The 144,179-nt window shown below is 42.2% G+C and overlaps 1 protein-coding gene and 2 long non-coding RNA genes across 5 annotated transcripts; 2 read left to right on the plus strand and 1 right to left on the minus strand.

Moving 5' to 3' along the window:
- Positions 1-366: 366 nt before the first annotated feature.
- On the minus strand, positions 367-82,919 carry PIK3R1 (phosphoinositide-3-kinase regulatory subunit 1). Of its 3 annotated transcripts, XM_082722996.1 has the most exons (16): positions 82,708-82,919; positions 72,007-72,729; positions 25,778-25,870; positions 25,264-25,338; positions 19,656-19,787; positions 18,556-18,757; positions 18,273-18,352; positions 6,777-6,879; positions 5,979-6,077; positions 5,700-5,880; positions 5,389-5,514; positions 4,544-4,686; positions 4,151-4,327; positions 3,988-4,056; positions 3,207-3,377; positions 367-2,195 (listed from the first exon to the last, which is right to left on the minus strand). In XM_082722996.1, exons 2-16 carry the CDS (start codon positions 72,341-72,343, stop codon positions 2,006-2,008), a joined length of 2,178 nt encoding a protein of 725 aa, XP_082579122.1. In that variant the 5' UTR covers positions 72,344-72,729; positions 82,708-82,919; the 3' UTR covers positions 367-2,005. The 3 variants fall into 3 exon arrangements, with proteins under 3 accessions (XP_082579122.1, XP_082579123.1, XP_082579124.1); XM_082722997.1 differs by lacking the exons at positions 18,273-18,352; positions 18,556-18,757; positions 19,656-19,787; ... (2 more) ...; positions 72,007-72,729; positions 82,708-82,919 and adding an exon at positions 10,202-11,021; XM_082722998.1 differs by lacking the exons at positions 18,273-18,352; positions 18,556-18,757; positions 19,656-19,787; ... (2 more) ...; positions 72,007-72,729; positions 82,708-82,919 and adding an exon at positions 8,262-8,448.
- On the plus strand, positions 5,481-17,701 carry LOC309860687. The gene is made up of 2 exons (XR_014309532.1): positions 5,481-5,549; positions 17,532-17,701. It is a non-coding gene; the product is annotated as an uncharacterized lncRNA (long non-coding RNA).
- A 6,296-nt stretch (positions 82,920-89,215) lies between the features above and the next one.
- LOC309860817 lies at positions 89,216-91,787 on the plus strand. Its single transcript, XR_014309653.1, has 3 exons — positions 89,216-89,294; positions 91,001-91,139; positions 91,731-91,787. It is a non-coding gene; the product is annotated as an uncharacterized lncRNA (long non-coding RNA).
- Positions 91,788-144,179: the final 52,392 nt, after the last annotated feature.

Below are 144,179 nucleotides of genomic sequence, written 5' to 3' on the forward strand. Positions count from 1 at the left end.
CACTGGAACCTGCCAGGGGCGGGACCCTCACACTGATCCTTTATCATTCCCGACACAAGGACGGTGGCCACCACGCAGAAGGGGATGGGCCTGAGTAAATCCGGGAGAGACCCTCCCTCTCGCCCCAAGTTGGATAGGCTGCTCTAGGACCCCTGCCTTTCTCCCACGTTGAAGTAGAACACACACAATGACTTAAGATGAGCCAGAAGGACTGTTGGGATCCCTGCGGTGGCCAGGACTTTCACAAGCTCTCCCCAGCCCAGCACAGGAGCAGCTCGGATCACGGGTCTTGGCCGTGTGGTCCCAACTGAATGGAAAGGTGGGAAAATAACAAATGCAGATAAAAATCCTTTTTCCAGGTCCGGCTTTTTCTGAAATGAATGTTTATTGGTTGTAACGGGTAATCTCATGTTAACAAGACAGGTAATCTAAATGCAGCAATTATACCTTGCGATCAGCGTTCCAAACAAAGGTGAACACTGCCCCAGGAGGCCGACTTTCTTCCTACGAATTCCGTTCTCTGACCGGCCGCCACACTGCCTTAGAGTTCCAGTAGGTCTGTCCTTGTCACTCATGTCTAGTAACAAGCAGATCAGAGTGGGAAAAGACTGAAGTAGAAGTTACTCACGTCTCCGTCATCGTGAGAAAGTGCACACCATCTCGCCCCCACCCGCCCCACCTGTACAGCCCTTGGCTACATTCCCCCCACTCCCTAGATTCAAGAAGTTCACAATTCTTTATGAAACCTTACCAGGTACCGTATTTTAAGAGTCTGGAAACAACATTGTTGAACTCAGCGATACTTTTGTCATATTTATATATCTTTCTCTTTTTTTATTGAATAAAGCAGCTTTGAAGCTTATCAGGCACTGCCCAACAAAACATTTAGTCCAAAAAATCTGTTAGGAACTTTTTAACCTTGGGCTAATAGCCAAGTACTCTGTACAAGAAAAACCGTAAAATATTTCATAGTTTTAATTCTGAAGCCATTTTTTTTTTAAACTGGCATCCTGTACATTTCTTTTTTAAAAAAAGGAAAAGAATCACAAATGAATATTAACAATAACAACAAAAAATCAGGGACAGTATTTTCAGGCAACAGAAACTAGGGTGGGGAAGCTTATTCTGAAGGTACATTTAAAACGGAGATAACAATGACAATTAAAAATTGCATAGCACTGTGAATTTAGCCTTCAGCAAAACAAAACAGAAGCTATTTGGTATTGATACAAATCCATCTAGTTGATAGTTAGTCATCCACTGTTATGTACATATTTTATATAATGAATGTCATTTAAAGTCCTGTTCTCCAAGCTCCGTTTCTCCGTCGTTGGTGGGGTCATTTTTTTGTTTTTTAAAGTCTAAACAAAACACTTCTGGCACTCTGCTACGACAGAATTTCCTCTGACTGTACGTGAGCGGACGTTCTCCTAAAATGTCTCTTGGGAGCCGAAGTGCCTTTCTGCTACATATCGTTCATTTCTTAGGAAATAATCCACAGTGCGACGTGTCTGGGTCCACCGTGCACAGCAAGGCCCAGGCCCAGCCATCCTGGTGCGAGCGTTTGCAGGCCGGGGCTCTAGAGCCTGGCCACCCTCTGGTCTCCAAGGTCCCCCACTTTGAGCTGGTAAAGCTTCAGAAAGCATGAACAAGCACCATGGTTAAAGGCCTCTTTGTCCCTGCACGCAGAGATTTTTGCATTTCTTTTTCTCTTTGTGTTGTTGTGGCTTAAATTAAACCAAAAGAAAAAAAAAAAAAAAGAAAAAAAAAAACCTCCAAAAACGTAAGGAAGGACAAGCGCTCCAGATTAGAAACGTAGGGTCACTACTCGGTGCTAGGCTGCGTGTCTTCCCCTGCACTCTTCTGTCGGAAGCTCGAGTCCCATCTGAAGGCAGATGGCTTCGTTTCCGCAGCTCAATGACAGGTCAGGCTGGAGAGGAGCCCTGTGCTTTCCAGAGGCCTCAGGGTGGTTGAACGTCAGGAGCAGGATCCGAGGACAAGTGCTTCATCGCCTCTGCTGTGCGTATACCGGGTAGGCTAGTGTGACGTTGAGCGAGTCATTGTGCTGCACGAGGGACGTGTGTTGGTAATGTAGCACCAGTTCTTTCAGGGAGCTGTACAAGTTATAGGGTTCGGCGAAGCCATAGCCGGTGGCCGTTTTGTTGATGACACAATGCTTGACCTCGCCGTCCACCCTGCGGAGGAGAGAGAGAAAGCACATGCCTTTTGAGCTGCTCCTAGACAATTCTCGACCCCACGAGGTGCTGCTCATAAAATCATCATCATGGAAAAGTACACTCTGCAGGCCATCCTCCAGAACGGGAAGCCTCCCAGGCTAGCTGTCGACTCGTGGCTCTGTCACTTACGGGGTGAGTGACATGGGCTGGTAATCCTGCCTCCCTGAGCCACTGTATTTGCATCTTTAAAATGGGATAGAGGTGACATGGAGGCTTTGTGTAACAGGGCTCTACTATTACCGGCATTTGTAGGATTCTCTCAGGCTAGCCTTTCACTTTGCATTTCCCCTATATGCTCCTATACTCTTGGCCTTCAACTCCAAGTAAGAGCAACTTTGAGATGCTCTTACTTCCTCCTCCCTGTACGACTATTTCTCTGCTGAAGTGGAGGGAGACCACGAATATGCTGCATTTTTGGAACCTTCCTTTCCTAGAGGACACTGTCCTGAAATGACAGGAAGCGGGGAATAGTATGAAAAGGAAAATAGGCCCCGTGACAGAAATGTCATCTCTTGGGTGCCCTGATCTCAAGGGCAGTGACCTTTCTCTCGTTGTTCTGACCTGTTCCTGCTGTGGCCCTGACCTGGGGGTGGAGCTCTCACAGGAATTACATCATATTCTTCTGCTATTAGCCTTGAGAAGTTATATATATTAAAAAAAAAAAAAAAAAAAAAAAGTGGGGTGGGGGCGGGTGGCAAGTAGTGCTAGTTTCATTGCAAAGATGAAAAGATCTGAACTACTCCTGATTAACCAGTTCATGAATTAGGCCCCGAAGCCCAGTCTGAATTCCACAGCAGGGTTCTATACTTCTGCGTGGACTTGAAAAACAGCATGTTTTCTTCCCTGTCCTACACTACTGCACCGCGAGGTTCTTCCACATCCTTGCCCCGGCTCGGGCGGCCGAACAGAGAGAAGAGAGCACCCCGTCCAGAGCGGCGTGCCCGGCGCCCAGCAGCGGGAGCTACGTACACGACAGAGCAGGCGTAGCAGCCCTGTTTGCTGCTCTCCCGGACCAGGAAGGTGCCGTCTCGTTTCCCTCGGAGGAGGTTCTCAGCTTTGTTCCTGTTGCTGCTGCCGACGTTCCAGGTCTTCTCGTCGTGGTGCGGCAAATCCTCATCATCTTCCACCAGCGAATATTGGCTAGAGAGCCAGGAGAGAGAGGGTCTCTGTGAAGCACCCACCAGGGACAGCCTGCCCTGCCTCCCAAGCCCCGTAGACCAGCAGCTGCGGCTCTGACTCCAGCAGCATCTCCAGCCTGCCTTTCCTCATCCAGCTTCAGCCTTCAATGTGCCCCCCTAACCACCCCCCTCCACCCCCCGGAAGAGAGCACCGGTAAGTTAAACTCTGCAGTCAGGAGTTCCACTGAGGAACCTGGGCAGAGAGGAAGGTGTCAACCAGTCCTGTTCGTCCAGTTCTGATCAGGAAACGTATTGACTAGGAGGACTGCCAGTTTTCAAATAATTCAAACAAAACACATACTTAAGCTTTGGGAGATCCACTGAATGGAACTGTGTTGTGTTTTTTTTCCCCGCCTTCCAACTGTTTGAGAAACCCATAGGGATTTTTTATCTAGGTTGGCATCCCCCTTCCCTGAACTCTCCTTTTATAACATTCAGGATAAAGCGACGCCGTTTATAGAGGATGTTCCAAATTCGGTAAAATCGCTCGCTGTTCCGCAAACAAAGCAAGTCGTGCATTTCCCTAAATGAAAGACCTCCTTTGCTGCCTCCCACCTGCAGGAAGTACTTACTCTTCCGTATTTTCATTGCCCAGCCACTCATTCAGCTTCTTCTGCCGAACACCTTTCTGAGTCAACCACCTGGAAAACAGAAAAAGAAAACGCATTAATAACGTAGCCTTAATTTTTGCAACTATGAGTTGGTGGCTTCCAGGGTTCGGATTCTGGGACTTACATCAAGTATTGGTCTCTTGTCTTTCTCAGCTGAATGAGGTCTGGTTTAATGCTGTTCATGCGCTTGTCAATCTCCCGGTACTCAGCTGCCTGCTTCTTCAGGTCTTCCTCCAGTCTCCTTCTGCTGTCCACAATTTCACTGATTCGGGACTTTAACTTCTCATAATTATGCATAATCCTACAGGCAAGTGAAAGGCATGGGTCATTACCTGCTCTATCATGATGCTTTCCCAAAGATTTCCTCAAGTTAAGAATGCTTTCTCAGGCTGTCTTTTTTTGTTGTTTTTTTTTTAAATTTCAATTATTCAAAGCACAGAAAGCAAGACCATCTTTCAACAGTTCTGGAGGATTCTGCTTATCTTTAGTACAAAGACAACCCTCCTGATTCACCAACCTTTGTATTTCTTTCTCATTGCCTTCGCGTTTAAATTTTTCTATGTATTCTTTGCTGTACCGTTCCTGGCTTTGGCACTGTTCTTCAAATATTTTTATGGTTTCATTAAATGCTTCAATAGCTGTTCTTTTCATTTGGATTTCCTGCAATACAATGTTACATAAGACAATATCATACCTTTCACAGAACCAATAACATGTTACTGTGAGACACTGTCAGGACATTTGATGCTATTACTATCTAACATCTGAGTACTCTGTTACCAAGCAAGGTCCCTAATTCATAAAACCCATTAAAATAGTATCAGAAGCACACATTACTTTGGGAATTTTTCTAGTCTATGCCCAACAATTTCCTATAGTTTTCACCGTTTTAAAAGTCATTCCCCTTTATCAGCAATTTAAGGAATCCATGCTGCCTTCTACTCCCTCTGGTGGTCCTAGATACATCATAGCCTAGAGCAGATTAAGCCTCTAGGAAAATACTGCAGGGAACAGAGCCACGTTTTTTGACAGGGTATATAATAGTTAAATCTCCATTTTGGAGGTCAGACAAGTTTGTGTTGGGGGGGCAGGGAGAGTTCAATCAGGAATTATGTCAAATCCACTTAAAATTCACAGCAACCTCTTCAATTAGCATGAGTACTTATTGTGAAATCTTTAAGAGCTTCATGGGAAAGCTTATGGAGATATACTATGGTCTAGAGAGCCTATGAATAATAAACAGTGATTCACAAATATACGATCTTTTCCCCTCATCCGATTAGCAGAAACTGAAAGGACATGTCTTAGACTCTAGTAACTATAAGTTCTAAGCCTACACTGTGACTTTTGCAGAAAACTCACCTGGGAAGTACGGGTATAATCTTCATATAATCTATCATATTCCCGGCTTTTTTCTTGAAATTGAGTGTTATATTCATGTAATTTTTTCCCTACAGCTTCAATATTATCTTCTTTGACAACTTGATCCTGGAAAAATGAAAGAGAGAACTTCAGCTGATGAGGTATTTAGTCAATGTTTTGGCCGATATCAAACTGTAGTAAAAAGTTGTTAAAATCTCATTACATGCAATTCAGCTGCTTCACAATGTTTTTGAAACACTGCAAAGTATCTTGTCTAAATACTGTAACATAAGTATTCCAGTTTGGATTACCTGTTGGTATTTGGACACTGGATAAAGTAATTTCACGTCCAGTTTGGGATTATACTGAGCTAGAGACTCATTCCGGTAGTGGTTTATTAGTTCAACCACAGAGTTGAAGGTCAGTGGGTCAGAGAAGCCATATTTCCCATCTCGGTGAAATATTTTGATTAATTTGTTATTTCCTCCTTTCCTGTAGATACAACACAATAAATGGCATTGCAGTCTTCTTTAAAAAAAGTTTTGACGTCTGCTTCCACAGTTCCATCTTTGTTACGTTCCCGGACTCACCTTAGTGTAAGAGTATAATCCCCATGCATTTTAGTAGATGCGTCTCGTACCAAAAAGGTCCCATCAGCTGTATCTCGAAGTTTTTCATTCACTTCTTCCCTGAAAGGAAAATGACACAAGACAAAGCTCACTTTGAGGATTCAGTAACTGCTTTTGTTTTTGGAGTTTTAACTTCACAGCAAAACTAAGCACACAGTAGGTAGAGCTCCCTTCAGCCCCTGCTGCCGCGCGCGTATGTACTGTTTATATAGAAATGTTACAAAGTTCATCTCCTCGCAAACTGGGAGCGACAAAACACAAAGCAACATACCCACTTTCAGTACTGGTGTAGCTGTGGTACAAAGTTTTATTTTGTAACCACATACACTGAGCACAAAAACACATGATCCCCAAAGGGAATCCATAGTCCCCCTTCAAAAAAAAAAAAAAAAAAAAAGCGACAAATAAAGATGCCTTTGTAAAGTATGTGTCAGATAATTATATAAACTCTGACAGTTTTCCCTAATGGAAAGTGACTTTGGACCCTGCCTTTAGGCAGTGCCACTCCACCCGGGTGCTTTCCTGACATTTCTGTCCAGAATGAGACTTGTCAAGTATTTAATTTCCCATGGCATCCGACACCCACGGTCCCCCCAGCACTCAGGGACTTCTCTGGTCTTCTCTGGAAGACAACCAACTATGCTTCGTGCTTATGTTGGAGGACATCCTAAAAATGGAACTTAGCATGCTGGTGCGTTTCTCTCTCTAAAACAAGCTCGCTCTCTCTAGTGAAAACTCAGAGCACTTATATAGCCTTACCTTGAGATATCTCCCCAGTACCACTCAGCATCTTGTAAGGACATATTGTTATTCATACCGTTGTTGGCTACACTAGTGGGTTTTGGTGGTTTAGGAGGCAATGCTGCAGATGAAAGAGAAAGAAAAGTTGTTTGCAATCTCAACTACAGTGGAACACTTAGGTCTAATTTATGTTTCTTTAGAATACTGTGAAATACAGCAGTAATTCACAATTCTATGAAACAGGATCATTATGTTAAAAAAAAAAAAGACATCTTTCAGAATATAGGTCAAAAAGAAAAAGTGGAAAAAGAGAGAGCAGCTTAACAAATAAACCCGCCTGGCGATGTGAATGAATCCAGAGTCCCGGCCTTTTCTACTTCTAGGCTCGAGTTATATTAAAGTTTCAGGCCTGATCAAATCCAGCTAAAATAGGAAACCGTGAACATATGAGCAGGAGGAATCACATGGGTTGGCTTTAATTTCCTCCTCTTATTTAATTATAAAAGACAAATTTGGTTTCTGTCCTCCACAAATGCTGTTGCTGTAATAAAACTCATCTACAGCAATATGTTTTAAGAGGAGGAACTGGTTTTCTCTCATCTTAGTATTTCAGGCACTATTCTGCCAAAAGCCACTTTAAGAAACTCATCTGTGACCTAAATCTCTTTAGTATTCATGTTAATATTCTTTTGGACAAATTGTGCTCTATATGCCAAGACTGAGGAAAAACCATATCCCTCTTCCTCAATGTCAAATCAGTATTCATACACCAACTGGTGACAAATAAAAGACTGCAGTGTTTCTGAATTTCTTAATTGGGAGCAGGGCTAACATTGGAATACAGTTTAGGAAGCAAAATAAGGCTAACATTTTAACTGAATCCTAAGTCACAAGTTTTAAAGGACAAGTAGTACTTCATGCAAAAATTTCAGGAGTCTATCAAGAATATTTTGTAAAGCCTAGGACTAAATAAATAATGGGAAGCCAACTCCTTTTCTCATTACAGTATCTTAATATAAAAGCAGATAAAGTCTCAGCGTTTGATTTAGAATAGTTTCAAATCGCCTAGGACTGAGTTGCAATCACTGCTAGGTTTTACATGCTCTCTAAAAGTACCAAGTGTTATCACTGCAAAGTACCACACTGTCCTCATCCACTGTCAAAAGAGAAAAGCAGCATAAAGGACGCATCCTTTTAATTAAAGGAACAGTATGAACGATACATAACACTATAACCCAAACAGCAAAGGACCCCGGTTAACAAAAGACACCAGTGAAAAAGTGGAATTCAATTCCTATCTGTTCAAGTAAGAAAAAGCATTCACCACATACAGGCTTGCTTCCACAGGCAAACAATTTCATGTCCAAGCTATGATCAAGCTAATTTTTATTAAATTACTACAAGTTAATAAATAGAAATCTACAGAGGATCAGTTACAGTAGTTGTCAAAAAAAAAAAACCCACAAAATAAACTAGCTTTCTAAAAGCATACTGCAGTATTACCTGGTGGATCCATTTCTATATAAAACATCAAGTCTGTGCCACAATTTCTATCTGTCTTAGCATATTCTAAATCCAGGTCTTCCATATTCCAAACAGTGTTGTACATTTGTGCGAGAGTTTCCTTGGCTGAGCTCAGTTATAAGAAAAGAGTCCGGCTTTCTTTGTAATGGTGTCTTGGAATTCATTTTAAAACCTATAAGGGGCTGCACTGTAACCTATTACATCACACACCCGAGCCAATCAAGTCAGAAAAATGTCACCAGACCACTCCTGCTTCATCATTTCTCTTCAACATCCAGCCCTAACACAATCCCAACCTTGCCGAGAACCTACGTTTACTAGACCAACAATGTATGTACATGCTCATCGTTTCAAAAAGATGTTTAATTTGACTCTTCTCCACCACCAGTGAGTTTTCTAATTCCTTTTTTATTACTCTTTGCAGCATGGTACGCTCCGCTGTTGGCAGGTTGACAAAAGCTGATATGCTGCAGCACGTAGCTCCCCCTCCTCCCCCCGCCCCACCAGTGCATCTGGGTTAATAGAGAGCCTGATCATGCCTTGGTTTAAAAATCTTACAAATGCATCAAAATGATATATATAAGGTATATTTTACAATCCTTAAATACCTCCTATATATATTAAAAGCAGAAGGGATCAAGAACTCTGGATATTTCATTCCTACTGAATTCACTGACAACTCAGAACTTAAACACTGTTACAAATGTACACCACATGAGAAAGCACAATTAAAAGAAAAATCTCCTACCAAACATAGTAAAGTTAAAACTAGACCTTAGGGAATAACAATGAAAAATCTTAATAGGAATGAAGACATGTATATTCTTAGCAGACATTAAAATGTCACTAACAAGACTAGTCAAGGTAAGTTATATCTTCCAAAAAGAAGCCATATATCAGAATGCAGAGGTAGCACGATGTTTGCAAACTATTTCTCACCAGCAGCACCAGAAGTCTGAAGATGGGCTTAATAGTGCTTGAGGGGGGAGAGTCATGTAATCACTTTTGAGATTTTTTTTTCCCCTCCATCTCAAATTTCTCCCTCTGGGGACCCTTAATCCTGGTTAGCAATATGTAATGTAAAGAAGTCAATTCCCCTATAAATCTATTAATTTTAGTTCTCTAGAGCCATCCTACATATAATCCTACTACCCTTACTAGAGCCTAATGCACATTCCCATTGTAAACCATCTCTTCACGTTTATAAGTTAAATCAGAGAAAACGGGAGCAAAGGCAAGGCATTCTCTGAGCACTGTTCACTGTTCACTTGGCCCCATCTAGGTGAATTCACTTGCCCATTAATGAGGAAGGCATACTCAACCCATACCCTGCAGCCCGCTCCCGGGAACACTTTTCTATTCCTAAACTCAAAATCACACACACAAATGGTCAAAGTGTGGGTTTGGGATATGTCCTTCAGATAAGGTTCAGAAGAACATTTTTTTTTTTTTTTAATACAAATGCATTTCCTCCCCCAAAAGGAGTCCTGCCAGCAGCTGCAGACAGGCTAACAGCCCCAAGGGCCACCCCATGCCCATGCCTTCCTAGTGGGGAGCACTTGGTGTGAACCAGTCCTGCTGCTGGATCCCCTGTGGCAAACCAACCCAGGGAGGAGGGGAGGGAGACAGGTGATTTTCCACGTCTCTCCCAGGCCTGGCCCGGTCCCAACTTCCAGCCAAGCACGTTGTAATTACCTCCTTCCCCACTTCTAACCCAAACCCCATCTTTTCCTCCCACCGTGGCCCTCCAGGAAAGGGGGGAGTGTCTCCGCTCATGTCTTATCTGCCCTCCCCAGACAGCACTTAATCAGCCTCACTCACACACCCGCAAAGACAAACTACAGAAGTGAACGTTTCACAGAAGCACACAAAGCAAAGCAGGGCAGCGGCGAGCGGGGCACGAGGGAGAGGCAACTTACTTTGCAGGTTATGCATGTCTGCAGCCTCCCGCGGCCAGGCCGGTATCCGACAGTGAGAACAATGCCCCCGGCTAGCCCCGCCGCGCCTGCTCCCAGGCACTGCTCGCGCCGACAGGGCGCAGCGGCGGCGGCGGCAGCGGCGGCGGCGGCGGCGCGGGACCCTCGGGCTCGCGCGGCGCGACACGGACGCCGGGACCGGACCGCCGCGGCAGCGCCGCTCCCTGCCCGCGCCCCGCCGAGAGAGCCACTGGATGCTGGGGCTGCGGCCGGGAGGGAAAAAGCCCCGGCGCTCGCACGTCTCGCAGATAAAGATCACGGCTTCATGATTAACTTGGGCAGGTTCAAATATTTGCTGAGCTAGGGATTTCGGGTGGGGGAGGGGAGCCCGAGGCAAAGTCAAAGTTGTCATCGGCTAACAAGTGGCCACCGCCAGCCCCGCGCGCTCATGTTCGCCGAGGAAATGAGAAGGCCATTGTGGAGGGACCTAAAATAGTCTCTCTGACGGGCTGCGGCAGCGCGCGGGGCTCAAGTGGCCACAGTGAAGCGAGGCACTATGCGCGGCCAAACACAGGAAGTGGCTGAGCTAGTTCAGCAAAAATAGAATCAAAGCCTTGCTTGTAAAGGCCTGAACCGCTCCGCGCCGCCCAGAACACGGTGCCTCGCTCGGGGGCGCCTCCTCCCACACAGCAGCACGGCCGGCCCGCAGGTGCACCGCGAGACCCCGCGGGGGAGCTCGCCCCGGCACAGGTTTGGAAAAGGCCTGCTGGTGGGAGGAGAGGGTCGTCCGCTGGGCACTGACTCCACCACCACGTGAGCACTGGCCGAAAAACCCCGCTGCGCAGCGGCTCCTAGGGAGCCGACTTCGAGCCCCGCTTAACCGGCCACAGGGGTGTCTGACAATGAAAAGGTGTGTCTGCCTGAAGTTCACGTGACCGCTAAGCGGCGCAAAGGATAGGGCCAGGAGGACGGTACGCCTTCCCAGAGGATCTCCGTCCTCTGAGAAAAGTGGCAATGAACCACACTAAAACTTGACCTAAGAAAATTTTCACTGGCCTCAGGGTAAGATGGAGGGGTTTCCTGATAACTCCAGAACCCGTAACAGTGTAAAGTCACAGAATCACTAACTCTAAAACCAGACAGTTAATTCTAAAGAGCACGTCAAGCAAGTCCCCCAAGCTACACTCTGGTAACCCTGGTCCGGAGGGCAGAGGGGGGAAGTGGTTTGCCCGGGATCAAGGCCGGAGCACCACAACCTAGCCGGCTGACTTCTGGTCCTAAACTCCTTTTTCTCCACCCACTGGCCCTGGTCTTCACTTCCTTCTTCCAGAGAAAGTTAAAAGTAACACATGAAACTGAGGTTAAATTCTTTTAGGCCACATGTGAAAAATTTCACACCTACAACAAAATTGACTTTTTCTGTTTTCTATTTTTAGCTTGGTTACGTTTTTTAAAAACTAACTTCTAATTCTCCGTGGAGAAACACGGGTCTAGCCATAGTATTTACCCTCAGACCCATGACCCTGTGGTCCCATAGGGAGCTAAAGGAAGATCTAGGCGCTGACATCACATGCACGCAGGCAGGCCCCAGCTGCACGATCACCCGCGGTATCTGGGAAGGGCGCTAACCTCATGATGCAAGTGACTTTATGAACTTTCGTCTGGTGCAACTGATAGAGCATGAAAAACCTACTTTCCAATGGAAAGAAAAAAGTCTTTAAGTGGATCTTCCAGCTCCTGCCTGCTGATCACTGAAACATATGGTTAGTTCTGAGAACACCCTTGCACCCTGAGCTGCAGAATCTTGCCCTACTTTTAAAAATAGTCTTTCTAAACCTAGAAAGCTTGGAAACATCAGTCTCTTCAGCATACCTGATTCTACATGATGTTTCATGTCAAAACCTTCCAAGATGATAGTGTCTTCTAGTCCAAAAGTGTATTTTCGATCTCAGAAAACTGTCCCCTGGAAAGCAGTACACTCTCAACTTAGAGAAAGCAAGTCTTAGTTTTGAGAACTTTGCGTCGTTTCTCACAATATGTACAATCCCCTACCATAGAGCTTCTGTTATATTACTGAGTGTAAGCTGAGTCTTTTCCCATTTAGTTTCAGTCTTTGAAAAGTGATGGGCAAGACACTCTCTGGTCTTCATTAGCTTAAAAAGGGAGCCCTCTGCTGGTAGAACAGAATCAGTAACCTCTCTGGGAGAAAACGCTCAACTTTCTGTGTATTTCCCACTATGTCCAAAATTTCACACAAATTAAATGGAAGATTCATTTGCAAATAACCTATAAATCAAACGCACAGACATCATATCAACTTAGGAAGTGTTTTTCATCATGTGGCTGCTTAAGTTCTTTAAAAAAAAAAAAAAGCAAAAAACCAAAACTCGTATTTTAATTTTGGCATGTATCTGAGACCCAAAAAGACTCAGAGAACTCACACATATATTTGAAAACTGACTTTACCTTCTGGATTCCTCGAAACAGTTAGTATGCTTTGCTACTTTTCCTTTCCTCAAAGTTTTTAAAAACTCATCTTAGAGGCAAAAAACAGACCACACTTCGTTTCTTAGCAGGTGTTATCTAGTCAGGAAAATACTGTTAATCGTGAAAACATGCTTGAAAGGTACAGACTGCCTGAACACTGTCTCACACGTGCAAATCCCCATCAGAGAGTGACTGTTCCCTACCCAGCTCCTATCGTGCACAGTTTCTTTGCAAAAAGAAATGCTGTGAGAAGAAAAAAAAATAAAGGAACCAAAATCTTCAAGGGTTAAATGAATGCCTCCCTTCATTTTAACTTAAGAGAAATTAGGACAGAAGGGCCTTTCAGTATGATGCAAATTCTTTACTCCATATCCAGTGCTCTTATGCCACACTAAGGAAAATGGCCATTTGAATTTATAAAGAAACCCAGATTGACACAGGACACATTCTACAAAATGCATGAAAAGGTGTGACAATTGCTTAGCAGAAGGCGGCACTGCTTCCCTCTCAAACGCTGTCCCTGGAGAGAAGGAGTCTGCACAGTGACTACCCCACCAATATATGCACCCTGAAATATGCTGCTTTTTCAGAACACAAATAAAACTTCCTATTTTTCGTTATAACCTAGTATGGCTTGCTTCTGTTTATTCCGACCCATCTAAATATATGCATTTTTTTCAAGGTTTCATTTCTCACCTTTGAAACAACCCTCTAATGTCAGACCACATTTTAAACCCAATAAAAAATAAATCAGAGAAAAGTAAAACTCTTTGAAAGTCATTTCCCTCTACCTTAGTGCTTGCTTTCGTCTTGGTTGAAAACCAAGCCCAGAGCATTTAAAACAAGATTTATGAATCAGGCTCTTCAAGAGGAATGTTTTGCAATGCGCCAGTGGTTAAACATTAACTCTGACAGGTGTAGAAGGGCAGGAGGGAGAAAGAGTCATTTATTTTCCACTCTGGGCTTGAGGGTGCAATATTAGACTTCAATTATGCTGCATTAATATTTCTGGATATACCCATGAAATCTGAAATATGTAAATACACTTATAATGGGTTTCATTCAGAGCTACCCTGTGTTAAATGGTCCTGTTTGTCCCTTAGTGGCCCTACAGAAATCTGCTTTAGCTACCCAAGTATCAATAGGGTAAACATAGCACATAATGAGTCATGAAAACCTGCTGTTCAGCTCTAGGTATTTTTAAGACTTTTGGAAACAAAGGGGACAGTAGACTATCCAAACGCTGAGAGAACTCAGTGACTCCATGTTTAACCTTTCAAACCTTAGTTTCCCTCCAAATGCGGGAGATGCCTGCTTCACAGGTTTGCTGCATCCAGTAAATGAGTGGGTATGCCAAAGTTCTTTGAAAGTTGCTTAGTCTGTCAAGGAACTTTTGAAAACTCATGTGGATGATTATTATCCTTTCCTTAGCTCTATGCTAGGAGGAGCTCAACAGGAGAAGCAGCCTTTGTCCTTGAGGAATGGAGCTGAGCAAAGGGAAAGAACAGGCAGAACTACAGGGCATAAGCCTGTGGAATGGGTTGATCACTGCACATCCAGCATTTCCTATGACGTGAAGTAGATGGCACTGTTTGGGGCTGCTCTGTACAGTTGTGTGTTTTGTGCACTGCAGAGAGGCACATGGCAGAAGGTGCTACTGAAAACCAGGCCCTCCACTCACCAAGCCGCACACACGGGAAGGGGCATGAGACTAAGTGAGGAACGTTCCTCCCTCCAAGCAATGCACCGCCAGCAACTACCCAGTGAGTGTGTGTTTTGCAGATTAGCCGTGAAGCCCATGCAGGCACCTCGAGGCCTGGCATCGTAGGCTGGCAGTGTGGGCTCAGTGGAGGGAAGAGCCCAACAGGACTGAGGAGCTGGAGCTGCAGAAGGGGGCCCCCTCTGGAAGGTCCTTAAAAAACCAGAGTTGAGGGCGCCTGGGTGGCTCAGTGGGTTAAGCCGCTGCCTTCGGCTCAGGTCATGATCTCAGGGTCCTGGGATCGAGTCCCGCATCGGGCTCTCTGCTCAGCGGGGAGCCTGCTTCCTCCTCTCTCTCTCTCTCTGCCTGCCTCTCTGCCTACTTGTGATCTCCCTCTGTCAAATAAATAAATAAAATCTTAAAAAAAAAAAAAAAAACCAGAGTTGAGCAATGGGTCATGAGTTTCAGTACTTATCACCTCACTGAAATCTCAACCTCCCCAGGAGAGAAGCATTGTTCCCATTTCACAGACTAGGAAACAGTTTAGAAAGGTTGAGTTATTTGATATGACCTTGGCAAATAAGCAGCCGAGAGCTGATTCAATCCAGATCCATTAGAGACTCTCTCTTCCTACCAGCACATGATGGGTGGAGTGACTCTGAGTTTTATCCACCACAGCTATGGAACTCGCACTGGGGCTCTTTACTGTAAACTTCAGAGGACTTCAGACTGGACACTAAAAGCAGCCCCATTCCTCATGAAACTTCCCCAAACCCAGGAAGCAGGCGCAGTGCTGAGACCCTAGCAGGAGTCTGGAACTGGGTCCCTTCCACAGGGGGCCTCCCTGGGGTGACCTGGTTCTGGCACACACTGGTTAGCACCATGTAACTGTGCAACCTCTGGGGGCGCTTCTGTCTCCTTATGAGCAAAGTTAAAGCTGGGCAATGCTTTCAACTCTAAAATGATGCTTTTTACAATTGTCATTTAAAACATTTACTACTTTTTTGAATCAAGCCACTCTTTTTTTTGTATTTTGCAATTTATTTTGAATAAACCTTTGAAACTCCTTGAATTGAAATACTGTTTCCTCTTCCCCTTTTCAAACTACCAATTCTTCAAAGCCCATTCAAGTACCATTTTTTTTCTCTAAGCCTTTTCTGTCTACTTAATTGCCCTACAAAGTCACCCATCACATCTAAAATTCTTTTCATATTTAGAGTAATCACCCTCTCCCAGTACTTAATTAGATACTGTGTGCTAATGGTCTTCTATGAATTGACACATTTTCTCCAACATCATTTTTGCCTAGCAGTTCAAGTTCTACCAGGTAAAAACTATAAAAGAGGTCTATCTATCCCATAATAGCCTTGCTTCCCTGTCTCCCCCGCAACCCGCCCCCCCAATCATTCAAGTACTCCTTCTATTCACAAGAATGAAGTCATTGCAAATGAACGATTTATGACTGTTCACTGGAGATGCCCTGGTGCTGTGCTTCCAGAGCCCTGTGGTAACAGCACGGGCTGAGGCAATTATGGAGGAGTCTAGGAAAATGTCAGATTCTTACCAGGCCTAAGAAATCATCTCTCTAACCAAGAGTGCCCCGCCAGTCATCGGCATGAAGCCATTCCTGAATGTGAAGGGGTTTGGCATGAGGACGTTCTTCCTGAGGTGGTCAGTACGTTTCCACAAGGCAGACACAATGAAGCATTTATTTTATTCCCAAGGGCCTGAACATTCTTCAGAATAGCTAAGAGATACCAAACAAAGGGAGGAATGGCTCAAACTAGCATTTAGAGATGACTCAGATACAATTTTCTTGAAGAGGCTGCATGAATCTCGGGCAGGTCTAGGGAATGTTCAATGCATCGCTCACCATTCAGCATGGCTGGCAGGACTATCCCGCCTCTGACACCAGTTTCTTAGTAGAGGAAAGCAGTGGGATCCATGCCTAGCAGGCAGTCTCAGGTGCGCTCAGTGAAAATGGATGAACGTGAATTTTATTTTTGTTTTTGGATGGAATTAGGCTCAAACTTGTAAGGACATTTAACCGGTTTATACCAGTCAGACTAATTAAATTCCAACTGATTCTCCTTGGTGTATAGCAGAAATTCTCAAAGATTTCATGATAAACTTGTTGGCGGGTTATCTATCGAACCCTGTCTGGCTTTTAAGCTTCCATGTCAACGTGTCTCCGGAGGGGTGGGTGCTGAGAATATCCGGACCACCCTCAGCTCTTTACTGCATGCGGGGCTCAGCTGTCACTAGTCTGAGACACACCTCCACACCGGCCACCAGAAAGTGAGAGGCAGGGCTCTACTAGGCCCAGGGGCCTGTTTTGTTGTTACTACTCTTCTTTTGTACTCAAAAGAAGTAGTGCAGTAGTACCACTAGTACTAGTACAATTATACTAGTACGATTATACTAGTACTAGTATAAACGATTATATTAGTACTACTACTACAAAAAAGTAGTACTACTACTACTCTTTTGTTGTTACTACACTTCTTTCTCCACTCTTGTATTTAGTCTGGGGTGGGGTGTGGGGGGAGCAGTCAATAAAGGACTAAAGTGTCATGTTTCACACCTGCCCCCTGTCCCCTTATCATAGGGTACTCTTAATCTACCATTAAATCTTTTCTGTTGAGCCTGTGAACACCAACACAGAGTTCCCAAATCCATTAACAAATGCGCCAAGCAGTCACAGGACATGAAACCTTTGGGCCGCCCCCTGGACTAAAGTCCTCGGCCACTGTTGACAGACTTCTCTGATGCCATTCACCTACAATTCGGAGTATCCCTGCTGAACATCCTGCTTGCTGTGATCTACAACATTGGGAACATAACCCTCGTGCCTTATGTACTGCTTCTGCTGCCCCTCCTACCTGTGGATGCCGTAACCCGGTCCTGTCCACAGGAGCCCTTCCAAATATGCGCACTGTGAGTGGTTACCTGTTCGGTCGCGCAATCCACACCCCACCGAGCCTCGCTGGGTAACGCCTACGCAAACCAACCTAATTCCCCACTGTTCAACGCAGGGGGACCCCATGCCTCTTTGTACAGAGATAAACTGGGCAGTCTGCATGAGTTACTGATAATAAAGAATTCTTATCTTAACATCTTATTCATGATGTTTTATTTTAATTCTAGGCATAAATTAAGACTATAAGCAACATCTCCGCCGGTCCTGAAACTTCACTTCACTGACTGGACCCTACTATTCCCAATGACCAGCTTCTGTTAGCTAACTTTTAACAAGCATACAGGCAAAGTGTTTAGACTTTCCACAGTACAAAAAAAATACATCAGTTTAAATTAAATCCACTGCTAACGTGGTCTACATTTCCTGCTTTGTTAAATGGCTAACTGAATGCCAGCCTGCTTTCAAAGAAGTGTCTGGCCTGCTCTAACTTGCTCCGGTGAACACTCTGGTTTCACACTGCTTGCATTCTTGAAAATGTTTATTTGGACAGACATTTCTCAGCGGACCTCCTTCCAAAACACACATTCCAAAATATTTCAAATTATATAGTAATTATAAATCCCCTACTTTATAAGTATTAGAAAGAAAAACAAGAATGTCAACAACTAAAATGAGCTCTGTAATTTATGCAACAACTGGAAGCATCAAAGTTGAGGGGACGGGAGAGAGCTCCCCACAACCCACGTCTAAAAACCAAGACCATCCACAGATACTGAAAAATCCAGATACTGAAGTCCAGATAAAATTTCCGCATACACCACCACTCAGCCATTCTTTCTGTAAATCGCAAGGTGACATGTTACGGATCGCAATTCTACCAGAAACGTATGTTCCTTCAGAGAAGGTCTAAAGCCACCATTCTAAAGAACAAACCAGGACAGAATTTTTAAAAGTTCAAAAAGCCTTACCTGGTGCAGGCTGTCGCTCATTCCACTCCGTTGAGATTAAAATTTCTATAACTTTAATGAGGTGTTCAGTATTCTCAGAGCTACAAAAAAAGAGAGTTTTATTAGAAACTTATTTTCAAAACAGCAAACTCCTGTTCATTTATACACATTCAAGTCACTGCGTCTGGTAGGAAGGTGCGCGCGCATCTGCGAAGCGAGCACCCTCGGAACAAGCTGAATGATCCATCAGCTCAGGACCTCCCCCACCACCCAAAAATACATGCTTCTCCTCCTTTCACCTTACCTGGCTGCTGGGAATCTGAAAAGCAGAGGGCTGAAAAGTTCAGAGAGCACTCTCGCACTCAGGAGATTCTTGCTGGAGGTCTGACAGAGCTTGAAGAAATGTTTTAGCAAATACTGAAGCGTCAGCCAATACTGATGAGGTATGTTAGGTGCCCTAATGAGCTTCTTCAACAGCTGGATGTAGTCCTCAGAGCTTTGTACTTCTACAGAGTTTTAAAAAAAACAAAACAAAACAAATCAGATTGTTTCTAGAGATCAGTGACTAAACACCTAGAACGCTTCTGTTCTAGCTACAGAAGAACGAGTCCCTTTAAACGAAATCATCAGAAACACAGGACACTTTTCTTCTCGTCAGAAAAGGCATTGTGAGAAACTAGAGCTCTCAAGTCAGATGGAAATGCAAACTCTTGGTGTAAAAAGCCACCAGAGGATCAGGCTGTGCCGACAGAGCCACCCTCTACTGAGCAGCTTCCAGTGCGATTGGCTGATTTAGAGGAGCATCAGATAAATATCACACGTTTTGACTTTGAAGGTTACGAACCACAATTTCCTGCCCCCAAAGCACTTTAACTGAGCATTAGCTCCTCAGCATGAGAGTCCTTGTCCCTCAGCACATTCTGTAATGGCCACTTGAGGAAAATGTAAGAACATCCCCAGTCAGTGGGTCCCAGTCCCAGGTTCCCCGAATCCAAAGATGGCACTTGGAGCGCCGTGGCCTTCCCTGACGTAGTGAACTTTGTTAATGCTGATAAAAGGTTAACAATTAGCCATTTCAACATGTGGAGAATCTTCCTAAGTAAACGAGAATCTGGGTCTTCTATTGGATGCCCTGGTAAGGGAGGGAATTGGGCTAACGGGGGGGCGGGGGGGGGTCGGGGGTCGGGGAGAGGGCAGATTCCTACTAATATTTTCTAAAACATGGCTCTTTTTATCTGTGATAGAAACATTTTAAAAAGGATTTCAGACACTGTGTATATTGGTTGGGCACATTTTTCTGAATATGTGACTTATTTATTATTTATATGCTGCCTTTAATAGAGTTTACATACATCTGCACATCTCAATACATGCTCATTGAGGTTTTCAGAACAGAAAACAAACCTTGGGCTAAGTAAATCATTTCATTGTAAACGGCTACTGGAATGACAGGATTCGGTAAGTCCATAAGATAGCGTTTGAAAGCGTCTCCCAAAACTTGCACATCGATCATTTCCAAGTCCATGGAGGCGGCATCTGTGACAGAAACATTTTAAAAAGGATTTCAGACACTGTATATATTGGTTGGGCCCATTTTTCTGAATGTTTGACATAAACATGACACAAGAAAGGAAGCAACAGGAGGACAGTTATAAAATTCTCGAGTATTTATGAGCAGTGTTTCTCACAGAGGTTGTTCCTGGCATTGCAAATAGACCACTTTTTCTTTGTGGAAGTCTGTCCCCTAAGTGGTAAGCATTTCGCATGATGTCTTCTGCCCGTGCCATGGACATGTTCCCAGATCCTGGGGCAACAACGATAAGAAAATCACGTCCCCATTTTGAGATGAATCAGGTCCCCCACTACTCACAGGTTGAAGCGCTAACTCCCACGGTCTCCGAAGGTGAATATACTTGGAGACAGGGCCTTTAAGAAGGTGGTTTAGCTAAAATGAGGCCATTGGGGCCAGGCCCTGATCCAACTCGGCTGGTGTCCTTTTAAGAAGAGGAGATGTGGACACACAAAGAGACACCAGGCGCAGAAGCCCAGAGGGAATGCCTCGTGAGGACACAGTGAGAAGATGGCCATCAGTAAGCCAAGGAGAGAGGCCTCACAGGAAACCAAACCTGCCTGGACCTGGGGCTTCTACTCTCAAGAACAGGGGGAAAATAGGTTTGCGTGTGAAGCCAACCAGTCTGTGGAGTTTTGTTTATGTCAGACCTAGCACACTAAAGGAGCCCCCTGAATATTTCCAAATATCTTCTGGAGGGTGTTTCTGCTCTGAGAAGGGCTCTGTCTAGGGATGGCTAATCATTTAGTAAATGCTTCCTAAAACCTCAACAGGAAAACATGAAATGCAAATCCAGAGAATGCCTAAATTTTGAGTTGCTAAATACTGCATCTCAGAAGGCATACAAATTTAGCTCAAGAGAGTGACTGAACAAACAGTAAGATACACAGAATTTTAACAATCTCAAAAATAGCCATAAAAATATTTTTAACATTTTCTCCCTAATTCTGAGAGGGTACTCGAATTAGGATATAACTAATCTAACCTGTGGGCACTGAACTAGCTCCTAAGAAAGAAGAACACATCTGTCCAGTAAATCCTTCACCCAGAAAAGCGGTCAGGCAATTCAATAATGGGGTGATGCTAACGAACGAACTAACTCGGGGTACAAAAAGGCACAGTGTCTGGCAGAGAGAGGGGATGCCTGGGCAGGAAGGGCCATGGGCATCTCTGCGTGAGGAGAAGCATCCGGCTGCCGCTGAAGGATGCACTCCTGAAGGCCAACCTGAAGATTATCTGCAGACTTGTGCACTCAGCGGAGAAGTGAGCTGATGAACGAAATGCTCCATTTTTCAGCAGCTTTATTCTTTTTAGTGTTAAAAATCAGTTGGAACAGAAAGTTGCAGGAAATGAAGGGAACACTTCTGGTAATCTGAATTATAATGTGGGAGATGTGGGAGACATTGTCAAGAACTGACACAACCTGGCGACCGACTGGATCCTGTGGAGGCCTGGAGTCCTCCAAGGTGTAGGAGCCGGAGGAGGAAAAGGCAGCATCCTGGACGGCTACAACGTGAGTGTGATACTAGATATTACTCTGGGTTCAATGTGAAGCCACAGAAGTTCATGGGGACACATCGTTATCATACACCAAACCTGGCCCGCACTCAAGGCAGACCGTACAAAACAATCCCACAGACCAATAAAGCTCAGGGAAGTGCATCTGGTAGAGAATGCGCAGAGGTGAGCTGAACGAGAATTCTTAAAACTCAGAGTGGAGGGGCACAGAGTTGTACCGCACAGATCGAACGGCACACATCACATCCCCAACAAGGCTGAGGAAGGCAGTACTGGGTCTGGGCACAAAGGGCCCACGTAAGAAGTAATGCAACCACCAGTGAGCCTGTAAGCCCAAACTGTGTGCACTGCTCGAGCACTCCACAGCCACTGACCGCCTGACAAGCTGCTGGGCCCGGGCCCTTCATGCCCTGTATGCTTCATTTATGAGATCTCTTTGCCAGGGAAGGATTACTATTACCTAACTTGTGTACCGTCAAGAATGGGACAAACTGTTCAGTGATGGTAAAAAACAACCACAACAAACACCCATTAAGATGCTCACTTCTTCACCGGCCCCTCCCTCAGGCAGGGTTTCTACTGCCTTCTCAGCTGTGCTGACGATCCCCATCTCTATCATGACACTTCCCAGTGTGGTAATCCGGTGTCTCTCTACCTCCCTGAGAGTACCTCAAGGGCACGAGCTGTGGCTTCTCCCTGCTCTTCCTGCTCCTCTCCGCGCCCAGCACGTAGGATGCGCTTGCTAAACGTTTGCGGACTGAGCCACAGCAGGTCCTGAGGGTAATGTTAATTCACCCAAGCCCTTCTCTAACACAAGAGCCTTAAGCCTTTGAATAAAATCATCTCATTTCGAGTCTCGGGATTAGCCTTTGGATAAGCTCACTTTGTCAAATCCACTAGTGCTGATGACATAGTGTATTATTTTTTTTAACGTAGCTTCTAAAGCTCCTTAGAGTTCCTGAATTTTGCTCTGTAAGTCTCCTTTTCTTCATACAAAGGATCCTAATGAGCTCTTCTTAGAGCTGTGGAAATCTGTCATGTGATAACTTCTGAGGTTAGCTAGGCAGTACGAAACAAACTTTAGGTCTAGAATGGAGGCGTTTATACCCTCTAAACCCCAACTCTGCATGAAGTCTGCTCAAGGCAGGTCAACTAGTAAGCTCGCCAGCATTTCACCCCTCCTCCCAAAGGGATGGAGTCTCCTCCCCTGTTCACCTCTACCTAAGCCAGCAGTTCTCAGTTAGGGGTTTCCATTTTATTGCCCCACCCCGACCCCAACCCCAACTCCCAGGAGACATGTGGCAATGTCTGGACGATTTTTGATTGTTAAAATTCAGGGACCATGCTATTGGCATCTAGTGAGTAAAGGGCAGGTGTGCTGAGACTGCTAAAAGCCCCATTTCTTTAAAGTGAGGTATAACTCACATATAACTCTTATCATTATAGCAACAGGATTTGATATTTATATATGTTACAGATGATCACCACAGTCAGTCCAGTTAACATCTATCACCATAGTTACAGAATTTCTCTTTCCTGTAATGAGAACTTTGAAAGAAAAGGCCTGCTTCGGGTCAGGAGAAACCAAAAAAAATCAGGAGAAAAATCAAATGAGAACAACAAAGATATAATTCACTCTAGGTCAATACAGCAGAAAAAAAACAGAGTAAGGGCTTTTGGAGTGAGACTAATTTGGGTGCAAAACCCAGCATTGCCATCAGTGGGGAGGAATACTGCTGTCACACGGGCAATATGGAGATGAACAAAATAACGTAGGAGGGTGCTAATAAATGTGGGATGCTGTCCTCCACATCCACCCTGTTCAGTCGCTGGTAATTCACAAGCTTGGTTAAAAGCCATGAATTCTCTTTTCTCTCTCTTTTCTTAAAGTGTAAGTGGCTTATCCCTGAGCTTCCTCCAAGGTATTACAGTATTTTTATGGACTGAAAAATCCTTAAGCTATTAGAGTCCTGGAGGACCCACTCCTAAATCTATGTAATGTTTACTCTTATTCTGCTCACAAATTCACTTTTATGACACAGAATCCACAAGAAACCGTTTTTTTACCTATGGGTTTTGACCTCAAGTGGTGAGGAAAAGCTGTCTATCAAAATACATTGCTGACGTGATTTTTGGTTACTTATTCCATCTCAAAGGTGATGTGAAGGTTTTTTTCTAAAGCTAAAGTGCATCATTTGTATTTAGTCACATTTAAAAGCTTAACCGCTATTTCTCAAATAACTCCCATCTCATCAGTCTCTGATGTCTAAACATTTCCTGTGACTGTTGTTCAGTCTGACCAATTTTCTGACCAAAACATGTATCTCAAGTTCAACTGGCTAAGGACAAAATTCAGTCTCCTTACCACTCTGGTCAGGCTGTGAGAAAGAAAGGACATGTGTTTCACCTTGAGTTTTCTGCCAGTCAGCTCCTCCTGACCGGCTCTAGGGGGAAGGCAGGAGACCAGCCACCAGGGCCCATGCCCTGCACATGTGAGAGGCTGGCTTCCATGCACAAAATAAAAATGAAAGTTTGAAGAAAAAAAAAAAATTTTTTTTCAAACTTCAAACATTTGGGTGGTGCATTTCAGGTGAAACTATTTACTGATAGAGATAGAATCTTTTTTTCCCAGAAACATCTTTTCTAGAAATTGTCATGACTGCCTCGACTTCACATTTTCACTTACTGCATTCTTTGAACAAGTACCTTGTTTAAAAGAGCTTCTTCCCAAACGAGGTTTCATTCTTTTGGTTTCAGAAGTCCAAATTCAATTACAAGAATGTGAGGCAGAGAAATATTTTTCCAAAAGAAAAGTTCTGAGAGGCAATGAAGAATCTGAGAGATTCTACAAGTTGCTACAGAAGATGACTGGCCAGAATGATGGCCAGTAAATTTATTCATGTTTGTAGTTTTATTCACGTTTGTAGTTTTATTCTATTTGGCAAAGAAAAGAAGAACCAATAATGAAGGCACCACTAAGTTGAATTAACTGATGTCATTTAACCAATGGTGCACTGTAGCTGGCCTGCTCTAAGGGCCACCTGTGATCAATTCTTTCCACGTTGGGAGTTTGGTGATAACACACTGGCAGCCTGAAACTGACCATGGTGGGCGTAGTTACACCGTGGAAATGGGCAAATGCTATGAACCAGGCTTCCCCTACCTCCCTGAGAGTTCAGCACAGCACTGAATAGAACAGCATCATGGCATTACTTAATATAAACATGGCATGAGAAAGCAAAGAAGCATGAAAAAAAGGAAGACTGAGAAAGTAAAAAAAGGAGAGGGGGCGCCTGGGTGGCTCAGTAGGTTAAGCCTCTGCCTTCGGCTCGGTCATGGTTCCAGGGTCCTGGGATCGAGCCCCACATTGGGCTCTCTGCTCGGCAGGAAGCCTGCTTCCCCCTCTTTCTCTCTGCCTGCCTCTCTCCCTGCTTGTGATCTCTGTCAAATAAATATATAAAATCTTAAAAAAAATAAAAAAGGAGAGGAAAATGGAAAGGGTCAGAAGAGACCTCGGTTAAATGACAGACTTATAAATATTTTTTAAGCTCATCCAGATAAATCAGCTGCAGCCAACGGCACAGTCAGAGAAAGACGGTCAACAAGCAGAGCCAGAGAAATCCCAAGAGGGTATTCCTCTCCTCAGCAACTCCTGCAGGACCCAGAGGCTCTTTGCCGTGAGGTCAGACCACACGCCTGCAGGCAGGCAGGCACGCACACACGCCCAACTCAGCAGACAAACATCAAAGGTCCGGGATGGTTTGCACTGTTACCTTAATAGGGCAGAAGGAACTGGGTGTGATTTCTGAGCTTCCTTCAAACTTAGAACACTGCTCGGTTACGTTCCAGTTTTTGGTGCTTTACCTGAGACCAAAAGGTAAGAGCCATGCTTCCCATCTGTCTTTCCAGTTCCATGACACTCACCGCAATCAAGAAGCTGTCGCAATTCGGCCGGGCTGCTGGAGCTCTGTGTTCTGTATAGAGTTGAACATTCCAGACCTAAGACACAAAACAGACTGAGCATGCAAAACACAGCTCTCTGGAGAACCTGTGAGCCTGCTGCCAGAAAGACATTCCAGCTTCCATCCCATATCTATTCTAGATGTGTACCAAATATTCTTGGAAGTGAACTCCTACTTATTAATCTTAGCTGGCATGTCAATAACTTTGGCAAAGTCATCTGGCCCCTAAAGAGCAAGTTAATTATATTTATTAAATTATGGAGAATTTAATAGTTTCCATACAGTAAGTACATGGTAACATGAGGTTAGGAATCAGACCAAGATTATTTCCCCACTGCATGGCAACAAAGAGCTCATGTGTCTAGCACAAGGAGCGGGAAATGTATTTAATGAATGCCCAACAGATAAATGTAAATCACAACACCCATGAAATAAGACTATAACAAGGTAAGAGGGCCCCTCTACCAGCTGATTACCTTTCTTTTCAATGGCTTCCAGGAGCTTCACGAGAAGAGGCGGAGCAATGTCGGGAGGGGCAAACTGCTCAGCGAGATCTGGAAGAGCCAAAGCTGCAAATAAACAAAATCCTACCATTATCCTTAATTGGGGTAATCAAATGCGTGAGATGGCAAGGAAGAGAATTTAAATACAAAATAATGTAGTTCTGACACTGGCAAACTCAGGCCTGAGCAAGACCGAGCCGGTGCTGGGCCCTGCACTTAAGAAGGCTTCTCTCTGGAGCCCTCTTCCAGCTGGGCCTCTTTCTGTACCTTAAGGTTTGAGGGCCCAGCAGACAGGCCTGCTTCTTCCCTAGGACACACTCAGAGTACCTAGCTAGAACCCAGGAATTCCCTGCCCAACTGGCCTCTCAGGGCCTCTAACTCAGGTGCATCCTCCCCAGGGCAGAAACTCCCGTGGGACTTGCCCCTAGGCCTGAGGCACCTGGCTTGGGCTGGGGGTGGGGGTGGTGGTCCATTCCCCCGGGCCCCCGCCCAACACCACCACACCACACTCTGGGGCAGAACCTGGAACCCAAGAAACCTAAATTCAATTCATTATTGAATAATGATAACTGTGCAGGTCGGAGAATGGGACAGATTTGACTCAATAGGTCATGAATATGATTTATAACTTTAAAATATTTAGACACAGGACACTTGCAAATGATCTCCGGCCCCTGTGGTAGCTGCCACCCAAGCTTTTGTTTGCTGACACGTAATTGGTCAATTAATATCTTAAGAAATGTGACGCTTTCACAATGGTTTTTCCATGCTTTCTCTCCGTGTTTTACCAATTGCAATGATACAAGAAGAAACTAATTGGATGACACATATAATGGCCTTCGGCTTCACATTTATAACTGTAGTCTCACTCTAAAAATCCATAAAGCCATTTTATGTAAAAATATTCATCTCGTAATACACCAGAAGAGGGAGCTAAATATATTCACCTCACTTTTCTCACAAGCTGCAAAATACACCTAAAGGAGTGTCTCTATAAAAATATCTGCAGGTGCGAACTTTTCTCATTAGCCACCAATACAGAACGTTTTCGACACTTCAGGTTCATTCCTGTGCAAGCCTATCTAGGAATTAGCAGTTTATATAACTTAAGAAAGATGAAATATTTTAAATTTTGTTTCAGTGAGATCTAAAATTTTTTTTTGAATCGTAATTCAAGGCATTTATTATGTCATTAAGCAGACTTCAAATGAAGTCCGTCTTCCTAATACTAAGAGTCATCACAGAAGAAGAGTCATGATACAAAAGTCAACCTCAGAGAATGAAGCACGATTTATGTCACTTTACAAACCCTAAACCCTGTGGTTTAAGAGCCTTCTGCACAGCAGTATGCCCTGGGAGAAACAGACACATGTGATCTTGCCACCTATGTTTGTTTGTTTGTTTTTGCTTTCCATCCTGGTTTTAATTGGGGCAGAAGGAATGGGAAGGGGAGAGGAAGAAGAGGCCTCCTGCAACCTGGACTTTTAAAGGAAGGAATAGCAGCTTTGAGGAAGAAGCCACCAGACTCTGCAAGCCCCTGTCCCCGCCCAGACCTTCCTCCTCCCTGCTAGGTGAGCCGCCCAGCCTCCTGGGCAGCCAAGGGGGTTCTTTTCTGCTGGGACACAGGGGACAAGGCAAGCGGCTGTGGAACAAAGAGGTTCGTTCCTATCTGAATTCTCCCCACTGGGCCCACTTCTGTCCATCAGAACCCGAGTTGGGGCCCTTCACGCCCAGGGAACCCTCCAGTAGTTGGTAAGCATAAAAGGAGGTAAGGATAAAAGGAGAAGAGCTAGAGGAGGGAAGAAAACCCCACAGCAGTACTGTGCACTAGAGCTCTCTGTGAGGACGGAAATGCCCTATTCGCTGTGCTCTCCCAAAAAAGCAGTGACTAGTCAACTAGCCACATGTGGCTACAGAGCACAAGAAATGTAGCCACCACAGCTTAGCAAAGGAATTCTCTTAACTGCTTTAAACCGAAAAAGCTGTGTGCGCCAGTGGCCACAGCATCAGAGCGCACAGTCCTGCAGCCTGAGCGAGGCTAGACTCTGTCAAGAGCAAACAAGAGAGTCCTGAGCTGGCTCTGGGCTACTAAGACCCCACCATAAAGCCATCCAAAGGGACAGGGCTTTTGGGTGTCGGGCTCATTGACACCTGAGCTCAGGGCACGAAAAGTATGTCACAGCTTCCCGGTGACTTTGTTCAACTGCAACGTCACCAGAACATGTTATGGACTTCTTAAGGGAGGGACAGAAATGCCAGACTTTCCAGACAGCCATGATGGCGACAGCTGAGTGGGAACTCCATCTCCCCTGGGCTCCCCGTACCTGCCCAAGACTATGGAGCACCTGGACCGCTTGCTAGGAACACAGAGCCCCAGGTATGACCACCAACCCCTGGAATCAGAAAATCCAGGAATGGAGCTAGTCATCGATTTTGGGTTGGCACTACATTTTAGGACACGCTATTGTGATAAGCAAATTCAGGTGGGTAACCTCCCAAAAACGTCATCCCCCAAATCTCTAAATGTCATAATGTGAAGTGTATCTGAAAAGCACTGAAAACAAAAACATCTTCCGAGTTTCATGTAGTCTTTTTCATTAGAAGCATTGTAATATAAGGATCAACTGCAAAATGAAAGAGCATATTATTTCATTTCCCCTGATAAACTGATAAACCTTTTGCCTTAGAAGATTATCGGCTCACAAAAATTGTCCTCCCCCATAAATGCCTTCTACACTGAACAAACTGGCATGTCTTGTCCCACCAGCAGATGTAACAGAGAAAAACAAGGGTCGAGAAATGGTGTGGAGAAATATTAGTCAGAATTCACTGTAGTGTCTCTCCTCAGCCTTCTCAAACTTACGGGTCTTCACTTAGCACACGCCAAGACACAAAAAGCTAAAGATTAACCAATAAATATACACACCCACAGGGCCACTCAACGCTCGTCCAACTAATAGGCCCCATTCCTCTGTTCCCGCCCTCAGAAACTACGCAGGCCTTTTTTCTTTTAGTTTAAAAAAAAAAAAATCTTTAAAGTTGGCAACTGAAAATGGAATTACTTAATAAAGGTTTATCTCCTTCCAGAATCTTATCAACACCATCATTTCTGCAGGCGAATTTGAAAGTTAAATTAACTGATAATTAAAGATTTCACCTAATTGCGATTGAAATATGCACCCAGCAGTTGTTTTATGACTGGGCTGGCAAATACTACATAGAAAAGGGGTTTCCACCTCTCTGTTTGTTCCCTTTGGCTTGAAGAAGAAAAAAGGAAACCTTCTTTCCCAGTCCTCTCAAATGTTTCTGTGGCAAAAAAATGGTAGTTTACCTTCAGTATTCTAAGCTACAGAATATCATGTATTTCACTCAAGGGGCACCTGGGTGGCTCAGTTGGTTAAGTGTCCAACTCATGATCTCAGGGTTATGAGATCGAGCCCCACACCTCAGGCTTTGCACTGGGTGTGGAGTGTACTTGAGATTCATTCTCTCCCCCCAGCCCTGGGCAGCCCCCCCACCCCACTCTTTTTCGAAAAAAAAAAAAAAAATTTAAAAAATAAAATAAACTTACGTGGAGTGTTGAAAAAGCATGCTAGCCTCAGGTACCTACAACAACACTGGGACTTTTCCCAGAGCACGCCAGAATACGGAGAAGCAAGCTACAGGTACACAGAGAGGGTACAGGAACACTTCTTGTGATAGGTCTATGAATTTCCCACTGAGCTTTTTAATACTGATAAAAGCTGTATTACTCAAATGTCCGAATCATTATAGCTGATTAAGGTTTTGCAACGGGAGTTTTTTAAAGGAGAAATTTTAAAAGGAAAGACCTTGTTTTTTAAATAACAATTCAGGGATTTCCTATTCTCCAGTACAAAATCTGTGATTCAATCCATTTCCCCTTTCAAATATTTAAACATAGGGACCAAGAAGTCCTACCCAAGAAGTCTTTAAAGTTCACATTTTCTAATTTAGGCAACAGGATCCATTGAAACCAAAATCTAAAAACTATTCTAAAGCAAAATATTAATTATTTCAACAATCCTAAAATCAACTATTCCTCTAATTTTATTAAGTACAGAAGGCTAATATATCCTTTTCCATTACATTCCATTTTAAGAAATTCCAACAGGAAATTACAATTGATAGGCACTAGCAAATTTGGCAAGTTGTTCTTTGAAAGGTTCATGATGAAGCACCCACATCATACATGTCAATAAACTAAGACAGTAGAATAAAAAAAAAATACAGAATATACAGATCATATATAGTGGCTATTGTACAAAACACAAAATGACATACCATGTTCCTCATGAAGTTTATATATACATTCTTACTGGGTTTCGTCTTCCAGACAAATTTTTGTACCTGAACGAGAAAAACTTTTTGGCTTTGAAGCCTGCTGTAGCCAGTGTGTACATCTGGAGAGCCAAGTCTGCTCTTAAGAATCTGGATGAATACACAGATTCGCCTACTATAGTCCAACACCAGTTTCCGTCATTTTTTATTTTTTTATTTTTTTAAAGATTTTATTTATTTATTTGACAGAGAGAAATCACAAGTAGATGGAGAGGCAGGCAGAGAGAGAGAGAGAGGGAAGCAGGCTCTCTGCTGAGCAGAGAGCCCGATGCGGGACTCGATCCCAGGACTCCGAGATCATGACCTGAGCCGAAGGCAGCGGCTTAACCCACTGAGCCACCCAGGCGCCCCAGTTTCTGTCATTTTTTAAAAAAAGATTTATTTTAGAGAGAGAGGAGAAGGAGGAGAGGGAGGAGAGAAGCAGACTCCCCACTGAGTGTGGGGTCCAACACGGGGCTCCACCCAAGGCCTGGTCCGACCATCCTGAGATCATGACCTGAGCTGAAATCAAGAGTTGGACGCTTACCCAAATGAGCCACCCAGGCGCCCCTGTCCAAGACCAGTGTTTTTCTGAGTGGGATCAGGTTTCATCAATAGAAATTAGTATTACTGAAGGAGAAAGAAGACAAGAAAGAACTGCAGAAGGGTCTAGAAGTGGGGAAGCCAAGACACGTATTGTTTCAAAAGAGGAACCAGTCTTCAACACTGATAGGAATACCAATGAATTAGGTGTCCCTAGTTGCAGAAAAAATTTCTGATGACACATCAGATGCTGTGTTTTCCATTAGTTCTATTTCTCAACCCTAACCCTGGTGACGACCAACCACATGGAAGAGGAGAGAGCCTTCTCTCCAAACTCAGACCCTTCCCAAACCACGAACACGGACAGGCCCGAACAGTCCTCGGGCCCCAGTGGTGTGTGGGAGACGGTGGCATTCCTCACATGTAACACTGCCAACACCGCTACAAAGTGCAAGACGAAACCAGCACACAGCTGCACCTTTTGGAGGCAGTCTCCATAAAACAAGATATTTCAGAGTCAGTGCCTGGCAGGGACGAATGGAAAGTTTAAGCTGAAATTCTGGGACTCCACAGACGGCCCAAGCCAAGTATTTCATTACCGATGGAAGTAGCTTGGAAGTACATGAAAAACTGCCACTTACCTTTTAAAATGTCCTACAAATACAGAGAAAAGAAAGTGTATATGCAAGGCGTGGGTCAATATTAAATCAAGATGTTTGTCGATTAGCTGTTGCTGAATCAGAACTTTATTTCTGTCTGAAACAACCACTCTCATTATTTCAAATGGAAAAGAAAAAAAAAAAAAAAGGTAGAATCTGGTGGGCAAAACCCTAACAAATCCCAGTCCTTGTCTGAGATAACTTGTGTAAGCACATTCATACCTATGTCCATAATTGTTAATATCCTGACGTTTAAACGTCTTAAGTTCTCCTGGCAAAACCCCAACAAATGCTGGCTAAGCTGATATAGCTAAAAAAACTAAAACAAAGCCAAAAACCAGGCTGGGTTCCTTCACTCTGGAACACACCTGCTCAATCAACAGTAGTGCAATTATTAAAAGCACACGTTTAAAGCCAAAGAGACCTCGGAATTAACCTTGGCTTTGCTACTTACTGAGTGTGTATTCCTGGACACGTTAATTAGCTTAAACTTCAGTTTCTCCATCTGTAAAATGGGAATAATTATGACTGCAAAAAGCACTAAATGAATAATACAGATAAACATGGTAGGCATAGTATGCAGAATGCACCAACTAATGGGCAGCTGTTATGAATTTACAATTATTTATGTAATCTTTTTCACTATTACAGAATTTTAATTGTAATAGGAAATAGTAAGACCAGAAAGTATTATCATGGAGACAGAAAGAATTTTCAGTACATTTTTATTTTATTTATTTATTTTTTAAGATTTTATTTATTTATTTGACAGATAAAGATCACAAGTAGGCAGAGAGACAAGCAGAGAGAGTGGAGGAAGCGGGGTCCCTGCAGAGCAGAGAGCCCGATGTGGGGCTCGATCCCAGGACCCTGGGATCATGACCTGAGCCGAAGGCAGAGGCTTAACCCACTGAGCCACCCAGGTGCCCCCAGTACGTTTTTTTAAAGACATTATTTGTTTGTTTATTTGAGAGAAAACACAAGCTGGTGGGGAGGGGGGCAGGGAGAATAGAGAGGGAGAGGGAGAAGCAGACTCTGCCACTGAGCAGGGAACCCAGTGCAGGGCTGTATTCTGGATCATGACCTGAGCAGAAGGCAGATGTTTAAGGGCCTGAGCCTCCCAGGCGCCCCTCAATATAATTATTTTGAGAGGGTACACATTTCCATCTGGCCTTTCACTGCAACATATAAACACAATTATCTTTTCAGAAGTCATGCCTAAAATATCACATTATTTTCAGTATATTGCACTTTTCCCTATAAAGACTAATCTCTTTGAGTTATGATACTTTAGTTTTCTGAACATGAAAGAAAAATGAGGCTGGAATGATACTGAACTTGGTGGAAACAAGGACTTTTGCGGGGGGAAGGAGGAGAAAAAAGTATGGGTAAGAAAGAAAATTGTGGAGTCCACGTGGAAATAACTCTTCAGCCGTAACTACATATTTTCAGAGATAACTACAGACATAACTAGTCAGTGGGAATTAAAAGATCTGTCATCAGATTTAAATAGGAAGTTTGCAAATCTTTTCAGACACCCTAAACTAATTAGTCTTTAATACCTTCATCTTCTCCCACTTACCCCTTTTGCTCCACAGCTCAAAAACAAAGAAAAGGGACCCAAGATCTCTACCCATTTAGTTTTATTTCTAGACCACAGCCTAGTACAGGAAACAAACAGCAGGCAAAGATCTTACTAAACATAAGCAGCCGTTACAGCTTTGCTTTGGATGGCCTTAGCCGGAACCTTGGAGTTGGAAGATCACCCATGTGCGAGATTGTACTTAATCTTTGACAGGCTAGCCTAATTAATTGTGGTTGTTACCGCCCAAACTGGAGTCTGATTTGAAGATTACAATATACAGCATAGCACAAAATTAAAATGCTGGGTAGGAGGTAAGTGAGGAAGAAAGAGACTCCCCCTTCTGCACCCCAGGAAATAATGTAGAGGTTGAGTCCCTGGGACTTTGGGGGCTAATGATTTGTAAGGGAAGCGGTCTTTCGGTTTGTTGGCTTAGAGAGATTTGCTACGAAGTATGACAGAAAAGCCCCAAAAGGGAAGGAAAGAAGAGAAAAATCACGGGACACACCACAGTGTGGTGTGGAATGAATACTGCTGAACATCCCTTAGGAGCCACACCCCACTGGAAGACATGTTTCCCATTTTTTTATTCCTAGCAGCCCAAGACTTATCGTCCTTATCAACCAGACTCCAGAACCGAGGAAGTTTAGCCTTACAGAAATTAAGTCATTTGGTCACGGTCATAATCCTGAAGTTGGGCTTGTACCTGTTCCCCCCCCCCCCCAGGAGCTGGCAAGAAGTCCCAGTAAGGAAAGAAACCTGTGAGAAGTTTGCCAGAATTTGCTGCCAAGGCTCCCTAATTTAAATGGGACCAATGACAATGGTGTTGCATAGAAGGAGATATCTGATGCTTGATCCCACCAGTGAGCAGCCATAGTACTTCTGGCGTGTGCCAAGTAAAGCGACCCTGATAACACTCATTTCTGCCCTTGCCCCAAATACGCAAGGCAGCACCTAGTCCCTCACTATCAAACCTTCCCCATGCAGACCATTAACACCATAAAGAGAAAGCAAGGAGAGCCCCTGCCATAACCAGAGGGAGGCAGGGACTCTAGCAGAACCTGCGGGCACTGGCTTCTCTCCCACTGCCCTCTGGTAATAGATTACAGTCAAACATATGAAAATATCACGTTAAAAATGTTTCAAAGTAAAATAAAGTAGGGTCTTCCCTTGTAACCTGAGAAGCCCTGTCTCTCAAGAATTAAAGATCTACTGATCAGGAGGGCACAAAAGCCAGAGAGAACTGGGAAGACACTCCTGGTGCAACGAGAGACCTGAAAGAACATCGTGATCTCGGCTAGACCCTCACTACCTGCGCAACAGCAGGACGCTGGGAGTCCCAGGAGCAAGTGCCAGAAGAGGGAGGAACTGCCGAAGAGGCAGATTCGCCCATGGGGGAGGGGGACAGCTTCTTCACAAAGCCTGGATGGAAATCAGAGAAAAGAACCACCAGATTCCATTCTAATAACTACAGCGAGAGCTGGGCAGTTTGGCTGACATTTTAAAACATACCCACACGCTGAAGGAATCGTACAGTGAATGCCCATACATTCTCCTCCTCGATTCCACAAGCAATGTTTATCTGTTTCATTACCTATCGACCCATCGATCCATCTTTCTTTCGGTGACGTGCTTCAAAGGAGGCTGCAGAAATCGGTTGCTGCAGATGGAAATGCTTTGCACACCCTCTCCCCCCATCCCTACAAAGAAGCCTTAACTACTGTTATGTCGGTATTAGGAGACAGACTTTTGAGAGGTAATTAGGCTGAACTGAGGTCATGAGGGTGGGGCCATCACAACGGGAAGTGTCCTTCTCAGACTCTAGAAACCTCCCCCTTTCTCTCTCAGCCATAGGAGCACAGAAAGAGAGGCAAATGCGTGTAAGCCAGGAGAAGGCTGGGACCCAACCATGCCAGTCCCGGACCTTGGGCGTCCAGCCACCGGAACTAGGGTGAACAAATAAAGTCTGCTGTTTCAGCCACTCAGCCTATGGTATTTTGTCACAGTTGCCCAAGGTGACCAAAACATCAATGCATTGCACCCGAAGAAAGCAAAGGAACTGCAAGTCTAGGGAAAAAATCAACGTCAAATATAACTCTACGAGGATTTAGTAAACACCTTCTGTGGGTCAGAATATTCACCATGGGCAATGCTTTGTAAACTTTACCTGATTCAATCAATAACCTGATTGGGATCCAGGTGGGGCTAGAGGATTCTGCAGATCCAACATGCCCCCAGGTGAGGCTGGCACTGCTGGTCTCTGGAACACACCTGGAGTAGCAAGGGCTGAGGGTGAGCCCACCAATCCCAGAGAGAAAATGCGGATCCCTCAGGGAGAGAGAATCCCGGTGATTAACTGGCGTACTTCACACTTGTTGCTGAAATGCCCAGGGCTTCGAGGGCTGGTCTTACACCAGATCCCAGGAGCCTAGCATCTAATCATGTGTTGTGCAGGTGACAGGACTGACTCGGAGGGTCTGGCTATCAAATCTCATCAACTCTGGTATCACACCTGATTAGAAATCAAAGGAGCGAGATCTGTTCACCTGTGTACTGCTGTGTGTGGGGAGAGGGGTCCCCTGGGTCACAACTTATAAAGGTCCCAAAGTTAAGTTCAGGCTGACCACTAGCACCCAGTTCCCCTGACATCCACAGCAAAGCTTCTCCCAAAGGGCCACACTCAAGAGGACACAGCCGGTTACACTGTGCTAGGAGGAGAGGAACAGAAAATATGACTACCCCAACTGCAAGGACCACTACTACTACCACCGAGGTAGTAGTAGCGAGGCTACTGCTTCTACTACTGCTAGTTCTTGCGTATTTAATACTTAGTACTGGAAACCGTGCTCAGTGCTTCGTGTGCCTGATCTCATTTTATCTGGGCAACCTTGTAAAATACTCTAATTGTCCCCATTTTACAGGTAAGGAAACTGAGGCTAAGAAGAGTTAAGCACATTAGCCAAAGTCATGCTAGCAGTAAGTGGGAAAGGAATGATTTCATAGAACAGACAGACTTCAAAGCCAGCAGTAACACTCCATGAATCTTGGGTGCCTCCTCAGGGGGAGGTATCACAGGACTCCACTCCGTGCGGGGGCTGGGGAGTGAACAAGCCATGACAAGAGAATAAAGATCAAAAAGCATACGGCAAGAAGAGGATCCCCAACCCACCTCCCCCATCCCCAGCCAGTGACAACCCTTAGTGACAAGAGGTGCATTTGTTCAACGCAAGCTCCGGCCGGCGGGCCAGCTTCTCACCATCACCTTATCAGGACTGAACCCCTTGCCAGTCAACTCGGCCAGGCTAAATATTTTAAGGACAGCATTTATTAAATATTTTCTCATAAGGCTAAACTAAGCACATTCTTCCCCAAAGATGTAATGGGTTTTATTCAGCTAAATATAGTTAGCTAGCTTATCACTTCTAGCAAGGTACAGATGGACTGACTATTCTAGTTAATTATCCAGAGGAGAAAGACCCCAGCAAATGACTGACAAATGCATAGGTGTTTTTTTTTTTTTAAAGATTTTATTTATTTATTTGACAGAGAGAGATCACAAGTAGGCAGAGAGGCAGGCAGAGAGAGAGAGGAGGAAGCAGGCTCCCTGCTGAGCAGAGAGCCCGAGGTGGGACTCGATCCCAGGACCCTGAGATCATGACCTGAGCCGAAGACAGTGGCTTAACCCACTGAGCCACCCAGGCGCCCTGCATAGGTGTTTTAATTTGTATTACAAAGGATTCCAAAATGAAATCCTCAGAGGATACACTGAAGAGACACAGGAAAGGAGCCGCAGTGCTCATGATCATAGAGGGAGAGAAAAGGAAAGGATGACCTGTCTGTGGGGCTGGGAAGAAAACGAAAATAAGGACAAAAAAAGACAAGGGGCCAGAAAATAATGAACAGAGAATTCCCCATCAGCTACTGCACAAAAATTACATAAGAAAAAGTGTATTCAGATTTTTTTCAACAGAAAACATTAAAAAAAAATCACTGATATATGAAACTAAGGTATCCATTTATAATAAAGCAATTATTAGCAACTGCTAGCAATTTTAAGATAAAAGTACACACAACCCTTAATAATTATGTGAGCAACCAGGATAAAAAATAAAAATGAAACGATACGCTTTTACTAGCTCAGACAAATGGGATTCATTCTGGGGGGCCATAAAGTCTCCCTACCTCAGAATGTATACTATGATCATTGCGGAAGTGAGCCAGAGATCATTCACCTCTCAGCTACAGAAATCCAGGAACTTACACCGGCTGCAATTTTCCATCTGAGGATACCCGTTTTAGAAGGGGCAATTTGGGCAGCAGTTGGACTCTATCATTACACTCTCAAAAAAGCCATGGGAATACATAGTACTTTGTCACACACACACACGTGTTTTTGTCATATCCATCTACCTTGTTTTAAATATACAGGAGGCCCGACAGACAGAACAAAAGCAAAATATAAAATACATATCAATTACAGAAAGAAGTCTGACCATGTTCCCACGAGGATTCTCAGAAATAAGCTTAAAAAACCCCAACCCATACAGATGTGTGATATCTGAGGAGTGGGTGCATTTGATAACTGCTTCCAAGTCAGGGGAAAAGTGGCTACGTCACATAAGCCAGAGCGAATTGATCAAAGACGAGGAGTAAAGTAGAAAATTAAGGGGGACCCAGAAACAGAACTGTTCGGTCAGTGATTGTAACCAACAGTTGGGACTCTTCGCAGACAATACTCTGTACCAGTTTGCAGATTTCACACTAAAACTGCCCCGGCCTGAGTGGGGATGGTCAGGACAGTGTGGGTCACCTATTATGGATAGGACTGTGATGCTGTTCATGAAAAAGTGTCCTGGGGGACACCACAGATTGGGAAGCCGCTGCTGACTACTGCGCCTGTGCCTCTCCACGTTCTGTCTCAGAGCCACCACGGTCCTAGCAACAGTGACAGGCTGCGCCCTGCCTCTCCCTCCTGCACCACTTCTGCCTTCGCTTCAAAGGGAAGTGATAGGGCCTGAACCACAGGAGGGAGTTTTGTACATTTTGTTCTATCAGATTAGGCCTCAGTAACTTTATGAATTATGAGCTGTCAACTTCTTTTTCATCTGCTATAGAATATGCTTCTTAGAAATTGGGGCTATAAATAAAACAACAGATGTTTTTTGCTGGCTTCAACAGGAGCCTGGGTCATTTTTTTTAAAAAGGGGCTATAAATTAAGTGAGTTAATCCAAAAGGATGTACTAGGTTTCCCCCTGTTGGTGACTTTCTGCATTATTCCAAAAGATTCAGGGATCCACTTTACTCCGTAAAATACTTTTTAGGGCCATTGTATATAATCTACTGAAGAAACTAGAAAGGGCTTTATAACACACTGCATCCTTTCTGTGACTTCTATTTAAAAGGAAAAAAAACCTACTACTAGATGCCTTACCTATGCTTATTACTGGATGACACCATAAACAACCGAAAAGCCACTGTTCAGAGGCAGACAAGAGGTAGGACATGAGTTCTAGATGCTTCTGTCAGTAACAGGTTGGGAACTTTGAGGAAAACATTTCATACCTCTGGGCCTTCACCTAACAGTGATGTGATAAGGTTTAGCTAAATAATCTTAAAATATAACTTCTAGTTCTTAAATCTGTAATTGGAAGATAAAAGTTGAGGAAATCACAGGGCCAACATAAAACCACTGAATTACATTTCAACATGAATTACTTTAAAAATAATCTTATTCTCTTCAGCCATTATGTTGTTGCATCACGTAGCTAACAAAAATCACAGGAGGGCACCAAGGAGAGAGAGGGCTGGAGTTGGCAGCAGGCAAAAAAAAGTTACCTCAAATAAGGATGGGGTGGGTCAGGGGAAAAAAAAGTCAACTAAATGCATTAAAAGAAAGCAAAAATGGCAAAATTGAATTATATTTCATTGGGCTACCTTAACCTGTAATTTCTGACAAGGGGTGGGGAAACTTTTCTGAGGTTGGCTTTTCAACTGAGATACAAACTTTCACTTTGTCAGCATGAACACTTTCAAAAGAAGTAAAACATTTCTCCAACTTGTATACAGATCTAACAGAAGACAACTTACTATGTGTTCTTAAATGTATTCCAAAGTCATGACTGCTACAAATCAAAGAATGCAATTTCTACTCTGTTTCTATAGATCACGATTTGGAGGAATGGGTGTGGAGACCAGGAAATTGAGAGCAACATATGAGTCAGGCCAAGGCAAGGGAAGGAGGGACGGCAGTCAGTGGCCTAGATAGTCACTTGGTTTCCTTCCCTGAGTCACGCTGACAGCCTTGGCAAGGACATCAGTCTTATTTTGCATGTGGGAAGGACTGAGAGGTTAGGTGACTACAACAAGATCACTTGCTCAGTGCCTGGCAGAGCAGACACCAACAACGCACGTCCGTCTGAATCTAAGGGCCCTGGCTCTTTCCACTTCCCCTTTGATCTCTCCTACAGGTAGTTTTTTTTCTCCTCTTCTCCTCAGTTTCCAATTTAAGTTGCTTGTAAATCCAGCCCCTTTTAACATTTTGGAATTTCTGACCAACACATGCTGGGTTCTAGGAGATAGGAAGGAGGGTCCGTGCAAAAGGGGTTCCCCATCTACACGGTCAGTGATTACAAATGTCTGTGATTAAACACGTAAAGGGGTTAATGAGAAGTAATGATACTCAGAGGAAAGTGCTCTGTTCCCCAAAACCTAAATCTTTGTTAAGTTTATTCATTTCCTTTTGAGGGGATTAGTCTTCAGTCCTTCGGAAGGTGATACATTCTCAAACATGTGGTAGTAAGAGGCGATCCCAAATCAAACAAGATCAGAAGAAAGACACCAAAGGCTGCCCTTCATACCCGAGGCTCTCCTTACCAAGATGCTAATAATGGCTAGCGCTTACCATGTTGCACTTAGTATATGACAGGTACTGTGCTAAGTTGTTTTAATGAAATTATCCCATTATGGGGCAGGTTCTATCCACAGAGTTCATCTCCATTTGACCAAGGGTAACTGAGGCTCAGAGATGCTAAGTGATTTGTCCAGGCTCACACAGCGGTACCCGTCAGAGCCAGGACTTAAGTGACAGAGGTTTAGACATAAAGGCTGCTCCCCTCTAAGGGATCCTTATTTACTAATGGAGTGTTATCTCACTGGGTTCCTTTAGGGCACCTAGTTTCCTTAAAGATTTCATCTTTTTTTTCTTTTTTTTTTGGTACAGCACAGTCCACTATCCTGGCAGGTGGGACCGCCTAGAGCCAGACAACAAAGTTAGAAAAAGAAGAGTTCTCCAGCTCAAGAACAGATGTGGAAAGTTGAGAGCTCCAGAACAACACCACTCTGCTCCTTGACTGGCCCATTTCTCTAGTTACTGTCTTTTTCTAATTCTGTGACATTCTACAAGATGTTGAACATACCTGCGAAGTGAGGGCAGAATGTGCCAGTCATGGTGACGACTCACGTCTCAAATCCTTGAAAAACAGTGTGATACCAACCATTTCCATGGTCCTATGTTCTACCAGATGATCATTCATTTTGGAAGAAATGACAGAGATACACATGAATAAGAAACCCACCAGAATTGACAGAAATGGTCACCAAGCAGAATGTATACCAGAATTTCAGAGCCAAAGAGTGACTTTAGTACTCCGTAATGAGGCGATCCAAAGCTAAGCCTTACATGTTAATTTAAGATTTTCTAGTAGCCACATGATGGGTAAAAATAAACAGGAGAAAATGTAGTCTTTTATTTAACTCTACTTATCCAAAATACGATCATTTCTATATATAAGCAATATAGAAGTTATCAATGGGATAGTTTACATTCGTTATTTCCTCTTTTACGCTCCCGGCACATCTCCGTTTGGATGAGCCACATTTCAACAGTGTAGTGTGACCGTGACATGTGACTGGGGGATCTGTACTGGGCAGCACAGCTCCAGGAGACACGGCCTTCAGCTCTCCCCAGCGTGCGCAGTCTGCTGACTGCAGCTGACAGAAGTGCCATTATCAGGGAAAGGCTGCCACAGTCCAGCTAGGGAGTGAGGCAATCTACGGTCCACTTAGGTTCACATCTTGACGGTATAAGCCTCAATAAGGTCATTTATAAGACTCGTGATCATTAACATGTTCAACACTGGCTACAAGACAAATGACCATAAAAGACGCAGAGGGACAGCGATGTCCACGGAGTCTCCTATGGGCAGAAGGAGCAGCCTGAGGCTGCTTTCCCTCTGCTAAGATGGCCCAAGGCTGTGTATTTTTTTTAAAGCCCCATACCTTCAAATTCAAAGTCTTGAATACACCCCTCTTTCTAAAACATGGCCTTTAACGAATCCATTATTACAAAACTTGGAAACTCTTTTTGCTCAACTGTATTGGTAACAATATTAAGTACATTTTGGGCTTCAAAGCCCCACTACAAAGGAAGCATGACAAAGGGCTGTAGACAAGGCTAGAGCAATGGCAGTGATGTCTCGTTCATTCAATAGCATCTCTCTCCCAACACCTGCCCATGTTCCTGCTCCCAGGCCTAAAAACTTGACTCTTTCCAAGTATGTGAAATGTGAAGCTTAAACCCAGCTCCTAACTGGTGCTTCTGCAGGGGGGGGGGGGGGTGTGCATTTCACAGCTCAAATTTCTGCTTCTGCTTTGGACCCAGAACAAAAACTCTCTAATAAGTCAAAGCTGATTATCCTTTCCCCAAATGTAAAATGTTTTACAAGTGGTAGAAACTAGAAGTGGGAAGCAGTTCCCAGCTCAGATTATAGGATAACATTATATAGAGCTAAAAGGTACTGAATCAAATATTATTATTTAGGTAAGGCAACAAGAATGTGGATTTAGAGCAAGCTCCTCAGACCTCTGGGTGCTTTCTGGGAGAAGGCCTGAGTCTGAAGGCCGTGGCTGTCACTGTGCCTGAATTTCAAAGGAGACAATTAAAAGAGCCTGCCCTTATGAAACACCTAGCATCTTGAGAGAGTTTGACGCTGCTTTCAATGTGTCAAGTTCAATGGTTTTAGCACTTGGCTATGCAGGTCAAACCTCGGTGTAAGGTGCTACTTGATGACGATACCCAGGAAATTGGCTCTCAGGAGGAAGTGCATGGTCGGTAACATGTGTCCGCCCTGCCTGCACCGAACAGCTAAAGACAGACTAATTTTGGATGTAAACCAGGGTTTCAGGAAGGAGGCTCAAGATCGCCAAGAGAATGTAAGCTTTGGAAGTCACTCACAGAATGTGTCCCGAACCCTCATCACCAGGACACAGAGGATGTGCTCAATGAATGTTGCTGACTGAATGCTCTGAGGAACGAGTCCATTTCTCCCAAACTGCTCAAGAATTCTTAGGCTAGGAGAACCACTTGAAGATGAGATTTATGACAGACTATAACCCACGTGAGATTCTTAATTAAGAGATCTTAATTAAGTTTAACGTAAATGAAAGTACAATTAGTTTACAAGTACTGTGCCCTGAGTTCAAATGATATGTCCATTTCTTTTCCCAGCCACAGGGCGGTGCTTCCCGAGCAGGCACCTAGAGCACGGGTGTTCGTCCCCGCACCTTGTGCTCTGTGCACTGCCTGACACAGGGAAACTTTTCCATGAACAGGGGTTGGGACTTCTCGAACTTGAGTCTTTCTGGACCTTTGTTTTCTTGGACATAAACTACATGGACTGGGTTATTATTTCTAAGATCTTCTCAAATGCTCTACGAATATTGTGAATTGAACTTGCTGTCTGAAAATAACTGAGTAAAAGGGACGCCTGGGTGGCTCTATCGGTTAAAGCACTGGACTCTTGACTTGGCTCAGGTCATGGTCTCAGGGGCGTGAGATCAAGCCCTGAGTCAGGCTCTGCACAGGAGCCTTCGTAAGATTCTCTCTCATTCCCTCTCTCTCTAAAAATAAATAAATAACTGAACAATTACATTATATATTTCTGCCAACAATACTGAATATAAGCTCTGAGGGAATTATCATCGAGATTTTAACACCCAAAAGGAATAGCCCTTTCCTTGCCTGGTACTTGAATATAATACATGAATACTTCAGAGATTATTGATGAACAAAAAAACATTAGGGCGTTGGAAATATCAAAACCCAAACAAACAAAAACCCAAACAACAGACCATATACAGTGAATGTTTGGAAAGATTAATTAATCTGTTCCACAAAGGACAGCACTCTTTTGCAGGACACAGGAAGAAGCATTAGCAGAACAGAGTATAACAAACGTAGTAGGCACCTTTCCCCGCTCCTCACTGACGGTCATGATCGTATGACTCCTTCTGAAAACGTTCATCAGACAATAAGCCACAAGCAGAAAGGGACCATGGTAGAATCACTGAAGGTGTTAGCCCTGTGTTAGTGAGGGTTACTCTCTCATGGTTCTAGCTGCCTTTCACCAGGCTCTTCGACAGACAGGAAGAGGTGAAATCTAGGGACAGAGGGAAGTTTGTGGCTCCTCTCAATGAGGAGTCAGCCTCTATTACCCATCTGTCTCTATTTCACTGCATTAGGAATCCCTTTACTTCTTCATTTCATTCAAAATGCTGAAGGGTAAAGGAACAGGAAGTGGAGGTGAGCTAGGCCTACCCGGCCATGTGGCTCTCACCTCTTCTGGTTTTCCCACCTCACACTGTGGCCCACGCAGCACCCTACATCCGTGGTGGTACATCTCACATTAGTGGCTGAAAAGGCCCCCATCAAGCACGCTGCCACTCCCTCCTGTACCCAGGCCCCGAGGAGAAGGCTCTCAACCACAGCACACGTGGGGGGATGGCGGGGGGGCACCATGACCCTGGCTTGGCAGGTCACCTACTTACAGCTGGCTGGGTGAATGCAACGACCTTTGAGAAAGAGCCAGGCCTAGGCTACAGTGAGAAACAGAACACTTCTCTTGAGCATTTCCATCTTCCTTTCCCAAACCCTTCCCCCAATTTGGCAATATTCTTCTTTCTCTATCATCTCACTTTCTTGCTAATCCTCCTTCCTGATCCATGAGATTGTTCAGAGGCCTGGTGGTCTCTCTGATCTCCCGCAGACTCAAACACCAGCCAGTCACAGAAGGGCCAGACCAATGATCACAATAAAATGGGAATGACCAGGGAAGTTTCATGCGTTATCATACAGAAGCACAGGGTTGATTTTAGAAGGATCTCCAGGGGCACCTGGGTGGCTCAGTGGGTTAAAGCCTCTGCCTTCGGCTCAGGTCATGATCCCAGGGTCCTGGGATCGAGTCCCATATCGGGCTCTCTGCTCAGCGGGGAGCCTGCTTCCTTCTTCTCTCTCTCTGCCTGCCTCTGACTACTTGTGATCTCTGTCAAATAAATAATAAATAAAATCTTAAAAAAAAAAAATAAAAGGATCTCTAGCCACATCTGTCTTATTATAGAATTGCAGGCATAATCTTCTTTGAAGACACACACCCACATATATATGGCTCTTTAGTACTTTGCTGTGAATTAGTCATCAGAATGTGTCTCATTAAGATCATAAAAAGCTCTTGTCAATAGTCGATTTTGCAAAGCTGAGTGAGACCAGATGATCACTGAGGACACCAACCACGCTCACTGTGTGTACTTCAACAACCACCAACACCAACGTCATACCACAACAGTAAAATTAACAAACATCACAATAATACCTTAAATTTCTGCATTTAGATGACAAAATGCTTTTATACCTTTCCTTTTTTTGATCTTCAAACTGGAGAGAGAGAACTGGTTAAAGAGAAAAGCAAGTAAAGGGGGTGGTCAAGGCAGAGAAAGACACAGGTTAATAAATTCTGGCTGTTCACATTAAAGAACAGGAAAACATGTAGTTGGGGTCATCAACATTGCTTTGAAGGATGTGCTAATTTGAACAAACAGATACTTGGTTTTAAAAATTTCTGTGAATACGTCCTTATGAATTCTGTGTCCCTCCCACTTGCAAGCAGGTGCTTCAGCGAAAAGAGAATAAAACCACACCAGAAAGGCAATTGGTTATCACGCCTACAAAAAGCCCATGTCTTTGTGGTTTTTAAAGATGCTATCAGCATTTTAACGTGAAATGTCTTGCAGACTAAGGTTTCAAACAATCACCGCTTTTTGGGAATTGTGCAAAGCATAAACAGTGCTCCCCATGACAAGGGAACATTCATGAACGTGCATATTATAATCTATTACAAGAACAATCAATTCTAGACAGAGTCGCTGTTTCACACTCACACTCACAGCCACTGGGTTTACATTGGCCCTCTGATTCCCTCCCAAGACCAGCAGTGAGAGCTAGGATCTTAAAACAATACTATGAAAGCAGTGAAGCCGCCATTCAAAATAAAGATGCAGCTCACGCCAAGCAAGCTTAGGCGTTTTTCCCAATCGCCCCCTGTCCCCTGTTCTTCATAAAATTACTAACCCACTTCCCCCAAGGACTTGTTCACAGAGCATGGCTTCAAATGAATGCTTGGTGCATGAGGATCCTGAAGAAGTGGCTAACAAGTGACAATTGTTTACCAACCCCCTGCTGAAGTAGAAGATGTGGCTGAACCAGAGGCTGAGCAGATAAAGATGCTATTCGCATATAGCTTGGTCAAGAATGAATACAGCCAAAGACCCTGGAGAAGCCCTGAATTCTCCATTTGTTCCCGTACAACACTAACTTTCCTTTATGAGTAAGAGTGGGTTATTTCTTCCACATCTGTCGCATGGTAAATCTTTATTGGACAAAAATTCCACAAGGACTAAAGAGTGACTACTTTGTAAATCAGGGGATGAGACGATTCTCCTTAGGTAGTTTTAGAAAATTAGATGCTCCTAAATTTTACCACTCACTTAAAAATCTCAGAAGTTAAGCGCTAAGAAGCTTCTGGAGCAACCCAGTGACTAAAGCTTCAGGCCGTTCCAGAGTCATTTCCCTTGAAGGATTTCTCTCCCCACCAAGTTAGCCACAGAGCAGCATCAGGTCTGTTTGTGGCATGAACCGTGGCCTGATCTGTGTCAACTAGGGACAAAGGCAAGAGAAGGATTTCGAGGTTACCCAGTGGAAAATTTAGGAATAAGATTCCAGAACTTCAGGAAACCCTGATTTAATTTAAGATACTACTTTGCCTTGTTGAAATAAAAAAACAAAAAAAGCAACACTTTGTTCATGCAACCCATTCCCCTGTATTATATGAAGTTTTAAGACCTAAAATAAACATAATTACAGATACGAACCATACCCTAGCACTTCCAAGGGTGGCTTTTCTTAAATCACATTAAAATTGCAAAAAATAAGTTACAAATGACAACTAACGAAAACGCTTAATGGTCCATTCGGGCCAACTCCAAGAGAAGAGACTCGACTGTATAATCCAATGAAACATCTACACATTGACTTTTAGATCTAGGATTTTTTTCTCAGCAACAAATCTCTCCTGGTCTAGCTTTCAAATAGCTGACAGTGCCACAAGAACAGGAATTCACAGAGCTACCTTCAGAAGTTTGCTCAAACACAGACTGGTCGACTGATTTGTGTAATACTCAAGCATGCAGGCTCACATTTATTTCCCACATTTAAGACCAAAATGGCAAACACAAATCACTCAAGACTCTGGAAAGGTCGTAAAAATACAAAAACCAAAAAATAAAAAATAGTTGGGGGGCGGGTTTCATGGGAAGATACAATGTAGATATTTAATAGCTCCTGGAATGGATATAGATGGGTTTACAGTTCATTGTTTTCAGTAATCCCTCTGACTAAATCAACTTTCCACCTGCTTAGTCCAGTGCTGAGAGAACACGACAACAATGAAGTATGTATGAAGCATGCATTTCATTTACCATAAAGAGCTCTAATAAGGCAAATGTGTGCAGCTGGAACTAACTTGTACCACATTTCACCAATCTCCCATCTCATGGTAGATATTTGCAAACACCTCTCTAAGTCCCAGCTGTTTTCAGTTAATAGCTAATGTGGAGAGAATCTTGCCTAACTTTCTGGACTATCATTTTATTAAAAAGAGGATTCTGAACCTTTTTTTTTTTTTTAAATAAGGACTAGATCCATTTATTTTCAAGTCAAATATATGACCCAAAGATAAATTTAAGGTTAGCTCTTTTAAAAACAGTTATATTTCACATTGAATGTGCTCCTGAGGCCAGAGGAAATGTTCTTTCCTTTCCTAAAATTTCTAGCCAAGTCCTAACAAACCCAGTTTTTTCCCAAGAATATTTGTTTTCTATTTCTCTGAGTCTAGTTTAAAAGGGCTGGAACCTTTCACAAAACAGAATTATTCCATTTGCTGGCTGGCTCTTTCTCTGAGTCCAGCTCCGGCCCTACGGGACACATAAATTCTCATCTGAGATGTAGGGTAAGTGTCAAGAAACATACTTGGAAACTGGGAAACCACAGTTCAAAGCACAAACACAAAGACAGAAGTGAAGACCCACTTTAAATGAAAGCTCTAACAAGCAGAAATACCACTGACCATTAATTCTTCAGTCAAAAAAAAAAAAAACATTCAAGGAAAACCCATACATATTATTACTAATTTAGGGGGAAAGACAGTAATGCGTATGATAGTTCATACCACCAGGAAGCAGGGACAAGGTCAGTAAGCTCACATTTACCCTGAATGACTTAAGCCAGACATACAGTTCATTTCCCTCATCAAATACTGTGTCAGATGGCGTCTGGAAAAAAAACAAGATTAGGAGCAGCACAAAGGTGGAGGCTCAGCTGCAAAAAGGTGGACAGCAGGACACGGCCGGTTTCAGAGGCCCAGTGCTGCACGGACAGCGGCCACTGGATGGCAGCGGGGTGTCACTCAGGTAAGGTGTGGGACTCTGGGCAGTCCTGCCCCAGGACTCCGTGCTCAGGGGAAATAAAAAGTTGTTCCTCTCCCGCAAAAAAGGCAGGGGACCTCTGGCCTAGAGATGTGCAAACCGTCATTCTGATCATCACCCAGTGCCTTTGTCAGAGTTTGGACATCGGGACTGAAACAAATTAAAACTTCTAAATGACTTCTAGGATTCTGAAATTCAGAACGTGCACGCGTGTGCGCGCGCGCGCGCACGCACACACACACACACACACACACACTCGCTCCCTCCCGTTTACTATTGAAACATTATCATCCCAAGCCCAGTACAGCAAATTGAAACCACATTTTATTCTACTTTTTCTTGTTAACTTGATGGCTTCACCACATTTTTAAATGCTACACTCTCTCCTCCCTCTCCCTTGGCATTTGATGCTTTTTTTTTTTTGTGAAATCAGTAATCTTACTAGTGACAAGCTTAGCTTTCAGTAAGTGTCTCTGCCAACTCAAACAGCGTCTCCTCAGGCAACGGAATAATGAAAGACACATGTAGGTACTTGCCCATCACTAGACACAAACTCCTCAAGTCGGCCCGACATTGGGCCTGTAATTCTGGTGATCCTTGGGTTTGGGACAACTGTCCGGAGTGGTCTAGGATGGTCTAGGTCTTAGTCTCAGCACGTCAGTCTTGACTCTCAAACAAGAGACACGAGTGGCCGACCTTTCTCATCTGCACTGGGCTCACCTGGAGACGAGTCCGAACTCTTCAGTTCAATGGGGGAGATGTGAAGGATTGCTCAACACTTGGCAAACGGTAAGGTCTCAAGACATCAAATCGTGAATTCTGCCTCATTCCTGCTAGTGAACTTGAGGCAGGGCTTTCCAAGCCCAGCCTCATGATCCAACCAGAACATCTCCAAGGTCAGCCATTCCTTCTGCACACAGCCAAGGCTCCACCAATTCCCAACTGAGCTGGAACCTACAGCACTGATCTGAGTCCTTCCATGCATGACACACAGTGCACTCCTTTCTCCTTCTCTCTCTACACTGTCAACTGGGTACTCTCCTATGAACACGGATTCTAAAACCTAAGAAGTCTGAAGAATGGACTAATAATAGAAAGTCTGGATGGCCTGAAAGAAAGACCGGGACAGGAGCTGTAGTTCCAGCTCACAAGCAGTTTCCTTCTTTTTGCAGCTGGGTCTACCCACAGAAATCAGTGGCTGATTAATCCAGCCCTACAGGAACTCCCCTGTTCTGCACAACCCAACCCCAACCTGGAGACCGACTTTAGTACATTTTTATGCATTTCCCATGAGTGTGAGTCAATGGCTCACAAAGGTCCAGTCCCCTTACTTCTGCCCAACAAGTAAAAACCTGGAGGACTATTAGGCCTCATAAAGACTGCTCATTAGTAAAATTATTACTTTCTTTTTTAATATAACAAAGTACATTGAAAACCCAACTCAGAAACAGCTGACACCTTTTATCTTCTGAACCAAGAATCTGAGTCATCTGACTGAAGCACAGCACAAAATCAGGGATGTGTTGCAAAGGCTTTATTTATCAAGAATACATTTCCACTCTACATTATTAGATAGCTATTTTAAAATCAAATCTAAAATCCAGGAATTTTAACTTTCTTAAGGACAAAGTCAATGTTAGCCAACAGAACCACCATTACCACCTACCACCCTGTAGCCCCCCACCAAATCCTAAATCCTAGCATAAATGGAATCCTTATCTGAAAGCAATAGAAGTAACCCATTGTGTGCTGATAGGTTTTGAAGGTAAATCTTTAATAGCTAAGAGCTGATTACTGTGTCAGGAAATGAATCATTTCCCCACAATTCCCTTCTCCCTTGGAGAGTCACAAGGCAACAAGTTCTTAGAGCACCAGGTTAATTTAAGTAATATGCATATAAGGTAAACACACACTCTTGACTTACAAAGACCTTTTAGGATATGAATTAGGTTCCCTTTAGCTCAGTGGCTCTGGTAAGCAGGTTTGGAAAATGAATGATTAACTTCAAGAACTCCAGGAGAGTCCATTCAAAATCTCCAAGCAGCACAAAAGCCTGGGGACACCTAAGCGCTAACAAAACTTTCCTAGCATGGCTATATATCAGCGCAAGAAGCCAGCTTACATGGGGATGACATTTCCAAAACTCACTTCTAAGTTGGTTGTGCAAAACTCGGAACGCATTTGCCCCCAGAGATTATGTTATAAAGGGGGGTCAGGTCTCCAGATTTGACCACCAAAGTCTCTTCCACCCAAGTTACTTACTTTGAACTACATGGGTGATGACCACACATGGGCATATTTCAGTGACGTTATGGGTAATAAAAATTTTAGTATATAAACACGGAAACCTAAAGCACTTGATGATAATTTCTATTATCTAAGTATGTCAAGACCAAGGGGAATAATCCAATCCACGTCCCTTTGCAAATAACGTCAGAGGTGAGGGTGCAGTCAGAGGTGAGGGTGTGGACAGAGCAACGGGAATTACAAGGGGTGGGAGGAAGGAGCCAGAAGAGGTCTGGTGACGCAGAGACCAACACTGTGGTGGGGATGGGGGTGGGGTCTCGCAGCCTTGGTATCCTGCGCTGGGGCCTGTCAATGAGATCCCAGACCCTGATCCTGCTCTGACAATCTGGGGGGGGGGGGGCAATGCTGCCCCAGCCACCCGAGAAAGGGCAGTGACACAAAAGTGATGAAGAGAGTGAAGGCAAGCTCCTCCCCGTGTTTCCAGGCACAGTACTGCTCAGAGCCGGAGAGGCACTCCGCTCATACACCCTGCTTCCCTCCACAAGGTTTTGAGCTTCACAGGAAGCAGTGAAGATACTGTATTTATGATGGGTGACCCCTGCATCCTGCCCAGTGCCTGGCATACAGTAAGCACATAATAAATGACCGTGAACGGGCTGTCCAACAAATCGCCTCCAGATCTCCAGGGAAATAACTTAAGGTCAATGGCATATGGACATTCACCCATTGATTCATTTACTCACCAGATAGTCTGTCATCTGCCTTCTGCGTGGAATGTTCAAATAGCCGCCCAAATGAGAAAGTATCTGTGTTAACCTTTTCTCCCAGCAGTTTCCATTTGGAGAGTACTTGAAATGCCTGGTAAGTGCTGCCTATAAACACCTATTGAAATGCAGCTTTATGGGAGGTTCAGTCATGACAGAGGAGCACAGCCCCAGGAGCTATACAGGCTAGCAGTACCCTACAGTGGTCTGTTGAGCCAACCAAATGTCAACTGGAGAAAGAAATGGTTTTGTTACAAAGTCCAACTGCCCAATACAATGTTCTAGAACGTAACCTTTGAATTTAAAATGTTTGATCACATGTGTTTAAGTACAGGATTTTGTGAAAAGAGCACTGAAGTACTAGAGTAGATAACCTAGACAGCACTGAAAAGGCCCAGTGTATCTGCTTTTACGGAAACACACTATAAAAAACACCAAGGAGAGAGAGCACTACACTCACGTGAAGGTGGAAAAAGGAGAACTTAAAAGGGGATACAAGACGGATAGTTGAAAAAAGCAAAACTGAAGAGAGATATCAAAGTTTCACATGTACCTAATTCTACTCTTCATTAATGTTAAGAATAAAACTAACCAGAACAGGAAAATGACTCTGAATTTCAAATAGTGAGTAAGCATATATTCCTTTTCCTAAAGGAAGGGACAAAAATAGAAGAGAAAAAAGGTATCATTATTGGTAAATGGGCAAGACTTTACAAAAGGAAATTACACAGACTGAGTATAACAATGCACTCTGACTTTCCTACATAAAATGCTCATGTCTTAAATTCCCTGACAATGTTCACAAAGCTATCTTCTCCCTCTCCCTCAAGTTCTCAGAGCATACTGCAACACTAGGTATGAGCTTACAGCTGACATCCACAGGAAGCTGCTGGAAAATATATTTTACTTTCTTCAGGAAACATTTCTTGATTTATTATGGACTCACTCCAACGACTCTTCAGTTTGGTTTTTGCTTTTAGCGAGCCTACTAATTTAAATTCACCAATATGTTGCTTTATGACAGTTTATATACATATTTTCACACATATATAGGTGTACTACATAAAAATTAAAGCAAATAACATATGGTTCTCCCAGTTCCCCAGTACTAAATTCCCAGTGTGAAGTGGAGTAAGGGCTGGTGGTAAATAAACTTTGCCAAAACAATTAACTGACTATGTAATGCCACCAAAGGGTATCAAATTATTATTTCGGAGCATCAAATGGCTTAAAATTACAAATATGAACAGACACGTGAACAAAAAATAAGGACATAATATAGGAAGAGTGGTGGCTTTATTCCTAAATTTCTCTCACACTATTGCAGATGAAACAGTAATTTATGTAGGTTCTAATTTTCTCAAGATCTGAAAAGTATTTAGATATTGGGAACATGGAGGAGAGGTGGATTTAAGATGATCAGCATTAACAGTAAGAAATTTGCTATATCACTGTTTTATATTTAAATCCGAGTATTCTTAATAATTGAATTTATGTAATCATCCTAACATGGAAAGAATTATTATGAGGAACATTTTCCAAGTCTGTAGCCACTTGAGACTTTTCAACAAAAACAATGCACCTTTTCTGGGGAGGGGGGATTATCAATGTACCTTGATATTCAAGGACTATGGGGAGATGACATCCCTCAGGACAGGGTTCTCTGTAGTCCTCATGATCTGGAAAAACAGATTCTGGAACCAAGAGGCACAGAAGGCCAATGTCACCAAGCCTGTCCCATTTTGGCTAGACAGGAAATGCTGGACTTTAAAGCTTGGTGTAAAAGAAAGCCCAAACTAACAATAAAGTTAGAAAGGTGTTTTCAAAATCAAGCCTCCAACATTTGCCTAAGTAAAAATCCATTTATCCACTTAATATTCCATTAAGATGGAATTCTGGCGGTCTCAAAAATATGCTTTTAAAAGGAACCATGAGAGCAGTACACCTCCTCTCCTTCAGTATCTACTACGATTTTATGAGACGGACTGTGAAACAGTGGAAGCACAAAATAAGGGTTCCTCATCAAATCCCACATTTTCAAACACTGCAGCCAAGAGCACCACCAAAATAATTCTGTTCTGATCACACCCACTACCTGTTTGTTTGGCAAACATCTTTCAGTTTTATTTCTTTTTTTAACCAATAGATGGCAATCTTTATTGCTAAGATTGTTTAAGCCCGACAGTTGAGAAAGATTGTTTTTCCTTCCTCCTGTCAAGATTCAGAATCTCTTTTACTAATGAGCTATTGGATAAATGACTACTAATCATAAAATCGAAATAGTTGTGATTTATTATGCTACTGTAATTTTGGCTTTCTAAGGAGAAAAAAAAAAAAAAAAAGACCCGACAATCTCCTGAATAAGAAAAACACCAACAGACAAAGCAAAGTGAGTCTTTATTCCTCAGCAAGACTTTGATGGTGTTATTACTACAAAGGAAGACAGAGAGTAAGTACAGGATAAGCATGTTCTATTCTCTGCATATGGCATATTAAAGACTGTGGAATGGCTCCCCACCAAATGGTTGAGGGAATGAAGACATACAATGTAAAAAGAATACAGGAGTTGACCAGACTGCATCTTCCAGGGAACAGGACTTGTTAAGTGAAGATAAAGACACTGCCATAAGAAAGCAAACATGATACCTACCAGTGGTTTTTTGCTGGAGGGCAACATGCACACAGGTGTTTGGTGAATTCACTGCCCCTTTCACGGAAATTAAAGAAAAGATTCGCTGGAAATAAAGACAAGATTCAAGAATGTGTCTCAGAAAACAGGTCAGCGTCACCGCTGGTGCTAACTTCAGTAATTTAATTAACCTCGTTTCTTCTTGGGAGAGCCGCAAAGAAAGTATCAAAGAATTCGTTACTATCCTCCATAAAACACTGTCACATACAATATCAGACATTTAAATTGGCTCTAGGTCTTTATTTCCTGTGGCTGAACAATTTCAACCCCTTTCATTCCTTTAACGTCTAAACCCATCAATTAAGTTCAAGAACTTCTTTGGTGTGTACGCCAAAATTGTTTTTAAAATTTCTGAACGGTATCAATGAGTTGTTGGTTTTCACCAGACACTTGCTTTTTAATACTCTAAGTATCTTTTTAGGGGCTTGGTTGTGACCATGATGCCTCACCGAAATCCTTGGCCTGGTAGAGTGTCATTAAATTCTATTTTACAGTTAAGAAAACCAAAGTGAAGCATGTTACTGGCTTTAGGACACACAGCAAATTAGTCACAGTAATTAGGACTAACGGTTGGACAAGGGCATTGTTCAAAGCCTAGCCTATTCAGAAGTGTTCTGACGTAAGCGAGAACAATGAAAAGGGATGTTGAACAAAAGTGATCCTACATAAGTAAGAAACCCCATCTCCTATATAGCTTCCAAATGCCCTCAAACATCCAAACTTAGCATATTCAAAACTCAGCTAACTTGAAATCAATGAAGAAAAGCAAGCACATTTATCAGAATTCCTCAACTTTCCAACAGGTGCAATGACTGTTAAGTATATCCATTTATAGTGCAATAAATAATTATGAAATATAGTAAGAATTTGCTCATGTCTAAAAATATTTCAAAATCTTCCTCAAACCACAAGGCTTTTTTGAAGAAGGAAAAAAAGAGTAATACCCATCATATATTGTGTGCTATGTTCTCTCAGGACGCTAAAATGTCTTTCTCTTCCTTTTGAAGACAGCAGCTAAGACTCAGAGAACCAACCCCAAGCAGAGTGACTTGGATGTCTGATTTAATCCGGCAATTAACTGTGAGTCACTTGACCCCCGGTTTGTCCCTTCAATGACAAAAATAATTCCTTGGGCGAAAGGCACGCAGGGAGGTTGATCAGACTGTACACTCCTCTGGACGTCTGTAGAAATGATCTATAAAACCCATAGGATGTGTTACTCAATAAAATACTGCAGAAGTTTAGGTGATGTTCAGTTGAAGCTATTTCTTACCTCTAGTCCCACTGACTGCCACACAAGATCTGAGTTCAAAGACGTGCATTTTTTGAAAGCCTGTGCCTTCTTACAATGATTATTAGAAAACAGAGGGAGGAAACTAAAAATTAGCATGGATCTGACCAGTCAACTATTCAGTGAACGGTGGCATTAATACATTCAGCATGACTACAATTACAGTTACAGCAAAAACTCTTCATCATACCAAGAAATTTAACTTCTTGATATAAAATACAGTTAGAAGACAAGTTTTCACAAGGACCATTGAGTGAGCTTAATAATCTAATTAAAAGCAATACATCCTAAAGTCTTTAATTAAGACCCATTTAAGTTAGAAACTTTCAACACATGCTGCTAAGTCCCACTGAGTGAGAGAACAAATTTTCCACCACTCACTCCCGCACCCATGCAAATACACTTCTCACAACTGTGTTTTGCGTTGATTCTTTTGTTTTTCTTGTACCTAACTAAAAGAAAAAAAAAATCAAGTCTAATTATTTCAATTTGAAAGGGATTTTATGTGTAAGTAAAAGATCACCAAGGATCAGTGATTCACAGAACACTGGTTTGCTCCTGATAAACCATACTGTGGTTTATATACCTCTGTCAAATCCACAGGCATGTAATCTTAGTAAGATATAATTAATGTGGCCATAGAACACTCCAGATTAATGCTTTAATTTAAACTACAGCTGTTTAATCTTCTCATTGTAAGAGACCAGAATACCTAATGCTTCATTCTAGAAGAGTAGGAAGTAAACAAGAGGAAGAGAGGAAACCGAAGTTACTCAATTGTCTATGAAGCCTAAGGAACCATTTCATGTAGTCTCAATTAAGATAGTCACTCATCACTCTGGCCCATGTGATTGTTTAATGGAAGATTATTCAGACTCTGAATCCCAAAGCTAACTCCCATTTCTGCCCCAAGTCACCAAAGTTAACTGAGCGCTTGCTTTATGCCTCAAGTGCTGGGCTGGGAGCCAGTCCCCATGCAACTAGCTTCTTTCTGTCTGCAAACCAAACCATCTCTACATCAGAGAAAGGCTGCCACTTGATGTGTGTGTCTGCCACGGTTGGTTTATACGGATTCTCTTCATGAATATTCTGAGGAGGAGAGAAAAGTAAGACTCTTTTTTTTCTTTTTTTTTTTTAAAGATTTTATTTATTTATTTGACAGACAGATCACAAGTAGGCAGAGAGGCAGGCAGAGAGAAGAAGGGAAGCAGGCTCCCTGCTGAGCAGAGAGCCTGATGAGGGGCTCGATCCCAGGATCCTGGGATCATGACCTGAGCCAAAGGCAGAGGCTTTAACCCAGTGAGCCACCCAGATGCCTGGACTGTTGATACAAACTCCCAGTGGGGTCCAGGCTACCTCTCTCCTCCACTGTGAAGGGAAATGAGTGAGGTCTGTGAGCAACAATGGGACTGCCCAGGGTCCAGGGTCCAGGCTGAAATGGGTTTTTTCAGCCATAACTGTGGTAGAACAGAACTTTGGGCTTCCTAATTCTGCCCTCTTTTAATTCACTGAAACTTCCCTTCAAAAATGTTCTAGGTTATGACCTTCACATAGATGGTTCTTCCCAGAGATGAATCATCTATGAGGAAAATCCTCTCATCTAGTTAGAGTTTGTAAGAGAGGACACTTTTTTTTTTTAAACAGGAAACACAACATCAAAACCTTTCAAAGTTTTATGTGTCTCATCATAGCAGCAAACAAATCTTTTCTTAATCAAAGTTACATGTTAACAGTTAGAGAGCCCAGGTTTTACATGCCTATGAGAGGTTCAAAAATAACCATTCTCCTGATAGCCAAGAGCAGAAACACAAGCACATTTCACATAACACAGAGCTTGCAAAGGCCTCAAAATGGGCCTTCCTCTTTCATCATGGCCTTTTGTAAAAACTGCGACAGTGGGCCAGTGGGAATTCTGGCAGGAAAAAAGTCCCATCAGAGACTGGCTTTTCGTTTTTTTTTTTTTTTTTTTTTTTTAAAAAGGCATGCTTATGCAGAAAATTCTTGCTTTTTCCATTATGTGATGTCTGGGGGAGGGTGGGAAGAGGAAGACTTTTTTCTATATCTGTAGAGCACTGTAATTTAAAATGAGTCATGTAAAACATAAATGAAAACGTTAACCTCTTGAGACAAGGGTCAGAAATTTTATTAGTGCTTAAATCCATTTTTCTCTGGCAAGTTTGACTAATCCCAAACCAAGGGCTTTCCCCATAGGCACACTCCAACTTACCCAGAAACTGAGGGTTAAGTCTGAAAATGGTCAGTTTGAAGAGGAGGAGGCTTGAAGGATTGAGAAATCCTTGGCCACAGCTTAGCCTCGGGCTAACCTTAGGCTAGCCCATCAGTCCAGGAGATCTCCCATTTCACAGCAGTGAATTTTCCCAAACACAACTACAAAGGATACCCCAACTCCAATGAGGGGTGGGATTATTTGTCTTAGTGTCAACTACAGCAGTATGGTTTAGCTCTATCTCCTACGTCGGGCCCAGGAAAGCATCTGCTTGCTTGTCTAGAAAACCCCTCTTTCTGGGTACCCCGCCTGCCTTAAATCCATCTTGCTGGTTTAAAGGGATCTCCTAGCATCAAGGACTTTTATTCTTCCTCTACCCCTTAGGAGTGTGACAGGAACTGAAGTGTGACTGCTGTGCTCTCTGAACAAACTCAAAGTGGGGATCACATGGAGACCTCGTCCAGATGTCTCATCCGTAGCCAACCTCACATGCTCTCCATCAGGGCTGATCTCTTCTCTAAGATTAACCTTTTACCAAACCAAGCAATTAAAACACAGGCATTCTTCTAGATTTTAACTGCTATAAATGGACCCAATTCTAGGTTCAAACACTGGTAACATTCTAATAACACAATACTTTCACCTGGACGGAGTAAGGTCACTGCTTTACCTTATGGTATTTCATACAGTCTTCCCTCTTTACTGCTAAGAAAACTTCTAAAGACGGTGATGATATGGTACAAACCGTCTCATCTAAGTCTCTGGTTCCATGTATGGTTCAAGTACAAACATGATCTTGACAGAAAACAAGATATGAGCCAACTGAAGATTGTTAATACCTAGATCTTGAAGATTTTTAAAATTAGTATGAGAGTAACTGAATATGTCTAAAGATTATAGAGATATGAGACTCAACTTAAAAGTCTATGACATATAGGCCACCTCTTCCTAATATTTACTTAATATTTGCCTCCAGTCTCGGTGATTGGTCTAACATGACATGGCCTCTGGGGAAGTTCATACGGCCAGAGGTTCCCTTTCTTCCCGTTTCAATTTGAGGGTGGGGCACAGCGTGATGCTGGAAAGCACACACCCTGAAGTCAGAGCCTGTGTGCAAACCCCAGCTCTCTACCCTTTACTAGTATTTGCTCCTGGGCTTCTGGCTCTAAGCCTCAACCTGAAAACAGCAACAAGTGAGATGCCCCAGGCAGTGTATGCAGCCAGTGCCCAGCACAAAGCAAATGCTCAAGGCGTACCAAGCAAACCTTTAAGAATCATGAGGAAAACATTTCAAACTCTTCATCCCAGATGTAAAACCCCTCATGCTACAACATGTGTTTAAGAAAAAGGTAGTAACCAGATGCAATGCACTAAAAAGGGTAATACCAAAAAAAAAAAAAAAATGCAAAGACACCCTTTTTAGTAAATAAAAAATTCAGGTACTCATTCAGTGACATGCCTCTAAGTGAAAGGTCCAGAATAAGGTGGCAAAATTAATGAGAACCTACCACTACTTTGCCTAAAACATCAAATATCAACTCTGTGAGATGGATTTCGGGGAAAAGGCTAACCCTATCAGTCTTCTTTTCAACTCCTGTAAGCAAAATATTTGTGCTTTCATTTTAAGCTTCAATTACTGGAACTGTTAACTCCCAGCCTTCTTCATTTCCTTCTCTTAGCAAATTATACATTAAATGTGAGATAACATAATTTGGAGATTACTAACCACATTTGCTAGGATAGAGCATTTTTTTAAAAAGATTTTATTTATTTATTTGACAGAGAGAAATCACAAGTAGGCAAAGAGGCAGACAGAGAGAAAAGAGGAGGAAGCATGCTCCCTGCCAAGCAGAGAGCCCGATGTGGAACTCGATCCCAGGACCCTTAGATCATGACCTGAGCCGAAGGCAGAGGCTCAACCCACTGAACCACCCAGGCACCGTAGAATAGAGAATTTTAAACATTGTAGAATGTGAACTCCACACAGCATGTGATGCTGGCAAAAGATGGTCCCTTAGCGATTCACTGAATCAAGAGATTCTTAAGCAAAAGCCTAGTTGTACTTCAAACACGTTTTATTTAGAAAACGGATTGTGTGGGGGTTGCCTGAGAGGTGGCAGGGACCATGGTTTTGTATTCTAGGAAAAAAGATCATTGTACAACTGTCTCCATCTTTCTCTTTCAGAGTATACGAAAGGCAACTAGTCTCATAGACAGATAACACTACGCTCCCCCATGAAAAAAAAAAATTTTTTTTTTTCACCCTGATGGCTAAAGAATATGCCAAATACTAAATACTAAAAGGATGTTAACAGCGAGGCTGGAATTCACCAACAGCAGTTAAGGGAATAAAATAGTTACGTGATTAGACAAATTCCCTTATTTGACCACACTGCCATCAGATAGGCAGAGGGCTCAGGGTCCGCTGCACAGACTCCGGAAGCGGGCGAAGACAAGAGTAAAATAAACACTGGGTGCATCTTGTGAAACTTGTCCTGAGTGCGGGCCACAGTTAGCTGACTCCAATCACGTAAGAGCTGGATAGATGTGGTCCGACAGGAAACGGAGTTTCAACCTAAACAACTGTGAATTTTATGCTCCAATGTTTAAACTTCCTCTAAATGTTAAAGCTGACTGGGTTTCTCAAGTTTCCCTTATGGGGAAGATTAGACCACAAATGACAGTTACAATATAACCGTACAAGTAACTACAAGCATCTGATGGCTAGTGGAGTAGCAAGTTACAACTAGCTTTCAATCCTTTAAAGCTGATTTTAGTGAAATTAGCAAACTCAATTGCAAAGGCGCATTCGCATCACCAAAGCAACAATGACTTGTCTATATTGCTTTACATACTGTGCTATCAGACATGTTTGTATACAATGTTATGTATGAATGCTATTCTATATATTTAGATGTTATGCCATCTTATAAGGATATAACGTCACATCTACACGTATATACCATTTTAAGAAGCGCTAGCGAGTCCAGTGAGTGCTAACTTGAAGGTTAATATTGTAATCACTTATGCTCCAGAGATTCCAACATGACTTTAAATCACCTCTTCCCGGCCTACAGTTCTGATGAGGTCCTTCTGCTGAAAAGGAGAATAACTCACACAACTGCCTCATTCTCTGTCATTTTTCTTGGGTCTACTTCCTGAAAGTGGAAAAATCTTGTTGTTTAACTCACTACCTAGGATCAGGCCACGTCACAGATCACTGGCAAGCCAGGCGATCATCTGCCTTGGCTCAGGGGTGCCCTCCTGGCCAATGGGCTGTGTCCGGGAATATTGCGCCATCACAGAGCGTGGACCCTCCCACCCAAGGCCCATTCGCTGGGTGGTACAGATGCTTAACCACGCTGGGGTGGCAGACGGTCTGGGGTCTGATCCACTAGCTCTGTGGGCCTGGGCTATCATTTAACCGAACTTCAACTTCTTTCCCTCTGTAACACTTGTAATAATAAGGCCAATGTCACAGAGTTCTTACGAAAAGTAACAAGTTAATGGAGCACAATGTTAGCACAGCCCCTGACCAAGAACTAGCATTTGCTGAAAACACAAATACAGGCAGGTATAAATCCACACTTCCCCACTTGTATACCTATACACACATACATGTGCATGTTTATACAGGTATTTCTGTAAAATTTTCATACAAGCTAAGGATTTTCCCCATGTCCATAATACTGTCTCACTTTCTCTGCAGTCTGTGTTTTCAAAGACACATTTTATTTTTAGGTGTTTGGAAAATACACACCTTAGAGTTTTATTCTTTGGGTAATTACTCTTCAAGGTAATCAACTTCTGCCTTTCTCATTACAAAGTTTAAATGAAAAACAATGTTTAAGTTTTCCCATGGGACATGGGCAGGGTAACGTATCTTTTTGAGCTCTTGCTGATATTATCAGAGTGTGTCTCTTAACTGCCTTTCCATGTCAAATATAAAGAAGCCAGACCGTAAGTTCTCAAGTCACCATCTTTTCTCCTCAAAACTCTGCTACTGTCTTTTAGCATTTACAGCTATAAAGGAGAAGGAAGCCTCAATTTTATTTCTTGGTACTTAAGTAGGTATTGTGACTAGATGCTTTAATGATGATTTTTATACTTAATTTTTTTATTTTATTTTTTTGCCAACACGCATCTAGAGGCAGCTTTCCATTGATCTCCAATAAACAAGGTGGAGGACATGTTCAAATGTGCACACATGCATGCAAGGTTATTTTTATTATGTTGTTCTCTTTGACTTGATACAATTTCCTGTTTATCAGCACTTAGAAGTCTCATGTTAGATCTTCAGGTCCATGTATCTATCATCTTTACTCCTCACTTTTCCTTTTCTTTGCATTCTGGAAGAGCTTTGTCTACATTTCTTGTTCACAACACTGATTTTATTTTCAGCTGCATTATTGTCCCTCATATGTTACTGAAACTTTAATTTCTTTACACTCAGTCTTTTTTTTTTATGGTTTTACTGCCATTTCATCCCCCCCCCCCCAACTCTAACATTTAACTGCTTTCTGCCCCTCTTTCATTCGGGCCGTGTCATTTTGAAGTAATAAATCATTGGTGGAGATCTGTCCTTTCTTAAAATCGCCTATCTGATCTCCCCTTTCCCTTTCTGGGGCAACACTGTTCAGCAGGCTCAGCTATGCTTTTCCTGATCAGTGATCACTAAGCAAGAAGAAATCTACCCAGACCTAGCATTTTCTCTGAGTTACCCTGATCCATCAGGTACTGGCTTCAGACCCAGAGCTGGCTGGCCAGTTAGAATGAAGAATTCCGGGGTGCCTGGGTAGCTCAGTGGGTTAAGCCTCTGCCTTTGGCTCAGGTCATGATCTCAGAGTCCTGGGATTGAGTCCTACATCGGGCTCTCTGCTCAGTGGGGAGTCTGCTTCTCCCTCTCTCTGCCTGCCTCTCATCTCTCTCTCTCTCTGTCAAATAAATAAATAAAATCTTAAAAAAAAAAAAAAAAAGAATGAAGAGTTCCCAGCCCAATTCCCAATGTGGTCTTCATTCCAGTGTAGTTTCGCTGGCCTGAAAGAAAGCCTCCTGCCTTCACTGGCTGTTCTTCTGAGGTCTGAATGGTGGAAAACTCAACTAGTACTCAAACCCCGAGTCAACAGAGGTCTTTCTAACCCTTCCCTACTACCTCCAACACTTTACTTTTGTGGAGGAAGATTCTCAGGATGTAACAGTAATATCCCCTGTCCCACTACCCTGCCTGGTTATTTTTTGAGCTATGATCTTCCACTGAATAAAAAAGTATCACTGGGGGAGATTAGAAAGAGGAAGGGAAGGACATCCTGAGGACAGCTGCCTAGGCTCTTTCTGAATTACGGGCAGAGAGTTGGGGAGGACACCGCTCTGCCTCCCTGTTTATAGGTGGTCAGAACTTACTGCCTATATTCTTAAACCTGGCTCTGTTTAGTTTACGGTAGACATTTGCCCTGCTACTTCTCGCTTTTATAACTCTTGAGAATGCAAGTGTTTTTTCTCTACCTTCTTAGGGACTAGTGAGAAGCCTCACAAGGCTGTGTCAGGCCCACCAGGCAGAGACCTTTTTCAATGAGGAAACTTTCAAATGTTTCAAGGGGAAAAAAACATAAGCAAAAATAAAGGCATCCAAGAGGTTCTGCTGGCACTCATCACCTTTGAGAGACTATCTCTGTGCAATGTCACATTGTCCTTTTAAACACCCAGAAATAAAATTCACCTGTGCCTTTCATGTGCCCTCATCGACCCTCCTGTCCTTGGAATTCTGGAAACAGAAACACAATGTTTATGTTATAAACTTGGCAGTGACTGACTTTCCTGAGAAATAAAGTTTGACATTCAAAGGAATTTAGCCATTTAGCCAGTCTTTAAAATGGCGTTTACTGCTAACTCTGACAGAACTCAGGCTTAGGTTTAAGACTTCAAATTCATTTTAGTCAGCTTGGGATTTCTTGTATTTATGGAGTTCAAGCAGCCACTATCTACATGCCAAAACGCCTAATTCTTTTGCTGGACATACTCAGCTTTCTGGCTTTTAAACAGGTAATAACCAGCCTGTGCTCCATTTCAATCAAAATGATACAATTATAAGACAAAAAGAAGAAAGTTAGAAATTCAGGGAAACATTTGAAATAGACAGTAACGTCTTCCAAAATAACAGACATGGAGGGAAAATCATTTATCAATGGTACGTAACTTCTGAGGATCTGATCAAGGTTTATTTCTTCTCAAGAAAAACCACATACACACGCACACATACCCAAAACTTTGTCTTAGTTTCATGGCCTCCTCAGTCATGTAACTCAAACCTTTAATACATTTAACAGACATGAGAAAATGCAAGGAGTCGTGTATAAAACAAAGGTAATTTGTTGTGTGGCTGTATGAATGTAACAGCCAATGAAACCTGAAAGATCATACAAACATAATTAAAGACCACCCAAAAAGCCGAAACTATCTGGTTTCTTCAGTTACTGATAACTTCACAAAGGACTGCTTAACAAGATCCACAGGCATGTGTTGGAGGGCTCTGAACCATCTGAATGCCCCTTCTACAAAGCCCCCTTCTTAAATATTTACAAAATCATTTGAGCTTTACCTTCTTAATCTGGAAAATGATTTGATTCTGGATAGAAGAATCAAATGGAAAATGGCTGTGAGGTCACGTGAGCACATATGCCCAACCATCCTAGCTTTTTTTTTTTAACCTAAGTCCCTTCTTCTGCCTTCTGGGCACATGTACTGGTGAAACACTATTGGGGACAACTTAAGTTTCCTGAATTATGTGTCTCAACAATTCTTTAAGTAGGAATAAAGAAATTTTTACTGACCAAGTGGCAGCAAGGCTAAAACTAAAATACAGTTAAAAATCAGAAGAGACAGTACCTACCTCTATTTTACAACTAGAGAACACTGGATTAGAAGGGTTAAGGAATTTAAAAAAAGGGGGGGGGGTTCAGGAATTTATAGGAAGCAAAGCAGAGTGGAATTTCTGGCTCAAATACTGTATCACAGAGATTTAGATTTCACTTATACCAACATCTTTACTATCTTGGACACCAAATTTGGTCACCAAATTACAAAGAGTCTCCTACAATGCAGTGTAATAAATTCACAGTCAGAACTTCAATATGCATCAAACTGTGACAGGATAGAAGAATCTATAGGCACCGCATGATAAGTGCGACCAAATGGAAATAGATGAGCAGATGAATGCCAACACCTCCAAGCAAGACAGTGTCCAGAAAGGTATTCCTGAAAATGAAAGCCATACGTCAGATGGCATAAAGCTACTGGGACAAAGTTCTGCATGCATAATTAAACAGAAAGATCTGCTGCTTGTTTTAATTTTTACTTGCAAAGTTCTACTTTATCAGATGATTTAACAATGTATAGTGCATAGGATTATCATAGTAAAAACAAAATACTGTGGTCAGTTATAGAAATTAGTAAGAATAATACACTTTACAAAGTATTCTGACAGTATTTTGTTAAACTTGACATTTTAGGGAAATTATACCCCAGAAACTAAAATATAGCCAACTTCTAGTACACTCTGAACTCCTCTATTTAGATTAGTTTCAATGAAAGCCTAAGAACTCTTTTGGTACAGAATGCTATAAAATCAACCAAGACCTCAAAACATTAGATATAATCCATCATGCAATTATGCTTCTCATTTCTAGCTATCACACCAAGTTATTTTCTCCCATTTCAGCCTTCAAACCAATTTGATGTCATTCCTCATGGAAATTTGTTCGCAACAAAGACACACATATATGCAATAGCCAGTTCCACTGCTAACATCTGTTTTCTTTTACTAAGAAAAACATGGATATGTAAATAGCATCACGTATTTAGTATTCTTTTCTGCCAGAGGTACAAAATTCTCCCCTTTTGGGATGCTACTTAGCAGATGTAAGACACCCTTTGTTGTTGAATTTAAGAATTTGAATTGTTTATTTTCTCAAACTCTGACTTACTGGAGAAGTGCTTATTAATCAGAATTTCTCCTGTTTTAGACAAAGATGCTTTTACCTAGAAACCAGAAAAGACGTCAAAGGTATCAAAGAATCTACTGACAACTAAACTAAAAAAGAAAATATAGAGTTCTACTTTTATGACAAGGAAAATTTCATTAGAACATCATCATTAGCTTGGTTGCTAGGAAACAAAATAGGCTCACTCCACTTAACAGAATCCTGCTCGAATCAGAGGTGTGAGGCTTTACTTAGGTAGTACAGATATGGACTTTGGACACTTCACCCATTTTGGGAAGGAAAAAAAAGGCAGAGTGAAACATCTAAAGCTAGAAGCCTTAATGCAATCATCTGAACATATATCTCACTTAAGAAAATGCAATCTGCATACCATAGCTCTGTGATTCTAAATGATGCATGTCATGGTAACATGGCAGAAATCTTTTCCTCAAGCAATGTCTTATCTGTAACCTTGAACTTAACTCTCACCACAGCTCCAGGAAAGAGAAATATCAGGTTCTTCTGGTCAAATAACAGACTGGAGGAAGGAGGGAGGAATGTCTCCCTCTCTGGGAGTGTACCAAGAGGAATTCCCTAGGCATCCCCCCTTAGGGTTTGCTTTTATTTTTTGTTATTTATTTTTTATTTTATTATTTACATTTTTATTCCCCTCTCCCTATTTATTTGACAGATAGAGAGCACAAGTAGGCAGAGCGGCAGGCCAAGGAAGAGGGAGAAGCACGCTCTCTGCTGAGCAGGAAGCCTAACTCGGGGCTCGATCCCAGGACCCTGGGATCATAATCTGATCCGAAGGCAGATGCTTAACCCACTGAGCCACCCAGGCATCCCTAAGGTTTGCTTTTAATTCCTAACATGGTCATCCAGGTTGGGCAGGGCAGAACTTTTCTGCTATTATGTAGGAAGATGTGAAAATCTTTTCTCTGTCAGTTTCCTTCTTAACTAACCATGGGTACGCAAATTACTAATTAGGGTTACTTTTCTTTCTCTTCAAATTTCTAGGGAGACAAAATAATTAAACTTAAAATTCATCAGGTGCCTGGGTGGTTCCATTGGTTAAGCAGCTGCCTTCAGCTCAGGTCATGATCCCAAGATCCTGGGATCAAGTCCCACACCGGGCTTCCTGTTCAGCAGAGGGTCTATTTTTCCCTCTCCCTGCTGCTCTGCCTACTTGTGCTCTCTACCTCTCTGTCAAATAAATAAATGAAATCTTTAAAAAAACAAAAACAAAAACAAAAAAACCCTTAAGATTCACAGGAAAAATACCTTAAAAATCAAGCATTTAGTAAAAAGATTTGAAACAGGAACAAAAAAGAAAAGAAATGCTGGCACTCGGGCAGGAGAACTCTATCACAACATGTAACTTAATATGTGAGTAATCCCTTCTGGGATCTTAAGAGAAGTGGTTAAGCTCATCTGATTTTATCAAAAATAATTATCACATTTGTTTTCTCCAGACCTACTCTTAATCAGTTACATTTATGATATCTTTTGGAAATTAATTCCATTTTGTATTAAAACACAGAGGTCAGACACTTAAGTTTTTATACCTGGGTAAAAGCCCTAGTGTTCTGATTAATTTTTCCAGCGGGTAGTTAGAGGCAGGACTCTAAGGCTTTATCTTCAAATACCCTCTAACCAGCCCGGCTTTTTCACAGAGGCGGCATGGTCAATGCAGACTTCAAGTCTGAGGTCTCACCCCACCGTTCAGGGGAGCTCAACAGGACAATCCTCTAATGCACAGCAAAGTCTCACTTAAGTCGGGAGAACAGGTGAAGAAAGTTACGACAAGGCATAATCTCAACCAAAACAGAACTCATGAAGGCAGGAATTTGTGATGCAAAACAAACTACTTTCACAGGTGCTGTCTGGGTGAGCATCAGCAGTATGTTATGACCATGAGGCTCAGCAAAGGTGTATAATTTGGGATCAGGTCGCTGTCTTCTGTGACCTCTGTACAGTGTAGTCAATTTCTGTGATTTACTACAGCCTCACTTTCCAGACAGTGAATGACAACCATGCAGGGGCACTCACATGCTGAGTATGAGAAATGTAGAAATAACTTGGCCAGGGAAACCTTGAAAGCAAGGTACATGCTTTTTTCTTTTCTGCTTATAAAGAAATTTAATCAAAATTTAAAATAGGCCTCACCCAATGTGTGCTTTTGTGTTTTATATGTGGAACCAACCGGGACCCGGGACTCACTGTCAGGGTCCAAAGTGGGAGCCGGTAAGGGGTGTGGATGGGGGATGTAGGTGGGTATGAACTCTAATTCCTAAGTGCTCTCTCCAGTTAGCAGATTCCAGTGTTCCCATTACAAAGTAACATGGTCACTAGTCTATACAATAAACGAGATTCTAGGTACGAGAATCTCACTAGTCTAAATAGTGTGCATTGGTATGACTTTAATTAATGAATCGCAGAATACTGTCTCAAGAAACAGCCCCGCTGGACAGCTTACTTATAAAAGGAAGGAATACATTTTCATTCCCCTATCCCTACATCTCCACCTCCATTATTCTTTGTGTACAGAAGAAACCGTGGCTGAATGGGGCTGTATGTTTGGGAATGGAATGCCAGGGTCTGAAGAGCCTAATGCAGAAAGAGTTAGAGTACCGTCTTTCAACAGCATGGCTCCCCTAATGACCATGTGACACCCATTTTGCACACCCTTCACCTGCATTCAACACTGAGCAGGTTCTCTCCAAAGTAGGTCACACAGGGCTTCACCCCATTGAGGGAAAGTGTAACATGACACTCCTCTTGGCAATTTTAGCCCCCATGCAAAGGGAAGGAGATGAAAGGAGGGGAGAGGGAAGAAAAGCTGTGCCTGAGGACACTTGCTGATCCTGACACATGTTCTAATCACTTTGCTTAAGTGGCTGACAGAACCCACTATCTTAACACACTTTCCCGCTAGCAGAACGACCTATCCTAAGCACTGGAGTAGGAAGTAACAGTTTTGGAGACACAGAATTCAATGGTCAAGGCTGAGGCTGCAAGACTCCTCAGATGTGAATGATGTGAAAACACATCAGCTGTGATTTCTAATAACAGAATGGGCTGTTACAGCCTCGTGTGCCTGCCCATGACAGACAGAGTGAGTGGCTCTCCTTTAAAAATCACCTGGATGGGAGCACCTGTGTGTCTCAGTGGGTTAAAGCCTCTGCCTTCGGCTCAGGTCATGATCTCAGGGTCCTGGGATCAAGCCCCGCATCGGGCTCTCTGCTCCGCGGGGAGCCTGCTTCCTCTTCTCTCTCTGCCTATTTATGATCTCTCTCAAATAAATACATAAAATCTTTAAAAATAAATACAGTAAAATAAAATCACCTGGATATGAAACATTTCGATGAAGAACCTCAAAAGCCAGCCTTTATCCACTGACAACCTATTGTACTGCTCTAGATTCTCGGGATAATGGAAGAACCACCAAGATTCCCACTGTCATGGAGCCTACAATCTAGCAGAGGGAAGATACAACCCATATCAACATGGGAAGTGAATTCTATAGCTGGTTAGATAATAAATGGTTTGCAAAAGCAGAGGGGCAGGTCACCACGTGAAATAGGGTGAGCAGAGCCAGCCTCCATGAGAAGATGGGAGCAGAGGGCAAAGTAAGTTGCCCAAAGGATGTGTGAGGAAGAGGTGGCCAAGGGGAGGGAAGGAAGCACAGCCCTGAGGCGGGAGGGGAAAGGACACAGTATCAGAAGGCACACTACCTCTCTCCAATTTTCTTTTTTTATTTTATTTATTTATTTGACAGATCACAAGTAGGCAGAGAGGCAGGCAGAGAGTGAGGGGGAAGCAGGCTCCCCACCGAGCAGAGAGCCCGATGTGGGGCTCGATCCCAGGACCCTGAGCCGAAGGCAGAGGCTCTAACCCACTGAGCTACCCAGGCGCCCCACCTCTCTCGAATTTTGACTTCATTTGTCATCACTACTTGCCAGCACAGAACAGCGACGCAGCTCATGTTTACTGAATGACTTTGGAGGCAGGAGGTACAACAATGTCCAATGAACAAATGCAATTCAATCGACAGGCTGGGCTTCCTAAGGGGCTACACGCAAAAGGTACCGGTGGAAGGTTTAGCAGATTTTCAAGTGAGTTTCAGAAGCTCAACTTCACATCCAGGAACACTCAAGGAAAAGTGGAAAAGCGGCTTCTGCTACATAAGGAGCAATCCCTCACACAATCTACTTGTGGCCAGAGTCCAACCACAACCTTCTCTGAAGGAGAGAGAAGGCTGCAAGAGGAGGAGACAAGGACTACACAATTAGCAGGCAGGCAGGCAGACGTGAACACCCTCTGTCTATCCCCTACCCATGACGGGGTGGGGGGGGTGGTGATGCCAACTCTCCCCGTGACACTGTCTCAACAGGACACCTGCATGGACCTCAGGCCTCAGAGATAACCTTCTAAATAAAACAAAGAAGGTCAAACACAAAAAACAGGCTACATCAAGTGCGTGAAGTAAAAAGAAAGAAAGTGCTAAAGGATTCAACGACAGTAAGAAAAGAACCATCCTCTCACTGCTCCACAGTGTGTCACTGTACAGGCTTCCAAATAAACAGCCACGTGGGCAAAAGAAACCAGAAGCCCATAGTTCCAACATATATGTTTGTCTCTACAACTACCTTCCTTATCAATGTGACAGGCAACCAGTAGGAGCTACTGAGTCCTCATTTCAGACAAATCCTATTTTTTAATTTATTTATATTAGAAGATTTTATTTGAGAGACAGAGAGAGAGTACAAGTAGGCAGAGCAGCAGGCATAAGCAGGCTCTCCGCAGAGCACGAAGCTCAATGTGGGGCTCGATTCCAGGACCCTGGGATCATGACCTGAGCAGAAGGCAGACCTTTAACCCACTGAGCCACCCAGGTGCCCCTATTTAACTGAGAACAGAAGACTAACATTTCTGGAAAACCTAATGTTTATTACTGCACTCCTCTCACAACGTCCCCTTACTCCCTTTTCAACCTTTTCGTTACTTTTAATTTCTCATTTATATTTAGACCCACTCTTTCTAATACCTGAATGCACATTATCATGGGCTTCTTTCCTAAATTCTGCTAAAAATCTTCAATTACCCTACCTTTTCATGTGTTACAAAGAAAAAAGAAAAGGCTGTGAAAAATCTCCATTGTCACTGCATCACATTAGAAAGAAAGCATTATAAAATAGTTTAGGACCTAAAAAGAGAAAATCATTTTTTTATAATGGAAGTTATACCTAATAGCAGTTATTAAATGCAATTTTGTCTAGAAATTATTTTTACAAAATCTGTATGTCACTAATCTTGATAAGAAGCTCCTTCTTTTCACCTTTTAAATAATCTTCTCTAATCCAACACAGATACTTGTAGGATTCTGTCATCTTTTGTATTCTGGGAAAATTAATTTTTCCTTTGGAATCAGCCTACTTTAAGTGTTTTTTTTTTTTTAACTTAAAAAATAAACAGCCAAGTTAAAATACATAGTTTGGTGTGGAGGAAAAAAAAAAAAAAACCCTCGTAACATATACACCTTCAATCTGCTCAATGAAATGCAATGGTTGAAAAAACTGTATCTACATATGCAGTTAAGGTTTTCTGACTTACCTGTGAAGAAAAATTTACTTTTGCTTTTCAATGGTAGGGTAAAAGACATTTGGACATTGTTCATAAAGTTCGGTATCACGTTCATCCAACAAGTATCCCTTTTGGGTCAGGGAGGGGGAGGAAAGGGCACGTGCCCCTTCAGGTATCTCTAGATAGGGATGCTTGACTTTTATAAAAGATTCCCTGTCGTATTATGACCCAGTGCTAAAAGGCAGGCCTTTACCTTGCATTCTGCTCCTTTAACCCCGTGTTACCTCATTTTTAAGTGCTGTAAGGAGCCAGCTTAAAGAAGGCAGAAGAGTATCAGAATCCCTCCCAGAAACACACTGTAATACCATGAGCAGTTCTACTTCACATGCAACCACTGCGGGGTTTGGGAGTGGGAAAGGGGGGGGGGAACCCTCTTTTTAAATCTACCTTTCCAAAACCTTCTCAGTCTGAGAAGAAAAAAAAATTATGAGGGGGAAAAAAAGCTTGAAATTTACTAACAAGGAAATGAGTATTTAACAAAGGTCGAAACAGCAAAGCTGAGCAAAGGGCCTGTCTCTGCTTGACACTGCACAGCAGAAAAACCTTCAGTGACCAGCTGTGCACAAAGCTCGAGCGTGGCCCATCTCCAATAATAGACAAGGAGCGGGGTTTTTTTTTTTTTTAAAGATTTTATTTATTTATTTGACAGAGAGAGATTACAAGTAGGCAGAGAAAGAGAGAGGAGGAAGCAGGCTCCCTGCCGAGCAGAGAGCCTGATGTGGGACTCGATCCCAGGACCCTGAGATCATGAGACAAGGAGCGGGTTTTGAATCAAGGTGGTTTCCATTTAAGAAAAGCATTCAGTAATTTCTTTTTCCCCTCATCATGGCCAAGCACACTAGAGGCAATAGTGCTAGGAAATGGCCCTGCTGTGAAGGGAGCGAACTCCCTCTCCACCTATACTGAGTACTGAGTACGGGATTAGGCGTCAGCTAAAGCCACAGTGTTTCTGGAGAGGAAACCAAGAGGGAGACACCAGGTTATAAAAACAATGCTTTCTTCCCTGCTGAGTTCTGTGGTCACTTTATTGCTCTCGACATTTTTCCATACACGTTAAATTAACGTTAAATATACTGACTTACCCTCTACTTTCCCCTAATGATTATTTAAATATATTAATACCAATTACAAGAGGAAGAACGCAGTAGTGTTTAATTCCATGGCAACTATAATAACAGGGTTTAAAGATGCTTACGAAACAGGTTCTTCTCATATACCATCTCCCTCTTTTTACAACACTCTACCCCACAAACACAAATTTCTAGTCTTGTAATGATTGACCAAGCTTTTTATATACTATGCATAAATTCAGATAAAATTGCCAAAATGAGTCCTTCCCTGAGGACAACAGCCCGACACAAATCTCAGGCTTTTCTTTAAAAAAAAAAAAAAAAAAGCCATAAAAAGCAATCACTTAGGAATACTGACCTTGCTGTTGTTCACTATCTGCTTCAGCTTTCGAAGAACCTGGTGCAACAGGAAGGGGTCGAGGTGGTCGGGGCTTTGGTGTGGGAGGCGAGATTCTTTTCCTTCCAATATATTCAACATAAGTTCCCGGAAAGTCCCCTCTTTCCCCTGTGGTTTCATTATAACCATTTAACCAGCCGATTTCTTCAGGCCTGGCTTCCTGTCCATCACTGAATCCAAGAGCTACTAAGGACCCTTTATTCACAGTCAAGACATCACCCAAGTGCAAGTCAATATCTTCGTCTCGTTCCTTTTTGTAATCATACAGTGCTCGGTACTGGTAGCCCTCGGCACTCATGGTGGCGAGTCTAGGACCATGCAACAGAGCAGTCCGGTTTCCCGCTGCAGTCTGGTCTTATGTTTCTGTGGAAAGTGAATTCAGAGTGTATGTTAAGATTCCTAATACGTGTCCAGCAGAGGACAAAGGACAACTCTCCAAAGGTTTAAGAGGAAAGGTGACTGGCTGTCCGGCTGTCCATCTGTCCTCCATCAATGGTGTGACTGAAGACAGGGTGCCACTTCCTCTGCGGCCCACAGTCCTCCCACTGGCTTCCTTTTCAGCAGCTCGTCAACACTTGGCCTCCAGGCTGATTCTCGCAGCGCGGCCCAATCCTTTCTGACACTCTTGTCTCACTGTCCATCTGGCGTCTGATTTGACTGTGTCACTCCACACGCGAGCTTCACCTAGCAGAGGAAAAACAAGACTTATGAATGAACATCACACTTTGCCATCTGTGTGAATTTGAATTTCTATTTCCATTCAACAAGTATTTAATCAATTTGGCATACACACTTGGGCCAGCGTGCTATTGCTCAACATGATATATACAACAAAGATTAGTGAGACAGTCTCTGCCTTCCAAGAACATTAGGCAGGGGTGGCAGGTGTGCTGGCATGTGGCAATGTCTCTCAGATAAGAACGGGACACAAGGAACCGTAACACTAGGGAAAGTGCAGAAGACAGGCAGAGACGAAACGCTGTTGGGTTCTGGCAAGGGAGAAACCCGCGTCTAACTGCAGGGATCTAAAGACACAATGGAATGAGTGGCATGAACTTAGGTACAGATGTGACTAAGCAAATGTCCTATTCTGGGAAGAGCTAGAACAGGCAGTCCAAAGCGTCTGAAGCCAAAGAGGGAACACTAGAACTGGATTAGAAAGACAGGGAGGGGTTATGTGACATGACACATGCCTGCACTGAGCTTGGGGCGGGGGGTACTCGGGAGCCACTGAAGACGCTTAGAGAAAGGGGAGCAACACCCTGAGAGACGGGCACTTGAAGAATCTCAGTCCAACTACAGTGAGTGGGACGGATGGGCAAAAGGGATGAAGGTGGGAAGATGAAAGCTGACTACGGTGGTGTGGGTGAAAGGCCCCGAGCGTGTGAACCAAGGTGGCAGAAGGTAGGGAAGGGGAGGGATTAAGCAAGAGACACTGCAGAGAAAGCACGAGTGCGGTGGTGATGCCTGAATCAGAATCAAGACAGAACAGGAGCAGAAGGCCAAACCGGAGTTACCTCCAGTGGGCTTTAGGGAATGCTGAGCACACAACTGCTAGTGTGGTGGGGCTCAGGGGCAAACCCAGCCTGTGATTCAAGAGAGGGAACCCGCTACAGATTTGATCAGCTACAAATAAGGTGATACTGAACTCAGTGGCAGGGAGGAGCTCCCAGGGGAAAAAAAAAAATATATCAGAGGTTAAAAAATCATCCGAGGCTCAAACACATTGGGGTTCACTGAAAGCAGCCTTGAAAGCAAAGTCAAGGTTTGAAGACAGGCTCTGTCAGTCTTACCTGGGAAACAACGGACAAGAGGATTTGGGTGGGAAAAGGTGATCCCGAAGACCAAATCCTGCAGTAGGGGGAAAGTGAGGCAAGGCTAGGTAACCCAGGGCTCTGCATCACCCTATCATCAGTGACTTCTGAGAAACCAGCCACCAGTCTAGAGACATCGAGGACAGTCTGTGAATTGAAGGAGTTAAGAACCTGGAGAGGAAGTAGAAATGGTTGCCTGAGATTACCTGGAAAGACAGCCTGGTACAGGGGGAAACCAGCAGTGCAAGTTTTTGCTTTTCTTGTAACGTAGTGGAAGCAGAGGAATTAAAGACTCTCTAGACAGAAAGTCAGCACGTGGCCTGCCAACAGCACAGGGCATTCATGTAACACTTTGCACTCCGGTCACTTCTCAGCACTATCTTCATCATAAAAAGTAAAAGCAACTGAAAGGTTAAAGTTAAGCTGGCTGAGCAGCAAAGCAATAAATGAGAGCCACATAACATCAGCGTGCTATATCAAAGAGAGCTCCGTGAGTTTTAATGCGGGGGCCACTTGAGAAGTTCAGTATTACAGAACTCGCCAGTGTGTGCATCTTAATATGCAAAATCTAATCACAGCTCACGATGCTGGTATTCAGAAGTGTCAAGTATTCAACTTTATGTGGTTAGAGACTCTTTGTGGTAGTACCGTAACACTCTTAGGAAAGTTAATGTTAAAAGAAGCAAAAACAAACACTGGAAATCTTTGAGTAGTAAGAATACTAATTTGAGACAGTAGTCTTAACTTTGCATTTCATTTGTCAGATTAAGAAAAAAAAAAACTAAAGCAACTAACACGGTGTATTAGAAAAATAAACTGTATTATGTTTGAAGACCACCTCTCCGTTTGATGGATCCAGAATCAAATTAAATATTCACAGCAGAAATTCACACAAAAATGTAGGACTAGCAAATCTCATTTTTAGTACTAATGTACTCTGTACAAATGAGACACAGAACTCTAAGGAACATGAAAATTTACATATCCCTAAATGCCTGGAAACCAGGCAACATGCCTAAGAATAATTTAATTCCTCCAAATCTGCCTTGAAATTTTTGTTAGCTTTTCCTGGCAATGTAGGTCTTTTTGGGGGTGAAAAAAAATCCTCAACTAGTACATTGGATAGATCTTTCCACCAGCTGCTGCCTATGGCTTGTTCTATTTCAACAACCCAGTGGGCCAGTTTGGTGAGATTTTTAACAGAATGGGGAATATTATATCCACCCCCTTGTTTTCCCTTTCTCCCTCTCTCCCTGTCTGTCTCTCTTTATTACTCCCTTCCCTACACAGTCCTCAGCAACCACCGGGGCCCCTGGTCACAGCACGCCTATGCAGATATGCAATGGTCCTGAAGAGGAGACACCATACTAAGAGGTCCCATGACGGGTCAAGGTTTTACCAACCTGAAAACTATGCTTATGTTAGCCTGAGGCTAAATCTGTGCAAAGAGAAAAATTACCCCAAGGAACCTGATGACTGAGAGTAGCAATCCCCAACCCAGGTGCCAAAGACCTAGATGTCTCTACTAATTCCCAACCCTCACTGTTTTTAAAAGGAGAAACTTAACTTTCTGTGTGAGAAGAGCTGTGCAGAATTCTGGGTCTTCGTCTGATTCAAAAACAAAACGCAAAACAGGGCACCTGGGAGCTCAGTAGGTTAAGCCTCTGCCTTTGGCTCAAGTCATGATCTCAGGGTCCTGGGATTGAGCCCTGCACTGGGCTCTCTGCTCAGTAGGGATCCTGCTTCCCCATCTGTCTCCGCCTGCCTCTCTGTTACTTGTGATCTCCCTCTGTCAAATAAATAAAATCTTTAATAAATAAAATCAAAACAGAACAAAACAAAAAAACCAAAATCAAACAAAACCCTCATCTTCTGTGATGCTAGGATTATAAGAACACACCACATTCCTGTCTTCTGGGACTCCACAACATCAAGGCCAGGAAGACCAATCCATACAATTCAAGGTTGGCCAAAAGTTGGCACCAGCTAAGCAGTTGGAGAGCAACGTTGTAAAGAAGAGCAAGCACTGACTAGTCATCTGGGTGGCAACTGGACAGTGTCCTGTGGCCAAGTGCACAGCGGCCTTGGCCGGGGAGAAGGGGCGGGCACCTCAACCCCGACACAGGCCACATACTTTCTCCTGACAGCCACACCCATTTTGAGGACTGTCACTGTCATCATGGTCATCACGGGCATCCTCTAACACTTACTGGGAACTGGATGTGTATTAACTCACTCAACCATTGCCACCTAATGTTCATTAGGAACTACGCGTTCATTAACATGGTCGCTCTTCTCCATAACCCCAAGGCAGCACTATCAATAGTCTCACTTTGCAGAGGAGGAAACTGAGGCACAGAGAATTGAGTACCTTGGCCATGGTAACACTCAGCAACTGGGAGCTCGAATCCCAGTTAACATTCTAGCCGTCTGGCTCCAGGGCTACAACTTTTGACAGCACTAGAACCTACTGCCCAAATTCAACATGCTTTGCTGACCGAGGACAGCCCAGGTATGTCCACAGGGTCAAAGATGCAGATTCTTTACCAGCACATTCTGACCCCCTCAGATTAATCCCGAATGTCTGTTTTTTATTTACTCTCTGTGACAGTGGCCTCACTGATAGTGTTGGTGGCTCTTTTACAAACACACCTAACCAAAAAAGCCACTACAACTTGGCAAGAGTTCCAGCAAGTTCAGGACCCAGTATCTTGGACAATGCAAATTTTCTTGCAAAGAGACTTCAGTAAAATGCATCCTTGCCAAAGAAATCTATAGACTAGTGAATGAGAGAATACTGGACACAAACTTCTGGAAGGCTGCCCACTTCTGGAATCCTGCCCACTTCTGCTCTATGAGCTGACACTTCTGCCACCTGTACCCCTCTTGGCATCTATGCCCTCTATGGATATCCCAGGCCCATGACTACACAATTTCTAACAACTCAGCTCCTCCCTAGGGAAATACATGGAACATTAATCCATAGTCCCACAACTATCTTATCTAGACAACAAGTTCTTTTTTCTCTTACCCTCACATTCTCTCCAGGACTGCAGAAGACTCAGCAGCCTGAGACATTGGCAGCACCTGTGTAATGTAACCCTCCTAGGATCAATCTGGAGCTGAAACTGCCCACACATCAACAGGATATATGCTGCCCAGATTATAAGACTATGCCTCCAATCTCTTTGGCTACATTCACCAGTCTGGTGAACTATTTCCACCTAGCTCCAACACAACTGTTAACACAGTAAAGGTTTTTATAGGTTTCTATACCCACCCAACCATAATTTAATGTTTTCAAATAAGCAATGCAATTTTATGATCTAGATGCCAAGCTAGCGCATAAGTTACAGTAACAAAAGATAAAAAGGAATTTTATAAACAAGTAACTAACTTATTCTTACATAATACTGCATGCAGCAGTTCGAAATTTCTTTGATGGTAATTACCGTGTTCCAGTCTTTCAACCCTTTTAAAGTCTGCCTGCCTGCAACACCACTAATCGATGTATATTTTCTCTCTTTGCTAGGACACCGTGCAATTCCCATTTTGTTCTCCAAAATAAAATTGTGTCTGATGCCTGACAATCAACAACCCATGACTTCTTAACGTAGAAAGGCCTGAATGTAAACTTTCAATTTAACCCCATAACCCACAGGTATTCTGGCAAAGAACCAAACAAAGTTCTTTGAAAAGTCCTATGGCTGTGCTGACTTACTCATTCCCCTTTTACAAAGGACAAGGATTTAGCAAACGTGGTGAGGAGACAGGAATATAGGGCATTTTAAAATCACTTGAAGTAAATCAGGATACGCCTGATTCAATGAGCAGTTTGCCACTGGGTCCCAGCACACAGTGGGTCTTCACCTCGGCTGCAAAGGCAATGGAGGGTTCCTGGGCCCACATCCCATATTTCCCTGCATTCCATCTCTCCACCCTCCCCGGGCTAGCACTGAGTCTAGGGCAAGTTCCCAACCTAAATTCACTGTCTTTTAAAGACAAATCATTTAAAAATTTCTTCACCTGTCCAATACAATGTCCTGGAAATCATAAAAATCAAAGTTAGAACAAACTTAGATTAAGCCTAAAGTAAAAGTCGTCAGATATCCTCAATCATTTTCAAACCAACCACAATGCCTTCCCGGCTGGGAAGCTCAGGGTGGAGTCCATACTGTGGGCAAGCCTCCTGGCTGCAGCCCTTCTTGGGCTGGAGGAGCAGTGGGGGTGGGCAGGACACAGGAAAAGCCCAGGTGAAACAACACGGAGGCAGGATCTTCCAGAAGGCAAAGTGATGACACAGAACTGGAACACTTCAGGAGAGGCAGAGAAGGGAGGCCCAGGTCCAGCTGCAGTCCTCACAGGAGGCCAGCAGAAAGATACTAGTGCTCCTGCTGCAGGTCCAGAGGGGCCTGAGAAACATACCCTACCATCCAGGCAAGGCTGTGCATGGTGTTGACAGTTCCAGTTTCCTGCACCATCACAGGGAAAAGGCCCATGGAAATGGCTGTGGAACTGAATGAGATGATCTGAACCTCCTCCTCTTGTGAAAATACAATGCGATTTTGCAAAAGTCTTAACGAGATTAGTATAAGCACTGAGCTTCGGACAAAGGCAGCTGTCCCCATCACTGTCCGGATTTTTTACCTTGGGCAAGTTACTCAGATCTCTCTGTGGCACAATTTTATCATCTGTGAGACAGCTACAATGAGCAAACTTACACCTCCCGGGGTTACCATGAGAATTAAATGAAATTACATATATAAAGTGCTTACCTCCATGCTTGATAATTAGAACTTAATATAATTAACACCACCATAGTGTTTACTATGCGCCAGGCACAGCTCTTAAGAGTTTTGCACAGAACTCGATGAACCCTCACAACCATCCTAGATATAATTACTAACCCTATTTTACAGATGAGAAAACAAGCACAGAAAAGTTAAAGGCTTTGCCTGATGTTACATAGCTAGTAAACTGCAGCTATGTTATTACTGGTATCATTACTCCTATTTATTTATACTATTTATACTATTATTACTACCATTTATATGATCCTTACTTGAAACAGGAATATTTGCTACGAGTTTTTGTTTGCACTGCTTCTAAAGGCTAGCGAACTCTTGTAAAGGAATCCTCAAGTTAGCCTAAAATAAAACTCTCTGCTGTCCCTTTAACTCCTTTTCAGAGTAACCAGACACAAAAAGCCTGCTTGTGGACTTTGCCCACCTACTTCTCTCCCGGCTGAAGGAAAGGGGTGGCTCTGGAGGTCCCAGCAGAGAGACATGGGAGGGGCCAAAACTCCTCTACAGCAAGGTCTGGTGGAGGCTCTGCCCTCAAACAGGAAAAGAGTCCTTCATGGACTAAAGAGGTAGCTGAGTTCTGAGGCTTCAGCCCTAGGTCCTCTGGGGTCTGAGTCCAGGGTCTGGACCTCCTGGGTCCAGCCAGGAAGTAGAGGGGCAGCATGCCTGCCCAGGCACCTGGCTCTATTAACTCACTCTTGCACAGGGGACTCTCGGGGGTGATCCTGAACCTGAAAACTATTTTGAGGACAGGTGCCTGTGGGTATGTATTTGATTTACTTTAAGGAAAACAATGCTGGAAAGATAAAATCTCCAAAGATGTTTTCATAGCAGAATTTTTTTTTTCCCAGCAAAAAACTACGCTATGCTCATTATACACTTGGGGGGGGGGGGGGTGGAAACCAACCAACATAAGCCAAACAGACAAGTTTATGAGTAATTATGTAGTCTATTTTTCAGCTCATTTGGCATAATGCACATGGAATGGCCTTTAATCGCCATTTTTAAAGGCAAGTAATTCCAATAAGAGAGTTGGCAGAAGCATAGCAAGAAATCACATTAGGATGGAGATGGAGGAGTCAGAGAAAAAAGCAATACCATGAATATTTTAAAAACTACTTACAACCTAAGTTCTCTATTAAAAACAGTAACAGAATTTATATTGTGCCTTCTAAGGTATAAAAACCAAATTGATAAGCCGTCCTTCCACTGGTAAGTAACCTCATTTTCTGAGAGCTTCACTAAGAGGCTCCATTCTCTTGAGTTCACTGACAAATTCCTGTTCCCTCCAAAACAGATCTGTGGGGAGCCCATCGAAATATGTAACGTACAGAAAGAAGCATTTCCCATTTTCTTCTGCACGGTGTATGCCCCACAGGTGAGAGCCCAATGGCTCCCCACAGAGGCAGCCATTATCTCAGCTCTTTATCATCTACCTGACCATAAAATCATTTTCTTTAAATCTGCTCATTCACCATCTCTTTATTCAATAAAACACATTTCGGGAATCACAAAATGCAAAGACAACAGAAGATGAACTGAAACTGTCCCTGTTTTAATGAGTAAGTGGACAATCTTTCAGAGTGGATGCCTTTTTCGAAACTGACCCATGAACCACCTAAGAAAAAAAGTAAATTCTGGACAACATATTACCTTAAAAATTACATGGCAATTATGGAAAAATGTAATTAACATGTATGGTCACTTTTAACAACACAAGATTCGGGCAGGTGGTGTATGTTTACATTTAAGATACAAAATCCTTCAAAAATCGGCTGAGGTGCAAGTGGCATTTCCAGAAATAAACGCATACTACCAGCACCACCACCAACAACCAAAACATCTATTAACATAATTTATTGTACCACTTCTGTTCCCCAAAACTAACTTTATACACTGTGGGGATTTCCTGATCTTAATAAATACGAATTTCAAAAAATAGCTAAGAAAAGACAATATAATTAATTGAAGGGAAGGGAAGTGCTTTTTCACCCTATCAGCATCACACATGTGAAAGAACACAGTGATAACATCATTTTACAAAAGCAGATAAAATAGCAGATAGACACGTGTACACTAGAGTTCTGTTATGCAACTGACAAGAACATGTCCCAAATCAGGATGGAAGTTAAAAAGCAAAAGCACCTCACACTTTGAAAGCCAATATGAGATAGACAGATCTTCCTCCCAATCAGAAAAACCTATACACTGTTAGGAATAAAGTAGGACTATCTACTACCTACCTGCGACAGGAATGTAAAAGCTGAAGAGGCCAGCAGTGACATAACCCAACAATTCTGCAAGGCAGGTAGTCGCCTCCACGGACCTTTCCAGTTTAAAGCTTGATTCTAAACCAAACACATTTTCTCAAACTTTAGAGGGACACTGCCTGCCCCCCAACAACTTTTAGGGTTTTTTCTTTGTAACAACCAAAACACTTGCTTCCCAAAATTTAAGCAACTTCTGTTTCTAAGAAACTACCCTCTATTGATTTGAACTGTTTATTTCGAGGACAGTGTGAGCTATCAAAAACCTGTCTGATATTTTGAGAAGAGGGGGTTCTTCTTTGAAGATAAAAGCTGTTTGTGGTCTTCTCTGCAGAACTCACCAAATTCCCAATGACTTGCACCTTGAAGATCCATTACTCTTAACAACGTGCCTCAGATATGAACCTGTCTTCTCCGATCTTTTCTAGCTAATACCTACCCATCTTTAGAGTTGCAAAACGAAACCCGAGCTAATGAAACATTTAAATACAATTCAACATGAATGCCTGGGTCAATAAGCTCTGTGATGTCCCGCCTAACAACTAAAACCTGAACCTCATTACGCTGAAATGACAATCTTATGCTGCACTCAAAACCCGGAACTGCTTCACCCAGTCGTACTTCACACTGAATGACAAAGAGAAAAAGAACAGAAAAAGAAAAAAGGGGGAAAAAAGTGTTGCTTCCACAGTCATAAAAGCTCCAAATAAAAAGTAAACTCATACTGGGCTACCAACCGTGCTGCAGCTCCACCAGGGATTAAGGGTGGAAGTGAGACCTTTTCGATATTAATAGCTCTCAGAGAAGCCCAAGAAATTCCCCAAATCCAGTTCACACGCGTTCTGCGTTCAACATGTAACAGCCATTGCACTCACACCCTTCCAGTTCATGCTCAAATTCTGGTTACCGAAGTATGTATCTGTACAGGAGGGGCAAGCCTGAGCTTTTCAGTTCTCTTTGTCTTGTGATCTGCGGGGCAGTTTCTGCTCTTGGGAAGTGTTAGAGCTGTGGCTGCCAGACAATTCCCCACGATATTTTAGCTCGGGCTTGCCACACTCTTGCTCTCCCTTGCCGGCTCCATATTGCTGGGCAGGTCCCACCAGTCTCGACCCGCGATAAAGCTGGGTTTCCGGGCTGTTGCAGGACCCCATCAAATATGCCTCCAACAACCTGTCCAGGCCCAGCCAGCACTAGACGCTTTATGGGCCCCAGCGACCAGCCTCCCCGAGGAGCACTTCCCCCACCCCGGAAGAGGAGGAAGGCAAACTTCGGAGGGCGGGGGCTCCCGGCGAGCTCCGGGGACCACCGCCGCCCCACCCGCTCGGAAGAACCGCCGGAGCAGCGACCCTGGTTGCAGCTGGAGAACGCGGGGGGAGACTCCACTCCTTCCCGCTAACTCAAAGGCAACGGTCTGGGCGCTCTCCTCCGGTGGAAGACCCCGGAAAACTGCAGCAAGGCGACAGTAAGGACCCTCAGAAGTGTGCGGTATCCAAGGGGTGGGGACAAGCCCGAGATCGCCTGCAACTCGGGGGACGAACGAGTCCGGCGACGTGCAGAGCCAGCTCGTTAGAGGACCGGGGAAACGGGAGCTCAGAAGCCGCCGGAGCGCGCAGAACGCTGGCCGAGAACCGGCGATGCCGGCGGCTGGCCCGCTTTCCCCCGGCTCGGCTCTGCAGAAGCGGCGGCTGGTGACAGGAAGAGAACGGCTGCAGCCGCGCGCGCACGCACCGCCTCCCCCTCCCGGGCACACACACACCCGGACCCGCTGCCGCCGCCTACCTCCCCCGCCGGCCGGCTTCCTTCCTCTGCGGGGCCCAGGCTGCAGCGGCGGCTTCCGACGCGCTTCTGACCCGGCCCCGACCCGCCTGTCGTTCCCGATCCGAGCTCGGCGGCTCCAACCCGCTAGCCCGCCGCCCTCGCCGCAGCCGCTTCCTCCAACTCCGCTCCAGCTGCTCGCGACTCCTCTCCGTCAGCCCGCAGCTCCGGCGCCCGGCCCCGGCCCCGCCTCCGGCCCGGCCCAGCGCGCCCCGCCCCCGAGCCCGAGCCAACCAGCGCGCACGTCTCCGCCCCTCTCCGCTGGCGCCGCGCCCTCCGCCGCTGCCACTCACTGTGCCGGCCAGCGAGCCGGGCGGCCGGAGGGGTGGAGCTCCGGCTCTGCGGACCCTTCCTGCGGCCGGGCTAGCCTTCCGCCCCCGGCCGCGGGGATGCCCCGGACGGCGGGACCGCGCGCCACCTCCGCGGTAGAGCACTCTGGGTCTGTGCCTGCCCGCGGCATCGCCAGCTCCCGGTGTCTCCGAGACCAGAGACGGTGGGGCTGGGAGAGAGGTGGAGGGCGAGTTCAGACTTAGAGGCTGCGTCTCTAATCAGAGTGTCTGGAGACGAACTCCATCCAGCTTCTTTACAGCCCCCAGCGCCCTAGCCGAGTGCCAGGAGCGGGGAGGACTCAGATTCCAGGGCTCGTCAAGGCGGGAAGGCCATGTAATTCCCAGCCTCTCCAGCACGGCCTCGGGAGTGGGCGGAAAAACCACGCCACCCGCGTGGCGCCCGGGGGTGAACCAAGGGTGAAAGGGTGAGCCGGAGGGGCTGGTGCCCGCAGGCTGCCGCGAGCTCCAGCAGCCCGGCACCGCTGCCACCAGGAGCCAGGCGGGCCCACGAAAAGGGAAGAGCGTTTAATGAGGAGGGCGCACGCTGACTGATCCCTTCCAGCCTCTGCATCACCGAGCAAATGTAGGTCGATCAAGCGGACCATGGCCCCTCTCCTTGCTCAGGGTGTCGGCAGTGGAAGCTCTCGTAAATTATACTGTCCCATAAATTCGCTTCCAAATGCAGATTAGCCCACTAACAATCATTACTAAGTTGCTCAAAAAAATGTGATGTTGGTTCAGACCTTCCAATGACGGGTAAGATGCACTGCGAGCAACTTGGGTTCTGTCTGCCCTTTACTATTAAGCCCCGTTAAGAGTCCGCTGTTTCGACCTCTGTTTCCAGATTCCTCTTTCAGCAGTTTTGAGATCCGCACCCACCCAGTCTGCTTGCCCTAGAGCACTTTCTTTAGCTCTCTCCCCATTTCCTTGCAAGGATATTCCTTTTTTTTTTTTTTTTAAACAAGCATTTAAACTTTTGTCAAACTCTGAATTTGGTGCTTTATTCCCATGGGTGTTGGAAGTAAAGACCACCCTGAAATGTCTGTCTTGAGTATCCTCAGAGAATAAAATCATTTTTAAACGTGACTCACACTCTAACAGAAGAGTTAGTTCCACCTCAGGTATCAGGTATTGGCCTTTCTATTATTCCAACATGTCTCTTGAAATGGAGGCAGAGAGAGAGCTACCCACATGTTTAAGAATCCACTTAATCTGAAAGTTTACCCAAGCGATGTCCTTTCCACCTACTCTATGAAATGAAGGGCCTCATTTATTGTTTGCCTGAGCTTTGTAACTGAAATGAGGTGTCTCATCCTGTGATAGAATTACTTTGACCCAATCCAATAAGCTGAGCTGTAAGTGGTGTGATGTTTACAGTATTTCCTTAAGGCTTGGGTCTGAAGAAACCCTACAAGCCATCTCCTCCTTCTGTACGCGAGGAAATCCTGGAAAGGGACTTAGTATCCTTAGGATGGGGTTCTATTCCCCCCAAACCTAAAACCGCATGAAATCTTTAATTAAGCTTCCTTTTTTTAGATGGTCTTCAGCAATTTATGTTGTATCTTCTTTCATCTTTTCCATCATACTGGACCACAGAGCTTAAGTCCAAAGAGTATTCCATGGGAGGACAATAGGGCTCTTTTTTGATAAACTAAGTTCAGTCTTTGTTTCATCTGTATTGATACCTGCCCCCCCATCACTAACAATAGCTTTTTTGTTTCCATTTTCCACTGATTTCTATGAATAAAAAGCAACAGAACAGCAGTACCCAGACTTTAAAATAAAGCTTTTTCCTAAATAAAATCTTATAAGCTACATGATGAGGCCAAGGGGAACCTCTAGGTCTTTGGGCAAGCGTTGTTATTCTCTCCTGGGGAAGTGTTGGAAATGCAAATTCTCTGTCCTTACTGAATCAGAAATGCTGGGGCTGGAGCCGCACAATGTTTAAGTAAGCCTTGCAAGTTGCCTCACACAAGAGGAGGTTTGAGAGCCTCTGCTCTAGGCCTAGGGCATCTGGGCACACAGACTGAAAACCACTGCAAGGAAATGCTCGAATGGCCACAGAAACACCACCGTTCCATTCAGTAGCAACCAAACTACTGGCTGCCACATGGTGCTACCACTACCACCAAGGAGCTCAAAGTGTCAAAGAATGTACAATTTCTTAAAGGGATGTCATATACATTTGGTGACGATGAAGGTGGTTTGAAGTCAGACCTAACAAAGACAAGGACCCCCAAGCAACATGAAAGGCTTCCAGCAGTCACAGCAAGCTAGGGGTCCTCACTAAAGATGACTGGCAGGATACTTTCTTATTTGCCACCATCACTCCAGCTACTGTAATAATGTGAGGGCCAGAATACAATTCCTTTAGACTCAAAACCCAAGTATGTAGTTTAGGGTTCAAAAGCCAAAATATAGCAAATACAACAAATGCCTTTGAGCCTTATTTCTCAAAGAGAGGTCTATAAACCAGCAGCACCGGCACCATCTAGGAGGTTCTTAGAGATGAAGCATGCCAGGCACTATCCCAGACCTACTGAATCACAATTTGCATTTTAACAAAACTCCCAGGTGACCGATGTGCAATATACAGGTTGCAAAGCTCTGTCTCAGCAGGGGTCCTCAATTCTGGCTATAGCCCTTGTAATTGCCTGGGAGATGTATACAAATCCTGATGCCTGGTCTGCACCCCAGAGAGATTATATCAAAACCTCTGTGGGCACAACACAAGCATCCCTCCAGTGTGAAGCTGGGATGAAGAACCACTGCCCTGGAGGATCCAGGTAGGAAAGATGCCATCAGGAAAGCCAGCTGGGAGAGATGGAGCCCAAATGGCTGATCTTACAGGAAGCAGCTGGTACTAGCGTTCAATGGTTGTTACCACACAGGAGCGTGAGCCCAGATTTGCCAGACCTTCCAGTTTTCACAGAGAAGCTGGAAACCCAGATTTGTATGGACAATTTCTCAACTCCTAAATGCTGGCAATTAATTCAACATCTTTTGGAAACCTAGGTTAGCCCACATGATGACCACCAGTTTATGGATTTATGACGCCTTACATCATAAAATTAGGTGGACCTCAACCAAAAAAGGACACCCAACAGGGGACAACTAATTTGTTGAAATGTCAAACATATGGTCTACAGGCCCATGCATTTTCAGTCTTCTGTTCTCTATGGCACCAAACATTGCAGGCACTCAACAGCTGAGAGAGGGTAGCAGTGAGATCCCCCCACACCCCCCAACCAAGCCACACTGGGGCCCAACACTAAGGAATGTGGCCTAATATTTCTGTTTTCCTTTTCTCCTGCCTTGATAGCTGAAATGCTTTTTGGGTGGGGGGGGCGGAGGTGGGGGTAGTCAATCCTTGTGTTACTTAGCTTAAGGTCTTCCTATTATGAGTTAACTAGGTTAAACACATACTAGGAGAAACATGAACAAGCTGTTAACCATGGTGAAGTACTAGAAAGAGTGGCAACTTCTGACTGTACCCCAGAGAACATGTCAGGTCATAATGACCTGGACCTTAAGTTCTCTGATCACCATCTGTTCTCTGGGCATTCCTATCTAATATTTTAGTGTCCAAATCCTCAAACTGTTGGGAAGCAGATCCAAGAAATCAACCAGTATGAGATGTAAGTGAATACGCAAACTTCAAACTTCGGGGTAGTTTCAGTTACATTTTACTCCATAACTATTCTCAAAACCCCTTGAAATAAGAAGCTGGCCTTAAAAAAAAAAAAAAAAAAGAGTTACAATACAGTAATCTCAGTAGAGCTGATAAAATGTGAAACATAGAAACAAATTTCTGCAAGGGCAGAAATTATTTTCCTGAATGCAAGGGCCACTTTTTACTTTTGTGTAACTCTGGCAGCTAACAGACTTACTGGTACATAGCGGGCACTCAGCAAGGGAGAAAGGCCTGGAAAGCTCAAGGAAATGCAATGCAAATTCCTGTATTTGGGACTGTTAGAACACTAGTATGCAAGTGTGAATCAGAAAAAACCTCTGAGAGTCCCAGTAAGTCAGAGCCAGGCTGGGGACAGAGCAGGTCCCCCCACATACACGGAAAAATGAACTTCAGTGCTGATGTCCCACCAAATAAAGCCTGGAAATGAGCCATAGACCTAAAAATTTCAAAGACAACAAAACTCCTAAAAGAAAGTATACACTTAGAAAAGATTTCTTAAAAATTAGGACACAAAAGTGTCAACTATAACAGAAAAAAAATCGATAAACTGAACTTCATTGAAACGGAAACATTTTGGGGCACCTGAGTTGCTCAATCACTTGGGCATCCAACTCTTCATTTCAGCTCACACCATGATCTCAGGGTCATGAGATCGAGCCCCGTGTTGGGCTCAACACTCTGTATCGAGTCTGAGATTCTTTCTCTTCCTCTGCCCTCCTGCACTCATTTTCTCTCTCTCTCTCTCTCAAATAAATAAAATCTTAAATTGAAATGTTGTTCTCTTCAAATGACACTGTTACGAAAATAAAAAGTCACATCTTGGGAGAAAATATTTGCAAAATGTGTACCCAACAAAGGACTTGTATGAAGAGTATATAAAGAATGGGGTGCCCGGGTGGCTCAGTGGGCTCTGGTCATGATCCCAGGGTCCTGGGATCGAGCCCCACATCGGGCTCTCTGCTCTGTGGGGAGCCTGCTTCCTTCTCTCTCTCTCTCTGCGCCTGCCTCTCTGCCTACTTGTGATCTCTGTCAAATAAATAAATAAATAATCTTAAAAAAAAAAAAAAAGAGTACATTAAGAAGTCTCACAGCACAATAACAAAAAAAGCAAATACATTTTTTCAAAATTGACAGTTTTAAACACTTTACCCAAGATGATATATGGATGGCAAATGAACTCATATATATATATATAGAAGTTACACATGTTTAGTTACTAGAGAAATGCAAATTAAAACCACAAGGAGAAGACTCAAATAGAAATTTGTATGCCAATGTCTGTAACAGCATTATTCACAATTACCAAAAGCTGGAAACAACCCAAGTGTTCATCAACTGACTAATGCATGAGCAAATGTGGTATATCCATACAATAAAATAGTATTTGGCCATAAAAAAGGAATGGAACTCTGATCCACACCACAATGCAGAGGAGCCTTGGAAGCATTTGGTGCAAACAGGGATATTTCCTCCTGGCTCTGGAATGCCTTCTTGACATGTCCCAGGCACCCAGTGGAGTACACCTCCCATGTAAACAGCATGTTTGTATCTCCCACCCCCGGGAACTTTCTCCTTGGTGCTGTCTCCCTCTTACTTTCTGACATTCCTTTGCATGGACTCTGTGAAATTACCTCGCTTTGATTAAAAATCTTTTACAAAGCTTACAGGACACTTAGCTTTCAGCTTTCTAAACTAACATCACACTCCAGGCTTGCCTCTTAGAAACTAAAACAGACTTAGTGGATATAAGATTTTCTTCATCACTGTTTACAGGCTCTCTCTCTGTCACACACCCAAGACACACACACACACACACACACACACACACACACACACACACACACACAATGCTACATCATGTGTTGTTAACACAGATCTCTTTCTCAGACTGCCACTTTTCCCCAACCTTCTGGAGCCACCTTACTCCAAAACAAGCAACCCACTTAGATCCATACGCATGTGTCAGCTGAGCTAAGAAAGCAATTCTGAAGCATTCTACTATTTTTTTTTATTTGAAAACGAGCTTGCATTTGAAAAGTGACAAGTGTAAATACAATGAGAAGCAAGCAAATAAATTGTATTTTTTGATGATTCAAGTGAGTGGAAATTTAACCCATAGTTGATTATATTCCACACCCAAGCTCTGAGTGCTGGCACGAATTGTCAGAGTGCTGTTACAGCTGTCTGGGTAAAAGGATTTGCTTAAATATGCTCATGTTGGCCCTGCCAGCATGAAAATTAAGGGCAAAGTCATACCGATAGATAATGAGCCCTTTATCAAGGAAACTGTGTTGGACAATCTCAGTGCTCAGAAAGAATTTTTCAAAAGAAACTCTAGCCTTTGTTCCCTCCACTGGAGGAGATCCAGAACTGTCAGAGCTTCTGACAGAACCTAGCCTAAGTATTCAGACAGCCTTGCAGAATAAAGGAAACACATTACCATCAGCCTCCCCAATCCAGCTCCAAGCACACAGCCTTTTCTCTGGGTCCTGCCAAGCTGTGTACGCAAAGAAAACACTTTAGATCAGGTAAGGCTGTATTCTGACAGGACCAATTTTTCTAAAATTGGTTAGAGTCTTTTTCTTTAACACTCAAAATCCTTGCTGGGTGGATATATCATGTGTCCAAGGATTTCCTTTCTTTGGTTATGAATAAGATGCATCTTGAAGGAATGACCGACCACTCAGAATTTAGGATGTTTTGTAGATTATCAGTTTCTTTAGCCACTTAGGTCTACTGTTTTCTGTTTTAAGAAGGGTGTTGTACTTATGATGGCTTTTCTACTGGATTTCAGTGTTTAAAGAGGACTTTCACGTGAACTATTTTATTTGATGCGCCCCGGGCCCTGGGTTGCAGGCAGAGCATGTGTCGTGATTTCCATTTTACAGATGAAGAAACAGACTCAGAGAGAGGCTGTGTGATTTGGCCCAGGTCCCACTGATGGTAAGCAGCAGAAGCGAATCTCCACTTGGGCCTTCTGCCTCGGGGACTGTAGTCCCTGCTGCCTCACTCTTCAGTGATACCTTCCCCGTTCCTGTTAATGAGCCTCTTATCCTGATTTTGTGACAGGCCAGTTCGAGGCAACTTTCTCCTAACCACTGCAATTATCAACTCATTTATCATCACCACCAATCAAGGAGAAACTCTAAAAGGGCTCCCAAGGGCACCTGGGTGGCTCAGTACGTTAGGCCTCTGCCTTCAACTCAGGTCATGATCTTGGGGTCCTGGGATCGAGCCCCGTATCAGGCTCTCTTGGTGGGGAACCTGCTTCCCCCCTCTTTCTGCCTGCCTCTCTGCCTACTTGTGATCTCTCTCTATTTTTGAAATAAATAAATAAAATCTTAAAAAAAAAAAAGGGAGGGGCTCCCAAACGATCTGGGTTCATCAACTTAGAATTTCAGACCTCTGGGACTGCCTGGTCCCTCTCCTTGGGCAATCCTGAATTGGAGCTGCCAAGTGCCTTCGGCCTCTACCTTACCTTGTTCTTTTTCAGATAAGAAAACTGAGTCCCAGAGAAATTAGGTAACCATCTCTGTGCTACAAAATTAGCTGATGCTCCAAGCCACCAGCTCCTGAGTGCCAGCATCATGGCAAGTACCTGAGCCTCCCTGACTCAGGCATTCACCTCCCTCGTGCAGCTTGTGGCCTCACTAGTATCACTGGGGTTTAGCTAATGCCTGGTAAATACTGGCCAAAGAGAAAAGGCACTGTTGAGTTATTAAAGAAAAGATTTATGATTCTTATGCATGCTTGAAGGCCTGTCAACAATGCTTTTATAAAGATTACTAATCTTGTGCATAACTTAGGCAGCATGCCACTTGAAAAACAGGAGAAACTATGCAGGCTGATGATGCAATCTGAGGCAGAACTTCTTTAAACCTGAAATGCCATAAAATACTTGACCATACAGTTCTGTGGCAAAGGAGCCGGCAATTCCTGCTATTTTTTTTAAATCACTGAATTCAGAGAGGAAAAAAAGAATACACGTCGATCCCCAAGCCATTTACCTGACCATGAAGGATGGCTCACACACCCTCATGCCCACCAGTACCTCCCTGCCACAGGCCACGGTGGAGCCCATTAAAACTGTATCCTAAGATTCCCCTCCTTCAGGGAATGTTCCCTCACCAACTAAGGACTAAAACCCCAGTGTTAACTAAGTCTGAAAAGCTCACTCTTCTCCCTAACAGAGATGGTTTGGCCACCCTTTCCCTTCTTTGTTCTTTTTTGGAAGGGTGCTCTGAAGCTGGCTTACCAAGAGGCTACCACACAGAAGGCTGCAAGACCATTCTTCTAGAGTCAAAACAGCATCATGCAAGTGAGCACGAGAACCGCTAGTGGGAGGTGGGCCGAGCTGATGCGCTTTTGCTCTGGTAAGAAGCTTTGACTCAACCTATGACTTTGCACTGGAAGAAAGTTCACAAATAGAGAAGTTTCCCTGTAAGGACAGGTCTTTCTTCACCTGGCAGGTGAGTGGCTCTTGCCCTCTTTCTACCTCCCTGCAGAAGAGGTTGTTGGGCCAGGCTCAGCAACAGAAAAACACTCTACAAAAGCACACAATGAAGCTGAAAAGAGGAAGCAGAACAAGGGTTAATGGCACTTCTTATAAATAGAGCACGGGTCCAAGCGCTTTTCACAGATGAATTCAGGGACTCCCCACAGCCACCCTAGGAGGGATGGCTACACCACTTCTCTCACTATTTACGGATGAGGCAAGTGGGCATGGAGAGGTTAGGTAGCTGGGAGAGCTGAGCAGTGAACGCAAGCAACTTGGTTCCAGACACAAAATTCTAAACTAGGGGTCTGAAAACTATGCCTCGCAGGCCAAGTCCAGCCACATCTATTTGTGTAAACAAAGCGTGCTGTCTACAGTTGCTTCCACATCACCAAGGCAGAGTTAGTACTTGCAACAGGGACCACACGGCCCACAAAGCCTAAAATATTTACTCTCTGGCTTTTTACAGAAAAGTGTGCTGACCCTGCCTCTCAATATCATCCAAGCAAAGGAGGAGGACTGTCCATCTCGCACCTTTTTAAAGATACAAATACATCTGAAAGCTGTTGTTATACAGTTTAACAATTTAGTATCTGGAAGACAGCTTAGCATCAATCTAATTTTCTCCTGTCTGATTTAATGATGAGAAAGTGGAGGTCTGGGACAGAAAGAAATTAGCCCCAGATGACACTGAGTGACACCAGCAGAGCCAGGTCCAAAATCTGAATCCCCATCCCTCAGTTCCGCTGTGTCTGAGATAACACTTCAATTATCAATTAACACCTTAGCAGAGATTAGTTGAAAATGAGGAAATTATAGGCACCATCCAGTAGATGGAAGTTAAAGGGAAGTATGGAGAGTCCAAAAGGGAGCAAACAGAGTCTTTGCTGATAAAAGGAGCAAGGGCACCCGAGGCAAACCACACCTGCTTCATAGCCTGGTCAAGGGCCAGTCCTGATAGGGCCACTCAAGCCTCCCTATGCTCCCAGCCTCCGGCTTCTCGCTCAACTAACAGAGATGGTCTGTGGGACAATCAAGAATAGAAGAGTTTATAAATGTTATTGACCATATCATTTGTTTAGTCCTAACTATACATTTCTTGAGGGAAATTTCAAAGGTCATGAACACATGATGTGTAGAGTCTGCAAAGAGGGCCATACCCTGGGTAGTCTGAATGGAAATACTGGCCTTGTTTTTTCCTAGTTGTCTGCCCTACCCATTCATAAGAAAGCTCATGGAAAATCTTTATTTATGATCATTTTCATCACCAGTAATTAGCACAGCCCTCATTTCATCTTGGAGTTTCAAAAGAATACACTGTCAAAGCCAGCTTCTTCATGACTTTTCATCTAGCACGTTCTGCCTTATTTCTTAGGGAACAAAAACCATACTTTTTCCCACTGCAACTGAAATCTCCATTCTCACTACTTCTGTTTGGGCTTCGGGGAGTCGTTAAGAAGATACTAAAAAGAATCAAAAGAGCGAGGATTTGTTACAAAATTTCTCATCTACAGAAATGCAAATCATAGTTTAAAATCAGTATAATTTCAGAGCTAGTGCACTGCTTTGTTCAATCAGCTCAAAACTTCATAATCCAAATATGATACCAATGCAAGTCTCCTGACATTCATCACTATCTAATATAAAGTTTTAGAAAGCTTGGAAACTCCAGATGCCATAATAACAGCAGTCTAGAGAGATGGAATATTTTGTAAAATTATCAACCTGCTTGGAATTGCTTTCACTTAGATCTTGTGGTTTGCTTGTTAATTTCCTCAATTGAGATATGATGGCAAACCTGCACTATTCACCAAGCCCCTCCTTTTCTAGGACTTGCCACCCCAGTCCTACCACAGTTCCCAAGGACCATCGCAGGAGCATCCATTTCAGCCACAGTCCAATGGGGTCAATGAATCAAAGTGGGCTGATCCCAACCTTTCCCTCAGGTCATACTTCCCGGCCATAGGTGACTGGTTCAGAGGAGGACACCTGGCCCAGCTGAGCCAGTGAGCTCCTTCCTCAGGACTCTGGAGTTTGTAACCAAAGTCAGGTCCACTTCCCTAAAGTCTGAGCCCTAAAACTTAAGCCCCAGACGCTATCAGTTGCCAGTTCTAGTACGTTTGACCAAAAAAAGTGATGAAATCTGGTTTGTGAGGAGAGAGAAAGATGGACAAAGCAGATGTGCAGGTTCAAAGAACTGAGAGAAGATACCATCAAGGCATGAGTTTGTAACTAGCTTTTCTTGGAACCTAGCTGCAAATTCATCTTCCTAGTCTGTGAGAGACTTGTACAGCCTTATAATAAAGCATTCCTTTTATTTAAGCTTATTAGAGTGAGGTTTCTGTCATTTGGCACTAAACATCTGAAGGAGTACGCAACATAAAAACCGTTAAGGAGAAGACTTTAGTAGGAAAGGATGTGCGTTTCCTAAAAAGGCTCATTTACTTGTCAGCAAGCTGCTTCAAGTTACAATCCAAGGCAGATCAATCAAGCCAATGACTTGACTTCAGTATTTAGCAGTTTTCTGGTACTGTTGCTATTCTTTGTTTTAATGCATAATAAATAGCAAGGATTGGTGAGTGCCACGTTAAAGGCCTAGAGAAAAGAGAAGTAAGGCACAAGACAAAATGAAAGCAGACTCCCCCTGCCAAAACTGAAACCCTGCCGTCCCTCTGACCACATCAGGTTCTAGTTCTTGCTGCTATCCCAACAAATAGCCCAGTTATCCAGCCCGCCATGTATGCAGCACCCAGCTAACCCTCTTCTCTCTTTTCCCCTACACTGACTCCGTAACATCATCATTCCACTGGACCCAGAGGTGTGAGCAAACAGAAATCTCTCCTATTTACCCACCTCTTTTCATCTCCACTGCTGCTACCCCAACCCAGAGTTGCACCATTCAGCAGTCGCTGAACCGGTTTCCTTTCTAAGGGCAGAGCTAGCTTTCCTAACTCCAGGATCCTAGCCATGGGATGCTTTCTGAAATGTAGACCTGATGGTGAGGACATCCATCTCTACCTCAGCACACACGGTACACATACTCCCTTTTAAACACCTTGTGGTTACCCCCAGCTGGAGGGTCATGATTGCCAGTAAAATCACCTGGAAGCTTTAAAAAAAAAAAAAAAACAACTATGCTGGAGTCTCAAATCCAGGATTTAATTTTCCGGAATGAGATTCTCCTATCAGTATTTCTAAAATGCTCCCCAGGTGATTCTGAAGAGGATCTGGAGTTGCAAAAATTGTTCTAGGTGTATAGGCCCAAATCCTTAACATGGGCTGTGCCATCTTATCCCTGCTTGCTTCTCTTTGCTCTTCCTCTACCACATCCCCATCCTTTGTTCTCCAGCCACACTGGCTTTCTTTCAGTTCCTCAAAATCACCACACTCCTTCCTGCCTGTGCGTAGGGCCTCTGAGCAGGTTCACCCTGTGACACGGTCTTCTTTTCCCCCAGATCTGTACTTGGTACCACCACCTTAGGGAAGGCTTCCTTGGCCTCTTTGATTAGGTTAACTCCCAGCTCTGGGCTCAGCATACTCTTCCTTTATAGCACTAGTCACAGGGCAGCTTTCTAGGATGTGTGAATGATCTGTGAATAATGTTTGTCTTCCCAAGTAGACTATAAATTCTGTGTGGGTAGGGACTGGGTCTGCTTTGCTCATCAGCCCATCACCAGTCCCTAGCCTCCCTGTAAGAGAAGGCCCTCATGATATGCAGGTGAGGACCAAGTAAGAGAAGGGTGATGTTTACCGAGGACAAGCCAGCTGGCTATGGTAATTAAAATTCTACACAAGGATTTTTTTTGTGACCAAAGCAGCAAAAACTTCAAAGGGTACCCCAAGTCTGGAGTGGAGAGTGCAGTACAATACTCCAAGGGGCACGTGGTTGATGGTGGGTTGTATGACGGAGGAGAAGCTTCTGACCCTTCCAAGTCAGCTCCCTCATTTTATTTCCCAAGACCTCTGCCTCTGACTTAAGCAGGATGGCCAGAAAGCAGAAAGGGAGAGCACTTGCCCAGCAGCCCTGTGGGGACCGTGGGTTTGTCTGGGTGGCAGAGGGAGAAATCACCCAGCTGGACACCTAGTTTGGTAGTTAGACTTGAAGCCAGACTCCCTAGTTTCAAATGCCTATAGGGATCTGGCTCTGCTCCTTACGTGCTGTGTGACCTTAGAACAAGTTACTTATGTTCTCCAGGCTTCTGTTTCCAGGCTGTAGCCTTGGGACAATAACAAAACCTACGTCACAGCAGGCAGGTAAGATTATATCGTTTCTCTTCATCATGGTAATGACAGATATATGCATTCTGGCTAATTCAAGCACAAATTCTAGCAAACCCAAGCCTTCTTCAGCCATTGTTTTTATAAGTTTATGCCTGCTCTAAGAAGTCAACAAGGCTCCCCATTGTTGCTTCTGTATTGGTAGGTCTGCAGTTGGAGCCCTGGGAATTCTAGGTTCTTAATCGTAGCCGCACACAGCCCCCACACAGCCAAACTGTCTACCATAAAATGAGAAAAAGCTACTGGTTTCTGAATAAAATCAAAGTGCAGCACACGGACAATTTCTGAATTTTAGATAAATCGCGACTGTGCAGATGATCTGCTTCCCAGCTGTGTGCCCTGAAATGTCACCGCTGAGAACACCCTTGAAGCTGTGCTCTCATCTCCAGGACTTGTAATACCCCTAAAGGCACGTCTGTCACCTTCTGGGATGAAGGCAGAAAGCTTTCACCAACATCCCTCCCTCGGAGTGTCACAGACGCAACCATGCAGCACAGAACACCCTCCTCCTTCTGATCCCCCATTATCACTGCAAATGCGTTCCCAGGGACATGGATAAGGGGGCAGCCCATTTATTCACATGCTCTGGAATGGTAAATTCTGAGCACACAGTAACATCTGAAGGCTCAGAGAACTGGAGAGACTACACATTCTGGTAACATATCCTTTTAAACCAGAAAAGCATTTTTGTTATGATGAAAATTTTACGTATAATTTCAATTTGATGAGCACTTGTTGAAGGAGTGATGGTTCATTTTAGGTGTCAAGTAGACTGGGACATGGGGGTACCCAGACATTTAGTCAAACAGCATTTTGTCTGTGAGGCTGTTCTGGATTGCTAGACTAAGTAAAGCAGATGGTCTCTCTCTACTGTGTGTGGGTCCCATCCGATCAGTTGAGGAACTGGCTGCAACAAAAGGCTGACTCTCCCACCAGGAAGAGGGAATTTCCTCCTGCCTGACCACCCTGAGCTAGAATGCTATTTTTTCCCCTAGGATTCAAATTGAAACGCTGGTCCTTCCTGAGTCTTAAGCCCGTGGGATTTTGGACTGGGACTATACTCCTGTTCTCAGGCTTTTGGACTTATACTGGAACTAAATCACTGGCTCTCCTGGGGTCTCCAGCTTGTTGATGGCAGATCTTGGGACCTCCAAAATCACGTGAGCCAATTCTTTGTAATAAATGTCTTTCCATGTGTGTGTGTGTATGTGTGTACACAATATGTGAGTGTACATTTTTTGCATACATATATTCTATTTGTTCTCCAAAGATCCCTGACTAAGACAAGGAGCTTAGAAGAAAGCCTTAGTAAAGCTTTTTCTGGCTTAGTAAATTTGGAAGACCAACTGTGTGACTTTTTTTTCTCGCTAACCAAGATTCAGAGGGTTTTAGAGAAATACTCCACATTGTGAACATGAGTCACTCACTATACAATGCTGTGGGGAACAAAAGGGGAATTAACATGTATGGAACACTCACTCTAAGCCAGTCACTTCCAGAAACAGTGATTTTTTTTTTCTTTCTCACAAACAGCGATTTAATGAATTAAAGCGGCATCTACCAACCTTAGAATTTAGCCTAAGAACAAGTCCCAGCACTAGTTCTATCATTCATCTTTCACATTAAATATGGATTTTACTAAATTGGAAAAGCCTTGAATAAGGCCCTGACACAGGCTAAGGCAACAGCCTTCTCTTGCTTAGGGGAGTTAGAGAAACTTCAAAGGAGAAGGTGTGAATTCTTTCATTGTTAAGTTACTGAATGGTGATGTTAAAAATGTTGTTCTTCCTGACGAAACTGGGGTCTTTGTGATGCACGAGACATGGCTTGATATTCTGCTTTCCTGACCCACAACAGCCCCGGATGATGTCTTACCATATCACAGGACCACATGGGGTCACCCCCTGGAAAGACAACAGGTCCCTGTCACAGATTTTGGCAGGCTCTGGGACATCTCTGTTTCCTCACAGGCATTTTGTAAATCACAGGAAGCTTTCCAGACTCAGCAATGCCCCAGTGCAGAGACTGCAAGATTTTATTGGAACACATGAGGAAAGGGTCATAAAGTGGGTTTCTCTGACCTGTATCGGAAGAGAGTGACTTGGAGTCTTACGGTCTTTCTGAGACTTTTCTCTGGCTGCCCAATGGAATGGATAAAAAGGCTGAGGAGGAAAAGGTCTCTCACTCACCTCTCTGAGCCTCATATGTTAAAAGATCTAAACCTCGGTGAGCCTGCCAAAGTCATAAGCCTGAACAATGACTGACAAAATGTTTTATAATGGAAAAGATGCAATGGCTAGGATTTATAGATAGAGACTCTACCTCTGTCATTTAGTTAAGCCACTTAAATACCCTGGACCTCAGCTGAACAACTGGAGTGGGGTGAAGAGGGCTAGGAGGGGGAAAGTGGGTGGAGTAAGGTGGACTGAGAAGGGGGAAGAGGGTAAGGGGAGGAGGATTGGGGGGGCAGAGGGCGGGGCCACAGGATTTCCTTGTGAGACTCCTTGACTTTTTAAAAACCATGCTTTTCTGTTATCTCTATATTAGAGTGGTTTTATCAGCATGATAGAAACCTTTCAACTTATCAAAGGTAAGAAATTGGTAGCCCACAAGTTGGTTCTACATGTGGATGGCAGGGTTCTGAGCTTCTCTGCCCTCTGCTTAGTTTAAAGAGTATTTTGGAGCATTTGCTAGAACACAGATCCACGCTAGCTTCTGGACATACAGAATGAACTCAGAAACTCGTGGGGTCTTGAGGAGGTTACTTTCAGGTTACTAGTTTAAGATAATATACACTATGCTGTTATTCTTAAAGAAAAACACAAAAATACACAGGTAGCTCTGTTTAAAAATGGCTTTGATATTCCTTGCAACAAGAGGGGGCCAATCTTAGCAATTTTTTTGTAACCAAATGAATCTTGGAGCAGTGAGGCAGTGTTAGGTTGGAGGCTAAGTTGGAAAAGGCTTCCGGGACAATTGCTGTGGTGGAAGCAGCCCACCACACGGGAAGTCTGACTACCCTGAGGCGGCCATGCCGAGGGAAGTGCTCTGTTAACTACCCCTGCGGAGCTCCCAGCGGACTCAACTGTGGGCCTCTGAGAGCTCACAGGGCAGCCTTTGATGAGAGCCGCCTCGCCTGTATCCCACTGCTAGAGCACTGCCACCTGCCAGCACTGCCGGAGCTCTTTCTGAATTCCCAGCCCACAAGACTGGGAGCAGAATTAAATGGTGGCTGTAGCTATTGGTTTGGGGGTTATGCAGCAATAATACCCAGAACAATATCCTCACCAAAATTACTCTTGAGATAATTAATCCAGAATCACAGTTACCACAGAAACATTTTTATTACTGTAAACTCTTTCAGTGGGTATATAGCCCATGCTTAAAGGAGAGAAAGAACAAGATACAAGTGACCTAAAACCTTCATGAATGGACTCATGCAATAACTCTAAAATACCTTTTTCTCCCGCCTTTTAAAAGTATAACCTTGAAAAGGAGTCTTTGTTCAAACTAGAAACATATCCATGGAACATAAATTTTAAAAAACAAAAATTTAAGAAAATTGAACCCAAGAGGACCCTTTAAATAACAACTACAGTGGGACTATTTCACATTATCAGTGCTCCCCAGGACAACTGAATTTTTCATTTCTGTTTGGGGAAAAAAAAAAAAAAGTCCTCCTGAGTCTTTATTTACTCTAACCACAGTGAAACACATTCTGGCCTGGTGATCAGAGGGAAAATACAGGAAGATAAGAATAGACTCTTTGCGTCCCACCCTTTCAGCTAGATCTCATGACCACGATCCTCCATCATACACACATGGATATTTTCAACACCAAGACTCAAGTACTTCAAATGAAGTGGTGAGTGGAACATGAGCCATCTCCTAAAAATGACAGTTTCATGACTTGATGAACCTGAAGCTTACTGAGGATGCAGCTTCCAGTCACTGCAAAAAATAGCTCCTGTCAACAGGTGACAATTTGAGAGTTCACCTGGCAGAGCAGCTACCAGCTGACCTCACCTCTTCGTTTTGGATTCTCTATTTGCAAAGTTGTAATTACACTCCTGACCTACCTTAACAGTCACTATCTCAGTTGGGGGAGGCTGCAAACAAGTTGGAAAAAAAAAAAAAATCTGAGCCTTAAGAACACTGAATCAACTTTGCAAATATGATAGTTTTCAAAACACACTAAACTTTATTTTTAAGTTCCTGTTTAAAATATTGTATTCACCCTGGTCATGTTTGCCGGTGCTACTGCCTCCCTTTTGTCAGCTGGATTTTAATATTTCCCATAAGAGTACAGTAACTGCATGTTTGTGAATGGGGAGGAAGATGTCAGCAAATAAACATAAAACTCAAGGTCCTTTTGTGCTTGGAAATAATGAATGGAACAAGTGGGGACACATCTGTTTATGTAGTTGCACTAACCACAGATGGTATATAAAGTCCTACATGAGAAAGAAAAAAAAAAACATAAAATAAGGGGTAATCTAAACAAATTCACAGTAGGGCTCCTTTAAATAACAAGTGCCATTGTTTATTTGAAATATACTTAGAAATATCAAAGTCTGTCCTGTGTAAAACTTTTGAGGAATACTTCTTCAAAAAAAAAAAAAAAAGAAAAACAGAACGAAAGAAAGAAAAGAAAAAGCCTGTATCAGATAATTTTGGAAAAGACATTTTAAAATACAGTTGCTTTCCTCTGCTAACTCAACTGTGCAAAGCTCCCCAATTATTTCTCCTTTTCTCCTCTATTTGTGAGGTCTCATTCTTCTCAACTTGGCTCCAGAGTTGCTTTCTCTCTGAGACCTTCTGATCTTCTGTGAAACCTCTTCTCTCTTTTGCTGGGCCCCTACTGGACTTCATTCATTTCTCTCGATATGCAATTCCAATGCTGAGCTAAAATGGCTTGCGAATAGCCTGTGTCCTCCCTTAGATTGTGGCTGATGCATCCGCCTTCATATCCAGTGTATGGCTTGGTGTGCGGCAGGTGCTCAGCCGATGCTGACGGACTTGTCCTTGCATCTGTGTGCCATCGCTCTGTTTCCTCTGCATTTCTAGTACCTAATATTCCTTTTCCTCTTAATATTTGTGATTTTCACTGAATTCTTTTGAGTTTTGATCTTATAGTTCCTAATTAAAGGACAAGAGCACATCTGCTGGTGCAAGGCCTGCAGAACTTGGGTGTGTGTGTGAGAGCTGAGTCACTACCTCCCATTTCTGCCTTTGCTCTTCACATCTACGCCCCACCCTTGTGCTCTATTTTCATTCCTTCTTCTCATTTCCCTTTTGGAGGCACATCTGAAGGTGAGAAAATGGCATCTTACTATTCTATTTTTACTTGCCAAATACTATGCTGAATCTGGTCGTAATTCTTCAATTATTCTGAAGAAGGGGGCTTATCTACTGTAAAATAAGTTTCCTTATAATCTCTGGTTATAACAATCCTATTCTATTTTGTTCAAGTATGGCAGGGTATATGTAAAGCTCTGTTCTGTACTTTTTCTTGCACCAAGAAACATAGGGTAAAAATATTCCAAAGTCATCACAAATCAGTTTTTGAAGAATATCCAATGGCATGGGGAATGGTCACCTTAGGTAGAAAAAAAAGCACCGTATAAAGGAGAATTGGATTCCACTTAAGTATATTGAAAATTTTTCTTTATCTGTGTATGTCTGCAAATACAAAGATAAGAAAGGAAATCCATAAAAAAATCAACGGTAATTCAAGGACGTGGGACTTACACTTTCTCGATTATACTTCTTTTCTGCATTTCTCAATTTACCACAGTTATAATATATTTTCTCTCTATAACCAGAAAAAAAAAACCCAATTCTGACATGTTAAAGAAAGACAACTGAAAAAGTTAGAAACAGAATCGGGTAGACATATAAAAGAAAACCCATGTTTTGCACTTGCCTAAGAGAAGGGGAGACTAAAGGGCCTTTTTATTGTCGTATTTTTTTTTTTTTAAGATTTTATTTATTTATGTGAGGGAGAGAATGAGAGAGAGAGAACATGAGAGGGGAGGTGGTTAGAGGGAGAAGCAGACTCCCTGCTGAGCAGGGAGCCGGATGCCAGACTTGATCCTGTGACTCCAGGATCATGACCTGAGTGAAGGCAGTCGCTTAACCAACTGAGCCACCCAGGCGCCCTGTAGAATTTTTTTTTTTTTTTTTTTTTTAACATACTTGGTTTCTAAATTCTCGAGAGTGGACAATAGCAGGCACAGTAAGGTCCATCACTCACTCAGTTTAACCCGCTAACCACACTGCCATGGTTCCTTGCTCTACTTTTCCATTCCCCACTTTTTCTTCAAAGCAGTTTTTGTAGGATTCCAGTTGTCTTTTCATTTGTTTGGATCTGTTTTATTTTGTATAGCTTGGATTTTCTCTTTTGGGATAGCTTACAAAACCACAAAATTCTGGACACCCATTCAGGGAAATGGCATCTCGATTCTCCAAGTTTGTGCCCTTCAACTCCACCCTGAGATGAATCCTACCACGGGTCCTGCAAGCAAACAATCTAGCAAAAGCAAAGTGATATGGTATTTACTCAACTTTACTTCTATCCGGTGGGTCAGAGAACAGACTCCAGGGTCCAGGATAAAGCCAGGCCTTGCTGGGCCCTGGCAGCTCAAGCCGCTCCATTGTGATTCCAGATTCGGGGTGTAAACACATGCAGTGTTTAACCATCACCAGTTTGCTTTGAATGTTTGATAGCCGTGACTGGGGCTCAGGAAGAACACAGTAGTGACTTCTTCGCTGGAACTGAAGCTGAGGCTTTATTTAGTATTTGGGCAAGCAGCACTGGCAGCTGCAAACCCTCAATGGGCGCTTTCTAGTTGCAGAGCTGTCGGAGTTGCCGGGAGCTGAGGGTCCAGGACCCCCAGGGAGCCAGTGGCAGGCGGGGGAAGGGGTAGCAGGATGGCTCAGCCTGGGCCCTCCCCCAGAGGAAGACTGGGCGACAGGTGCTGAGGAACGAGTAGCAGGAGGAGGAGGCCTTCCCCACTCTCTCCCAAGCCAGGGCCTGGTGTCTAACACTAACCGCCAGTTTTATTGCGTTTTTGTTTCAGGAACACAAGACCTTGGCAGGCAGAGACGTACCCTGTGGTTTGGGCTTTCTCTGCGTGGCCAGTGGGGATGAAAACGATAACAAAGACCCTGACTTTGTTTAATGACCAAGACTCACTCAGATAACAAACCAACACAGGGGCTGGCAGAGAGCCTTGCAGACCCTTGACTAGAGTGGGCAGGGGGGTTGCGTGGAAAGAGCTCTAAGTTGTATTTCTGTGCAACCAAAGGAGATTATCTTTTCCTTATCTGGACCAACGACCACATGTATTAGTAACTATCATTTACTGAGAACTTTTATGTGCCAGGTACTGAATTAGATATTTTATGTTCGTTGTCTCGCTCACTACAACCCTGCAAGGGTTTGTTGTTGTTTTCTTTTCTTTTCTTTTTTAACAAAAGAGAAAACTGTGCGCCAGAAAGGTTAAATAATTCGTTCAATGTTATTAGACAGCTTATAAATGGTACAGCCACAAATCCAATCTTGGTATGACTATAAAATACTCTTTCCTCTTTCTTGGGGAAACATATAACTTATGCCTTGCATATTTTCAATTCAAGGTCCCAGGTGACTATGGCCTAGAACAGGTGAGCTGGCATGGGAATACAGAGTTAAGTACATATATATGCAGCAGTATATACTCTTCATTACAGAGAATAAGAGAAAAATTCAGATGAGATAGAATTGTTTTTCCAAAAAAACCCCAAACAAACCCCCCCCCCAAAAAAAATCCCAGAAAGGGCAACTGACTCTGTGATGATGATAAAAACAGGGACAAAGATGATAAGGGAGGAAAGAAGTTTGATATGGAATATCATTTCTTCACTGCCCTTACATTTCTACACTGCAAATACACATTTCCTTGGATGCCTACAGTATTTATAAAATAAAAATAAATAAAATAACCTCAGGTGTAAGCACAACTATTATCTAACAAAACATTTTAAATTTTAATCGCCTCTGTCTCTGGACTAATGAGGACACTTCTTTGGTTACTCCTATCTTGTTTAAGTATTTTATAGCATATTTTTATAAATTAAAAACATTGCAACAACTTTGCTACTATGTTAGAAATGTCACTAAAAACAGTCGGATAGTCAACTTACTTTAGCAGGGGTAAAAAAATGAACAAAGTTAGCAGTGTGCCTTTGACCTTGAACTGTTATTTAACTAGCAATTGGAGGATCAAGCTTTTTAACGTCTTATCAAGGTCCTAGATTACTTAGATGTATCTTCCTTGTAGGTCACATTTGCCTTTTTTTTTTTTTTTTTTTTAAAGGGGGAAGATTCAGAAAGCAGAGCTCAATTTGATCCAAAACAATATGCCTCCAAATCTATGTAAGGAGAAAGATGGATTAGGTAAGAGGGGTAAGGTGAATTCACCCCAGGGAAAAACAGAAGATTTTCCTCAGTGGAAATATGCAAAGAGATTTTTTTTTTTTAAGATTTTATTTATTTATTTATTTGTTTATTTATTTATTTGACAGAGAGAGAGAGAGAGAGAGAAGAGAGAGATCACAAGTAGGCAGAGAGGCAGGCAGAGAGAGGGGGGGGAAGCAGGCTCCCTGCTGAGCAGAGAGCCTGATGCAGGGCTCCATCCCAGGACCCCGAGACCATGACCTGAGCTGAAGGCAGAGGCTTAACCCACTGACCCACCCAGGAGCCCTACAGAGAGATATTTTAAAGGAAGTTTTTCACCAACATATTTATCTCATCCAGTGCTCCAAACAGGACACCAAATAGATACTCTCTGGAGGTGGAGGTGGTAGGCAAAGGAATTGCATTCATAAACCTATGTATGCCTGAAGCCCATGGCAGTGGTCATAAAAAAGCAAGGATACAGTCCAATGTTTCAGATCTTTTCAAGAACAAAAACCTCTTTTGGAAGTCAAAAAAATTTCATGGTTCCCCATATGATAGTAGCTGTATTCACTGACAAAATAAATAATATTAAATTAGGGATGATATTAATCACATAACCACATTGTAACTTCCACATACATTTGGAAAAGCAGTGGCATATATGTGTAAAAACATGTATCCATTAAGTCTGTAGGTGGTGCATAAAACCTTCTGGCAACTTCAGAGCCCCTCAATAGGAAGACATGTACTTCTGTTCCCTCCCCCTCCCCCTCCTTTCATGCCATTGCTAGGTTCCTGACCTAGGTCTTCTCTTCTAGCAGATGAGCTATTTTACACCCAGACTTCCAGTTTCTATGGATCCACTTCCTCCTCCTATCTCTAGAGAACTGTGTGAGAAGGAAGTACAGAGGGAACTCCCTGTGGGCTGTTGTGTTGACCTGGCTGTAGTTCTGGTGCTGATCCAGCATCCAACCAACTCTTGGTTGTACTGGCCAACGTATCTTCCAACTCCCACCCCGAGCTCTCTGGAAGGTGTACCAACTCCAAAAAGACCAGGAGTGTGGGATAAAGAGGGTTTGTGTCTTAGTGTCTTGACTTTGTTGGTGCCCCATAGCACTGACTAGGTTCAAGTAGAAGAAAGGTGTGAGCTCCAGGTTCAGGCTCTCTCCTAAGGTCACTCATGGGTCACTCTGTCCTACTGTGGCACCTCAGATCTGATGCATGTCTTTTGTTCTCAGTAAAGTCTTTGCCTCTTGGTAGAGCTGCCTTCCACCTCAACCCCTTGGTTCCCCTGAAGTCAATTCTGATTTTCCACCCCAGCTGGGTTACCTCAGGAAGTCTTAGGGAAAATCCAACCCTTCTTTCCCACCTGCTCACCTAGTTAGCTCCCTCTCAGCCTGGGGTGGGGAATCTGGATTCTTCCAAAAGACAAGGGCTTCCACCCTCTCCCTTATCTCACACTAGCAAAATAAAACGAAAATGCAATCCTGTCCCACTCCTGACTGATACTAAAACCATCACATTACAGATCCTTTGGTTTGGGCTTTAACTTTTGGTAAAATACAAAATGCAACTAAGAGTAGAGGTCACTGGCTAAGCAAGTTGCCACTGAATGAGCTTATCAGATTCTTTCCTGGTGGCAAATCTCAAGAGTGAGAGGACAGAAAGAGGACAGAACTGAACCTTGCTCCTTCAACATCTACCAACAGTCAGGAAAAGGAAAAAAGAGAAAACTAAAGGTTATGTAGATTAAGAGTAAAATTAAGATTTCTCTTGTGTAATACCAGTCAGACTGATTTATTTCACCCTGGATGTAACCAGAGTATAAGACTCCTGAGAGGTGCTCGAGATTGGCCAGGATGGGAAAAGAATCAATGCTACTGAAGCAATGAGCTGTGAGCTGGTCATGGTAGGAAGGACCTAGCACTCAGGACATTTCTGATGCTACTGTACGTGACTTGTGTCCAAGAGACAGATGCTATTATTATGCCCCATTTAACAGATGGGGAAGTCAAGGTCCAGAAAGATTAACTTGCCCTACCTACTTAGCAAGGGGCAGGTAAGCACTGAATCCAGGCAGTGTGGGTCCCAAATCAGAACTCTCCAGCAACATGATGTTATGGAGTAGAAGTGGAAGCAAAAGCACACTCTGGTTCTAGTTTAAGCACTGCCTCTAGCTATATGACTTTAGGGAAAGTCATTTCAGTTCCCTAGCCTCAATCCTATCAACAATTTAAAAAAAAACAAAAAAACAAAAACACAAGGTTCTCCCACTGCTCCAACATTCAGTGATTCTCCATGGAGCACATAAGGCCAGAACACCGGAGTAGCCTATGCAACTAATATATTTACGCTGAGGGTATGTATTATGCTCCAACTCCCATCCCCAGAGATTTATGCGCCCAGACATGCTTTTATGCCTTCCTTTCCTTACCTCCCTGATAATGGTGGGTGATGGCAATGACAACGGAACTGTTATGAGAGGTGCTTCTGGAGTTGGTCAAAGGAGAAGAGGAGGGGAAAAGCACTGGTGACAGATGGAAAACCTGCTTCATGCTTACTAACATGATCTTGCCTAAGTTAATTATCTTCTGAGACTCAGCTTCTACATCTGCTGTGGTAAAAGTAGCTACACAAAGGGTTTTTGTGGGGATTCAGTAAAATATATAAAGAACCAAGGTCAGCACCTAGCACACAGTTAAGTTTTAGTTCCAGTTCCTTTTTCTGTCTTTCTGCGTTCCCCCAACAAGTAGCATGTGGAATCCAGAGTTGTAGTGGCCACAGCGATGCCATGTAACTTCATGTCCTCTTCTATCACCCCAACTTTTATGTTCTAAGATAGTTCCGGATCTAGGTGAAAGGCAGTTAATCACTTTTTGTGGACATCTTGGGATATCTGCCTAGCTCAGGGGGGACCCGGTGAGGGTGGATAATAGGTACAAACTTCCAGTTATAGGATAAATTAATGTTAGGAATATAACATATAGCAGACTGAGTATATTTAACAATACTATATTGTGTATTTGGAAGTTGCTGAGATAACAGACCTTTAAAGATCTCATGGCAAGGAAAAAAGTTGTAACTATCTGAAGTGATGGACTTTAATCGTATTGTGATAATCATTTTGCAATATATACATATATTAAATTGGATTTTATAAAGCTTAAACTTCTATAATGTTATGTCAACTATATCTCAATAAATAGAACAAAAAATAACGGCAAAAAAGGGTCATAGGGCCAGCCCAGATTCAATGTGGGCCTGCATAAGGTCACAAATACTAGGAGATATGGTTCATTGTGGGCCATCTATGGACACTAGTTATTGCAACTTGACAATGAGTATTCTTCTAGTAACTTCTATTTGCATTCCTTTGAATAAAACAGAAGTCAGATTCTGTTGCTTATAACAAAAAATCTCAATTAATATATCCCTAATTAACCTTAAATATAAAAGGGTAGAATCAGCAGAAAAGTATGAGAGAGGTTAACAGAAGTAAGTTATAAAAAAAATCAGCAGTCTGGGGCACCTGGGTGGCTCAGTGGGCTAAGCCTCTGCCTTCGGCTCAGGTCATGATCCCAGGGTCCTGGGATCGAGCCCTACATTGGGCTCTCTGCTCAGCAGGGAGCCTGCTTCCTCCTTTCTCTCTGCCTGCCTCTCTGCCTGCTTGTGATCTCTGTCAAATAAAAAAAATTTTTAAAAAATCAGCTGTCTGTTTCTGTGTGTGCATATATGCAACAAGTGCACATGCTCATCTTCAAAGACCTCAACATCTTGGACAAAATCAAATTTTATTATTTTAATTTTTTAAGACCTATCCTTTCATTTACCAACATGTCTATAGGTATTGCTAGGATATAATCTTTTTAAAAAATCCATGATATCACTATCACACTTAAAAATTAGTAATTCCTTAATATCAGGTCAACATTCCTTAATATCAGGTCAACATTCAGGTTTCCCTGATTATCTAATGAACAAACTGAGGGCTGCTGCAGGGGAGTGGGGTAGGAGGGATGGGGTGGCTGGGTTATGGACATTGGGGAGGGTAGGTGCTATGGTGAGTGCTGTGAAGTGTGTAAGCCTGATGAGTCACAGACCTGTATCCCTGAAGCAAATAATAATTATATGTTAATAAAAAAAATTTTTTTAAGGACTTTAATTTTACATTTTAAAACTTTTGATAGCTAAGAATAAGGTGGGTGAGAAGTTCCAGATCATATAATACACTCATAAAATAGATAGGAAATCAAAGTATTTTTAAGGGGAGTGCCTCCCGCCTCCCTAAAGGGGGCAGAGTCCAAGAACTCAAGGAAGAAATACAAGAGATGCATGTAAGCCTAAGAACCTGCCTTTCTCTACCTGTTACACTCCTACTCATTCTTTCTGGTCAGCTCAAACTTGACCTCTTCTCTAACCCTAACTCCATCCCTTCCGCTAGGCAGACTCACTTGCTTTTGGCTTCTCATAGCTCATTGCTGCAATTTCCCAGATATCATTCACTCTTGTAGGTGGGGGCTTTTTGTTGCATGGGGCAAACAGAATTTTACGATGTCCCCTAATGAGCTCCTTACAGGATTCCCTCCATTTTGTGTGAGCAGGACCTGTGACTGTGAGGAGGTATTACCCTCGTGACTATGTAACACTATCCGGCAAAAAGGATTTTACAGATGTCCAAATGGGTTAACCTTAAAATGTATGATTACCCTTTCTTTGGTTGGACTGACCTACCTGATGGGACAACTTTGCAAAGAGAGAAGCCTCTTCAAAAGACACAAAGTGTGAGAGGGACTTGAGGCAAGGGAGATTGCTAATCTGGCGATGGAGGGGGCCACATGGCAAAGAATGCAAGCAGACTTCAGGATCTGAGACCAACTCCTGACCGGAGGAACTTTAGTCCTATAACCTCGGGGAAATGAATTCTGTCATAAGCACACAAGCTTGGAGTAAAATCCCAGCTCCAGGTGAGAATGAAGCCCACCTAAACCCATGAAATTAGCCCAGAGAACCCATCTGTGCTATACCAAGACTTCTAACATGTAGCACTGTAAGCTAACAATAGGGTACTTTTCTAAGCTGCTAAATTTGTGATTTGTTATATAGCAATTGATACTGATATGTTATACATCTCTCTTCTCCACTGAATTATGATCTCTTGGAAGGCAGGACCCATGTCTTAATCATTAATATAGGCCCCTCTGAGAAAAGTGTCTGACTTGGAGCAGTGGTCTAATAAATGTTTACTGAACAAAATTATAAATTAATCAGAAGTGTGGCATTCTGCAGCACTGTATAGGCAATTAGAAACGAGGATGCACTGTACTGAATTTACTTCATTAGGTGTCCTGCAAATGCCCACTAGATGCTTAGTGCCATGTCAAAGTCAAGTTCCTCTCAGGTAACATCACTGATTCTCATTGTCTTCCAGGGAGCCCTGTTATATAATACTGAGTTTTGAAACAATACGGATGCAGACATAATTAATCATGGTTATCATAATGATAGAGGTAAGAACTGATGGGGAGGTGAAAATAAGAGGTAGGAAAAGTTTCAAAACTTATTTTGAGGAATGGCTTTATTACATTGCCCCGAAAGAACTTCTGATTGATGCCCCTCTTGATTACAACTCAGGGCAATGCATTCATCTCTGAGTTTTGGTTTCCTAATAAAGAAGTAGGATTATATCGTGTCCATCCCCAGCCATGAGATTCTATGTAGTCTATGAATTTCGTGTGTTCTTTCCATCCCTGCTCACTGTGTAAGGAGACATCCACACTCATGAAAGAGCCAGGACACAACCATCTACAGATTAACTGCATTATTTTTTGCCCATGGGTCAAAGGTGCATCTCAGAAGCCTCAAAAAACAAGAAGAAAACCAGCTCATCTTTTTAAAAATCTCCCAACATCTTAGCACAAGTGTTTTAAAACAAAACAAGACAAAACAAAACAGCAACTATACTTTTTTACTCTGAAAAAGTTCAGGCATTATAGTATAACTGGAAGAATTCCAGTCTGAAAGTCCTGACATTTGACTATCTGGGCAGCAACAGAGCATGCACTCAAAATGAGAAGACAATGACATGATGCTTCAACTATGCTTTAAAGTCCCCCGCGCCACCCACGGTGGCAGGCGGTGGGCAGGGGAGCTCGCATGGTGTAAGAAAGAGTCTCTCAAGTGTGGATGAAGACCCTAAAAGCGAGCAATATCCAGAAGCTTCCCATTGGTCAGTGTTTTAATCCAAAAAATAAATAAATAAATAAATAAATAATGCATTGGTAATTTTGGTCCCCTCTACAAATGGAAAAATCCTCAGAGAAAGGGACATTTCATTCATTTAGTGCACCCACTATATGCTGGTTACTGGTCTATAAGGATAAGGATACAGCCGTGAACCCAACTATGGAGCCCACAATTTTAAGTATATTAAGTAGTGGTGCTTGTGGTCGGGGAATTCAGTTTTACCAATGTCCACTATGTGCCAAGCATGGGGTGCAGAGGTAGCTTCCCTTTTTTTTTTTTTTTTTGAAGATTTATATACACATGAGAGAGAGAGAAAGAGCATGCGCGTGCACACACACTCAAGTGGGGGGAGGGGCAGAGGGGAAGACTCTCCAGCAGACCCCTCTTTGAGCATAAGTGAGCCCAATGTGGGACTTGATTCCATGACCCTGAGATCATGACCTGAGATGAAGGCAAGGGACACCAAATGAGATGAACTACCCAGCAGCCCCTAGGGGTGAATTCTTAGTAAAACTGATGAACTCTTGAGTTTAATAGTGGCTTACTTTCATGGGCCCCTTCTGAAGTATAGGTCTCTTCCTCAGAAACCTGGGGCTCATCTAGGTGTTTGGCATGCTGCCCCAGATAGGGACATCAAGGAGAAGGTTCTGATTAAGACGCCTCTCCACTCTTTGTGTAGCGTTCTCCAGACTAAGGCAGCACCAGGAGCACCTTGTGTTCTGCAATCTCCCTTCCCCTGCCCAGTACCTTCCCCTGCCCAGTACCACTAACAGGATGTTGGACCTGGCTGAGCTGGACTAGCTCCTGGGGCAATGGTCCAGCGACATCAAAGATCTGAAGACTCTAAGGGTTTTTCCTAGGACAGCAGGCACCTCCAGAGCAAGAAATTGTTGCAGCTGTGGCATGACCAACAAATTTCCATGCTGAAAGAACCTCTTCTAAACCATCAATAATGAAAAACATATTTCTATCTACTATGCAAGAAGACTAAATCTATCTTTCTCTCTACATGAAATTGTATTGTAAAATTTTTACCATGTAAAGAAGGATCAAAGAGTATAAAGTAAAAAAAGTAGGGAATAGATTTATTATACAGGTGGGTCAAGCAGTGAAGGTGTAATAGTAACAATCATCATTAATTAACACTAATAACAATAATACTATTTTTCTGGATGCCTGAGAAAATCTGTAATACGTTATGGTTTCTTTTTTTCATTTGAAATAGATACTTTTTTTTTTTTTTTAAGATTTTATTTATTTGACAGAGGGAGAAACAGAGAGTGAACACAGCCAGGGGCAGAAGGAAAGGGAGAATCAGGTTCCCCACAGAGCAAGGAGCTCCATGTGGGGCTCCACCCCAGGACCGCGGGATCATGACTTGAGCCAAGGGCAGATGTTCAACAACTGAGCCACCCAGGTGCCCCTGAAATAGATATGTATTTTTGAACCTAATTTCATAGTCTCTTTCATAAAAAGGGCTCCATATTTGATAAGTTTCAGGACTCATCAGAATCTGGATCTAGCCTGACAGCTCCTTTTCCTAAAGAAGTGAATAGGAGGAAGGGCATAAAAAAAATCACTAATATCATAAGAAATGTGCGAACTGTCCCACTGCTTTTCTTTACTCCATTAAATCCTTGCCTTTAATACTTGGGTCTTGAATATATTAAAAAATCTTAAAAGATGCAAACATCAGTAAGGATGGTTTAAAGTATCTAAACACAAAAGACCTTCCTGAACTGACCTCAGAGCAAAAGCATGGTTCCAGCTCTTTCTACTCTGGAAAAAGGCACATTTGGGTAGATGGGTTTTTGGAAGGTAACTGCCTTAGAAATTCAGAGTTCCAGAAAATGGAAAGTGTGTACCACTTCTTGAGTACATTTCTTTTACAATTAGTTATTAATACTGAGGCTCTTACTCTAGGTGTCTTTATAAGGACACATCCACCACTATTTTCCATCAATTCAGGAGGGAATAGCAAGGCTGAGAGCCAAGGACTGGAAAAGAAATGATTGCCCATTTTGCAGCAACAAAACCAAAGGATTCTTGATTTATCAGTACATTTGGCACACTCTTTTTTTGGGGGGGGGAGTTGGAGGGGTGATCGGGAGTTGGAAATAGAGGGTTATAAATTTTCTAAAATTCTAAACGCAAGCCCTTAAAGTAGGCCAATTGGTCAGCTGCGAGCTTGGCAGGCAAGAGGAAGCATGTGTGCTGGGGCAGCTTCAGAACACAATGTTCTGGTTCACTCTGAGAGCAAAGGAAAGTGGAAGAAGGGCTCAGCCCAGGACAGACAGGCCGCAGCACAGTCGTGCAAGAGGCCAAGAGACAAAGCCAACACTAAGGAATAAATGCAACTTGCTTACCCTGCTGGCCAGAGAATTGAGAGAGAGAGAGAGAGAGAAAAAAGGAAAGATATAGAAGGAAAGAAAAAACTATTAAAGCCCCCAAGAGAGGTGCTGTGGTTCTGATGTTTACTTGAACTCAATTCTGGAAAATCTGGAGCTGTTGTGTGATTAATGATCAAGAGTAATCACTGAATGTTTTATATAACAGTCATGATGAAATTCTGCAAGAGTGCTTGGAAATCATGCTGAGCGTATAAACTTTGAGACATAAAGATGTGTGGCACGAAGAGAAAAAGGATATTAAAAAAAAACCTTCTAGGGTTTTTTTCTGAACTTCTATTTACATTTCATACTCTCTCAATGATTACTTAGCTGACAATGAATAAAAGAGTCATCTATCATATATATAAAAATAACTTAAAATATTTGCCATCTTTGAGTATTCAGGCTTCTCAGGTATTTTCAAATGATTTAAGAAAGTAAACTTAATATTTAAAATTCAAGTAAGGTGAAATAATATTAAAAGCTCAAGAAAAACAAGGAACCAATAATAAATATTTTAATTCATGAAGCATTTTGCAGATGGGTACTAATTGCCCATAGCCTTGAGATTTTTCTTTTTATTCAAGCACTTTTGAATTGTGCTAAGGTTTTATTCCATTAGATGGAATCATTTACAACTGGTAACATTAAATGAGTAAGTTCGCATATGTTTTTCTTCAAATATCTGGGACTGTCAGAAGTTTGAAAGGACAGAGATTAAGCTTAGTAATAATTGCTTAACTCCAAATGTACACTATCATTTAAAATTTTTAAGTTGAAAATAATTTCTTACGGAATGTCTCTATACTTGACTTATTGCACAAAAGAATTCAAGTATATATGAAAAAAATGGTTTTTAGTACTCCTCCACATAGCACAAAAAAAAGGGGGGGGGGCCTTATTCATCAGTGTAAAAAACCAGAGACCATAGTGGCCAGAAGACTCAGCTGGTCTTTGTAAAGGAGTTTATAGCTTTCAGCTGAAAACTAAGTGAGAATTCTCATTCTCAGCTGCTGGCTCCCTGTGAGCCACCCGTGGCCTCTGGCCCCATTTCCATGGAGACCAAGGTGGGAAGGGTAAAAATAAGTTAAGGGGGAAACTTTTAAGGAAGTATTTCCAAATCCCTACTCCTCCAATATTTAATGAGTGTCCAAGTTAAAACTGACCACAGGTTAGTTACTGAAATTCACATTTACTTCTTCTAGGTTAAGTGACTGAAAGTTACATATATGATTTTAAAGGTAAGTTTGCATGAAGAAAAGGAAACACCTGCCCTATTTGGTACTATGTAAACACAAAACTAAAGCTTGGAAAGAAGGTAAAATGCCTGCTGCCATCTAACAGTAGATAGAATCCTACATGTTTCAGGGTCTTATTACCATTCTAAAAAATCCTGCCAGCTTTTTATTGGCTGAGAATTGTGAATGTTATGTGTCAGGATGCTGCAGACCTCTGTCGTAGGAGTGGGAGTGTAGGTGGGATAGCAAAAAATAGCAGAAGGTTGGGATCTTCACCGGGGAAGTGGAAACCCTCCCCCCAAAAAAACCCCAAACCCCAAAAATGAAACATGTTGGTCTTCCTCACATGTATCAATTACTCTGTTGCCTTGCTGTAGGCTTTTGTTTCTAACCATAGTCCTGAGGTTAATAAAAATAAATAGGATGCTCCAACACAGCTATCGCAAGAACCATCGGTTTACAGCTACTAGTGGCCATTTATTGAGTCATTACTGCATACCTGCTACTATCTGATGTATTTGCTTAATGATCATCTCTTAGGAAAGACATTTCATTAGGGAAAATTTTAAACATACACAAAAGAGAACAGTCTGATGAGCCCAGGTGTTTATCACTCAGCTATAGCAGTGATCAACTCAAGGCCACTCTTGTTTTATCCACACTGCCACACATTCCTCTGTTACTTTAAAGCAAATCTCAGGTATTTTTATTTTTGACTATTTTTGTATGTATTTATAAAATATAAGGACTCCTTAAAAATAAACAATACCACTATCATACCCGACACAAACAATATCACGTCTAAAAAACAAATAATTTCCCAATAACAAATATTAAGTCCGAGAACTTGAGTTGATTATTACTGTCATACTATTATTATTCATTGTTCATATTTTACCATTACAGAAAGTGAGAGTGAGAGTAGTTTAAAATCCTGCACAGTAGGTAAGTAGGAGAACTTAAAGGTTCAGGAAAAGGACCACCACAGAACCCAGGTTGAAGGTTATAAGGCTTACAGTAAATACAGTAAGGATACTAACAGTTTTTGTGTTAGTTAAAGCCAACTTAACCCTCCCCACAACCCAGCAAAATAGGTGCCATTCCCTACATTTTACAGACAAAGCCACAGCACTAGTCCAGGGTACATCCAGTCAGAAGACATTTATTGCCTTCTTCATTTCCTGTCTTTGAGCTTTATAAAACATTTTATTCATTTGTTTTTAATTCCAATTTAGTGTGTATTATATTCATGTATACAATATACTGAATCAACAATTCTTTTTATTTTATTTATTTATTTATTTTATTATTTATTTTATTTATTTTATGATTTTATTTATTTGTTTGACAGACAGAGATCACAAATGGCAGAGAGGCAAGCAGAGAGAGAGAGAGAGAGAGAGAGAGAGAGAGAGAGAGAGAGGAGAAAGCAGGCTCCCTGCAGAGCAGAGAGCCCGATGTGGGGCTCCATCCCAGGACCCTGGGATCATGACCTGAGCCGAAGGCAGAGGCTTTAACCCACTGAGCCACCCAGGCGCCCTGATTCAACAATTCTATACACTATTCAGTGCTCATCACGATAAGTGTACTGTTAATCTCCTTCACCTATCTCACCCTGCCCTCCTCAAACCCACCTCTTCTCTGGTAACCGTCAGTTTGTTGTCTAGAGTTAAGAGTCTGTTTCTTGATTTTTCTCCCTTTTTCTTTGCTCATTTGTTTCTCAGTTCCACACAGGAGTGAAGTTGTATGGTATCTGTCTTTCTCTGACTTGTTTCATAGGACATTATACTCTAGATATATCCATGTCGCTGCAAATGGCAAGGTTTCATTGTTTTTTATGGATGGGTACAATCCCATTGTGTGTGTGTGTGTATACAGTTATATGTAAGTGTGTGTGTGTATTTATTTTACTTATTTTCCACTACATATCCACTCATCAATCAATGGACACTTGGGCTGCCTCCATATCTTGCCTGTTGCGAATAATGCTGCTGTAAACAGAGGGGAGCATTATCTTTTCATATTAGTGTTTTCATATTCTTTGGGTAAATGCCTGATAGCAGAATTACTGGATTATAGGGTTCTTCTATTTTTAGTTTCCTGAGGAACCTCCATACTGTTTTCCACAGTGGCTCCACCACTTTGCATTCCTATCAACAGAGTATGAGGGTTGGTTTTTCTCCACGTTCTTGCCTACACTTGCTGTTTCCTGTGTTAGACATTCTGACAAGTAGGGGTCATATCTTATTATGGTTTTGATTTGGATTTCCCTGATGATCAATGATACTGAGCATCTTTTCATGTGTTCATTGGCCATCGGTCTATCTTCCTCGGAGAAGTGCCTGTTCATGTGTGCTGTCCATTCTTAGATTATTTGCTTTTTTGTTAATGAGTTCCGTAAGTTCTTTATATATATTGGATACTTACCCTTTGTCAGATAGCATTATTTACAAATACCTTCTCCCATTCAGTAGGTAGTCCCCTGGTTTTGTTGACAGTTTCCTTTGCTGTGCAATAGCTTTTTATTTTGAGATAGTACCAATAGTTAATTTTTGCTTTTGTTTTTCTTGCCTCAGGAGACATATCTAGAAAAGTGTAGCTATGGTTAACAACAGAGAAATTACTGCCTGTGTTTCTCTTCTAGGATTTTTATAGTTTTAGGTGTCACATTTAGCTCTTTCATCCATTTTGGATTTTTGTGTATGTTATATCAGAAAGTGGTCCAGTTTCATTCTTTTGCATGTTGCTGTCCGATTTCCCCCACACCATTTGTTGAAGAGACTATCTTTTTCCAATTGCATAATCTTGCCTCCTTTGTCAAAGACTAATTTCCTATCCCATCACAGATTTATTTCTGGGCTCTCTATTCTGTTCCATAGATCTATGGGTCTCTCTCTCTCTCTCTTTTTTATTTTTTTTGCCAGTACCATACTGTTTTGATTACTATAGTTCTGTAAGATATCTTGAAATCTCAGATTATGGTATCTCCAGTTTGTTTATTTTTCAAGATTCCTTTGGCTATTTAGGGTCTTTTGTGGTTCCATACAAATGTTAGGATTGTTTTATTTCTGTGAAAAATCCTGTGGTATTTTGATAGATTGCATTTTATCTGCAGATGGCTTTGGGTAATATGGATGTTTTGACAGTATTTGTTCTTCCAATCCATAAGCATGAAGTCTTTTCAATTTTAAGTGTCATCTTCAATTTCTTTCATGAATGTTTTATAGTTTTCATGGTACAGTTCTTTCGCCTCCTTGGTTAAGTTTATTCTTAGGTATTTTACTGTTTTGGGTGCAACTATAAATGGAACTTTCTTCATTTCTCTTTTTGCTACTTCATTATTAGTGTATATAAACAGTAGATTTCTATATATTGATTTTATATTCTGTGGTCTCACTAAATTCATTTATCAGTTCTAGTAGTTTTTTGGTAGAGTTTTTAGGGATTTATATATAAGTATCCTGTCATCAGCAAAGTTTTACTTCTTCTTGCCTTTTATGTCTTGTTAGATTGCTATGGCTAGGACTTCTAGTCATATGTTGAATAAAAGTGGTGAGAGAAGAAATCTGTGTCTTATTCCTGATCTTAGGGGGAAAGCTTATAGTTTCTCAGCATTAAGTATAATATTATCTATGGATTTTCCTACAGCTGAGGTATGTTCCCTCTAAAACTACTTTGTTGAGGGTTTTTTTTTTTTTTTTATCATGAATGGATGTTATACTTTGTCGAATGCTTTTTCTGTATCTATTGAAATGATTACAGGTTTCTTTTTTTTAACCATTTTTCCTGTTGTATATCACTCTGTCTTTTTAACCTATCTTTAGATTAATCTTTAGATCGAATAAATGTGAATCTATTTTTTCACATAAATAGATTCATAGCTCAAAACTCAAAAGATTCAAAATGATATGCATGGAAAAATCTCTTTATCACCTCTGTCCAACTCCCATCCAGAAACAACTGATATTTTTGGTTTCCTGACAGTCCTTCCATAGAGATCTTATGCACAAACAAGCAAATGCATATCCTTTCTCTATTTTTACATGGAGGGCAGCATACCATATACACTCTCTCCACTTACGGGTTTTCAGGTAGTATGTTTTGGAGCTTTATTATTTTCTTTTATACAGAGCTCACACAATGCCATCCTGCCCACTCACATTGAGAAATAAATCCAGGTCTGAGTTTCTAACTCTCAAAATCTTAACATCCATGTAAATATTTAATATTGACTCAGAACTTGTATGTTTCACTCCTTCATATTTTGAGGCTGTTTAAGCATCCTTTAAAAATAATTCATTCTGGGGACACCTGGGGGGCTTAGTCAGTTAAGCGTCTGCCTTTGGCTCAGGTCATGATCCCAGGGTCCTGAAATCAAGTCCCGCATAGGATGCCTTGTTCAGTGGAGAGCCTGGTTCTCCCTCTGCTTGCTGCTCCCCTTGCTTGTGTGCACTCTCTCTCTCTTTCTCTCTGACAAATAAATAGACAAAATTTTTTAAAAATTAATTCATTCTGTTACCTTTAGGCAAGGTCCTGAAACTTACTTTAAGCAAAGAACTTTGGATTGTGTTGTCTGAGATACTGGCAGTTTCACTTAAAAATAACCTAATGCTATAATTAACTAGCTTTTAAATGTTCTTCATTTCTTTCATTTTGTTGTCTCTATCTAAAAATGTTCTCAAAGAAGATGGAAAATGGCTTGCAGTAATGGCACTATCAAATAATATAATGAAATAAAAAATAATAAAGATGGGAAAAATAATTTAAAATGTGTCCTTGGAGAATTTCTAACCATGGGTTTCAGGCCATAAATATCCATGTCTATAAAATGTTTACAAAGATCCCAAATTGATACTGTCCCCAGATGCATGGCAGAAGTAAACACAGATCTTCTTTAAACACAGCCTTCAAAGGAATTCCTATAAGTTCTAAGGAACCTCAACCATCATCATCCCCTGACTCCCCACCACACAGTGAAACAAACATGGACAAACAAGACACCATGAGTAAGAGTCAGCAAAACAACACAACACACAAACAGTCCCGCAAAGATAGGAGATTTAGGCATTATCAGATACAAATAAAGTTAAAGCAAAAAAGACATGAAAATATAAAGGAGGAATCTAGAAATAATGAGCATGGGGTAAGATGATAGAAATAGAAATAGAAAAATAGAAAACAGAAATAGAAATACTTTATCATAGAAATAGAAATAGAAAACTTTATCACATTTTAAATTGCATGAAAACTGGAGAATTGAATTCATTTCTCCATGAAAAGACCAATTCTTAGATTCAGGCATCTGAACAAATCCCAGTCAAAGTAAATGGAAATCTACATTTAACCACATTGTACAGAAATGGTGAAAGTTATAAAAATAAATAAATAAGCTTGAATGAAGACAGGTCTAGAATAAAAGAGCAATTAGCTGACCTCTCAACAGCTACATGGAAATGAGAAACACTGGAATATTAGTTGCATATATCCCAACAATGTAGCTTCAAAATGCATCATATAAATATAGATAGAACTACAAAGAGAAGCTAGCAAATCTATTATCACACTAGATCTGTGGTCCTTGACCTTGAGTATGTGGGCATGTTAAAATGCAGATTTCTGGGCCCACCCTTTCAGTTTCTGATTAAGAAGGTATGGGTTGGGGCCCGAGAATTTTTATTTCTAGTCAGTTTCCAAGTGCTGCTGATGCTACCAGTTCAGGGACTCCAGTATACTAATGTCCTAGAGAAGTCTTACATATAAACACCAAGAGATAGGTATGTAGAAGTTGATAGTAGCATTGGCTCTTATTGAAAATTACTGACAACCTGCTTTCTTAATCAGCAACAGAAACTATAAATAACTCATAGTACATTGAAACAAATGAATACTGTTCAGTGATGACAAAGAATGAAGTATGGCTACATGTAAGACATAGCTAATTCTCAAAAACAATGATTAAGGAAGAATATGTAAGAAAAATACATAAAGTTGGATCTCATTTACATAAAGCTCAAGTCAAAAAAAATCAAACCATTGTACAGGGATATATCTAGTTATAATAAAACCATAATGCAAGAAAATGAATAACCCAGTAACAGACCTGACAATTTCCTCTGTGGTGTGGGGGCAGGGGGATGAAATCATGGAGAGTAATGTTCTATTTCTTAAACTGCCAGTTGAATTGATACATGCTTATTTTATTCTAAGTGGTAAAGCTACCTGATGTGTACTTTCTGTATCTAAGGTACATTTTGTAATAAAAAAATAAAAAGTGATGAAACCAGATAGTATAAAGAAGGATCAAATCATTATCAACTAAAGTGATCAGGAGTAGATTCTACAAAGAGTGAAGATCTGAATGATTAGTGGAAGCATGAAAGACAAAGACTTGGAGGAGTGGGGTATTTTAACTTTGGTAGGATTATATTATCTAGTGATCAGAAGTAGATCAGTCTGGCCAAAGAGAATGGTCACGTGGGGTGTAGCTGGCAGATCAGGTTGGAAAAGGAAGTTAAGTCAAATTCTTAGTCCAATTAAGTACATACAGTCAGAATTTTAAGAAAACAGAACAAACCCCAGATAGATTTTGATGGGAGGAAATCAAGGAAAATATGGGCTGTGATATTCTTAGGCACAACTCTTGCTATAGATCAGAACTACCTACCTACATACATATTGATTATCAATATAATTTGAGATATGTATGTAATTTTGATAACACTGTAAGGTTTAAAATGAAAATTAACAGTTACTTTCTCTTAACTCTGTCCATTCCTGAGTTCTACTACTTTCAACATTTTTCAGGCTTTTCTGGTTTTAACTTCCATTTTTTGGAGTAACATACTTTATAAAGCTCAATCTTGATCTCGACAGGATTTTCTCTACTAAAATTTGACTTTTATAACTACTACCTGCAGACTCAAGCACACACAAGCACTTTCCCGCTCATTTCCCCCCAACATAAATCTTCAACAATTTTTGGCTTAATCAATGTACAGTGTTTAATTATTATGGCCATGTGAACAGTGTTCTTCCCTAACTCCCGTGACAGAGTGTGAACACATTTCTTTTCTTGCATAGCTTTTAAATTTTCTAGGTATTAACTGCCTTTTTAACATTCGAATAGTTTCAACTTACCTATCCATAATTTATACCCAAATTCTCCCTTTAGGTCTCTAGAATACCCCTCAATATGGTGAAATTCGATGGGTAATTTGTATGTTCCATTCCTCCCCTTTGGAGGCATCCTTCTTGGACTACTCTATATTCTTGCTTCTATCTAGCCTACTAAAGAGTTGTTATCTGAGAATTCACTTAGTAACATTCTAGAAATTCCTATCAATTTCTTCTCTTGTGGGATACCATCTTCCTTTCCTCCTGAGTACATAGGGCGGGGCTTGTCAATGCAGGCCATGTGGTTTTGGGGGGAAACCCAAGGGGAGTTATGTGTAAGTCCTACTGGCTTTCTCAGACACATTCATCAGGTGTCTGATAGTAGGAGATTGGGGCTAAGACTGGCAGCCACAGAGTTTTGACTATAATGGCTGTGCCAGGGACAAGCTTTGGGGAAGAGAGCAGGTTTTGTTTTCAATATGAAGAAACTACCTTAATCACTCTGTTTTCAATAGAGAACCTTGCTTTTGCCTTCAAATATTCCAGGGGTCTTAAAAAACAGCTCTCTCCTGTCTAAATGGATGAAGGTTGAAAGTTATCACCAGACCATAAAACTCTCAAGACTATACAGGATAGATCAATTAAATTTTATAGCTGACAAATATTTGACTGCCTAATCTGAGCAAAGCTTTGTTGGAAACTGAGTGAAAGCGTGCTTCTTTTCCAAATTCCTTGGAACTGGAAGCTATCCTTTAAGGGGGAAAAAAAAAAACAAAACCCAGAATCAGAAAGTAGTGCTGACACATAAGGTCTTGAAATCCATTACTTGGAGAGGATCTAGGCTAAATGTGAAAGTTATTTCAAAAGAGATACAGGAAAGTTCACAAATGTCAGCTCTATCAAGTGAAACTAAAATGTTTAGAAACATTTCTAACTTCTGAGATTGTTGTAAGCAGAACAACTATAGTTTTCCACAGTTTTGCCAGCTGAGAAAAAAATATTCCTGGAATGCCATGTGCAGTTCTTGAGATCTACTCAGTTTTAGTTTGAAGAAGTTTATCTGCTATTATGTTTGTCTATCAAAAAAAGTTTTTTATAGCATTCAAGGAATAGTATAGGAATGATCCTCAAAGGCCAGCACTTTTTTTAAGTTAGTCTCTTGAGTCTCTGGGGATCTCTAAGTTCAAAAAATGTTTTTAATGATTCTAAGACCTTATTGGTCTTTTTCATTGTGTTGATACTTACACCAATGTTTTAATTCATGCTGGTGCTTTAGGAATAACCAAGAACAGTGGCCCCATATGACATTAGCAGACATTTTCTTTTTTTATCACCAGGTACTGACAGTGAGGGGATAAAGGTTTACTTATAAGAATGTCTTTGATGAAACAACTAACAAAATGATTACTCTTATTAAATCTCAACCATTAAGTAAGCTTTAAAATATAATCTGTGTGACAAAAGATGAAGTGAACATAAAATTCTCTTGCGGCATACTGAAGTAGGATGGTTGTTTTGAGGAAAAGTGCCCAATTGTATGGGTTGCAAACCAAATAGCCATTTTTCACAGAAAACTTTTTTCATTTAAAGGAACAGCTGACAAATTATTGTTTTCATACTTGAGTATTTGCAGACATTTTCCCAAAAATTAATGAAGTGAGTCTGTCAACTTCAAGGGACACAATTGGCAGTATTTGTTGCCAACGACAAAATTCAAACTTTCAAGTAGAAATCAGAACTGCAGAAAACACTGTTAGCTTGACAACATCCTAATACTTAAAGATACTGCCTTTGAGAGTGGTGGTTATGTTAATCATCGACTTTTTATATCAAAACAATAAAACTGATAATAAAATGTGTCAAATTTGTAGAAGAAGCACATAACTCAGATAATCAGTATTTTCCAAATGATCTGATGCATGGATAAAAAACCCATACAAAATGGAAGGTAGACAAAAATAATTTAAACATTACAAAGTTATCTTTAAGAAACTACTCCTTGGTGAGTCTGGGGACATATGAAAGAAAAATATCCAGAAAGACTAGAAAAGACTATTAAAATACTCCTACATTTTCCCATCATATCTGTGTAGAATTTTCCTTATATAGTTCAACCAGACAACACACATCAACAGGACAAAGAAATAGAACAATGTAACAATGCTACTTTAATTTTTTTGGGAAAAACACAGTTAATATCCATAAAATATACTATTTATATAAACATGCAATGAGTTTATTATTATTTTTCAATGAATACATGTTTTTTTCCTCATGCAGTAAATATCGATAAATTACACTCAACATAAACAAAAGCTAAAGGAGTTCCTCAATAATTTTCAAGAGAGACCCTGAGACTCAAAAGTATGGGAATTAAACAAACCTTAACTGATCTTTCTCTTCAGCTCAATCTTAAATTGAGATGGAGAAAACAGATTTGGAAGTGATGACTCAGCATTTTAAAAAATCTGGCAAAACAATGGTTCCAACGGCGTGTGATATTGAACACCCTCTCCTCCAGGGACACTTGAAATGTCTGTACACATTTTTGCCTGTCACACTGGGAGAGTGCAAGTGTGGGAAGGGTGGGTAGGTGGGGGGAGTTGTTATTGGCATCTAGTGTTTAGAGCCAAGGGATGTTGCTAAACATATTACAATGCATAATACAGCTCCCACGGTAAATAATTATCAAGCACAAAATGGTAGTAGCACTGAGGCTGAGAAACCTTAGGGCAAAGTGCAGTAGATAAATATAAAAAACTGCCCGTCAAAACAAGAGTGATGCTAAATCACTTAAGCATGTGCGTTCAAAACAACAACATTTACCCATCAAGTTACATAGAGATTAGCAAAGGATAGAGGTCCAAGCCATGAAACGGTCTTCTGATTTACCAGGGAAATCAGTCTTTTATTTTCTAAAGGCAAATAAAGGGCTAATGGTTGCACTTTGGTCTATCATTAAAACTCTAATAAATTGAATGTGGCATCACATTCAACATATAACTCAAATCTGGCAATATATATCTGTATTTCTGAATACATAGCAAAAGTGAGGTCCATAAGCTTTAATGTTAATTAAAAAGACAGTAATTAACAACTTGTTTTCTGACTCAAGGCAACATTCTCCGGTTCCCCAACTTTTCATAAATACAAGACTGAAAGAATCAGCAAGACATCTATTAAAAAACAAAAACAAAAACAAGAGAGTAATACTATACTGTTTAGTACTAAGGGAGCTAGTTAGTAATTGTTGGGCCAAACAATGCCATCATTTTGGTAGGAAGGAATTATCAACTCCTAGAATCTCATAGTAGATTGGATCCTCCTATCAGCCCACACTAGTCATACCTAGCATTGTGAGTTAAACTGTGGGCTCTCCCCAAACCCCTAACCCTTGGTTGAGGTCCTAAACCTCTGTACCTGTAAATGTGACCTTATATGGAAATTGGGTCTTTGTAGATGTAACCAAAGGGGTCATACTGGATTAGGGTGGGCCCTAAACTCAATGACTGACATCCTCTAAGGAAAGGATGATTTGCAGTACCATGCAGAAGGAAGAAGTCCACACAAAGACAGAAGCAGAGATTAGGGTGACACGGCTACAAGGCAAGGATTAGGATTAGGATTTGTGACAAGCACCATAAACCATGAAGAGGCAAGATAGGATTCTTCCCTGGAGTCTTCAGAGAGAGCATGACTCTGCTACCATCTTGATTGCTGACTTGTGTAACTGAGAGAAAATAAAATTCTCTTATTTTAATCTACTCAGTCGGTGGTATTTTGTTACAGCAGCTTAAGGAAACTAAAATAACTACCAGTCTATACCAGAGTCTCTTCTTCTTACCTTGCTAATTGTTTTCTGGGATTGGCTGGAATAGGTCCAGTGATGGGACACTCAATAAAGAACAGAATAGGCAGGTTCATTGCTGGATGGTTCTAAAAGCTATGAAGTTCTTCTTTACATAAAGAGAAGACAGACTATTCCACTTGGTTGCTTAAATTGCTTTCTTTTGGTCAACCATCCGTCTAGAATTCTGTCGTCTCTAATGCTTATCATGATATACTTCGGCCAATGGGTCACTGAAAGTTCATCTCCTCCAAAGGCAGAAACCAAGATTACCAAAGGCTAAGTCAAGGCCGTATTTAACTCATTGTCTTCAGAACAGATAGTAACACAAATGTGTGAGCTTGCCCACCAAGCTCAGAGGAATCATTACCTCAAGTGAGAATGACTGGCATCACCTCCAGTCATTCAAATTAAGTCGTAAAAATGTTTGCAGGGGGAATCTGGCCCAGTGGAGGGGGGGTCAGTTTACACAACATGGATAAGTAACCTTTTAAACTTCAAAAAATTAGTAAAGGAATGAGAGCAGAATCCAGTTTGTCAGGTACCAAACTTCTAGTGGTTGTTCTGTCTCCCGTGCACAGAGCCTTTCCTGAGCACACTGTTGGACTACTCATCATTTACTCCATTGTACACTGTCCCTTGCAAGGGGAGATCTTAATAAGGTGTTTAATAAACGCTCACAAATTAGTTTACTTCCGTGCCATTGAGTGTCCTTCTTTCACAGCAATTGAAATTCTATTTATAATAAATTCACTCCGTATTCACGTGGGCGATGCATACATTTCAAAATGTTCAGCTGCAATTTGGATCTAATTAGTTGACACTTTGAGTACTGCCAAAAGTTTTTTCATTCAGGAGTGGATTGGCTGTTTCAACAACAAATCCTCAAAAACATCTGTAGAATAAAGCCAACTGACAAAAATATTTATGTTACAGTTTTCAGCTGTGACATAAGGGGACATTCCGTCTTATGTGCTTTGCATTTATTACAAGAGCTTTGGCCACAAAGATGCTTTGTGGGAAGGGCTTTCCTCATTATCATCTCGTCTTGTCCATCCTTTCTGTTGGTTCAAATTTACAGGGAGCTATAGATAGAAAATTCAATAGCCTAACTGCATACTTTGTTTTGTGTCTAAACAGCTCATTGTCCGTAGTGAAAAATTAAAAGCAAGGATGACAGCTGCATTGAAAATCACTTTTAATGCTGAAGAATGATGACAACAGAGCAGGTGGTGGCTAATTATGATGAAGATGCTAAAGAAGAAGGTGATGAAAATTCTAGCATCTAACAATTATGGAGCGCTTATAGTTGCACGGTTGCTGTACCAGACATGGCATCTCATGTGGTTCTCTCAACAACTCTGGGAAGAACGTATGCATTATTCCCATTTTGAAGATGAGAAAACTGAGACTCACAGAGATAAGGTTACTTTCTCAAAGTCTCAGAACTCCTAAGTTGTGAGGGAACAGCATTTGAAACCAGGTTTGACCTGCAAAGTCACAACTTTCCATGGACTTAGTGGTGTTTCTGAAGAAGAATGACACAAAATGAAAATCTGGCTTTCTACAGAAGGAGGAAGGGAGTATCCAAAGGACTGTGCCCTTCTAGGCAGGTGTCCTGTTGCAACACATAAGAAAACCCCAAGTGATTCCTTTGGCAACTTAGCAACCCCCTCATTTTTGTTTAATTCTCTAATAGTGTGCAGGGCTGATGCTGCCCAAGTAATTGTTACAGTTGTTTATTCTGATAATTGCTAGCTAAAGGATGTACACCTACTTCTCCAGTCTGATACCACGGGCCCTTGACCCTAGCAGCCCTCCTCAAAGGTATCTGGGCTAGGGAGGCTAGATTCTAATGCACAGTGTGCTACATAAGAGCTCTAGAACCAGACTGTCTGGGTTCAGCAACCAGCACTGTGAATCACTACCTGTGTGATCTTGGAAAAGTTTTAAAATTTCTTCAGGATTCAGTTTCATTCCCTTAAAATAGGGAATACATCTGGGGCACCTGGCTGGCTACGTCAGTGGAACATGCAACTCTTGATCTAAGGTCTGTGAGTTCAGGCCCCACGCTGGGTGAAAGATTTACCTTAACACAAACAAACAAACAAACAAACAAAACTTGAGGGACACCTGGCTGGCTCAGTTGGTTAAGCTGCTGCCTTTGGCTCAGGTCATGATCACGGTTCCTGGGACTGAGTCCCACATCTGGCTCCTTGCTCGGTAGAAAGCCTGCCTCTCTCTTCACCTCTGCTGCCACTCTGACTGTTTGCACTTGCGCTCTCTCTCTCCCCCTTTCTCTTTCTTACAAATAAATAAATAAATAAAATCTTTTAAAAATCTTTAAAAAACTTAAAAAAAAATAGGGAATACATCTAACACTTCACAACTCTGTGATTAAAACAATCCACATATGGGGTGCCTGGGTGGCTCAGTGGGTTAAGCCGCTGCCTTCGGCTCAGGTCATGATCTCAGGGTCCTGGGATCGAGTCCCGCATCAGGCTCTCTGCTCAGCAAGGGAGCCTGCTTCCCTCTCTCTGCCTGCCTCTCCATCTACTTGTGATCTCTCTCTGTCAAATAAATAAATAAAATCTTTACAAAAAAAAAAAAACAATCCACATATGAAAAGCACTTGGAATAGTGCTTGATGCACAGTAAGGGGCTGGTAAGTACTAGCCTTTGTCATCATTGTCACTGTCATCTCTTGGCCTCTTGTGAAAATCAGAGTTTGAATCTGCTATAGATTCTTTTTTACTACGGAAAAACAGTCCAAAGGTCTTCATTTATATCTCCAAACTTCCTTAGGGAAATATTTTGTGTGTTTGTTAGAGAGGGAGTGGGGGAAGGGCAGAGGCAGAGGGAGAGAGAGAATCTGAATGTGCAGTGTGAAGCCCAGTGCGGTGTGTGATCTCATGACCCTGAGATCACGAGCTGAGCCGAAATCAAGAGTTGGATGTTTAACCAACTGAGCCACCCTGGAGCCCCTTCGGGAAATTTTAATAGGTATTAGAGCCTTTATTAATTACTATTTATGTTTGTAGAGAAGAGCAACGATTGTCAGGATAGTGTGATGAGCTGGAGGAGTTTTAAAAGTTTTCATTTTTTTTTTTTAAGATTTTATTTATTTGTCAGAGTGAGCACAGGCAGACAGAGTGGCAGGCAGAGGCAGAGGGAGAAGCAGGCTCCCGCTGAGCAAGGAGCCCGATGTGGGACATGATCCCAGGACACTGGGAGCCTAAGGCAGCTGCTTAACCCACTGAGCCACCCAGGCGTCCCTAAAAGTTTTCATTTTTATGAAGTTAACTTTTTGAGAATAATTCATAAAGCAGCTTATTTTAAGAGAAGCTACCCCTCACTAGAGGTAACATAATACAACATATATAGCATAGTGCCTGGCAGACGGCAGGCACTCGGTGACTGTCGCTGAAACTCCTACTACTAACCGGATCTTCCTATCCATTCGGTGGTCCTGAGAAGTACACTTTATCACCCAGTGTGCTGTTCTGTTGTGGATTATAGTATTTGTTAAAACTTCTGACCACTAAAAAGGTTGACTTTTTGAAGGAAAGCCACCTTGATTTCCTCTATCTCTGAAACCTCTGGCTAAAAGTACCTGCCTTGCCCCTTTCTCTACAGCTGGAACCAGAAAAATTTAATTTAATTTAAAATTTAAAAGAAATTAATTAGAACATGCACCCTCTTCATGACAGCATTTGGTCGGGTACTGATCATCCCAAGGCTTCCCATTTCATGTTCGTCCATAGATTCGGTCTCAAATGTCACGGTGGAGAGTGTTCTGTTAACATCAGCTCAAAGTAAATAAGCGCACCGAAGCATTCAATTTTCAGCTCTTATCATGATGAGGATCAAGGGCAACTCTGAGTAGGACCCCTGGGGTGAACTACCTGCTCTAAAGCATTTCCTTTGCACCAAAAGATCTATTTGGTCTACGCTTTCCTGGAAAATGGTGTTTCAACAGGGAGTCTTATCACAGTCCCAACGTATTACATATTATTATAAATGTAAGCTAAGATATGGTTATTATTAAGGCATGCTAATTTCCAGAACAACAAGAACCAGGAAATAAGAAAAAGAGGAAACTTATAATCACCTTTGCAAGCCTATCACCAAACCCAACCACTGCTGACATTCTGCCTTGAGAGAAAGAAGCCTTGTAGCTTCTTTCTCTCTACAACAAGCCTTGTAGCTTCCTTCTCTCAGAATGTATAACTTCTGTTATTTATATTTGGGCAAATTTTGAAAGTTTTTTTTTGTGTTAGTTAATTTTCAAACCTCTCCTTTTCCACTTGTATCTTACTTTATGTCCTTTCCCATGTCAAGACTAGAACACTGCTCAGTTGTATTTGTTTCTGTTACTATCATGATTTCATTTCTTTCATTCAAGATTTTAATCTATTTTAAAACGGATTTGGATTTAGGGATGAGTGAGAGACAAAACTTTGTTTCTCCAAATGGTTGGCCTGTTGCTGAGACACAGTTAATCAAATAATCCATTCCTTTCTGTTGAGTTGAAGTTCACCCTCATGATATGATAAGCTCATGTAGAGCGCAAGGCTTGTTTCAGTACTTTCCATTCTGTTTATGGAGTCCTCCAATCCTTCAGAGAACCACTTTCATTCATTGTTACTGATTTTGCATTAGTTCAAAAATTTGTCAATCTTAGTTATGAGCCCTGCATCTAAGTAATGTACGCAGAGTATATACGTTTAAATGGAACAAATGGTACAGACGCAGCAACGGTGGAAAGTCTCTTTTTCTTCTCTGCCAGCTACTTCCTCACCCTATAGCCAATGACTATCTCTTACATATCCTTCCAGGGCTATTCCATGCACATGAGAGCAGAGAACTAGGATGTTAAAATGGTAATTTCAGCAAATACCCTGAGATGATAGTTATTAGAATGCCAGATACCAAACGGAGTGCCATACCAAAATACAAATCTTCAAAGGAAATACTGAGAATCCAGTTTCATGACCCTTAAATTTCATATCCACGCTGAGGATATAAAATAGTATGTTGTTGGTAAAAAGGAAAGTGAACTTCATCTGTCACTGTGAAGACAATGTCTTCAGAGAAAGCAGTACAGGGTATCCCATGTCCTATCCACCTCAGGCCTTGAGAGAACCTTCCATGAACTACTCTGACAGACAATGACAATAATAACAGTGTCTCAGTCTCAGATAAGAACCGTCAAGGACAGATGGGCCCGCTACTGAAGGTGGAGCCCTATGAGTGTGGGTCACGTGGCTTGAGTCCGTACATTCAGAATTTGTCAAGAGAAAGAATGTGTGAGTGATCCTCATGCATCAGATGTGGGCCACACAGGGGACACAGACAGAGACAGGCAGGGGTAGAGGGGATGGAGAGAGCGACTGTGTGTTAATTCAAGCACAACAATCAGTCTACGTGACAAGAGACCTTGGCAGGTAAAAGCCAGAGGTGGACAGCAAGTTTTCCAGGAGGAAGAGCAGGCAATCCTCTAAAGAGACTGTATCTCACACATCAAAGGAAAGCAGGTGAGATATCTCCAATGCCAAGAGGGATGCCACTAAAAGACCACAACAGTGACCCCTTAGTAGGGTGACCATTTATTCCAATTGACCTGGATTGAGGAAATTTCAGAGACATGGACTTTCATGTTAAAACTGGGAAGGCTTAGGTAACTTGGACAAGTTGGTCACACTATCCCTGAATAAAAATGTCAGTTTCAAACAGCTATCAGACCTAGGGAATGTAAGGCCATCTTAAAACAATAGAGCCCAGTTCTTACGCTCATGTTCTCATACCTCTCTCACTTCACCCTGGAATCGCTAGAAACAACAGGAATAAGGAGAAGCACAACTGACCTGGAGAAACCCAGTCTCACTTGGGAGAACGGGTACAAAAGGGACTAGGAGTTGGCAGCTTTTTGACACGGGGCTGGCCATTTTAATTATTTACTTTGAGCTGGTGATCTGAAATGATACAAGGCTTTGTATAACTCACAAGTGATCATAAAAATCATGGAACAGAATTTTTATCCAGACACAGGAGACCTTCTCTACTGAATACATTTTAATGGGTCATTAAGACACAAAATCAAGTTGCTTTGTGATTTTGCTCCAGGAGCCATGCTCCATGTTTCAATGTGCTACTTTTTTATTTGTGGGCTTAAAAAAAATCCTACAAAAGCGTAGTATGTTATACATCCTATTCTACTCTGTTTTATGTATAATAATATATTTCAGAACTTAATCCATTATACTTTGGACAGGAAGAGCTGCTTCATTCTTTTTTAATGTTATATGGTATTCCATAGCTGGATAATCAGTGTTCTGTCCAACTACTTCCCAAATGATGGCTATCTAGGTTGTTCTCAAAATATTCCATTCCTATTACAATCAACCATTAATACCAATTTTACACAAGTTTGAATATAATCTAGAATGGATTGCTGGGTTAAAAGATCATTTAAATTTTTGCTGGTTACGAATGAATTGTAACCCAAAGAGGTTGCACTCATTTACATTCCACTTAGAAATAAATAGCTCAAAGCACATCTCCCCCAAACACTTACTAACATATGTGTTACCAAGCTGATCTGATAGGCAGAACCAGCACATGCTAACTTAAATTTGCATGTTGCCTATGAGACTGAGAGTCACTTCATGTGTTGAAGAGCTGCTTGGTGTTTCTCATTTAGGGCTGCATTAGCATAGTTTTCTAAGGTGCATTTTAATTTTTAAAAACTTGATTTTAAGGACTTAAGTATTAAGGAAATTAATCATTTGTCTTTTATGTGTCTTATAAATATTTTTGCACACTTAACTTTTCTATTCATCTTGTTTATGGTATATTTTTCTATGGAAGCTTTGACTTTCACATATTCTTTTAATTTTTAAAAATAGTTTCAGGGGCTTCGTGTCCTACATAGGGAAATATTTCATACTTTTGACAGTACAGAATCATTCTTTCATATTTTAATAATTTGTTTATTTTTAAATCTTTGATCTCTCATATATTTTGATGTAACAAGGCATGGATTTTTTTTTCCAAGTTGTCCTGAGGCTATTACTCAAATAGTCTCCATCCCCCCCCCCCCGCCCCGCCCCTTATTTGTAATGGCATTTTATCACAGAATTCCTCCCTAAAAGTCATCAGGCTCACATGAGGTTTCCTAGCTGAATTTTATCCAACCACTGTGGAACAGATAACTTGAATGTTATTTAAACTCAACTGAACAGAAGAAAAAAAAAACCAAAAAACTTGTTTTATACAAGTTAACAGATTTTAGGAAATGGCTTTTTGACAGGTTTCTCCTTTAGTCTTTAGAAATTCATATGTATGGTTTTTTCCCCTCTTTCTTATGGAGTCAGTTCTGGAAAATCACACATTTCACCCAGATTTTTTATTTTACTTGTCTAGAGCTTAGTTTATCATTGCTTATATTTCTTTTGCCATTTATTTATTTTCCCATTCTTTTTTCCATTGAGTGTATTTTTGCTGTATTTTTGTTCTTCATAAGATTAGCTAATGGTCCATTTCACTGAGTCCCTATTCTTGGATTGATATATTGGTTTTAGCCTACTTTTGGTTTTGTATTTTTTTTTTTTTTTTTTACTCTCTTCTTGGGTTTCCTTTGTAGTTCATTTTCTAATTTTTTGAATCAAGCACTTATTCCTTGTTATTAACACAAACCAAATTTCCTTTCAGGACTGCTTTACCTTTAATCCACCGATTCTGCTATGCAGTGCTTTATTATCAGCATTTCTTAAGCATTCTCCAGTTTCTGATTTGATTTCTTTTTTATTCCAGGAGTTATCTAGAAAGGAGTTTTCCATTTTGGTACAAAATGTTTTGTTTTGTTTTGTTCCCTAGTTTTTAACTTTAAAAGTCAGTTAAAAGTTAGTTTTATTTATTTGTGCTCAGCTAACTTTCAAAAAAAATGTTATGGTGGAGAAATTCTTTTACATTTCTCTGAAGACTAGATATTTCTGGAGATAAAGAAAGGGGTGTGTGTGTGTGTGCGCGCGCGGGCGCGTGCACGTGCGCTTAGGAGCACTGTCAGCTGGAGAAAGGGAGTCTGTATAAATTCCTCATCCAAAATCATTTCCTTAAACCCCCTTCCCCAGCCCCTAAGGAAAACATGAAGAGGGAAGGGAAGCAGAAAGGGGATGACGTGTGGAAGGTTTTATTGCAGCAACTGTGGATTGTACCAGCTAACACTTCTGTGTGACAGGAACTAAGCCTCCAAAGGGACAGGCTTAGCACCATTTGTTACTAGGCCTTCATGTTGCCATGCTGGGTAGGAGGGCAGAGAGCTAGAGCTGAACTGCTCTAGTGGAAGGGATTTATAGAAATGAGGTGAAGAATGAGAAAGAAAGCAGAATCAGCAGCTAGAGGCAAGAGAAATCCTTCAAGTAAGAACTAAGATGTTTACTGATAGTTGTGATGAGTTTGCCTCAAAGCCTTCAGTAAAAGATCTATTTTTCACCATTGTGGTATGAGGCTGCATCTTCTGGGGAGCCTTACTGAATGGACTGATGTGATTTCAAGCTGTGTAAGGGATGAAAGCAGAGGTAGTCAGTAGAAAGTTACTATACCTGAGTTACACTTTTAAGGTCTAGATATAAAAATTTGTCCCTCTAGCTCAAGGCATGGAGAAAGGACACTGAGAGGAGGACTGTGAGACCCTGAATCTAGTTTTGGCTTTCTCAGTTTCTGTGGGATCTGGAGGAGATCACTGACACCATTAGGTCTCAATTCTTCTGGAAAAAGATTGTGTAATAGCAGCTCACCCTTCATCTCTTTCTAGAATATTCCAAGAGTTAAGAGCTCTGACTAGAGTGAATGTACCTGGCTTTGCCCCTAACTTTATCATTTGGTTTGATCTTGGGCAGGTCACCTGATCCCTTTAAGAAATGAATTCATCCAGTGTAAAATTATAATAAAATGTTGCCTGCTTCAAAGAGTCGTAGTAATGATTAAATGAGGTAATTTATTAAAAAGCCGTTTATCACAGTTCCTGATTCAGGGTAAGAACTGAACAACTGATATCTTAAACAAGTTAACAGGCAAATGGAGGAATAAATGCATAAGACTACAAGGAGTTCTGGACCAGGTTGAATAGGCTTAATTAGCTTTGTAGTGTGGGCAGTTCATCTAACCGCTTTTGTCTTTGAATTCCTCACTCTACTGAACTCTTAATTATTCAAAATGTATTTTGATACACATCACAAGTCACAACCCATGTGGCTACCAGTTTCCTTACTGACATAATAGGATCAACTAGTTGGTTTTTAACATCCCTTCCATCTCTAACTTTTCATGAGATCATTATAGTTGTTACTCTCAGTATCTGATCCTGTGCTCATTCACATATATCCTGCTCCTAATTGTCTATGCTCTAGCCATCAGTACCAGTGCTCTTCCACTCTTGGATACAGCATACTAGCCACATGGCTCAGACAGTCAAACACACTCATACACATTTCACTCTTTCGTATTTACTCCAGGTTTCCTTCTGACTTGATACCACAGAGACCACTGGCCAGGAGCCCTTAACAGGCTGATGGATGACCCCCTAAAATCCACAATTACTGAAAAAACGCTAGCACACCTGAAAATAACTTAGGAAGGATTGTATTTAAAGGCACTATATGTCTTCTCTTGAATTAGGAGGTAAAGATTTGGTAGAAACAGAACTTTGATGTCAGATCAATGTGAATTTGAATAGTGATTGATTGTTCTTCCCAGTTCTGGGAGTTTTGACTAGGTAATTAATCCTTGAAACTTAAATTTCTTCATCTGTATAATGGAGATAGTTACAGCCTGGCATTAATTTGAGAAAAATAAATGAAATAAAGATGTAGAAGGGCTAGGCACAGTACTCGATGCATTCTTTCCTTCTCTCTTGGAACGGGAGGTATGAATGACAAGGTATGTCTAGTCCCAAGAGCCTATGATCTTGGAATGCTCTTGGTCTAGTACTACAAATGAATGGCAATGCCATCTTCAATGCTCCATTAAAAAAAATGGTAGGGGTGCCTGGGTGTCTCAGTCGTTAAGCATCTGCCTTCAGCTTAGGTCTGATCCCGGGATCCTGGGATTGAGCCCTGCATTGGGCTCTCTGCTCAGCAGGGAGCCTGCTTCCCCCTCTCTCTGCCTGCCTCTCTGTCTACTTGTGATCTCTGTGTGTCAAGTAAATAAAATTTTTAAAAAATGGTAAAAAAAATTTCAGTGAATGAAGCCTCCAAGGATTATTTACGACAGTGTTAATGAGCATTTGAAAATTCTGCAACCTACCTCTCAATTTCTAACTGTCCTGTGTAACAACATGTGAAGGGGGGGGGTGGCTGTAAGGTGTGTGTGAAGGCTAGAAGTCTTGGGGAAAGAACTGGAAGGGTGACAGAGCTCTCAGGACCCAACCCATGTGCTGGGATGAAGAGTCTAATAGTAAAGATGGAAAATGGGGAGAGCAATGGAAAGCAAAATGCTGAGCAATTGGAAAATAAACCTTATTATTATTACCTGGCTTTTTGCTCTACCCCGCTGGGAGTAGATATTCTAACAAATGGACTAGGAGAGGCTCATTTCAGGTCTGATGACATGAAAAAGAAAAGCAAAACTGAATAACTGAAAAACTTGAAAATCCAAGTGCTGATTAACCGAGAGTTGGCTCTAAAAAGAATGAAAACATCTGCTGGCTTCTTTGAAAAAAAAAAAAAAAAAATCCCTTTGGGTTCTTCCTGCAACGAATCCTGTTCTCAATTTTCTGTTTGGGAGTGATCCAGGAAAAAAATGACCTCTCCCATTCTAGTAATGAATTTCTATTCCCTTTTGAACTTTAAATATGTTAATTTAATCCTCACATGGTCACCAAAAAGTATGTATTGTCAAGCCATAGATCTTGGTACACTGCTTCAGGGCTCACCCCTACCCTGTGACTCTGACTTCTCCAGTTCTAAACATAGAGCTTGTCAAAAGGGAAGATGGCCTAGCCCAGCCCAGGCCTGTCCCTCTGGTGTTTACAAGAATTCTGCCTTTTTTGTCATGATGTCCCTTCACTGAACTGAAGCATTCCCAACCCTCTAATGATTTCAGAAACTGGCTAAGAACACTCAGTAGCATGGGACCAAAACCACACTACTACTCATTTCTGGACTTGAACTCTCCAGCATTGAGAACATATTATCCTACAGTATGGTAAATACCTCCCAACTGGGATTTTATCTATTCTTTTTTATAAGATCATTCAAGTATTTTCCCTCATTTAAAAACAACAACAACATGATATGCTAATCTGCAGGCTAAAATAGCGTTGTATAATCTCGAGTGTGTGTGAACACTGAGGCTGCTTAGATGGGCTTGTACTCCTGAAAATACAAAGTACTTACTGCCTCTCAATGTTCAGCTGGTTAGGGGTAGATTTTTTTGAAGCTGGGGAGTCCTCTTTCTAATCTGAGATTCACTGACATTTAGTAAGTACAGGGCCTTTTCCTGGAGGCAGAATCTAGAAGCTTTAGGCAGTTTTGTCCCTATCCTCAAGGAACCTGCCCTTTTCACATCCAGACCTGCCCTCCTGGCCATCCTGAGCACCCCAACTTAAGCAAGGAGGCCAAAACTGCACATAAAGAAACGTGGATCAACAAAATCATCTACTGTCTCCTGTTTTTATTTGTCACTCAGCTGCCCTTTGCCCTTTCTTTCAAGAATCTCCAAACTTTCCTGACTCTCTGGGGTCCTCTGTGTCCTTTAAAAAATTTTGTCTGATCCCTCTCTCATTCTCCACAGGGGCCAGATTTTCACTAGTGTTCTCAAGCTGTCCTCCCTAGCTCTTACATCTCTCTTTCATCACAGGGAATAGCAAGGCCATCATGTAGGACAAGCCTAAAACTCAAAGATTTCTTCTTATGAAGTATCTCCTTCCCCTCCACCCCCACACCTCATTATGTTCAACAGCAGTAGAAGAGCTGTCCCTCCCCAGAGAAAGCTTATTGCTCTATAATGCCATAAGAGCTTTCATAGGATTACAATGCGGGGAGAAAACAGATTCCACGTGTCAGCTAGAATCTATGTTTCCACAACTTCTGTAAGACTACTGCTTAGGGAATGATGTCCCAACATCTATTCTCATAAGTGGATCACACAGCTGCATCAAGGTCCTCCTCCAGGTACTCAGTATTATAAAACGTGGGGGCATGAGAAGGTCTACAATGAGATACAAATGTGCGAAGTTCTTGAATACTCGATTCCGTTTTCTCTTTTGGATTCTCAATTGTGAACCTACCCAGGATTTATACTTCACAATTTTTAAAATTTCCTGTTAGTCATTATCTAACTGGGATTTAAGAGAACAAGGTCCGTATTTCCCCACACATGGGACAGTCAGGAACAATATCAAGTCTGTCAACAGTAGGCTGATAGGAAAAGAGGAGAGAAGCTCAAGGAAGTTAATAAAAATGGAAGGAACTTCAGAAGATCCTTGACAAGAGAAAACTATCTTTACATATAGGAAGGCCTTCAAACCAGATCCATCAGTTTTGACAACAGTAAACTGTATTTTTAAATAGGTCTGGTTAGAAGTTTTTCAGTGTCATCACTAAATCTTCCCTAGAAGTATGGTCTGTGGGGGAACAGTGCTCCAAGTGGAACTAATCTTCAGGGAAAGCATCGGCCAACTGACTGCCAACCTTGACATTCAGCACTCTAAACATGATTACCCCAACTGTACGATACAGCTTTACATCCTTTTATACAATTCAAAATATTCTCAAACGAAGTCAGACCTTAAACCATAAGCATCCAGAGGAGATGAATGTAATTCTAAGTTTACTAGATCCATGCCACCAGGTTTTAGAATGGACACATGATCGCTCAGTGGTGGACCTACGGCTCTTGACTAACATCCTCCTATCTGCTGATACAGATTTCTCAGCCAGAAAAAACAAACCTTTGGGACAGAGGAGTTTAGAACTTTAGAATACATGTCTTGGGTGTTTGCTAAACCCCCCAGAAGAAATTCTCACAGATAGAACCAGGGTAGCATAATTCAGGCTAATCACCAGGCAATCTTAGAGTTGACTCAAACTTTAGATAAGATATTTCTTTAGATCTTGGTTTACTCATCTGAAAGCTGAGGATAATGACAATGTCTACTTATAAAGCAGTTTCAAGGGTTACAGTGCCCTTAGCTTTCAAGACAACAGTGTGATGTATAAATTATTATTTTTGTCATCAAAGACCCCCTCCAGTGACCATTTTTGGAAAGGATCTTGGCTATTGTAGTATCATATCTAAATCTCAGAGCATACAGGGAAGCTGTAGCTGCTGGCTAAATATATGCATTTGAAATCAGCAGGCCTAGTCATTTCAGCCAAGACATGATATGAGCAGCCAGTTCTCTGTGGTAGGAAAATCTGAGGACTCCCTGGATCTAGTTACCCACAGAAAAACTAGGTTCACATGAGAGGCTACTGCTGAAGAAGAACCATAGCTGTGAAGAGTGGAGCTGGAATGGCACCAGCAGGGAACAACCCAATCTAAATTCTTAGGAAGAAAAGGACTTTGGATTAAACAAGGTTATGTATTAATTTGAAGGAAAAAAGCAGATTATGAATCAAAACATGTCCCTCCATCTAATCAAGTGCCACCATCCTGAACAACCTTTGCAGCTCTGTGTGGGAGCCTTGTCAACAGACAGATATCTCCATCTAGAAATAGTTCTATCTGTACTTGTAAACCTAAATGTATCTATGAACACATCTGTAGATATCATCTCTCATCCAAATCTAGATTTACAGTGTGTATCTTCGTCTATATCCATAAGTAAAACAAACGCTGTAAACCAATGAGTGTGTGAGATTACCTCTAGGTGTGTGAGATTATAGATACTAATAAATTAAATTTTAAACACATACTGATAAGTATGTGTTGAATTATAACAATAATAGGATATTGGTTTTGAAAAAGACATTGGAGAGAAAGGAAAGATGCTGGCGTGATCTCAGCCTTTGTCAACTTCTTCTCGCCTCTCATGATGAGCAGCACTGAGGCCGCATGTCCTGGGAGAAAATCCTGTCAGTGAGGAGGGCTCAGATTGAAATAGGTCATGAATGGGAGATTAAACACATGCACGCGCACATGCGCACATACACATACACACACACAAAATGCACCCTGAATCTGCTTGTAGATTTCCTACCCAGCTTTCAGCCATGGAATTTCAAGGTTATATTCTATTATATAATGTGTATAATATAATATTATTCTACTCTTTCCATTGTCGAGTCCTTTGGTCATGGTTTCCTTGAAGCCAGATGATTAGAAATAGATTTTAGCTTGTGTTTCTTAAAAAGAGGCCAGATAAAGGACACCAAACAAAGAGACTTTAATTTTTCCAATGTACTGCCCAAATCAGTATTACCCTAATAGGCAATTTTAGGCCACGTGTCTCCTGGGCTTCCCAGCTTGGTATTTTGGTAGGGATTCAACTCTGGGAGGCATGGATGACCGACTACAGTCAGGAGGAGAAATAAGTGTAGATAGGAAGGAAAACAGGATTTTTTACATCTGTGTAGGCTGATGTATGGTAGAGGATCCCTGACCCTGTGTATGAAGAGGTTCTAGACTGACAATGGAGATGAGACTAACAGTTACGACAGAAGGAGCATAAAGCCATGGGCTTCACTGTGCTTCCTGACCTTGTGTCTTCACCCAAAGAAAATCTTCCTGACTCCAGAACAATTCTACAAGAGCAGAATCTCGCTTTGCATATACAGACATTTATCCCCAGCAGACATATTATACTTTGCCATCTCACTGGACTGCAAACTCAAGACAACTGAAACTGACTTATCTTTGCCCTCTCATGTTTCCTATGTGGGGCAATGACATTACTGCCCACCAAGTCACCGGGATCACTGGAGTCACTGTGACTCTTCCCCTTCTTTCATTTTCTCTCTCCACTCATTACATTCAACTTCACTAAAGCTTTCTCTTCTCTCTCAATCCTGCTTCTGTTGCCTTGGTTGAGGCTCTCATCATTTTTTTCCCCCTTGGACCACTTGTAGGCCTAAGCAAGTGAGCTTTAATCCATTTCATTCCTATTCAAGTCTCTTCAATCATATTCATGCTAAACATTATTGTTCACCTTTTAAATGCTAGATGTAGAGTGCTAGTTGCTGGATGTATAAAGCTTATAAAAATAGATAATAGATGATTATTAGTCCTTATTCTGTAGCAGATATATACTTTACATGTCTGATATAATGTCATCTGCATAATATCCCAATAAGGTAGCCATTATTATTATATCCATTCTACAGGTGAAGAAATCAAGGAATAGAGTGCTTAGGTAAAACTGCTGAAACCATATAGCTAGTAATTTGCGGTGCTGGATGTGGGCCCAGGCTGTCTGACTCTAGAAATTGGGCCTTTGAGCTCTAGGAAGAGAGGTCTCTGGCCTCATGGAGTCACAGAATGGTAGGAAAGATAACTAATACCCAAATACACACACACACACTAATTGGTATCAAGATTCTGTGGTAACATGAAACAAGGTGTGGGATCAGAGAAGGCTCCTCAGAAGAGGTGATGCTTGACCCAAGCCTTCATGATGAATAGGAGTTCATCAGGGCACAATACTTGTAACAGACAGCTTTTCAACAGCATTTACCACATCCTGGGCACTGTTCTAAGTGCTCTGTCCATATTGACTAATTTATCTTTATAATTTTGGGTGGAGATATGGTTCCCATTGTACAAATGAGAAAACTGAGATTAGGTAAGTTAAATGATAAGTTCAAAATCATACAATAATGGAATGGCAGAGCCAGGATCTCAAACCGGATTTTTGTTTTGGAATCAATGTTGTTAACCATTACACTCCCCTGCCTCTCAAAATTGGGTAAGGGCATTCTAGGCACAGAAAAAAAAAAAAAAATTCCAAGACAAAGAACTAACACATGGTATGCAGTGTGGGCAATGACAGAATGAGCTCTGCTATGGGCCAGATTATATTCACCTAAAAATTTATGGACTGAGGTCCCAATCCTCAGTACCTCAGAATATAACTATATTTAGAGTTAGGGTCTTTGAAGAGATAATTAAGTTAATATGAGATCATTAGGGTAAGCCCTAATTCAACACGATTGTTATTCCTCTAGGAAGAGATTAGGGCCCAGGGAGAAAGCATCCATGTACTAGTCAAGAAGAGAGGCCTAGAACAGATTCTTCCCTGCAGGCCTCAGAAGAAACAAACCTTGAGGACTCCACGATCTTGGACTTAAGCCTCCCTAGCTATAAGAAAATTGACTTCTACGGTTTAAGCCATCTAGGCTGTGGTATTTAATTACAGCAGTCCTGAAGACATGTACAAGCCTGCGGGGGTAAGCAGCACCAGGTCATACTGGGTCTTGGTCCTAGGGCACTAGAACTGGACCAGCGTGTTTTCAACTGCAGTCACATAGCTATCATTTTACAGAGCTCATGCTGGTGTCATTGTGGAAAGTGAGACTTGAGGCTTGGTCAGGTTCACATGGAGGTCCAGGCAGAGGATAATGAAGGTCTCCAAGTCAGAAATGGGATGCAGAAGAAGGAAGCAGAAACCATGAGGAAGGAGACAACCACTCGCTTCTTCTTCCCACTCCCTGCACCTGCCTCTAAAGCAAGCCATCTTGAAGTCCCCACCAGTTCCTGACCATGCCATGTGCTCCCCACCATGCCTCTGTACCTAATACGCTGAGCTTTCTCACATTTAAGGATACTTTTAAGACCCGGGTCCAGGGCTGACTCCTCTAAGACCCTATCTCCATCCACATCAGCAGGTCACTTTCTTCTTTGCTTCCCTAGTACTATGTACACATCTCTATTCTGACTCTCACCCCTTTGGTTCTGTGATTCTTTGTTCCATGCCTGTCTCTCTGATTAGATGGTAAGCTCCTTGAGAGAAGGTATAGGCCCCTGACAAGGATAAGTGCACAGACAGATGCTGACTGGAAAAAAAAAAAAAAAAGCCTTTAAAAAAAAAAAAAAAAAAAAGGTACAAGGAGGCACCCAGGTGGCTCAGTTAAGTGTCTGCCTTCAGCTCAGGTCACGATCCCAGGGTCCTGGGATCGAGCCCCGCATTGGGCTCCCTGATGGGCGAGGAGTCTGCTTCTCCCTTTCCTTCTGCCCCTGCCCCTCAGCTCATGCTCTGTCTCTCGCTTTATCTCTCTCTGAGATAAATACATAAAATCGTAAAAAAAAAAAAAAGGTACAAAGAACCATACAAATTTAAAGAAGTGGATTCCAGTTCCACAAGGTGTACAAGAAAGTGCATCAAAGATGAAGGCACACAGAAAGAGATGTGCTCCTGATATAAGACACACGTACCTGTCTGACAGTCTTGCCCTTTTTACTTCCAGATATAAAGCAAAGCTGGGGAAGCTAAATACATGCAATTACTTTAGGGGAAACCGTGTTGGGGACAGCACAGGGAATTCAAGATGCTTACTGAAGAAGAAAGGGTGATAAATGAGTTGAATAATCCTAATGCTCAGTGGCCTCTAATGAATTTTTCCCCTACATAATTTGCTGTCGAGTTTGGTTTTTAAACTCTCATTTAGGTAAGTATCTAAAATTTACAAAATGACCGTGGCCTCCACAGACTTGGGACCCATGAGGATATCTTGGTTATAGCTCTCACATTCAATTCAGAGCAAAGGAATCAAGAGCAATTACCAGTCAGAATGTGTGATTACACTCAATGCTATACTATCTTCTTATGTACAGTGGGTGGTCCAAATGTGTATGGTTATCAATGTAGCTCTCTCCTGAATGGTATTTTTCCCTGAAGTTTAATTTCTTCTGTGGGTTATATGAGCATTTTAGCTTAGTTGTGAGGTCATGAAGACTACAGTGTAAGTGGCAGTATTGAATTTTTGGTACAAATTCTTGAAAAATCAGTCATCCTCAGAGTTCTCTTCAAATGTGAGATGGTAGAGGTGATGGTATGAGGTCTGTTTACAAAGATGAGGTCACTGACCTGTATTAGTTTCCAAGGCTGCTGTAACTAATAACCACAAACCTGGTAGCTTAAAAGAGCAGAAAGTAATTCTCTGAGTTCTGGAGGCTAGAAGTTCCAAGACAAGGCATCAGCAGGACCATGCTTCCTCTGAGGCCTCTAGCGAAGATGTTGTTCCTTGCCTCTTGCAGCTTCTAGTGGCTTCTGAGGTGTTCCACAGCTAAGGCCTGCCCAACTCCAATCTCGGTCTCCATCTTTACCTGGTCTTCTTTTTCCATATACATTCTCTGTGTGTCTTCTTAAAGGACACATGGCATTGGGTTTGGGGCCCATCTGGTTAATCCAGAGTAATCATTTTAGGGTCCCTATGTAAGTTATATCTGTAACTGATCTGAAATAAGATCACATTCCCAGATTTTGGGGAATAGACCATATGAATATCCTTCTAGGGCCCACCATTCATATGCTACAGGACCCATGGTCAAAAAATCTTGAGGGTGGTAGAGGTGCTTTCCCAGGTGTAATGACAGATTTCTACTGAGGCACCAAAGCTCTTGCCACCTCGACTCAATGTAAAATTAATAACATGCATACAACTAACCTTAATCTGAAATGTGTGGGCCAAAGACAGTTCTTATTAAGATATATCTCTCATTGCCCTCCACAGTGCTGTAATATGTCTGAATTAGTTGACGATGTGAAAAATTGGAATATTTTTACATAAAAATCCAAAGTTTCTGGCTTCTCTAGTAAAGTCAGAGCTAACAACATTAGGTCTGGAATCCTTCTCAGTAGCTGCTCCTTTAGATGGGGGCTGGACTTCCAAGTGCCACAGTCCCTTACCACCCTCTATTGCTTATCCAAGTTCCACTTCACTCACTGGAGTTACACTTGACCGTTGAACAACATGGATTTGAACTGAAAAAATATGTATTACACATGTATTATATGTATGTTATATATAAGTACTACATAATTATATGTATTTATTATTTATATGTATGTTTATACATATTTATATACTAGTATAAATAATGAAATATTTGTTTATTTTATAAATAATGTACTATGAATTACATATAATAGACTATATATAATGTACAGAATATGTGTTAATTGTTTAGGGTATTGGTAAGACTTGTGGTCAACAGTAGGCTATTAATAGTTAAATTTTGGTAAAATCAAAAGTTATAGGCAGTTTTTTTTAACTGTGCACGGCTTGGCACTCCTAACCTCCCTATTGTTCAAGGTTCAGCTATGGTTACTTGGCTCCTGAGTTATTGAGTTGGCAATGTCTAGCCCATGGGCATGTTTCAAGGGCAGCTAACCATTTGGGTGAAAATTCAAACAATGACCTGATTC

The sequence above is a fragment of the Mustela nivalis genome, assembly GCF_964662115.1.
Source record: "Mustela nivalis genome assembly, chromosome: 3".
Taxonomy (NCBI): Eukaryota; Metazoa; Chordata; class Mammalia; order Carnivora; family Mustelidae; genus Mustela; species Mustela nivalis.

Bases quoted from the DNA above. Each gene is read 5' to 3' on its own strand.
- PIK3R1 (XM_082722996.1), bottom strand. From the start codon at position 72,343: ATGAGTGCCGAGGGCTACCAGTACCGAGCACTGTATGATTACAAAAAG. The intron at 25,339-25,777 runs GTAATCAGCTGG...TTTGTGTCTTAG, and splicing joins GGAAGCCATTGAAAAGAAAG to GTCTGGAATGTTCAACTCTA. The intron at 4,687-5,388 runs GTGAGTTTTCTG...ATTGTATTGCAG, and splicing joins ATTATACCCGTACTTCCCAG to GAAATCCAAATGAAAAGAAC.